The sequence below is a fragment of the Hyperoodon ampullatus genome, assembly GCF_949752795.1.
Source record: "Hyperoodon ampullatus genome assembly, chromosome: 4".
Classification (NCBI taxonomy): domain Eukaryota; kingdom Metazoa; phylum Chordata; class Mammalia; order Artiodactyla; family Ziphiidae; genus Hyperoodon; species Hyperoodon ampullatus.
The window spans coordinates 92,292,840-92,437,018 of NC_136917.1; the positions used below are offsets into that span (position 1 = coordinate 92,292,840).

The 144,179-nt window shown below is 35.2% G+C and overlaps 2 protein-coding genes across 15 annotated transcripts; one reads left to right on the plus strand and one right to left on the minus strand.

Moving 5' to 3' along the window:
* Positions 1-19,365: 19,365 nt before the first annotated feature.
* Positions 19,366-89,874, minus strand: PPIP5K2 (diphosphoinositol pentakisphosphate kinase 2; the record flags this gene model as incomplete). Of its 14 annotated transcripts, XM_079703536.1 has the most annotated exons (32): positions 19,366-19,485; positions 23,984-24,109; positions 27,242-27,382; positions 28,998-29,057; positions 30,986-31,048; positions 31,949-32,068; positions 33,696-33,768; positions 35,067-35,236; positions 35,895-36,015; positions 37,825-37,992; positions 41,064-41,180; positions 41,270-41,377; positions 45,087-45,201; positions 45,782-45,909; positions 56,223-56,446; positions 57,050-57,191; positions 62,198-62,380; positions 62,652-62,773; positions 63,013-63,138; positions 65,478-65,563; positions 66,295-66,404; positions 66,488-66,563; positions 67,171-67,257; positions 75,532-75,633; positions 76,893-77,014; positions 78,676-78,837; positions 79,956-80,057; positions 81,281-81,435; positions 82,463-82,548; positions 84,235-84,325; positions 86,815-87,010; positions 89,761-89,874. In XM_079703536.1, the coding sequence occupies 32 exons, from the start codon at positions 89,872-89,874 to the stop codon at positions 19,373-19,375; spliced, it is 3,909 nt and encodes a 1,302-aa protein (XP_079559662.1). In that variant the 3' UTR covers positions 19,366-19,372. The 14 variants fall into 14 exon arrangements, with proteins under 14 accessions (XP_079559662.1, XP_079559670.1, XP_079559668.1 ...); XM_079703544.1 differs by lacking the exon at positions 35,895-36,015 and having other exon boundaries at positions 35,067-35,240; XM_079703542.1 differs by lacking the exon at positions 28,998-29,057.
* An 18,951-nt stretch (positions 89,875-108,825) lies between these two features.
* Positions 108,826-127,793, plus strand: GIN1 (gypsy retrotransposon integrase 1; the record flags this gene model as incomplete). The annotated part of the gene is made up of 7 exons (XM_079704073.1): positions 108,826-108,967; positions 110,601-110,794; positions 112,398-112,703; positions 119,162-119,353; positions 119,449-119,625; positions 120,099-120,384; positions 127,220-127,793. 7 exons carry the CDS (start codon positions 108,826-108,828, stop codon positions 127,492-127,494), a joined length of 1,572 nt encoding a protein of 523 aa, XP_079560199.1. The 3' UTR covers positions 127,495-127,793.
* Positions 127,794-144,179: the final 16,386 nt, after the last annotated feature.

Here is a 144,179-nt window from a genome sequence, read left to right on the forward strand (position 1 = left end):
TCCAAATTCCTTATTTCAGAACTCTACAGTAAAGGAATTTAAAAAGTCAGGCAGAGTGGGTAGAAATTGATAGGGTTATATATATCCTCTTCAGTACATCAAAAGTGCTGGGACCTTTGAACAATCACAAATACAATCCACCGCACAGATACATATTAATTGGCAGATTCTGCTCACCTCTCCCTCTACCAGAGTGGAACCGAAAGCTTAAATCTAAAACTTCTCAGTCAGTTCTCTCAGATGAGTATTCCATGCTGGGCACTAGACTCTATTCTTAGCTCCATTAATCTTCCATGAATGATAACTCTGCTTGTGATAGAAGGTCAAAAACAATTTTGAACAATTCAGTTTTTCTCTAAACATTTAGTTCTTGCCTGCATGAGTGCCTAAATGTACACACACACACACACACACACACACACACACAGAGAGACACAGAATTTATTAAATTATTTCTTTCAAAAAATGGTGTTCTCATTGGTAAGAGAATTTGAAAACCCAGCAGCCAGAGAGAAAAATCTGAAAACAACTGGTAGACTACCAAATTATAGTGAACTTGGACTTAATCCTTGAGCTTGCTCCCTATTACTCTCATATATAAAGACTAGGAATTTCACCTTGCTCTGATGTTAAATTGCTGTCATAGTGGAGATTTTTACTACAGGTCAACTTGTATCATTCAAGCAAATGAATCCTAACAACAGTTCAGGCTGAAATTTCTTAAATGGGCTTTCACTTTCTTCCTTATATTAGCCTAAGGGGTATCTCTTCACCTGTTCTGTGGTACTGAGGAAATAATACTATCTTACCTAGGTGGTGTGCTTTACAATTTACCAAGCAAGTATCATCTTATTGTTGCTCATCACAAAAAGCCTAGTAAAGCAGGAAAAGTAGATGTTATTCTCAGTTTTACCTATGACGCCACCAAGGCTAGAGGAGGGTAACCAATTTGCCCAGAGTCACGTACCAGCAGAGGACAGGGTTAAGACAGACGTGCTGCCCAGATCGTCATCCAGTTCTCTTCACATAACCACACTACAAAGAGTTGAAATGGAGGCTAAATAAAAGACAAAACTGAGTTATGTTTCTTGAATGAGGACTTCTAGAACCAAGTCTAGCTACCAGAATTTCTGTGCACTAAAATACTTCTTTTAATTTAGAAAATTCATTTTTAATAGTTGCATCATGAACTACAAAAACCAAATGATATTCTCCAAGAACTATGGCCACTGAGCAAGGTTAGAAAGTTAAAGTAATAAGCACTGAGAGAGATAATTACTGAGAGCTGATTCTGTGAGACAAAAATGCACAGGAGTTGTGGCACTGCAATTCATTTTCTGACTCACTGTTTCCTCTGGCAAACTCTCTGGACATCAGCTTCCTTATCTGTCAAGTAAGAATACATGCTCTGCTAACCTCCTAGGGCTCTTTGAAGAACTCGGCAAACTAATATATGATGAAGTTGAAAAGAGAGTCTCTCTACAAATGAAAGTCCTGTGGTTGAATTGTCCGACTAGAACTTCAGCTCTTTAAGCCATGGGAATAATACATAGGCTTAGCATTTTTAATTGCGTATTTTATTTATGGTAAAATGCACGAACAGTCAGAAAAATGTAATTAATTTTATGTTTCTTTCTGATGTTCTAATGACTACTCCCATTTACTCTGTTTTTGCTTGTACTTTTCTTTTTTAAAAAAGTGCCATTGAAGGTGAGATGTATACTCAAGGAAATATTTAATGGTTCATCTGTGGTTTGAGGAGAGTGAAGCAAGAATAAAAAATTGGGCAGGTTTCGATTCAAACAGATTTTGTAGTAAACTAGTCTCTTTAAAATGAAAGCAGAAACAGAAAAGCTGGGAATCTGTTCTGTGCAGTTTTGGCAATCAACTTTTTGGTAATATAAGTAGGACGATGAGGCAAGAAAACCATTTTCCCATTCATACTAGTTTAATGTCATTACCTAAAAGCTGGCAAGACTCTGGAAAGGTACAATAACTTTGCATGTGTATTACAAAAGACAGTGAGAGAACTTGTTTTTATTTATTTATTTATTTATTTATTTATTTTTTTTTTTTTTTTTTTTGTGAGAATAGATTTTATTTTATCTAGAGATAAAGGATTGGATGTGGAATAGAGATTAAGTTTTCATTTGGTATATTAAATCTATAAGGTCATAAAACAGGTAATACAAAATGCTTCCATGATTGTACTTATGTATACATTAGCCGAACTTCCAGGTGTTACTGTAAATCCTCAATGCATGTTTCAGGAGTACTAATTTAATGCTGATATACTCTAGAGAAAGTTTTATATTGTTAAGCTAGTGTTACTGTAAATACTCAATGCATTGCTTCAGCAGTACTAATTTAATGCCGATATATTCTAGATAAAGTTTTATATTGTTCTTGATGAGTCTGGCTAATGGTTTATCAATTTTGTTTATCTTCTCAAAGAACCAGCTTTTAGTTTTATTGATCTTTGCTATTGTTTCCTTCATTTCTTTTTCATTTATTTCTGATCTGATTTTTATGATTTCTTTCCTTCTGCTAACTTTGGGATGTTTTTGTTCTTCTTTCTCTAATTGCTTTAGGTGCAAGGTTAGGTTGTTTAGTCGAGATATTTCCTGTTTCTTAAGGTGGGATTGTATTGCTATAAACTTCCCTCTTAGAACTGCTTTTGCTGCATCCCATAGGTTTTGGGTCGTCGTGTCTCCATTGTCATTTGTTTCTAGGTATTTTTTTATTTCCTCTTTGATTTCTTCAGTGATCACTTCGTTATTAAGTAATGTATTGTTTAGCCTCCATGTGTTTGTATTTTTTATAGCTCTTTTCCTGTAATTGATATCTAGTCTCATAGCATTGTGGTCGGAAAAGATACTTGATACAATTTCAGTTTTCTTAAATTTACCAAGGCTTGATTTGTGACCCAAGATATGATCTATCCTGGAGAATGTTCCATGAGCACTTGAGAAAAATGTGTATTCTGTTGTTTTTGGATGGAATGTCCTATAAATATCAATTAAGTCCATCTTGTTTAATGTATCATTTAAAGCTTGTGTTTCCTTATTTATTTTCATTTTGGATGATCTGTCCATTGGTGAAAGTGGGGTGTTAAAGTCCCCTACTATGATTGTGTTACTCTCGATTTCTCCTTTTATGGCTGTTAGTGTTTGCCTTATGTATTGAGGTGCTCCTATGTTGGGTGCATAAATATTTACAATTGTTATATCTTCTTCTTGGATCGATCCCTTGATCATTATGTAGTGTCCTTCTTTGTCTCTTCTAGTAGTCTTTATTTTAAAGTCTATTTTGTCTGATATGAGAATTGCTACTCCAGCTTTCTTTTGGTTTCCATTTGCATGGAATATCTTTTTCCATCCCCTTACTTTCAGTCTGTATGTGTCTCTAGGTCTGAAGTGGGTCTCTTGTAGACAGCATATATATGGGTCTTGTTTTTGTATCCATTCAGCCAATCTGTGTCTTTTGGTGGGAGCGTTTAGTCCATTTACATTTAAGGTAATTATCGATATGTGTGTTCCTATTCCCATTTTCTTAATTGTTTTGGGTTCGTTATTGTAGGTCTTTTCCTTCTGTTGTGTTTCTTGCCTAGAGAAGTTCCTTTAGCATTTGTTGTAAAGCTGGTTTGGTGGTGCTGAACTCTCTCAGCTTTTGCTTGTCTGTAAACGTTTTAATTTCTCCATCAAATCTGAATGAGATCCTTGCTGGGTAGAGTAATCTTGGTTGCAGGTTTCTCTCCTTCATCACTTTAATTATGTCCTGCCACTCCCTTCTGGCTTGTAGAGTTTCTGCTGAGAGATCAGCTGTTATCCTGATGGGGATTCCCTTGTGTGTTATTTGTTGTTTTTGCCTTGCTGCTTTTAATATGATTTCTTTGTGTTTAATTTTTGACAGTTTGATTAATATGTGTCTTGGCGTATTTCTCCTTGGATTTATTCTGTATGGGACTCTCTGTGCTTCTTGGACTTGATTAACTATTTCCTTTCCCATATTAGGGAAGTTTTCAACTATAATCTCTTCAAATATTTTCTCAGTCCCTTTCTTTTTCTCTTCTTCTTCTGGAACCCCTATAATTCGAATGTTGGTGCGTTTAATGTTGTCCCAGAGGTCTCTGATATTGTCCTCTGTTCTTTTCATTCTTTTCTCTTTATTTTGCTCTGCATTAGTTATTTCCACTATTTTATCTTCCACCTCACTTATCCGTTCTTCTGCCTCAGTTATTCTGCTATTGATCCCATCTAGAGTATTTTTCATTTCATTTATTGTGTTTTTAATCGATGCTTGATTCATCTTTAGTTCTACTAGGTCCTTGTTAACTGTTTCTTGCATTTTGTCTATTCTATTTCCAAGATTTTGGATCATCTTTACTATCATTATTCTGAATTCTTTTTCAGATAGACTGCCTATTACCTCTTCATTTGTTAGGTCTGGTGGGTTTTTATCTTGCTCCTTCTCCTGCTGTGTGTTTTTCTGTCTTCTCATTTTGCTTATGTTACTGTGTTTGGGGTCTCCTTTTTGCCGGCTGCAGGTTCGTAGTTCCTGTTGTTTTTGGTGTCTGTCCCCAGTGGCTAAGGTTGGTTTAGTGGGTTGTGTAGGTTTCCTGGTCGAGGGGACTAGTGCCTGTGTTCTGGTGGATGAGGCTGGATCTTGTCTTTCTGGTGGGCAGGTCCACGTCTGGTGGTGTGTTTTGGGGTGTCTGCAGACTTTTTATGATTTTAGGCCACCTCTCTGCTAATGGGTGGCGTTGTGTTCCTGTCTTGCTAGTTGTTTGGCATAGGGTGTCCAGCACTGTAGCTTGCTGGTCGTTGAGTGAAGCTGGGTGCTGGTGTTGAGATGGAGATCTCTGGAAGATTTTCGCCGTTTGATATTATGTGGAGCTGGGAGGTCTCTTGTGGACCAGTGTCCTGAAGTTGGCTCTCCCACCTCAGAGGCACAGTACTGACTCCTGGCTCCTCAATTTGGGATGATTTGTTGTCTATTCATGTATTCCACAGATGCAGGGTACATCAAGTTGATTGTGGAGCTTTAATCCGCTGCTTCTGAGGCTGCTGGGAGAGGTTTCCCTTTCTCTCACTTGTTTTTATTATAATACCACTTGCTAAGCTTTAATTAGGTACAAAAAGCACTGTTCAACCTTCAGATGCCTACCCTAGAAAGCCTTGAGGGCGTGGACACTTTAATAAAACTTAGAATTGATTCGATACATTGAAAGTTTCAAAATGAGAGACATTTTAAGGATGGAAAATGGTAAATAATGGAATTAAATTTATTAAGGAGGTTATGGAACAGGATATTAACACCAAGGGGTCTACTTTTTATTTTTTTTAAGCCATATTTATACTTAAAATTTTACTTATTTACTTTTATTTTACTTTATTTACTTTGCAGAGTATTTTCATTTTTGGAATAAATATTATTCCTTAATCTGAATTTGGGTACTGGGACTCAGGTAGATTAAAAAATAAATTGCTTATCACACTGATGGCAATAAACAGAATTAACAGTTGAACTGTACCAAAGCCCACACCCTTTCTACTACCCCACATTGTATCCTTTTATAACTTTTGTCCCCATAATTCCACCTCTTGTAATCTACTGCAAGGAAATAATTCACCAGAAAACAAGCTGAGAGGAAAGAAAAAGAAGAAATTTAAGTGCTCTACAATAGGGACTTTAAACAAATTATGGTAGTTCAGCCAGTAGACTGTTAATACATACTGTAAAAATGATGGGAGTTCCCAATAATGAAAGTTGAACTCATGCAGTTTAACTACAACTCCTTTCCAAACCACTCTAAAATGACAAGAAAGGAAGAATAAAAAAACCATAAATCATAAAGAGAGTATGAATGAAAAGAACATCAGATGAGAGGTGTCAACAGATTTTTGGAAAGTAGAAAGCACACAATTCACGTTACTGGATATAGAGAGCAGAGGCAACTGCAACCGAAGGCACCGCAGATGGAAACACCAAAGAAAAGCAAACCAGCTGCTCCAAGAAACCAATAAACCCTGAGGGCTTGGGGCATACGGTATATGGGAGGCAAGGATGGGATGGGGCTTGGGGGAAAGGCAGCAGACACCAATGGTTTTCTACTCAACATCTATTTCTCATCCAGCCCCTGACATGCTTACCCTTCCTCCTTCCTGGAAGAATGCTGAGTCCTTCTCTTAGTGTGACGGTGTGGCCATGGGACTCAGAGGAAGACATGGGCACAGAATCTGAAAAACATGGAGCTAACACAGGAAAGTAGTGGAAGCAGGCTTAGAGAGTAATCAGTCCAGACTGGAACAGAAGGACAGCAGACTTTGTTAATGTGAGAGGTCTATAATGCCCTCAAGGGCAGCCTGGGGGCACAAAAAATTTTTCAGAGAGCACTTTGATTTTTAAAATGTTCCATTTAGTAAAGTTACAAATTCAAAATTCCTAAGCACTTAAGTTGACTTTAACATATTATTCTATTTGTAAATCTAGCCAATTTTAATTACTTCTGTAAGGATCCTTTTATTAATATTCAGTCCCATTTAGTAGCTTGGTCCATAACACCTGTTTAAGTATTTTAAATATTTAAATGTCTGACAAATGTTCCAAGGTGCTCACAGAATTCTTATAAATCTATTAAGTTTGATTTCAGCTTAAAATCAAATTAAATCAATTACACATCTTAAAATTGGAATTGCAAGCTGATCTAACTCCAATTGACCAAGTTTTCTTAAATATTATACTTACATAAAATACAAAAATGCAGAGATTCTCTAACAAAAAAAAAATTGTTACTTTAAGTTTGAGTCCCTTAAATATTCCTCTACTTAATTTTAAATCTTCCCAAAGTTAAAAGATAAATGACTCTTTGTCACTACGAAAAAAACTGTTACCCACCACCAAAATCTTAAAGTTACCATCCCATGTCATTTTTGTGGCCACCCTTTCAGCTTGTTCATAGTTTATGTTAAAACAAAACAAAACAACCCCAAAGTTTCTTTAGGTTCAGAGAAGACTTTGGCCTGGGCCAGATGCTTCCCTTCAACACTGATGGGATTTACTGAGTATCATTTTATAGTTGCTGTGTTAAGCACTCTGTGCCTAAAGAAGCAGGTTTTTAAGTAGTCTGCCATCTCTTAGACTGGAAATGTACATACCTTTCTGTCTACTCATAGACGTCTTTAAGTCTGTCACCTCCATCTAACTGACCATATGACTTGACTGGATTTTGTATTTCTCTGGCTCTTCTTAAAGTATAAATATCTCCCTGCCTAGCTTTAAAACCTGAACTTTATTAATCATTCATTCATTTCAAGTTTTTCCTGACTGGTAGGACCACACAACTCTTAGGAGTAGTATGATAACATTGGATTGATTTCTGCATATCTGCCATTGCTTTTTCTAACTTGGTGGGCCCAACTTCTAAAGTTATTCTACTGACAAGATACAGGAAAGATATATTCAGGGGAAGAAAATGGAACTAACTGGTTTTCTATTATGTTGAAAATAACATTAAAATCTGCTCTACATATCCACTGGAGAAACTGAAGAACTAGCAATATAGTAGCTGAATGAAAACCAATGAAACAATTAATTCCAAGAAGAAACCAAAATTGTACAAGACAGGAAACAATCATAGTATACTACTTGGCTCAGCAATAAGCAATATTTACATAGCCACGAACACTGTAAACACTGATTAATGATTTAAAAATATTATAATTTTCGAGGGTAGGAAGGAAAAGTAGAGTTTAGAAAGTTAAATTCTTACCGTAACAAGAAGTCAATAGATAATATCTAAAATTGGTAAATCAAAACACAGATGTATATGATTATTACATAGAAATACGGAGGCAAATATATGAAGAAAAAGCTAGAAAACTTGTAGGGAGAAAGTGAGACTTTAAGAAATGAGAGCAGGGATTAGGGTGGATAAAGGTCAAGGAAAAGAAGAGGCAGGGAACTGAAGCTCTTTTGTTACATTTTAGTAACATTTGACCTAACATGCTATATTATTTAATAAATATATTTTTTAAAATTTTAAATAAAATACATAAAATAAAATACAGAGTTTATTTCCTAGGAATAAAGAACCTGGGAAAAACAAAATTGTATGTTTATGGCACAATGATTAAAACTATGTAAAGATGCAACAACTGGAAGAGACAATGGAAAAATGAAAAGTTTTATTAGGGTAATGGGATAATAAATGACTTTAAAGTATTTTAACTTCATGTTATATTAGCTTAACATCACTTTACTTTGAAAGGCTTTTACAACTTGCAGAATAACATTTTAGAGTATACACTTTATTTGGGATCCTATTAGGATGACAACCATCCCTGTGTCTCCAGTAGTTTATACTCCAGTGTTTTGAAATTCTTGAAGCCTCCTAAATTAAAGCCTCCCGACCAAGACCAGCCCAGGAATATTTATGAAGTCATCATTGTCTGCCTCTCCTAGCTTCCCCTCTAAATGCCTCTTCCTACTCCAACCTTATTTTGTTCCTTATATGCCACAATCACACACCACCAGCTAGTTCCTCAGATAAGAAGTCTCCTCTCCTAGGTTGCCAACTGTCTCTTGCAGTTTGCTCAGGGGATTTTTGAGTTGTTGTTTAACTGCGGGATTCCCTTGAGTGTGATTTTCTATTGTGGGAGTGCCCTGTGTGTGCTCTGGATTGTGAAAGTGTCCCCACTGTATGTTTTGGTATTTGCTTCTTTTTATGGTCCCACAGGACTTATCAAGATAATGAGCAGGCATGAGATTCTAACAGTTCTGATTACCAACAGTGAAGAGTGTTTCCTGCTCTCTCCTTTATGAATGGAGCTCAGCTCCAATAACTTGCCATGCATATAGTTTGCAACCACAATCCCTATTATATCTTCTCAAGAGTACCCTTAGCTATAGCTCATGTTGACTAAATAAATTATTCCTGAAAAATCAGAGATCGAGGTACCCTTTGAATCCGTTGGATAAAAAGACTTCAAGCTTGATTTAGCTGTTGATTGTTTTTATATTTTGGATACCCTCTGATTTTAATTTGTTTTTGAACTGTTGCATTTATTTTCAAAATATTTTATCCAGAAGTTTTAAGTGTTTGGAATGGAAGAGCTAATTACTCAGTCATTTTGCCATGGATTCTGATTACTTTAGAGCACTTGGTCCTCAGAGGACAGTAAATTCCTTAAAGAATGAAAACAGAACTTTTCACCTTTGTTATCACCAGGGCTTAGCACAGTAACTGGTTTATAATAGGCATTCAACACACACTTGGTGAAGAAATGACTATTCTCAGATGACTGAGAAAACCATTTGATTAATTATGGGGTTAATGGCTAGCTTAATGAGGTAAACCTTCCAAGGGTATTTGCATTTTAAAAGGGGCTATCTATGTGTTCACAGGGGAGTTCACTGAGCTTTCTTAATGATTTTTTCCCTCAAACGATCTCCAGTGTTTACACTTCAGACACTAAATTTAGCAAGTAGGTGAGATATTTTGAGCAGATAAATTCCTTCCAAATTCTCACACCTTATATTTTGAGCAGATAAATTCCTTCCAAATTCTCACACCTTACTCGGCAACCAAATTTTCTGCTTATGTAGTAGCCTCTTGGCCCAACCCAGTAATACGAGGTCACCTGATTCCTACGGAGTCACTCTAGTTTTTTAGGGATAATGTGTGTGTGTGTGTGAAAATGAGTTATAGCCATTTATAACCAAGTGTTATGATGAAATGATACCATGTACTTATTTGTGATTGCAGGATTGGTCAGAATATAGAAGACAGAAGATAACAAGGGAAAGAACTTCCTTAGAATCACTGCATCATAGACTGTGAGAGGTCGGAACCCACATGATCATTTTACAGATTAATTTTACAGATGTTGGTTTAAACAACCAGTTGGACAAGGGTAATAATGCATGTGTAGTAGGAATATGGAACATATTCTATACACTCAAAGACTTCCCCTTACAGTCATTTGCTTTTACACAGCCCATAGGACTACATCACCCATAAGGATACTGTGTATAAATATTTTTTTCTTGCTACAAGAACATTTCCATAACTGTATTTCATTTTATTAAGGCTAATATGAAGAAGAATTTGCATTTACAATACCAACCAATATCCAGAACTAAATGCATTCTGGGTAATAAAGGGAAGCTATTAAGTAAATATTCTCATGTTGATAATTCTCAAAGTTATTATTATAAATATTGTAGCATTAACTCTAGTAACAGTAAATTCCTCAAAAGAACATCTGAGGAACAAGAGGGAGTAGTAATGTGAATTAGTACCACTAACTGTTTTTTGAGTTATGCTATCTACCTAAATAAGTGTTCAAAAAAACACTTGTTGACTATGATAGAAGAAGAGGGAGCTAGTGATATTAGAGAGAATGGTTAAGGTTCTAGAATTCTGTGGAAGGGAAGATAAAGCAAGTTCATATAAGGTTTTAGAAAAAGGGCCTCAGGCAAACCCTCTGGATGCAGAGATAAGGGATCTGGGAACCAAAGAAGTATGGAGCATCAGAGTCTCCCAGACAGCCAGTAGCAGACCCGGGAGGCAAAACCAGGTCTCCTTTCTCCCAGTCCCGTATTCTACCTTTCATAGCAATGACTTTGCTCTTTCTTCCTGAAGAGGCTTTGAAAAAGTGTGGAAAAAAGCATTATAGCCAGGCAGTTCAACATGCTTTTTTTTTTTTCTTTCTTTTTGCGGTACGCGGGCCTCTCACTGTTGTGGCCTCTCCCGTTGCGGAGCACAGGCTCCGAACGTGCAGGCTCAGAGGCCATGGCTCATGGGCCCAGCCGCTCCGTGGCACGTGGGATCTTCCCGGACCGGGGCACAAACCCGTGTCCCCTGCATCAGCAGGCGGACTCTCTACCACTGCGCCTCCAGGGAAGCCCAACATGCATGTTTTTACATACACAAATTTCATTGCTAAAAATAGAATTAAAGCATCTATCTATTCAGTGCTCTATCCTCTTGCCCAGCCTGTGGAATGATCACATGAGGGCATTTCAGTCACATAATTCCCATCTGGACATTTAATATTTCATACAGGATTTCTGAAATGACTCCGTGCTTTCTTTGAGCTATTGATTCTTTCAATTTTCACATTTTTAAAGTGATTGCATTTCTCACAGTTGGAGCAGACACAGTTCTTTTTCAATATGGGTACTATTGTGTGGCTTATTCTCTCTTTGTGGCTTTTCCATCTATTTCACTGGGATGTAGGTATGGTATATGGGACTTTCAAAAAGGTTTCTACCTGACCAATGAAGAATCAGTAATAAAAAATTGTGATGAGTTATAACATTTGAGACTCGCGGGTCTCATTTTATTGTCATGAATCTTGTGCCAGACATTATAGGACAAATTAGCATTTCTATGTGTAATGAAAGAGAGTCTTTAATTATTTGGTTTCTAATTTCTTCACATCAGCAATGATGCTTTTTGATAACAGTAGAGCCTGGGTTCTTTTATTCTCTGCCTCACCTCTCCCTCACTTTCTCTCTTTTCTCCTCATTTTTCCATCCATCCATCTACCTTTATCACTGAGCTTTCTATTCAGCAATGACTAGTTTGAGAAAAATCTGTGGGTTTTAAAAGCAGCGAAACCCTTTCAGAAGGCACATTGGGTTTCTTTTTTCTTTTAAAAATCATCCTTCCATGTGTCAAGCACTCCTGAAGCACCTTACATAGAATGATAAAGAAGTAGCTCACTTTCCTCATCAAGATACATGCTTGTAAGTGCTTGAAAATAGGTATCTAAACTGTACAACCATTATCCCACCAGGGTCATACAACTGTTGTCATTCACACCACACACAATATGAGATGGATGGGTGGGAGGGCAGGCCTGATTAAATACTGTGTTGCTTTTTTTTTTAACCCACTTTAAGAAGGACTGTATTGCCTTATTTTAAATATTTTATTTTTAAAAAGGGAAGGGTGTTAGAATAACCTTGATTTGGGGGTGGGGGTAGGTTTTGTTAGATTGTTACTAGGCAGGCTGTTCCCATGGTAACAAGAGCAACCATAAAGGAGTATTAGGAGCTGTCCAGAACATCCTTGACTGAAAAATGCTGAAACACCATTGAAAACAGGCCTGGTCGACATTTGGACTATATACAACTCTATTACAACAAAAGAATGCAAACAATGCTTCGATTTTGTTCTTCCCTTTATGGTTTACCAAATTAACATTTCATTTGATCCTGCCAACATTGTACTGCAGGCAGGACTGGCATTATTAACTTCATTAATAAAATATAACTGTGATGAGAAGACATAGGCTTCTCCTTTTCTCCTTCCTACTCCTCCTCCTCTTCCTTCTTCTTAAAGGACAGTAACAAAAAAAGAAGTGATTCCCAGTTTGAAAATAAAGGAGGAATTATTTCTCAATAAAAAAATTATCCCCAAATATAAAACAGAAATATAAACTGTCTTCAACACAACTAGAAGACACCTGTAACCTCAACCACAATATATGAGAAAGGGATGACATATGTAGTCAAGGTCAAACAGGATGATGCCTGGAAAGGATGCTCACACTGCAGATCTCAAAGTCACTAGACCAAAAGACTCCAAAATAGATGGCATAATCGGTGGGGCAAAGCCAATTCCTTGTCTGAAAACATGGAAATGGGCTGAGTGCCAGCAGGAGGGAATTTTCTGAATACTACCTGGTACCACAGAGTAGCAGGAGAGGCAAAGCCAAAGAAGGAAATATAGACATGCCACATACAAGAAGCAATCTGTGGATGAGTCAGAAGGGAGGAAAGAGATTCCAAAGGTGAGTAGCTCTGCAGTTGCCAACCCTTGTTAGCAGGAGAGAACAAAAGGCTCAAAAAGCTCTCTCAGACCCACAATCCTGTCATAAGTAGCTTCACTGTAACCCAGGAAGAACTATTAATCCAAAATGGTGCCCTAGGGACTTCCCTGGTGGCGCAGTGGTTGGGAATCACCTACGAATGTAGGAGACACGGGTTTGAGCCCTGCCCTGGGAAGATCTCACATGCTGCAGAGCAACGAAGCCCGTGTGCCACAGCTACTGAAGCCCGCACGCCTAGAGCCCGTGCTCCGCAGCAGGAGAGGCCACCGCAATGAGAGGCCCGCGCACCGCAACGAAGAGTAGCCCCCACTCACCACAACTAGAGAGGGCCTGCATGCAGCAGCGAAGACCCAACGCAGCCAAATAAATAAATAAATAAAACAAAATGGTGCCCTATCCACCATATGATTTTATACCAAATAGGTGAGCCAGAAAGAAACTTACCTCACTTAAAGAAGAGTAATAAATGAGAATGACCTCACACAGTGCTAACATAAACATGCTCCAAGAAAAGGAGGAAAGGAACAGGACAAACAGCAGATAAAACCATTCAACAGAGAAAATGAATTCGCTGAGCATACAAAATATGTGACCAAACATACCATCAAAACTCAAAAAATTTAAGGAAGTGAAAAGTTCATCCAGATATACACATGATCAGAAACCACCTGGCAAAACAACCAAAGGCAATGCAATATGAGCTAACAAAGTTCAGGAAAGAAAGAGAAAAAATAAAGACATCCCAGAAATAAGGTCACACCAGAAAGAATACAGAGGAAATAGGTGAAACTAAGAGAAGGCAAAGAAGAGATAAGGTGAAATGATTTCTTCATCTTGATTAACCAGGCGTTCAAAATACAACATTTAAATTGATAAGCATGTAATAAGGCATAAAAATATTTATAAAAGTTAAACACAGGAAGAACCAAGGAAATCAACCAAAATTGTGAAGTAGAGAAAAGGTAGAAGGAAGTATACTAATCGGACATTGCTCATAGCAGGGAGTCAGTAGCACCTAAAAAATTAAATGTATAATACAAAATTATAGTTAAAAAGAAAACTATTAGTGGAACCAAAGAAACTATAGCAAACGTGGATACTATAATTGATAGTGTACAGTTTATATTGATTACTTATTCGTTATCCATCCCCCTACCTCTCCCTCCTATCAGAACTCTAATTTGTGTCATATATCCATCCTTTCTTCATACTGTCATGGGCTCTAGGGCACTGTTTCTTAACTGAAGGTGATTCTGCCCCTCCAGGGGACATCTGATCGTGTCTGGAGATGTTGACTCTAACAATTTCGGGGAGGATGCTACTGACATTTAGGGTGGAGGCCAGGATGACGTGACTGGCTCCAGGCCAAAATCCTGTACGTGACATTTCAGACCTTATCATAGGCAATTACAGAGGCTTTGCCTGACAGGATTCATGGGGAAAAGCTGCCCTTCCCACATATAGTCTTCCAAGGGAGTTATAATCAATAACCTCTGGGCCTGCATGCTCATGTGCATATCTGCATTCCTAGCCCAGGCACCTCCATTCACAGGCCTCCTTATCAGGAGACCTTGGCTGAGACACATTTTAGATCTCTCCACTGAGACCTCCTTATGGGGCGGGCCTTGACCAAGACACTTTCCTCCACTATGACTCAGTTTTTTCACTCATAGCCTTTCCTCTAGTCCCCTTGGTTCATAAAATGGCAGGAACCTTTTATTCCAGGCTCCTCAGCAGTAAGACAATTTCCTCCACCTGTACTACCTGTCATTTGATTGACCCTTGCTCAGTGCCATTCTATGGGGAGTGGGGGTTTGGAACAGTGAGGAGTGGGCACTGTTTTCCTACTTTCCTTTTTGGCCTCTCGCTTATCACAGTAAGTAAATAAAGACTTGATTGTTACTTTCATTTTGGCTCACTGTCTTAAAACCCTTCCAGCTCGGTGCAGGGATACTGCTAAACATCCTACAACGCACATAACAGCCTCCCACAATGAATTAACTGGTCCAAAATACAAACACTGCTGAGGCTTTTGGGGAAATCTGACCCCATCACCAGCTCTAGGGCCAGTAAGTTCATAGAATTCTCCGGGTGAATGTTATTCATCCAGAAAGTGGACAAATAACCAAATAAGTTAGCCCAATCACACTGAAGAAGATGACTTACTATTCCATGGTTGAAGGAGAATTTCCCTCAATTTCTGTTGTGTTGGACATGAACAAGGCAACATGAAGCCACTGGCAACCATCTTGTGAACATGACGGAAAACAACTTTGGGATAAAGTTTATTCTATGCTAGAGAAAACAGGAAGAGAACCTGGGCCCTTGATGACATGACTGATAGAACTGTGGCTGAAGCTCACCATCTTTGGACCTTCAGAAATGTTTAACAGTGAATTTCCTTATGATTTTAAGTTAATTTCAACTGGAGTTTTTCCTACTTGCAATGAAAAGTATTCTTTTACAAAAAGATAAACTAAGTATGCAATAAAAACAAAACATAACTAAAAGCAAAGATATATTACATATAAATAAATACGATTAGACTATACTAATAAATGAAATAAGATACTAAAATAAAATCACAAAGCAAAACCCACTATATAGTAAATTAAAATAAAATACCTAAATAAATTGACACTATAAAAAATAAAAGGATGAATAAGGGTATATCAGGCAAATGCAAGCCAAAATAAAACAGGTCATAATCTTAATATCTGACATTTCAAAAGCATCCAATGAGGAAAAAAATATTGTTATAACGGTAAAGGTAAAACCCACAATGGAAATTTAACAGTTGTGAATTCATTTGCAACAGAAAACAGCCACGTACTGTACAGAAAAAAGTAAAGTAAAAACCACAGATAATAAGAGGAGAACTTAACAGTAATCTGTAAGTGGAGAGTTTAACTTACCTCTCTCTCAAGTCATGACTAAGCATGTGGACCAAAGGAAAAGGCTATAGAAAATCTAAATAATATCTTTAATCAGGATATAGTATATATATAGTATAAAACAATAAAGAGGTTTTGTATAGTCCTCCCTTCTCTGAAAATAGAGACTAGATCTTCCACAAAAATTGACCCATGTAAAGAAAACTTTACATGCCAATAGTTTGGTACCCAGGATTCCATACAAAGGGACAGCTGTTTCTACTTGGACTCCTTATCACAAGGGACTCCTTCAGAAGGAATGTAAAAATTGTTCCCACGGGCAAGAATGCTGCTATTTGTGGTAGCACCAGGTACAGAGAAAGAGAATTAGAGAGAGGCTAGAGAGGGAACTGCTGGGCCATCACAGAAGTGATCCCAACCTGATCAAGAATAGTATGGCTGCCTACACTGTCCAGATAATAAGGCAAGGGTAGGGCTTCCCTGGTGGCGCAGTGGTTGAGAGTCCGCCTGCCGATGCAGGGGAAACGGGTTCGTGCCCCAGTCTGGGAGGATCCCACATGCCGCGGAGCGGCTGGGCCCGTGAGCCATGGCCGCTGGGCCTGTGCGTCCGGAGCTTGTGCTCCGCAATGGGAGGGGCCACAACAGTGAGAGGCCCACATACCGCAAAAAAAAAAAAATAATAAGGCAAGGGTAAACTGACAGAAAACTAATGAATGCTCTATGTAAGGCAAACTTTGATAAGCACACAAGTAAAGATTGAGAACTTTTTACCAAAGTATGAACACAAGACAAAAAGTAAAATCTTAGTTCAAACTGGCATGGAAATAAATAATAGTGGAAGTGCAGGGTAGATCAGAGTCAACAGAACCTGGAGAAAAATCTAGGTGACCTTGATCAAAAAACCCTTCCTTTGGGGCTTCCCTGGTGGCGCAGTGGTTGGGAGTCCGCCTGTCGATGCAGGGGACGCGGGTTCGTGCCCTGGTCCGGGAGGATCCCACATGCTGCGGAGCGGTTGGGCCCGTGAGCCATGGCCGCTGAGCCCGTGTGTCCAGAGCCTGTGCTCTGCAGCGGGAGAGGCCACAACAGTGAGAGGTCCGTGTACTGAAAAAAAAAAAAAAAAAAAAAAAAAACCCTTCCTTTGTCTAAAGAGTTTTAACAAGAGAGTTCTTAAAGAAGAACTATCATTTAACTTTTCTCTCATAATTGCCATCTATCACCCTCTTGCTCTAGGTATGTATATATTAAGCATACTGCCACATGTTCTCTGTTCATTTACTGTCTACTTTCTGCATCCATTTCCTACTCAAAGGAAACATGATATAAAGTGTTCAGCATACTTTTCTCTATAACCCAAGACTGTACAACACCCCCAAAACATTTTCTAGTAGTTAAGAATGGACTACAAAAACTCATTAGAACCAGAGCAGCAGAGCCTGCTGGCACTGGACTTCAAGGGCAAAAATTAGGTTTGAGTTCATATGCAGGGTTTTTAAGGGGAAAAGATTGAATAATGCACTATGAAGACTAACATGCCAGGATAACTGAACAGTACCTCAAGCTGGGCTTTCTCATCTCTTTGCTGGATGGAGGATTAGCTATGAGAAGAAATATCTTCTAGTATTTAAAACAAACAAAAAACACACTTTACGGGGATAGAATCAAGTGAGAAACAGATGCTTCAGTCAAACTTCCGTTGAATGGTGATAACTATAATTTCTTTTTGTTTGTTTTGGAAAATGAATCTAAGGTTCTTGCAAATAAAACTGTCCTGTCTACACAGCAGTTATTACCAAGTTTGGCAACTACAGTGAAATCATAGTTCTTGTATATCAATGTAAAAATGTGACTTGTACTGAACTTTCTAGTTAGTTTCTATTGTGATAGCTATGGCCAATACTAAGAAATTTTATCTAATATCTAAGATGAGCATTGTTTAATATTAAAATGCATTTCCTCATTCTACTTTGAAAGTTAAAAGTAAAGGGTCAAAGAAAAGAATAAAAAATAACTTGCCATTTAAGCCATCCTCTGATTCTAGAAATAAAATATTTTAATTCAGTTCCACTTAAAAAATAAAAGTAGTTTCTTTACTCTGACAATGAGCACATTAACCACATTTTCACATACAGAAAGCTTAGTACATTCAACTGTTTACAAGACATGTCTCCATGTAATACATTTACATTCATGTGAAATATATGAACTTATAGAATTGTATATATTTGTGACTTTTGCATCTGGTACCTTTTAAAATGAACACGTACTATGCTTATTTTCTAAAGTCAATTCATATATGATAATAAGGTTAGGAGAGTCTCTACTGAAGGATTTTAATAGCTGCATTCATACGACAATTCAATAATTTTTCTAAACATAAGCCTCAAACTAAAGCTTTAGCAATTCAAGTTACCTAACTGGCAATGAATGCAATTCTTATCAGGATGTACTGTTTGGTTTACAGTTTAAGTCATTTCAAGTGGTTTATACAATAATTATTTGTGCATCAGGGGAAAGTAAGCACCAAGGATAATAAATATTTTTTCACATCATAGATGAAATCACAATGCAATAATCTCAATTTCCCTTCAAAATCTAATCATTTGAAATGACCATGTATTTCAAATGCTCAATCTTTAAGTTATCTTAGTGAGATCAACTGATATTCTAGAGATAAGAATGGAAATGGTAAAAATAGGTGCTATACATAATATCTACTAACAATGGAATTCAGATACTCTTCTTACATTGATTACCTCCATTCTGGAACTCAGTTTTTTAGATCTAAAAAGAACTCTGAAAATAACTAACATTTATAAATTTGTCAACTATATCTTAAAAAGAAACTCTAAAGATGTCTTTCTTGCCAATATACAAAGAAAAATTGTCCTGACGAACAAAAGCACCTTATGGTAAGGAAATATATAAAGAAAATATTTTCTACAAATTAATATACAAATTTATGTGCATAAAGGTATAGTTATCCCAGCTGCATATGTAATATTTTAAATAATACGCAATAAAAATTCAAAGCATAGATTGAAAAAATAACCCATATGCCAATACTCCAGTTATTAAATATTGCAGCATATATGTAATCATAACAATTGGGGGAAAAAAGGTTTCTAATCTATATGGTCAATGAAATCTCTTTGGAAATATGCTTTTTAAAAGTCCCCAGTATGGCCATCAAATTTCAAGCTATAGGTTTTTGCAGCCCAGATGTGACCCTGTGAAAGTGAAAACGTGTACAGAGGCCACCTCATAGGTTCTTCAGCGAACAGCATTACTGTGTGACATTGGCACAGGCCGTCTGGGCTTTCCCATTCCTCTTCTTTACCATAGGCACATGGTAAACATCACATTCAGAACAAAAGACCTTTATCACCATAAGTTTTGCTACACATAAAATGCTATAAACATTGTTTTAAACATTTCCAGATCATGACAAAGGCCTTACCTGAATATATACAAAGAATTCTCTAGATGTCATATATGTTTAAATTAATATAGAGATGTATAAGGAGACACAAATTACTTGCTTTGATACTTTTCAGTCAAGGTTTATTATGTGTCTCTTTCTACTGAACACGTGATTTTTTATAAGTATACTGAGTTCCAGCTTCTGCTAAGAAGATTTCATTTTTTTTTCGCAGTGTTTTTTTTGTGTTCATGCATTTCTGTTTTGCTACTCACACCCTTTTTCCGAGATGAGGTATTGGGAACAACCATACTAGAAGGTCCGCTGGGAGCTATACATAAAAAGAAAAACTACTGTTTAGATTTTCACAAGCAATCCAAGTTCAGGTAATACAAAACAATCAACAGAAGTTCAAATAACATAAAACAAACTTCTATTTTTCCCTGCATTCTTCCTGGAAAACTAATTTATTCCATCATTTTAAATTAACATTTAATGTCCTAACGACCTTCAAATTTATACTTCTGGCCCAGGCCTTTTCCCTTACCTCAAGATCTGTATATCCTGTACATCCTACTACAAACCTCTATATAGATAGTTGACAGGAAATATAAACTTACCATGTTTAAAACTGAACTCATCATTTTCCCTATAAACATCTATTTTCTTCAGTATCTCCTATATTACCACTATCTAAAAAGCTGAAATATTAGAGAACTAGAAACATTCTTGACTTGGGAATCATCCTTTTATATCCAAACCAACATCAAGCCCCAATGAGTTATCAAAAAGTTATTCTAAGCCAGGTTACACTTTTGTATGGATGGGTAAGTTCCTGCCAGACCAATCCTCCTCCTGCAGGTAACAAGTATAAGCGCAGGATAAAATATGAAAAAAACAACTACCTAAAGACATTGAAGAGTGAACAAAAGCAGGCATATACTAGAAAAGAATCAATATTTGGAAGAAGGGAACAACATGGAGTTAGTCCCCCGTGCCCTTTTTAAAAAAGCTTTAGGCTTAAGGACAGGATCCAGTCTGCCCCATGTGGAATGGCTAAAACTACAACATAAAACTCAGTCCTACTAGCATGAAGAACCAGAAGAAAAGTATTGGGGCAAAAATCGCTGCTTGGAAGTCCAGTGGGGAATCCCAAATCTTTGTGTAAACCCTGATCAAGTGTGGGACTTGAGCAGAGTAAGCTCCTAAGAAGTCCGGCTCAGGCTAAAAGAAGTGAAGTGAAATTTGACCTGTCAGTCACATCAGAATACATAGGTTTGCAATCTGAGTTCAGCCAAGGTTAACTCTTTGCTTTAAAAACAACCCAATACTCTTTGGAGGAACATAAGAGAAACAACAGAGTCCAGCATTTGTCTAGGATACAATCCAAAATTACTTAGTATATGAAAAACAGGAAATAAACCTTCCTTCTTGGGAATGAGAAAATTTATGAGACCAATCCTGAGATCAGCCAGATTAATAGATAAGAATTTTAAAGCAACTATTTTAACTATGCTCAAGAACAAAGGAAAATATGCTTATAATGAATAAAAATATAGGAAATCTCTGAAGGAAAAAAAACTACAAAGAATCATCAAAACAAGTGTCTAAAACTAAAGAAGAAATATATGAAATAAAATTTCACTGGATGGGTTTAACAGCAGAATAGAGATGACAGGTTAAAGTGACTATCAACCAGGATTTTATTACCAAAAAAAAAAAGTCCTAAGCATGCCGTAGTCAGACTTCTGAGAACCAAAGATAAAGGGAAAACACTGAAAGCAGGCAGAGAAAAATAATCCATTAACCCATTGCATACATGGGAACAACCAATTCAAATTAACAAAGACTTCTCATCAGAAACAAGGGGAATGACAAGATAGTGGAACAACATCCTTAAAATGCTGAAAGAAAAAACTTTCTTCCCAAATTCTCTGTCTAGCAAAACTACCTTTCAAGAATGAAGGTAAAATATTTTTTTTCAGATATAGTAACAGATCTGAAGTATAAGAAATGGTAAATAGATTCAGGTTGAAGGGAAATGAAACCAGATGGAAACAAACACTTAAAAGAAGAAATAAAGAACATTAAAAGTAGCAAATATGGGCTTCCCCAGTGGCACAGTGGTTGAGAGTCCGCCTGCCGATGCAGGGGACGCAGGTTCGTGCACCGGGCCGGGAGGATCCCACATGCTGCGGAGCAGCTGGGCCTGTGAGCCATGGCCGCTGAGCCTGCGCGTCCGGAGCCTGTGCTCCGCGGCGGGAGAGGCCACAGCGGTGAGAGGCCCGCGTACTGCAAAAAAAAAAAAAGTAGCAAATATGTGGATAATTAAAGACTTCTTTCTCTTTTAAATTTCTTTAAAATACATATGACTCTTTAAATCAAATATCATAACAGTGTACTGTAGCCTTTATAATACATGTGGAAGTAACACATATGGGAAACTATGTGTAAAAGATGGGAAGAAGGGAGGGTAAACACACCTATACAGTTGGAAGGTTTCTACATTTTACGTTAAGTGGCACAAAATTGACTCGAAGTAGACCATGAAAAGCCAGAAATGTGTATTTACTGCTACCAATAAGAGAATAATGCAAAAAGGTATAGCTAAAAAAGCCAACAGATAAGTTAAAATGAAATTCTAAAAAATATTGAATTAATAAAAAAACAGGAAGGAAAGAATAAGGGAATAATAATCAGAAGGAATAAATAGAAAATGTAATAAAAGAGTAGACCTAACTCAACCATATCAATAATTACATTAAATGTTAATGGACTATAAACACTAACTATAAGGCGCATACTGTTAGAATGGCCTTTTTAAAAAGCCAAATATATGCTGTCTAAAAAAGATCCCCTCAAATATGAAGACAGTTTGGTTAAAAAAAATATACACATTCATGAAGACCTAAATAGTCATTTCTTCAAAGAAGACATATAGATGACCAATAGGCAAATGAAAAGATGCTCATCATTGCTCATTATTAGAGAAATGCAAATCAAAACTACAATGAAGTACCACCTCACACCGGTCAGAATGGCCATCATTAAAAAGTCTACAAATAACAAGTGCTAGCGAGGGTGTGGAGAACAGGGAACCCTCCTACACTGTTGGTGGGAATGTAAACTGGCGCAGCCACTATGGAAAACAGTTTGGAGGTTCCTCAAAAAACTAAAAATAGAGTTATCATATGATCCAGCAATCCTGTTCCTGGGCATATATCCGGAAAAAACTATAATTCAAAAAGATACATGCACCCCTATGTTCATAGCAGCACTATTTACAATAGCCAAGACATGGAAACAACCTAAATGTCCATCGACAGATGAATGGATAAAGAAGATATGGTATATATATACAATGGAATACTACTCAGCCACAAAAAGAATGAAATAATGCCATTTGCAGCAACATGGATGGACCTAGAGATTATCACACTAAGTGAAGTAAGTCAGAAAGACAAATACCATATGATATCACTTATATGTGGAATCTAAAATATGACATAAATGAACTTATCTATGAAACAGAAACAGACTCACAGATATAGAGAACAGACCTGTGATTGCCAAGGGGGAGGGTGGGTGGGGGAGGGATGGATTGGGAGTTTGGGATTAGCAGATGTAAACTATTATATATAGAATGGATAAACAACAAGGTCCTACTTTAAGTTAAAGCACAGGGAACTATATTCAATATCCTGTAATAAACCATAATGGAAAAGAATATGAAAAAATATATATATATATAAAACTGAATCACTTTGCTGTACAGCAGATATTAACACAACATTGTAAATCAACTATACTTCAATAAAATAAATTAAATATATATATATATATACTATGCATACAGTAGTCATAAGAAAGCTGAAGTAGCTAAATTCACAATAGATAAAATAAACTTTAAGACAAAGCATTACTAGAAATAAAAGAGGGAAATTTCATGATGATATTGGGGCAATACATCAGGAAGTCATAACAATCAAATGTATATGCACCTAATAACATGGTTTCAAAATTCACAAAGTAAAAACTGACCAAATTAAAGAGGGAAGCAGACAATTCCACAATTGTGAGTAGAAACTGCTCTCTAAGCAACTGCTAGAACAATCAGAACCTCCTCTCCCTTGTACGTGTTGCCATCCCCCAAAATGGTAAATACGCAGAAGATCTGAGTAACATTATCAACAATCTTGACCTAATGGATACTTATAGAACACTGCCTCAATAAACTATGGAATAATTCCTTTTTAGTGTACTTGGTACATTTATTATGCATCTAAAACATGGAGAACAATGTACCATGATTCAAAGAGTATTCAAGTCTTAGGTCTACTGACTACTAGCTACATGAACAGGGACAAGTCACAACCTCTCTGCAACTTTCTTCATCTGTAATGGGCAACAACACAATCAAATATGCCAAGTAAAAACAGAAAAAAGCTGATAAAAGATAGTTGAATTTGGTAGTTACAGCACCAGACTGAGAATGGAGAGATTAAAATACTCTAGGGAAAGAGAAAAAAAAATGTTTCAAACAAAATGACTAAAGTGATGCCTTGGCTCAAGAGAAAAGCAGAAGACAAGACAGTCCATAAATCCATTTAGAAAAGTATGAGTATGAAATATATTTTATTAACATATGTGAGGGAAAGGGGGGATAATTAACAGAGAAAAAAACCCCCAAATATGTCAATAGGCTACAATAACAGAGTTCCTAGAGTCTAATGATCCTAGTTAAAAACAGATCTTTACATCTACAAAGCAAGCTATTATTACTCCTCTAATTGCTATATTGAATCCACAAATTCACACACACTCCTAACCTGGTTTGCTGCTTGCTTTAGTACTCTTTATGGTAGCTGCTGGCATTGGGAGGATCTTTGTAGGTGTATATGTATTTAAAGATACTTTTCTTCTTATTATTGGACTGGAACGTGAAGCTGAAGAGGCTGGAAAAAACAAACAAATCCAACATGGTAATTCAATAATTTTCTGACAATTCTATCAAATCTAAACTAACTAGATTACAAATAATTAAATCAGATTGTCTTCCTATATCACCCAGATGAGATTTATCTTCAAGCAAAAGAAATTTAAAGATTTTTTTTTCTTTCTAATTAAGGTGGGGAGATTGAGAGGTGTGAAAAGGACAAGTAGGTACAATTCTTAAGTATGAAGTCCTCCGGGAAAGGATAGGCTGGAGTGGGGGAGCTATTGTTATGACCTTTTGTGTTCCTAAACAAAGGGAGTTAAGGAGATAACAAAAGACCAATTTGCCTATTATTGCAATTTTGGAAGAGGACCTGATAGTAATAAACACTGTGTCTCTGAAAAATCAATATGTGGGCCAATTATGGGAAATGTGCCTTTGGTGGTTGATACCTACAGTGAATGAACATAAATTTCACTGGCAGAAGATCAAAGTAGCCACTAATAAAATAATACACAAGTGATTAAAAAGTGCCTAAAACATCCTATAAAGCACCACATCATTACTTAGCTCTTTTCTGCTTGCATTTTTTATCTTATTATAACTTCCACCTCTAACTTATCCAATTAGTATTCTCACACCTTTTCCACCAACCTGATACTGTCAGTGCCTCATTGTAAGCTATCTACTAGTTACCACAAAATTAATTTTGTCCTACGTGAGAAAAAAATCTGTGAATGACAGATATTAACAGTGTCTTCTCCCTTGTTATGAATGCCACAAATTCAGTATAGTTCTATATTATGATGTTACTTCCTTGACAATCCAGGGAATTAAGTATAAATTACATAAATATATTGTGATTACTAAATATTTATTCTGCAGTTACACTATAAAATACAGGATTCAGATACTTCCATCATAATTGGAACCCTATTTTCTTTAATCAAAAAGAATGGAAAAAACATACACTTTAGGAGACCTGGGTTTTAGTCTTGCTTGAGCACTAACTGGTTAATTTCCTCAGTGGTGTCTCTAAGTTTTTCTCTTAAAACAGTAAGCTTTTCTCAAATGAAATCTTAAATAAAACGGATCAAAGCAGAGACTCTGATTGAAGCAACCACAGAAGACACAGGCCTAATCACTAAGCATCCTTCTCTTCCTCACGGAACTTCCTAAAGCTCTTGGGAATATAGTTTGAAGACCAATGAATTAGATTAACTCTAAGGTTTATCCAACTCTATGAACGGCATTAACTATATTTACTTTCTCATCTAGTTCCCTTAGTAAGTAATGGAATGAAATTTTAAGAGAACTAGAGGGGTTGTGGTACAACTTGTGTCCATAATATAGAGAAGAGTTAATGAGAACTAGAAAAGGAATATAATATCCTTCATTTTATTAATATGCCTCAATAATATACTCTGAGGAACTGAATTCACTAACCACAGAAATGAAGCCATCATAAGATAGCAATGCCACAGCATAAACATTCAAAGATTATCTTTTTGTACACATTCCACCAAAATTCTCTTTCCAAAACAGACGTCATTACTGCTACTTTTCCTTTAAGTCATTTACTGAAGATCTTCTAAATTCAAAGCAGCATTAATGCCTACCCTAAATTCTTATTTACTAATTACAGTCTTTCTTTAATCTCTATTTTAAGATTATAAATCCCTGACCCAGGGAAGCACTGAAATGTCAAGTATAAAGAAGGGTAAAAGAGAAAATGAGAATTTATTTATTCAGGTTCTCTACTGCATTCTGAGGAGCAGCATTGTCCATTCTATCAGCTAATAGAGAATATAAAAGGAAGAACATCCTTCAGTTTCCTGACTTTGACTTTATAGCTTGCAGGTTATTTCATCTGGAGTATTATCAATTCTCAGAATCAGACACATTCATATGTACATTTAAAACTGAAACCTACTTCCCCAAACCATTCCTAAAGTGAAATATTTTAGAACATTCACACCAAGATACCTCTCCATTACCCTTAATGGTTAAAAGCTGACCTCTACCACAAGATGTGAGAGAGAAAGGCAAAAATGCAGGGGGCGCTGTTTGGACAGAATACACTGAATAGAACTCTGTAGAATAATACATTGTGGTTCCCCAGGAAAGGGAAGAGAGTAACAGCAACACACGAAAGTGGCTTTCATCCCAAGACCTCCAATTTCATTCTTGGGAAAAACATATTTACAGCATTCTCCTTACAAAAAGGAGCTGGTATACATAGAAAGTTTGTACCTTTGCTAAGATATGACTAGGACTAGCAAGACTCTTAACTCTAAGCAGAGCATTCTCTTCCAGAATGAATGCTTCCTAAACTGGAAATTCCAATGTGTCAAAGGATCCTACAGAGCTGAAAATGACAACAGCCAGCTGACTTCTCACATCTAAAAAGGTAGCCCTGAACATTTCCCAAACTGAAATCCCTCAGAATAGTTCTACATGATGTTTAAATACATTACCAAAAAAAGTGTTTTCTCAGCAAGTAAGTTCTGGAAAATGTGGGTATATAGTTTTCTTTATAGAAAGAAGAACCTTAGCTGTTTATATGCTGATGAAACTACACCTCTTTAAAGGGAGGTGGGATATAATAAAGTTTCCAAAACTTAGCCACAAACCCCTCCCCCCCCTTTTTTTTTTACACAGAGGAATTAACCTCTTCAGAATATTTTCTGCAGAACACAATTTAAAAAATTGTTGTCCTAATTTGCTCTCTTTACTTAAGGGCTCTGAGTCTATATGACTGCTTATCAAAAGTGGTGAAGGGATGGGCATGTGGCATGTGTAGGTTAATATAGACTGATGTTTTGTCATTTTTAAAAAGCTTATTATAAAATGACATACAATAGGAATGTGAAAATAAGACCATGACTCTATATTACATGTTGCTGATTTTATTGCTGGGTCTTAGATTTTTCCCCCCTTTCTGGAAAAAAAAAAAAAAAGTCTTTGAGGAAGAGTCAAGACAACAGCCTGGTACACTACATATTATACCAAAGAATTCTAGATAATGTTCTTCTCTTTCTCTCCTAAAATTCTATTTACTATCACTATTGAATTTATGTTTTTATAATTATTTTTATATTCAGATAATCTTTATTGCCTAAAAATCAAATAATAATAATAATTTTCCTACAAATTTCAGGGGTCTTCTGTGGAACTTCACTTGATGGAGAAGCAATGGAAGCAAGAAATTCATCCACCTGCTTTAAAGACAGGGCATTGTGAAGAGTTTCTAGAGGACAAATAGATGGCACCATCGAATACAATTCAAAGCCTGAGGGAAAAAAAACAAAAACAAAAACAAGAGTTGGATATCTTAAAAATCATTAATTAAAAAGGAAGAAGACCATTGCTTAGAACTAGACAGTTTAGGTCTTTTCAATCTATCACATGCAAACACATGAGATCTCTGAAGTCATGACACCAGATGCTATGCAGTATGGGGTTGGATCAAGATGTGACAAAGATTTCATTTTAAATGTAACCACATAGTACAGCATGCACACAATTTCATTCTGTATTTTGGTAAAATCTAAGAATAATACTTAAAGAAAAAAACCTGGGGGAATAATAAATAGAAAAAAATATAGATTTTTCAGTTTTTACTTTTTAGAATCAGGTCTATTTGATAGGTGAATAAGCTGATGCCATAATGTCTCCCTGATGCCAGAATGCTAAAGGTAACTTCTTGTTGAAAAACAATTAAGCGATTACTTGTGAAGAGTGATTTTAAATACTTTTCTAGTCATAACAAGGCCAATAATACTTTCTAGTGTGACCCCAAAATAACATCCATTCATTTACGCTGAAATTAAAATTCCAAAACATATTTCACCTACCTTTATTGAATTAACACAATAATTCTATTGTTGGAAATTGCTAGCTGAGTGAAGTCAGGCCAAGTAAAAAGCAATACAAAATACAAATATGTTTGCATTCAACAATGGCACAGGAATACAAAAATTTCATGAAACAAACCATGCAGATATGTATTAATACCATCACTGAAACAAAAGCACTTAAATATACAGTTTTTTTAAACAAATAGGACATAGGTTATTCACTTTTTATAAATATTGCCTATTTATTTAAACTTTATTCAACTGAATGGCTTTTAAAATTGCTTTTATATACAACTAAAATAACAAGACTTTCTGCATGTACTTTTTCAAAAATTTAAACTAGTTTTCCTCCAAAAGAAATACTTTTAATGTTTAGTTTCTACATAAAGTCTAATATTCTTAACTTAAAAGTAAAAACTAAACTCAAATAGACTGGAAAACTCTCTGCTTCAATAGGCATGTGCTCATTTTAACACTGACTGATATTTATTTAATTTTGGGAGAAAATACTGACCCAAGAACTGTCTAATTCTTAGTTGCAATAGGGAAACTCTGGTTAAAAGAGAATCTATCTTTCAATGAAAACAACAAATCCTTTGATTAACAAAACTGGTATGTTTGATTTTCAGGTGCAAACCAAAGCATGACAGAACATTACATATACTTAAAACAAAACAAAACTATAATACCATAATAGCAGCTAAGTTAAGCACTAAAGAAATTAGGCTTCCACAAGTACTACATTTCTTTAAAAGTACAAGATTCATGCAAATAAGCGCAAACCCTTTCCATGCATTACGCTAAACTTAATACTGTGGCTTTTTTATCCTTTCATCAGAATGTTTATAAGTCTTTTGTAACAACTATTTTCTTGCACTTGCCTGTTAGATTTCATAACAGGCAAATGACAATATAATCAAGTCCCTTTGGACTATATCTTTTTCCATCTATCCTTAGTAAACTTTTTCTTTAATGCACAGTGAAAGGGTTAGCGCAGCAGTTTAAAAAGCCACCCTGCTGTCATGTTTAGAAGCTATAAAAACATACCACTGGAGCCTAGAAATTCCACAGAGGAAACGGACCAGCACCTATAGAGGTGTAGGTGTTCTGCACAGAGGCCCAGAAAATAAGGTAAAGCACTGTCAGAGGATACTTGTTTCACCATGTTCTTTGAACTAAAGATGAAGGGGAGGGGTAAGTCCATAATATGTGTTAAGATGGAAAAAACATGGAAGTTAAGGAAAATAAAAATAAAAAGAAAGAGTCAAATGACAACTCATAGGACAGATAAGACAACACAGCATAAAAAAGTAAGTTTGAAACCCAAAAGAAATATTTATAGAATTAAAAGGGATGCATTTTATATGCATCAAGTCACACAATGTGTGGAAAATCCACATTTTTTAAAAAGTCTAAACCAAAAGAATATAAAATTACTCTATTTTCTGTTAAACTTAACAAAAGCTTTTTTTTTTTAAGCTACAGTAAACAAAGATTTCTCCTATATAAAACTTGCAATACTGGCTATAAACACATAAGCATTTTGTACAAAAACTATAGTCAGTCTTAAATCTTCAATGTCTCTTCTTTAGAATTTTGGGACTTCGGTTTTCCTTGTGACTTCGGTTTTTCTTGTGACTTTGGTTTTTCTTCTAAGAAGTTCTTATGCATGTGGGTTCTTTAGAAGCTGCAGCTGTATCAAATAAGGATCTTTTTCTTCAAAAGTAGCATTTAAACAGCTACAATGGAGGGAAAGCTCATTTAGCTTTAAGGCTAAATTTTCACTTGTTGAGGATTAGATCTTCTTACTCCACCTTCAAGAAGTATTAGTGTACTGTTAACTTAGGTGTGCTGTTAAAGGATCCAGAAGAAGAATGACTATAAACTTGTGTTCAATCCCTGAGCTTCATAATAGTTTCTGAAAGACCTGACTTGAGTTTTTGAAAAACTTACTTACAATTAAAAAGAAAAAGAAAAAAAAATTGCATGGATAAAAACAACTTCATTCCAAATAAAAGCAAAAACGTGTATGTTTTCTTTTAAATTCTTTGATTCTGAGTTATTTAAAAATGATTAGTGAATATTCCCTCTTGTCCCACATGAAAAAAGCTCTATGTAAGAAAGCTGTAATAGTGCAAAATTCAGCTTATAAATAATGGCCACAAAACCTTCCTGTTCAGCCTCAAAAACTGAATTTAATTGAACTGGTTGTCTAGATTTTTAGCCTAGTCTTCTTCCTATCAGGAGCCCTCCAAATTCTAACAAAAAGCAATAGTACCCCCCCAAAATTGGTTGCTCGACAGCAGCAAACCATATTGCCACATGAGGACAAAGTGAATGCTGAATGAAGTTTTCAGAGTGCTCCAGACCAAGTTGGGTTTTGCTTTAGACAGCCAGGGATAAATAATGTTACACAGTGAAACCTGCATCCCCTGGTTCCCAAGAAGTTTTCAAAGACACATCTCATTTGGCTATTTGACAAGTGTGGTTCTGTATTTTTGTTAAATAGCTCAATGAAACAACCATGTGATCATGGTTGGGAGAATTGGAAGATTGGGATTGACCTATATATACTAATATGTATAAAATAGATAACTAATAAGAACCTGCTATATAAAAAATAAAATAAAATTCAAAAATTCAAAAAAAAGAAAATAAACTAGAAAGAAAAACACATTAAAATTATTAAGAATTAAAAAGAAAATAAATAATACTAATTGTATTTTTTAAATTACGTAGATTGATCACTTGAGAAATCAGAAGGAATTTTTAGGTGCTAATTAAGTATTAAAACTCATCATCATTGTGGTCATTTAAGTTTGATGAGTAGTGCTAAATTATTGTGTAAATTACAGATGAAACAGGGAGTTAGACAGTATCAATATTTTGGGTGAATAATAAGTTAGAATTGTATGCCAATTGAAATTAAGGACTGAGAAATGAATGATACTGTATACCCCACATATTTTGAAACAGAAGAAAAATAAAAAAGGATGAAGCAGGGGATTATCTTTTAAAATAAAAGCAAAACGTACCATTGGTTGGGTGTCGAGCAAATGAGATAGAAAACCTTTTAACAGCAGAACCGCGTGTGGCGTCTGAGAAAGAGAAAAACAGGTACCTGAAATTCGTAACAGCTACCAAAAGAAGGACACTTAAAAAAAGAGGAGGAAAAACAAATATATAAGGAGGTTAGAATTAGGTGACATGCAGAAGGGACAATGAGAGAGGGAAATAAGCCAAAAACTGGTTAAAAGAAGTAAATGGCTTGATGATAGAGGCAAAGTGTTTAACAGAATATACAAAAGAAAGAAAAGCAGGATGAGCTGGCAATTCTGGGAAAGCCATGTTTTACTGAGTAAAATAAATTTGTGGATACATGAGAAAAAGTTTCAAATAAAGCTAATTCAGAAAGGGCTAATAAACACTCCTATTAACAAAAGGGGCAAGCTTCTGTGAGCCTCAAGAGGTGTTCTGAATACTATAATTTAAGGTGTATTAACAGTAATGAGAGGATTTCCTTCTACTAGGGGTCCTAACATATTCTCATCTTATGTTTATTCTTATAAAAATATTGCCAATATGATATTTTCTTCTACTTATAAACATTCCATTCACTTTATTTATTTAGATCAATACTAGTAAATAAAATAACGTTTAATAATGAACAAACGTTTAAAAGATCAAAGAAAGATTTACTCTTTATAATATGGCTTATCAACTATTTAAAAGAAGAATACACATGATGTAGTCCTAAATTTCATATTTCAGTGAAACACTCACTGAACAAGTACTGTAAGTCTAACTACAATTAACTGTTTGATGAAACATGGACCCAAGTAGCGAATAACAGAGCACTGATAGTCACTTAGGCAAAGGGTGCTAGGTTTCCACTTGCATCAGTCAGTGGCCTTAGGCTTGCCTTTGAGAAATATCGTATGCTCATGGGTGTGTGCATGGGTGTAGGTATGAATCTGTGTGTGCATGTGTGCACATACCATCTATGCAGCCAGAAGAGGTCAGCTTTTTACGATGAGTACGAGCATAATCCTGTAGGTTAGGTGCGCTTGAAGAACCCCCGAGCACCGAGGTGCTAAACAGGCCCGCACAGTGAGACCCTGATGGGAGTTAGAGAAAATACATACAACAACGGGTGTTCTTCTATTCACATTGGGAATTCATGCAGCATGCAATAACATGGCTCTTACCACACATATCTGGCAGTGCCCTGAACAGGCTTACAATTCACTTTTAATGTCAACTTAATACAATCACAACCACCATTTATCATATGTACAAATGGAGGCATTTTACACTGGAGAAAATGTTCTTTGAGGAAAATAATATGCCCACACAATAATTAGACATATACATATTAAAAAAAAACACTATCATAAAAATTAATTTAGGATGATAAGGAATTCTGTCAATCAATTTGCATGAGCAGGCCATATAAAAAAACTTCTCCTAGCATAAATTAAATCATACTAAATCAATATTTTTGAAGGTATATCTGTAAATGAGGAAGCTTTCCTGATGCCCTTGAATTTGAGTTATCAATATCTATTATGAAATTTGTGAGAAGACCAGGTGAAACAATTCCTTTTAAGTGGTCATTCAGGCCTAAATCACTCTAAATTCCTAATACTTAAATGATTTAAGATCTTAATTAATAAGACCCCAATCCGATGCTTAACTTGTAGTAAAAGTCTTTATACCCAAGTAAAACTTTTACCACTGGGTAAGGATTAAGTAAATTTTTATCAGATACATTATGATACATAAAGAAATGAGTAATGTATATATATATGTATATGTATGTGTATATATATATATATATATATATATATAATGTATATACACACACATATATATATATATATACACACACACACACGTGTGTGTGTGTGTGCATCTGGCAAGACACTGTGGGAATATCAAAAGGTATCAAATTAACATGTATGTAATTAAAGAGAGATTTTTCAAGTATGTAGGCATCAATGGACAGTTCATAAACTTAGTATAGAGATCATAGTACATACATAGTTGAAACATAATGAAATTTATTTATGCTGTTATTAAACTGATTTAGACAATTATTTACAGAAAATAATATGTCATTATCTCATGTAGGTTATCTATCATGAGCTTAAAACTAAAATAAGTTTAGAAAGGTCTTTTTCAATGTTGCTTTGCTTGAGTGTTAGCAAAGAAACAATTATGTTCTATAGGTCAATAAAGAATTAACATTGTCACTGTAAATTAGTTTTGCTTTGGCTTTCCCTAAGAGATGAACAAAACCAAAAGGATAATTAATATACCCAGATAGGGTTTGAAACACTCTCCACTTAAAAAATTTTTTAATCAGAATAGTAGATTCTTTTTATATGCGATAGCATATTTTCATCTTTATCAGCTGGGAAAAATGAAGTTTCCTTCCTAAATTAAAACATGTTGGGATTTTAACTTATAGAATACAAGATTAAAAATGAGCACTGGCAATTAGACTAAGTAGTTTACATTATGGGCATTCAAAAGGGTTATGAAACAAAATTAATGTTATTTCATATTTATTTCATCAAAACTTTATATTTTGAGCTTTATGACTCAACATTTCTGAATTAGTGTATGTTAAATAAAAACTAAAGCATAGCATTTGGTCATGCTTTCACCTCTGAAGAGTTTTACATGTGTGCAAAATAGTGAGTTTAAGGTTTGGAATACAACTTCCTTTAGACCACATACCTACAGTAGGGTTCTGCTTCTGTTCTACAAGAGTTCTTGCTGTTCGCAAGTAATTAGCATTTTCAGATACAACCTGCACAAGGAAAGCAAAATAAATGAACTAAAACAGTAAAATAAATTAAAAAGTCCATACTTCATTTGCAGCCTGTTCCAGACAGACAAAGGTTAATAAGCTTATGATAAATATTAGTAGAAATACACAAATTATGAAAGATCATGCAAGATCCCCTTCTGAAGGGAGTCCATTTCATATGAGGTCCTTGCAATGAAGTGGTGCGAAGCAGGCATTCAGAATTAAATATCATGTATGAAACAAGACAGATGAAAAGAAACAATTAATAGACAATTAATAATTTCACTCTCTCTTAAAAGAAGCCAAATGCCCACTCTTAAACAGCTCCTGTATTTGAAGGGGGAAAAACAATCACAAACAAAAGAAAGGACAGACAGACTGTTGAGATCACCATACAATTACTGATCCATGCACAGGCTTTATCAGAGTAACCTTTAAATATTCACAGCCTTAATGGATACCATAATCCCTTTTCCTATAATCAATGCATTATATTTCCAAAAGGAAATTGCTGAAATTCTTGGAAAAGTCATGTGTATGAGCAGACCTTCCATTGTGAAAAAACAAAAAAACAAAAAAACCCATAGTATTTTAAGTTTCCAAATGTCATCACAAAAAGTCCTTCTGAAGTAATTTTATTTTGACCCCTTTTGTTGGGGCATATTGTTGATGGGCACATATACATTGTCCCCTTTTATCTTAAAGAGAGCATTAAGATATTATACAACTAAAAAAACCCCATACTGTATGAAATTATTAGATACTTCCAGATAATAGAAAGCGAGGGAGAGAACCATCAGTATTCGATGTATCCTGCTAATTAACACAGGGCCACATAAATTTTGATATTTAAAAAAATGTTCACATTCTCAGCAAATTCCAAATGGAATCTATTTTTCAATTATGGGGGAAAAGGTTATTAAATTTTCTTATCATCAAATTATGTAATTTCATTTCTGAATGTTTTAAAGAACATATAAGTCAAAAAAAGATTTCTTTACATTTAAAAAATTTTAATTAACAAGCTAAAGTTCCAGGAGTATAAAATTTATTGACTAATTTTAAAATCCTGGATATTTAAACCCCCCCCAGTAAAAATGCTAAACACATGCAATGTAAGTGGTTTCTTTCCCTCAAATATTGTGAGACATTACAAGCATTTTTAAGTGAATTCAAAATTTAAAAACAGAAGGATTTACTCTGATGTAAAATATAAGGGATTAGATGTCCTCAAAGACAGCTGTTTGTTGCTCTGAATGCGGGGAGGAAAAATGTTTAATGAAGTAAAGTTTAAAAACCTGTTGCCATGAGCCAAAAATACTGGATGTGAAAGCCAATGATTTGGGGGAGACAGGGGAAGAAGTGATTTGTTCCCCTGATCTGCGTCTTCGACGCCCAGTACCCACACCACTGGTGTAATGCAGCCAGGTACCAGTACCCTCTGGGCTAGACACACTCAGGGGGCTCTCTTCCTGGAAGTGAGAAAGGGGCAAAAAAAAAAAAAAAAAAAAAAAAGCAGAGCATGCAAAGTTAGATACAACAGAGCCAAATGATCAGAAAGAAAAAAAAATACAGTTTGTTTGCATTTGTTTATCAATTTTTAAAAAACTATTAAACAGTAATTTGGGAGCCGAATATTTTAATATTTGAGAAATTGATAGGAATGAGTTATAAATCTAATTGTAAGTAATAATGATTATGAGAATTACATTACTATCTTAAATATACAAAATATTTATACTGCTTAATAGTTGTCACTTCCCTCTTAGAACTGGAAAGATTTTAACAATTTTTTTATCTTAGCAATGTTAAAAATATGATATTCAAGAGGTTTTATGCTATACTGGGCAAACTTTTCAACCCAAAGCACTAAAGAATCCTGCAAAGGGTTAAAGAGACTTCATTGTATATATGTATGAAAGGAAATCTGTCTGCCAGACAAAAAAAATTAGAGATCATAAGATGGAGGATTCAAACTGCACTTGTTTACACTTTCAAGCTATCTATCTATTTACCCCCTCCAAAGATCATTTATAGAGTTCAGTAGGCAAAACATGCAGCAAACATTTTCATTTTACACGTTTGCATGTTCAGGTTTCAGACAGTGAGGACAGAGTAAAATCTACTTGCACAAAATGAAGAGAATAGTCTTTTTCTCTGTATGTCTTTTGGAAGTACAAACTTCTGATATCCATGGAGATGATGGACGCTGGAAAAAGTCTTCAAGGTTTTACTTGAATAATTTACCTTATGGAAGTAAAAGTTTAGCATGGCATAGAAATAATCTCTTGAAAGCAACTATTTAAGTATTTATGAGAAAAAGGTTTATAAATGTGTTCTGAGTTTTAAGAGTTAACAAAGAGCAGTGATTTTGTTGAAGATTTCACAAATACAGATGAGGTGTAAAATGAAGACTCAGAATACGTTTGACTGTATCAGTGTTACAGACTTCTTCTGGAGTTCAGAAAAAAGGTTTAATGGTGAAATTCTGAACAGTCTGATGAATTGCAGATTGCTTTGTTCAACAACACCAAAATCACTGCCCTCACACAAATGGTATTTTAGGTTACATTAATAAATGTCATTTCCCAATTTTCTGAAATTAAAGATAACTGAACAAAACCCCAGGTTTCTCATTCTTAAATTAAGCTATAATAGAACAAATAATCCCAAATTCTACAATTGTTAATCATCCTCTTTTATATTGGGTTGGCCAAAAGAACGCAGGAAAACCCCGAACGAACTTTTTGGCCAACCCATAATTAACTTAAAATATCCCATTCACGGGAACCCTAACTAGTATACATTTTCCACTGTAAAATTACAACAATCTATTTTATTGAGATGTTTCTCCTATACATAATTGTCAAAATGGGACACATACATTTGAAATTTGAGAATCAAAAGCACATATGCTTGTATAATTTGGGGCAATAGAAATGAGCATAATTCTCATTTGTTGGTGTTTATGTTCTTACTCACCAACTGCTAGATGTTATACCTAACTCTTAAGATTTGGCATATTTAATCATCAACAAAAAATTTTTTTCTAACTTAAAAGTTGATGGTTCTTCCTATCTTATACTTTTACTTGAGCATTTAGAAAAATTTATAAGCACTGATCTCAAATCAGTGCTGGGGGAATCATCCTATAGAGAATATAAATAACCCAAAAAGAAGGTATTCAGAGTATAAAAATGTATACAGATGTTAAAGATTTACTTAAACTTTATTCCAACTGCTCAACTTTCCTTTTTTTTTTTTTTTTTTTGCGGTATACGGGTCTCTCCCTGCTGCGGCCTCTCCCGCTGCGGAGCACAGGCTCTGGACGCGCAGGCCCAGCGGCCATGGCTCACGGGCCCAGCCGCTCCGCGGCACGTGGGATCCTCCCGGACCGGGGCACGAACCCGTGTCCCCTGCATCGGCAGGCGGACTCGTAACCACTGCGCCACCAGGGAAGCCCTCAACTTTCCTTTTAAATGTTATTTTAGTAGTTATTTAAATGTTATTTTGTTAGTGAGCATAAGAATTAGCCTAAGTTATTTAATTATAGACCTTAATACAAAGGTAAATTTTTCAACCATAGCATCAAATTTTCAAATTCCTATACTGACTTTTGCAATCAGGTTAACAATTCAGAATTTCACATCTTAATCTACAGTGTCATTGGAATCAGTCGTTGCTGAAGCATCTCTGGCAATTCCTCACTACTTTTAACCAAAAATTATTCCTGAGCCATTAAATCGGACTTTTAAAAAAGTTCTTTATTAGAATAACCTAAAGTGACAAGAAAATAATGGATCAAGTCTTTGAAAGGCCTTATTTTACTACTTCTATTCAACTTTGCTATGAAAACTATAAAGCTCCAAATTCTAAAATTAATCTTTGTATTTTCTAACTGCCTCTATATTTTAAAAAATTTATTTGAAAAATAAAGTTGACAATTAAAAATCTGTTAGGTTCCCAAGCTTGATAATTAAAGCTGTATTTTCTTTTCTGTTTTATTAAAATATAGTTAGTTTACTTCATAAAAAACATGCTCTGATATATACTTACTTCATTTGCAGCCATCTTCCTAGATCTTGGAAGTGGAGACTTCCTGTGTATATGAATTGGCTCTGATACCATAGGTTTAAACAATATCACAGCTCGATCAACCTCATCTTTTTTAGAAGTATGTGGCTCATCATCACTATCAATGTTAAAAGATCTCCTGCCTTCATTCTGTGCAGAAAGAATATAACATAATAAAATTCAGATAAAACAAATCAATCTCTTCAGATGAACAAATTCAACCACCAACTGGTGTAGCCACTTGCAGTACATATACAAGTTTGTTTATTCAAGTGAATTAATAATTGAATTCTTATGAAAGCCTAGTATTATTCTGGATATTGTAAGACAAATGACAGAGTTCCTGACTTCAAGAAATACATACTCTTTGGATAAATTAAACCATAACACAACAATAAAGAGCCATATAAAACAAAGTACTTAATTAAATTTCATCCAATGCCCAAATAAATAAGCAATAATAAATGACAGTAAGAAAAAAGAGATCAGTTTTGTTACCAGTAATGCCATCAACTCAACCACAAACTGAAACAGTAGCTGAAGTTATAAATTTTAGAAAATTCAAACTCTATGCCAAATATTTCCAACAAATGTGATGACTGCATAGTTAAATAACAACCATTTGATGACTCACTGAATATTTTGTGAGTATGTACCATGTGCCAAGACATAGATGAATAAGATACTGTCCCAAATTATAAGAATCTCACAGTATAGTACAGAAAACAGATACGTTTTAAAAAGTTACACTAAATATCCATCTAAGTAGAATGGTAGGGCTTCCCTGGTGGCGCAGTGGTTAAGAATCTGCCTGCCGGGCTTCCCTGGTGGCTCAGTGGTTGAGAGTCTGCCTGCCGATGCAGGGGACATGGGTTCGTGCCCCGGTCCGGGAAGATTCCCACATGCCGCGGAGCGGCTACGCCCATGAGCCATGGCCACTGAGGCTGCGCGTCCGGAGCCTGTGCTCCGCAACGGGAGAGGCCACAACAGTGAGAGGCCCGCGTACCGCAAAAAAAAAAAAAAAAGAATCTGCCTGCCAACGCGGGGGACACAGGTTTGAGCCCTGGTCCGGGAAGATACCACATGCCGCGGAGCAACTAAGCCCGTGTGCCACAACTACTGAAGCCCACACGTCTAGAGCCCGTGCTCCACAACAAGAGAAGCCACCGCAATGAGAAGCCCACACACCGCAACGAAGAGTCACCCCCGCTCGCCACAACTAGGGAAAGCCCGCGCACAGCAACGAAGACCCAATGCAGCCAAAAATAAATAAATAAAATAAATAAATTTTAATATAAATAAACAGGATGGATAAATTGGGTAAATTACACTAAAACATATTTTAAAGCACTAAGAATGGGCAAACTAAAACTAATTACATCAATGAATCTTACGAACGTACGTTAGCTAAAAGAAGCCAAGCAGAAGTACATAAAAATCTTCATCAAACTAAGGGGTATAGAAAATAAAGATAAACTTCTTCAACCAGGTAAGGGATATCTAAAAACTTGAAACAATCATCACAATTAATAAATCACTGAAAGACAAGAGTGCTCACCATCACTAAATCTATTCAACATTTTGCTGGACATTTGTCATCATTCACAGATATGATCATATACATAGAAAATTCAAATGACTCTATGGATAAATTATTAGAATGAATAAACAGCATGCAGTAAGGTTGTTAATTATAAAATCTCTATATAAAAATGAGTTAAAATTCAATATGAAAATAGCAAACAGAAAATGAAATTTAAATAAGCCATTTATGATAACATAAAGAATTTAGGAATCACTCTGACAAAGAAAATACAAGACATTAAAAAAAAGTCTTAATTTTATCAAGAACATATAAAGAATAGCTCATTAAATTCAGAGCTGTATACCAAGTCCTTGGACTAGAAGATTCAATTCTGTAAAAGTGTTATTTCTCTCAACACTGATCTGCAGAGTTTATGTAATTTCAATCAAAATTCCAAAAAGTTCTCTTTGAAACATGACCTTTTGCTTTAGTTTGGGAATGAACAAGGATGATACTAAGGATGCTTAGTATCAACACTTCTACTCAACACCATAATAGTCCTAGCCAGTAGCACTTCACAAAAAGCATATTCAAATAACCAATGAATATAAGAAAAGGTACTAATCCTTATTGGTCGTGAGGGTAATGTAAATTTAAGCCACAACAAGATATTACTACATAGTCCCCAAAATAGCTATATTAAAAACACTAATCATACCAAGTGCTGATAAAGATATGGTAGTATCTTTGGAAAGTTATTTGGCTGTATTTTAAAAAGTTGAACATATGCATACCCTATAACCCAGCAATTTTACACCTACATATATATCCAAAAGAAATGTGTACATATGTTCAGAAAAAGACCTGAACAAGAATCTTCATAAAAGCATCCATCTTCAAACCTTGAACTGGAAACAAATCAAATGATCATCATAGTGAAATGGATTAATAAACTGCACCATATTTATTTAATGTAATCCTACATGGCAACAAAAATGAAGAACAGATGAATCTCAAACACATAATGAAAAAAGCCAAACCCACTCTCCACCCCAAAAAAGCACGTATTTTGTGATTTCATTTGGATCATAAAGTCCAAAAATAGACAAAATTAATCTACGGTGCCAGAAGTCATTATAGTAGATAACTTTGGGGAGAAGGCAGGAAGGTTGTGAGACAGAGGGGGCACAACTGGTTCTTCTAGAATGATATTCTATCTATAACCTGGCTAGTTGTTTTACAATTGTGTTCATTTTGTGATATATCATTAAACTACACACTTATGATTTAGGTATGTTTATGAATATGTATTATAGTTTAGTAAAAAAAAGTTTATAGCTGAGTACATATTTAATTTTTGTAAGGTTAAGAATTAAAATGCAGTAATTCATAACAAGTGCTTAGCACAGTAAAGAATGGATTAGTCCTCAAGTAGGACTTGAGGACAAAAACAAAAATTATAGTTATCCATTCTAAGTACTGATCTTAAAAATCCAAAAAATCTAGAGAAAAGATAAAATATAAAATTCTAATATGCATAAAAATGTTGTCTACCCAAATCATACTTCAAGAAATTTAAACCATCTTGCTACTTAGTTGAGATAAGAATTATAATACATAATAGAAAATTCTTAAAGAAACCTCATTTATATTTAGAACTGTAGTAACTAAGCAATGAAAATTTCATCTTCATTACCTCCCTTGAAGCTGGTCTATATCCATAGCCAGATGGTAGATTTTTGTCTTCTTCGCATCCTTTGGCTCCTGGACTAAAATGTAATTCAACATGAAAGCGTTCCTCAGAGGAAAGATCCTAAAAAATATTACAGAACACTTTCAAAATGAGAAACTTCGAATTATTTATTTACCTCTGGTAACACATGCAAATCAAGACTCTGTTACCTTGTTAGGATCCTCGTAAAGCATGATAACAATCTGAGTCATGTAGTTGAGTTCATTGACAACATTTAAATAATCCATAGCTCGTTTCCACTGTTCATCCTTTGATTCCTGGACAAAAGGTAAATGGTAAGCATTTTCTCATATTATGTTACTTTAAAACCACTTTATTTTCATTATGGTAATTTGTTTAATCCTGATTGATACCACACAAATGAGGTGAATACTTAATACTCAACAAGCTTATATATACTCAACAAGCTTTGTTCTACTGCCACCACCCTAAGTCTAAACTACATCACCTTTCTTTAAATCACTGTGATAGCTCCCTAAATGGTTTCCTCATATCTACTTCTACCTATCTATTGTCTACACAGCAACCAAAGCCATTCACTTCCCTGCTTAAAACCTTTTAATGGCTTCCCAATCCTCTTAGAATCCTCAAGGCATGGCTCTCCAAACTTATCTGTTACAATTTTATCCATCACTCACTATTATGCTCCAATTATAGGCTTTCTCTCAATTCTTACATCTTCTATGTTCTTTCTACCTTATAAAATAAGTGCAAGAAAGTTAAAAGGTGACCACATAAGAGATGTATCTCTCTTCCCCTAAAACAATTCCATCATTACTAATGGATATATAAGCTCTTGCCTTGCTAATTAAGGGTCATTTTTTTCTCTATTTCTTTTATTAAAGCTCCACTAATCCTCATATGTATGCAAGGGATGCCACTTTGCTATTCTGTTAAGGAATAAAAAAGAAATAAAAACAAGAACATATGAATTGGAAAATTTGATGGGAAAAGAACACTTACATAGTCTTAGGGTAACTCTGATAATAACTATTCATCAAGGCCCAATGATAAGAGAAATTAAGAATCAGGAGACATATACCAAATCTTCATACATTTCACTGACTGCCCTTTATTTTAAAAAGTACAAAAGAAAACAAAGTTGAATTCATTTTCATTTTCTTTTAAAGATTATTTTCTTATAGATGTGCATAAATGTATATGCCAATATATACGTAGAAAAAGTTTTTTAATTCTTATTTTTTGCTAGTTTGGAGATGGCTGAAAAGATATTTTTGATATATAATAGAAGCGACATTGTATTCTAGATAATCTGTGGTTTGAGTGTACTGAGAAAGAAAGGGGATATTAAAATTTCTAAGTCTGTGTGGTTATCACTTCCTCTGCCAATCTCTAAAACAAAATATCACTTCCACTGCCAATCTCTAAAACAAATGCAAACAAATGTTTGCATTTGTTTTAGAATGCAAAAACAGATGTTTTATTTTTTCACATATAAACTTCCTGGGAATCTTATTAATAGCCACTGCTTCAGCCATCATTAATATGTTGGCTTCCCAACTCTGTACCTTTAACCCAAACCTCTAGCCTTACATATAAACATATTACTGGTTATCTTCACTTGACTAGCCTACTAGTGCCTCAAATTCAAGCTATCTAACCTCATGACTTTCCTTCTAATGCCTGATACTCCCCCAAGTGTTACTTATCAGTGAATGATGGGTAATTTTGTAGATGATCCTGTTAGAAATATGGGAACCTTTCTTGACTCTCTTTTCTTTCTTACCTTCCACACCTGTAAGCAAAGAAAGGGCCTCAAGGAGAGTTTTGGTGAAAGTTAAAATGCCTCAAAAAGAGAGTGTTAGTGAAAGCCTGAAAGGGCACTGAGGAGGTTGTTGGTGAGGGACTATAGGAAGGTTAAAAAAAAATGTTACTGGAAACTACAGGAAAAAGAACCCTTGCTAGGTAGTGGCATAAAGTGTAGAAACACTGTAGCCTGCAGACAGTGGAACTCAATGAGCTAGCTACCAAAAATTCCAGGAAAAATTCTCAAAAGGCCACCAAGATTCTTCTCACTGCCTGTGATGAACTATGAGAGGAGGGAGATAAACCACAGGGAAATGGTTAATTAAAGGAGCCAAGACTTGCAGAGTTCAGAAATAAAACTGTTTCTCATTCCTAGCCTCTCTAGAGAGCAAAAAATGCTATAGTTAAAAAGTGGCTTCCAGGAAGAACAGAAACACAGGAATCTGTCATGAAAAAATGGGTGTGATTGTAAAAACACTTGCTAAGACTTCAGAAAGATTTAAGGCTCACAGACCTTTCAAAGACCCAAAGACTTTCTCAGGATTATACTAGCATGTCTCTCAGATACTCACTATTAAGCAATAAGGACTGCTGAGTACTATCCCTCAGTAGACATAGAGGGAGCCCAATGTAGAAATGGGCTTATTCTTAAGATTTGTGGGTGTGAACTGTTTAATACAGTAGATTATAAATTACTCCTCTTTGTTTTGTTTTTTAAATTATACCATCTTGAACTAAAAATAAACAGACCTTTGGATCCCCAAACTTCCTTGGACAGGAAGCAGGTTAAAGAAAACAACTTAGCTGCAAATGTAAGCTACTTTTTATGGAAAAGAAAGGATGACCTAGATGAAGCAATCAAGAACCCAAAGTATGAAGCCATGAACCATTATAAACAACTCCCTGGCAGTATGACAGAGCCCTAATTAAGGAATGAGCAGTAAGTACCTAGGCAGATTTCAAAATTGCTATGGACCAGTGACCATGGTGTACCTTCTGTTTTCCCCTCTTTTGAAAAAGTTATCTACAGCAGTTATTCTATGCTTATCCCACCACTGTATGTCAAATGTATGAAGGACAGACAATTGGTATCTTCAGTTCATAGGTCTTTGAAATGAGATTGAGTTCTCTTGAGCACTCAAGGAGCTCTGCCCAAGGAGTCCCATCCACACTTGGACCTGATTTAGATAATGAGATCCTGGATGTCAAGTTTATGCTATAATAGATAAGCCTGAGGGAATACTGGAGGAGAGATTAAGTGAATTTTGCATGAGGGAGAAATATGGATTGTGTGGGTAACGGACATACTGTGATAAGACTCTGTTTTCCAAATATGGCCACCAAAATACATCCAATCCCAAGTATTCATCTTACAATGAGTAAGTGACAGTGATACTCCACTCATCTAGTAATATGGGTCTATTCCCCACCCCTTGAACCTGGATGGGCCTCTGTGACTGCCTCCACCAAAAAAGCTCAGCAGAAGTGATACTACATAACTTCATAAGTTAGGTCATAAAAATGCTTTGTGCTTGCTCCTTGCTCTTTTAGGAAGTTCACTTTTGGAACTCAGCTGCTATGTTCTGAGGAAGCAGGTCACAGGAAGAGGCCATTGTAGGTATTCTTGTCAACAACCCCAGCCAAGGTCCCACGTGACAGCCAGCGCATCAAGCACCAGACATGAGAAGAAAGTTGTGAGATGACTTGAGCCCGAGCCACTGTCTGACTGCAACCTCACAACAGGCCCAATGCAAAACTGCCTGATCACAGTCAGCCTTTAAACCATGAGAGAAAAAAATAAAATGACTGTGGTTGTTTTAAGGCAGTAACCTTTGGTATGATTTATTACATAACAGTAAATAAGACTCACAATGTCCAACCAAACACCAAGTACTATTGATTCTAACCCCTAAATAGTGCAAATTCATCAGCTTCTCTTTATCTCACTGCCACTGGCCTGTAACATCACCTACAATATTTTGTATTATTGTTTGCTTAAATGGATCTTCTCCAAAGGGAAGAGAACATGTCATTATCTCCAACATCTAGCAGAGTGCTTGGTATACAGTAGACCCTTGACAAATGATGGTAAATAATGAATTATTAAAAACTGCACAGTAAAAAATGGTGTTAGTGATTCAATTACAAATTCAATAACACATATTTGTTAAATAGATTTATATAACTTATTCTACTTACATCACATAAGGCACCATAGCGAAGAATAGACAGTAAAGAATGCACATGACTTTCACTGGTGAAATATAATCTGGTACGGACATGACGTTCAGGTGACAGAACACCTCTGGAATACCTAAAGTAAGGAGCAGATGGTGTTAAAATGTAACCATGCAGTTAAAACTTAATGAAATTATTTTGTAAAATGGAATTTAATCTTACTAGAAACAAAAGAACATAGTAAGCAAATCTATCACTCTTCCAATCACAACTGAGGCGTTATCTTAGCAGGTATTCCTCTAACATGAAGATAACTGGAAATAACTGGGACCACAGAGATTAGTCAAAGAAGCATTAATATTAGTCAAGTTCACTGTAAATAGGTCATTTAAGCACCTTTATTAACAATGAAAGAGGTCATAGCACTAAAGAAGCTCACAGATGTTAATGCTGCTGAATGAGAATGATCACTGATGATCACATGTGAATGATAACACACATCTTCTTTCCCTGTTTGCCTCAGTTTTTTCTCCAATTTGGAGCCAAAAAGAACCTTGGTTGGAAGTTAACTATTAGAAATACCTAGGTAATATTTATGTCCACAGTGTGCCAAGTGATACACTCCTGATTTAGCCATAGGAACATTAAAAAGTAATTAGATTTGAAGAATGCAAAAACAGATGCCTATAGACTTAAATACCAGTACAGTCTCTTACACAGGATGGAGTTTATTTACAGTGTCATCATCTTGTGTCCTTTGAAGATCTGAGCGAATTTTTCTAACTAGAGGAGTACAGTAGCCTTTGGCAATCTCCAGTTTTTCAGCTTTAGTTATACCATATTCCTGAGCAGAAAATACACAACATTAGAAAAAGGGTATAATAATAAAGAACTCCAATAAAGGTACTACTAAATTTAAGAATTTTAGTGAGCAACAAGTATTTTTATTAAGCCTCTTTTGAACATTATACAATGTTCCTAGTTTACATTTCTGCAACTTCAAGTACACTATTCCCCAAAGTATTGAGTGTAATTAGAAGAATTTTTTTTTTGGTGGAAATGAAAAAGAAAGTAATTTCTAAAGAGAATAGGATGAATGGATGAATGTAATCTTTATGAACAGTATTCAACTCAATCAGGTTTTAAATGTAGAAACAACCCTAAAAGAAAGATGGATTAAGGGCACAAACACTAAAGCACAGAACAAATAGTCAATAAATGTACAGAAATATAAATTGAAACCATGAAATTTTTGTCTATTTGAATGTCAAAGATTAAAAAGGTTAACAAATTATTTAAAAACCTTTGGCCAATACCGTAAAAGTTTTAACTAGTGGTTAGCCAAAAATGCAGTGAAATTATCAAAGTTAATGAGCTCTATAACCATTATAAGTTAATTAAATGAGGAATTACAATCCAAAGTGTTAAGAAAACATAGTAATTGTAAGAAATATAATAAAAATTACAGTTCAAAGGGGTACATGAGAAAATGACCTGATATAAGAAAAAAATCTGTGATGTGTGTGTAGATGGGAAGAGAGAGTATAAGAGGAAGAGGGCAGAAAGTGGGGTGGGGACGGAGGGAGGCAGGGACAGAGAGGGAAAGAAGGAAGAGTAGAGAAGAGGGAAGAAATAGGCATACTCTCTCCCTCCAAGTTCCTTCTGGGATACCTGTATTTAAAGGCTACTTCCTGTTACCAGGTACTTCCCAGATGGCAAAACTTTAGTATGCATAATAAATCTCAAAACTGCCTAATGAAGAAAAGGCTGATTGATTAGATGGAAAACGTATGAAAATGGAACCTCTTGGGTCATTTACCTTAAACACAAAAGCTTGGTTGGTTAAATAATCTCACCAACATAGATGACTGTGAAATTGGTATGAAAAAAAGAAATATGTATGCAATTGTGTATGTATGTGTAAACAAAAGGAAAATGTTGAAATTAAAATCATCAAAGGAAATTTTTCTGTTGTTATTAGCAAGGTGTAATGAAACAGGCACTCTCATACACTGCTGGTCTGTAACAAAACTGGTAAAAGAGTTCTGGAAATCTTCTTGATTGTATGTAGAAGACATATGCATAAGGAGAGTGAAAGAAAGTAAAAGAATCCACATTTCCAAATGTCAGAAATTGGTTAAATAGTTATTATTACATCACATCATTCAGCCATTAGGAAAAATGAAGTATATTTAGCTTTACTGATTTGGAAAAAATTTCTTGATGCCAAGAAAAAAAATCAGGTTATAAAATAGTATGCATTTCCTGGTTTCATTTTTGCAAAGAATACATTTGTTATATATACGAATTTATGAAAAAAATTTTATCCATGAATTTATGGGAAAAGGCCTTTTAGAATTTTCCAAAACAGTGAAATGTTTTTCTCTAGTTGGTAATGGCATACTGATTTATTTTTTGGCTATATCTATATTTTCTAATTTTACAACAAAGATATATTACTTTCATAATAAAAAAACCTTTCCCTTCAAAACAGTGACATATTTTGTAGAGCTGAAAAAGCAAGCTGCCACAACCAACTAGGACCAAATAATTAATTGTTAGATACCCAAGTTCTCTTATAATATTTCTGCCATAAAAAGAACTGATTAAAATAACAGATGAAGATATGTGAAAGCTTATTATGTGGTGATATTTAATGAGTATCATTGGACTTTATATTGCAAATGCTATTATAAAGAACCCTCTGCATTTCATAACACAATCACCAAAGAAATGATCTTCAAACTTCAATAAATGTGTGCCATCTCAATTAAGACTCTTAATAACAAATATAATCTTTAGATGTTCTTATCTTCCATCATACCATTGAGGCTCTTTTACTATTTACTTAATTTACTGAGGTAACATTGGTTTATAACATGTCTCATGCAAACATTGTATTTTGACTTCTGTATAAACTACAGTATGCTCAACACCAGAAGTTGATTCAACCCATCACCATACAGTTTATCCCCTTTACTCAATTCACCCCCCTTCCCTTCTGGTAATTGTTCATTTATTTAAAAAAATTTTTAATATTTCACACTTGAGTGAAATCATATAGTATTAGTTTTTCTTTGAATGACTTATTTATCATAACACCCTCGAGGTCCATCCATGTTGCCACAAATGGCAAGATTGTATCTTTTTTATGTATTCCATTGTATTATATATACTACTTCTTCATCCATCCATTCATCAATGGGCACCTCCCATATCTTGGCTATTGTAAATAACGCCACAATGAACACAGGGTGCATGTATCTATTCGAATTAGAGTCTTAATATTCTTCAGATACATACCCAGAAGTGGAATACCTGGATCATAGGGTAGTTCTAGTCTTAATTTTTTGGGGAATCTCCATACTGTTTTCCATAGTGGCTGCACCAATTTACATTCCCACCGACAGTGTACCACACTTTTTTCCACATCCTGTCCGGTACTAGTTATTTCTTGCCTTTTTGATAACAGCCATTCTAACAGGCCTGAGGTGATCTCTCACTGTGGTTTTGATTTGCATTTCTCTAATAATTAGTGATGCTGAATATCTTTTCATGAGCTTCCTGGCAATCTGTATGTCTTCTTTGGAAAAATATTTAGCTCCTCTACCCATTGTTTAATCAGGCTGTTTTTTTGTTGTTGTTGAGTTGTATGAGTTCTTCATATATTTTGGATATTACCCCCAAATTGAATATGATTTGTAAATATCTTCTCCCATTTGGTAGGCTGTCTTTTCGTTTAGTTGATGATTTACTTTACTGTACAGAGCTTTTTAGTTTGATGTAGTCCTATTTGTTTATTTTTGCTTCTGTTTCCCTGCCCAAGGAAACATATCCAAAAAGATATTGCTAAGACCAACTTCAAGGAGCATACTATGTTTTCTTTTAGTTTTATGGTTTCAGGTCTTACACTCTAGTCTTTAATCCATTTTGAGTTTTGTGTATGGTGTGATATAGTGGTCTAGTTTCATTCTTTGGCATATGGCTGTCCAGTTTTCCCAATACTATATTGAAGAGACTATGCTTTTTCCATTGTATGTTCCTGGCTCCTTTATCATAAACTAATTGTCCATATATGTGTGGGTTTGTTTCTGGGCTCTCAATTCTGTTGCATTCATCTACATGTCTGCTTTTCTGTCAATATCATACTGTTTTGATTACTACAGCTTTGTAGTATAATTTGAAATCAGGGAGTGTGATAACTCCAGCTTTGTTCTTTTTTTCTTAGGACTGCTTTGGCTATTTGGGGTCTTTTGTTCCATACAAATTTTAGAATTTTTTGTTCTATTTCTGTGAAAAATGTCACCAGGAGTTTGATAGGAATTGCATTAAATCTATAGACTGCTTTAGGTAATATGGTCACATTAACAATGTTAATTCTTCCAATCCACGAGCATGGGATATCTTTCCATTTCTTTGTGTCTTCAAATTCTTTCAACAATGTCTTACAGTTTTTAGGGCACAGGTCTCTTATTACCTTGCTTAAATTTATTCCTAGGTACTTTATTCTTTTTGTTGAGATTGCAAATGGGGTTTTCTTAATTTCGTTTTCTGTTAGTTTGTTGTTAGTGTATAGACACACGGCAAATTTTTGTATGTTGATTTTATGCCCTGCAACTTTTCTGTATTCGTTTATTACTTCTAACAGTTTTTTTGAGGAGTCTTCAGGGTTTTCTAAACAAAATCATATCATTGCCAATAGTCACAGTTTAACTTCTTCCTTTTCAATTTGGATCCCTTTTATTTCTTTTTCTTGCCTAATTATTCTGGCTAGGACTTCCAATACTATATTGAATAAGAATGGTGAGAATGGGCATCTTTGTGTTGCTCCTGATCTTAGAGGGATAGGTTACAGTTTTTTCACCATTTAGGGATTTAGGAATTCTTTCAGCTTCATGAACTTGTATAGCCAGTTCCATACCCAGATTTGGCAAGTTCTCAGTTATTTCTTTAAATAAACTTTCTGTTCCCTTCTCCCTCTCTTCTCCTTCTGGAACAGCCAGCATCCTGATGTTGCCCTTCCAAATACAATCAGACAGTTCTCAAAGAATTCCCTCATTTTTTTAGACCTTAATTCTCTCTCCTCTCCTACCTGTAGCACTTCTATAATTCTATCTTCAAGCTCACTAATTCTCTCTTCCATATAGTCTGCTCTATTTCCAATACTTTCTAATGCATTCTCCGTCTCATTTCTTGAATTCTTCAGATCCAAAAAAAATTTTTTTAAGTATCTTTTTTGGAGTATAATTGCTTTACAATGGTATGTTAGGTTCTGCTTTATAACAAAGTGAATCAGCTATACATCTTTTTAAGAGTTTTTTTGGTCTCTTTGGTAAAGTATTTCTTCTATTCACTCATTTTATTCCTGAGCTCACTGGACTACCTTTCTGAGTTTTCTTGAAGCTTGTTGAGTTTCTTCATGATAGCTTTTTAATTTTTTTTTTAATGATAGCCATTTTGAATTCTGTACCAGTTAGTTTGCAATATTCCATGACTTTAAGTTTGGTTTCTGGGGAACTGTCATTTTCTCTTTGTGGTACTGTGTTACCGTGGTTCTTTATGGTGTTTTATGTTCCTCTGCTGGCACATTTGAAGTGTGAAGAGTTTTCTTCTTTAAGTAAAGCGTTTTTTTAAACTTGGTTCTCACAATTCAACAGATTAGTATTTAGAGGCCTTTTTTTCTCTTTTCCAGTAGGTTGCACTATAGCACAAGCTTTTGGTTTTTCTTACATGAGTTGCCTTTGGTCATATTTGAGAAATAGACACTTCTGACACTCCACCACACCTGCTAAGAGTTGTTACCCGGTGTGCTCATTGTCGCTATTGTGCCTCCAGGGTCATTGGTGCCTTGTTGTTGCTGGTGGTGCTGGTGTCGTTGCCTAGGGCACCAGAAGAGGAGGCGCCTCCACGGTGCTCAGGGTCTCAAAGGTTTTAGGCTCCGCCATTACAAGGGGACCAATAAGGTGGGGGAGGGAGCCAGGGTCACAGGTACCCCTGCCGTGTCCAGGATTGTAGTGTTCAAGGGCACTGCCACTACGGGCAGTTGCAGGGGGTAGTGAGAGCTACGGGGACCTCCCTGGCTGGGGTTGCAGGCCCCACTGTCACTAGTGCCCGGTTCCCTGTGGCCATGGGTGCCACTGAAGCTGAGAGGCTGGAATCGTGTGCGCCACTGCTCCTGGGTTCTCTGAGGCTGCAGGATCAGCCAACTGTGGCTAGGAGTCTGGGATCACAGGTACCACCTGTACTGTTCCCCTGGTTCCACCTCCTCTATATGTTCCAGTCCAGCCACTTTCAGGTATACAGATGTATGGAATTTTGTGGCATCCTGGTGTGTTGAGCAGAGGCACCTTTGTTGAGTTATGCATGTTTTACTGTTGTAGATTGAAGGGGAGAGACATAGGGAGCATGTCACACTACCATGATGCTGATGTCACATTCCACTGTGATTATTTTTAAGTATCTTTTTTTTTTTTGGCCACGCCGTGCGGCTTGCAAGATCTTAGTTCCCCGACCAGTGATTGAACCCAGGCCCTTGGCAGTGAAAGCACAGAGTCCAAACCACTGGACCGCCAGGGAATTCCCAATTTTTAAGTATCATTTGTAAATCAGGGCTATTTTCTGAGCACTGAGGCTAAAAAGTTGATTTCATCACAGCAAAAATACCTACCATAATTAAAACTATTAATTCTCAAAGTAACTAAAAAATCATGTTGATCATACTTAAGCTTACATATGATTAGAATTACATAATTCACACAGCATAGCTATAAGAATTAATGCAATGTAAGAATGAAAATTGATTTTTTGGAGACATAGCAGAACACATATACATTTTTCCTGCAAAGATAGCAATACTCTCTTAATCTAGTCAAAATATTACATTATTTGACTAAGTCATCAAGTCTCTAAGCTTGAAATATTCTTTGTCAAGTAAACGTGCAAATTTCTCATTTTTTCCATTACAAATTACAGCTTTATTACAATTACTATAAATATGTTTACAATTTTAGTTATCTGTTCAGTGACTGAAAATACCTAAATCTTGTCCATGGAGACTAAAGTAACAAAGCAGAATATTTACTTAACTGAATTCAACAGTTCTTTAAAAAGGAAGAAATCCCAAGTTTCTGCCACAATAAGGAAAAGTCAAACCAAAAAGTTAGGGAGGTAAATCCCAAGTTGTCCTCTCCTCAGTTTATAATCTTGGAACTCGAGGAAAGCATAATAAAAAGACCTTTGTTTTTAAAGTTATAAAATTACCAAAATTTAATTATGAATTGAACAAAACTAAGACTGATTCCTGGAAGCTTGGGCATAATATTGTCCAAAGAGCCCTAAGACTTCAAAGATAATTTATCCAAGATAAATAATTGGAGATGTCTTCAAATAAGTTCTCAGACTGTTGAGAAAATCTAACCTAATTGCATCATAAGACAATTACTATAAGTGAGACTGAGAATAGCTGAGCATGACAGATAAGTTGAGTGATACAAATGATGTCTCAAATCTTTCCTAACCATCTCTAATCTTTAGTGTTTCTTCTAATTATAATGCTTTAAGAAAATTCATTATAAAAATTTAAGTTACAAGGAGATGGTGGAAAATTTCTTCATCTATGTAAGTAATGTACCTAAAATACAGACACTATGTAAGTAAGAAAAATTATCATCTAAAACTCATTAACACTTAAGTTTTCTTTTGAGCCCAACTCTTAGAAACAAACTTTTCATTCCCAATTCTAGAATGTTTAGTATATGTAACTGAGAAAGAAGAGGCTTGATATTAAATAAGCCATGTAACAACACAGACATGATTATGCTAATAATCATTAGTGTATTTATTTAGCCACTGAGTAGGTGAAACATTCAGATATACTGAAAGCATACCTTGAAAAGTGCATATAGCTACAATAAATATTTTAGAGGGTCACATATTTACAGCCTGTTAAAAGTATACTTTGAAATAATCTTCATTGTAAGAATAAGTACAACTAAGATGCACTGAGCCTGGAATAATGTCAAAGCAATCCAAAATGATGAAAAAAAATCAGTCTTATGTATGCTTCCAATGCAGACTAATTACATGCTTACCAGAATTAAGAGTAACCATTCTTTCTCGGATTTATTAGTAAGTAAAATTTGAATGAATTCTCTATCTTGAATTTCATAACAAAGATGGATGTTGATTTAGTAACTTTACCAAATGAGTTATAATGAAATCAGTGTTAGTTCTATAATACCTATACCATGTAGCTAAAATCGAGTTCTGCAGAATTTAGTGTGCTCATTTTGATGTTAGTCTTAAAATATCTTATCTGTTATAAAAATACAACTTTTTATTGTGTAAAATAAAACCTCTTTTGCAAATAAAACTACTATTTAGCAAATGAAAGATGTTGTCAGAGACTAAGTCCTTGTTTTTTAAGTCTATGTTTCTTATAGTGAGGCCCAAAGACATATTCTTGCAGTATGAAATATTTTTATCCTCTTTTAAGGAGAATTTATTTGCAAATCACTGATTTATACAATATACTTAAACCTGTCTACATCACGTACACTGACCAAACAAATAAATAGTTGTTCTTTCATGCTGAAAGAATAAACTAAACTTTAACATGTTCACAAATACTTATAGGTAAGTTGTGCAGCCTGAATTCCCAGTTTTTCAAAGTCTCCAGTTTTTCCTGGATATTCTGTGAATATTAGGAAAAGGACACTGAAGTATATATATATATTTTTTGCTGCGTTGGGTCTTCATTGCAGTGCATGCATTTCTCATTATGGTGGCTTCCCTTGTTGCAGAGCACAGGCTCTAGGCGTGTGGGCTTCAGTAGTTGCAGAACGCAGGCTCAGTAGTTGTGGCTTGCGGGCCCCAGAGCACGCGGGCTTCAGTAGTTGCAGCACATGGGCTCTAGAGCACGTGGGCTTCAGTAGTTGTAGTGCGCAGGCTCACTAGTTGCAGCTCGTGGGCTCTAGAGCACAGGCTCAGTATTTGTGGCACATGAGCTTAGTTGTTCCTCAGCATGTAGGATCTTCCCGGACCAGGGATCAAACTCATGCCCCCTGCATTGGCAGGTGGATTCTTAACCACTGTGCCACCAGGGAAGTCCTGAAGTATAGTTTTAATTGTAGTAGATTTACAGTATTGTGCTGGTTTCAATTGTATAGCAAAGTGATTCAGTTATATATTGGGTTGGCCAAAAGGTTCGTTTGGGTTTTTCTATAACATAAAAACCCGAACGAACATTTTGGCCAATCCACTATTTTTTCAGATAATTTTCCATTATAGGTTATTACAAGATATTGAATATAGTTCCCTGTGCTATACAGTAAATCCTTGTTGCTTATCTATTTTATGTATAGCGGTGTGTATCCCATACTCTTTATTTATCATTCCCCCTCTCCCTTTCCCCTTTGGTAACCGTAAGTTTGTTTTCTATGTCTACGAGTCTGTTTCCACTTTTTAATATAGATTCATTTGTATTATTTTTTAGATTCCACATACAAGTGGTATCATATGATATTTGTCTTCCTTTGACTTAATTCACTTAGTATGGTGCTCTCTAGGTCCATCCATGTTGCTGCAAATGGCATATTTTGTTTTTATGGCTGAGTAATATTCCATGGTGTGTGTGTATGTATATGTGGTGTGTGTATGTATATATATGTATATGTGTGTAGAGATATATATACATACACATACCACATCTTCTTAAACCAATCATCCATTGATGGGCACTTCAGTTGTTTCCATGTCTTGGCTATTGTAAACGGTGTTGCTATGAACACTGGGATGCATGTATTTTTCTGAATTAAGAGTTTTTATCTTTTCTGGATATATGGGAGTGGGATTGCTGGATCATAAAATAGCTTTATTTTCAGTTATTAAGGAACCTCCCCACTGTTTTCTATATATGAGTATCTTTAAGTGAGGCTACTTTTATATACAATCTTCACACTTTTCATGTACAGTGACTCTTGAACAACTAGAGGTTAGGAGCACCAACCCTGCACACCATTGAAAACTCGAGAATAACTTATTTGTGGTTCTGCATCCCCGGCAGATTCAACCGTGGATATGTGGATCATGCAGTACTGTAGTATTTACTATTGTAAAAAATCTGCGTATAAGTGGACCCACTACAGTTCAAACCCACATTGGTCAAAAATCAACTGTATTTCATTTTTCCTGCTTTTTAACTTTGGTTCACAGTTGGAATGTGTGATTTACTCCAATCTCCCTTTTACAATGTCCAAATGATCTTTTAGTAATTGAGTTGAAAGAAGTTCTCCAAAGGGCATCTGCAACTGTTTTCTTCTAACACATCTCTTATTTCAACTTGTCACCTGTCTCTTTTTTTTTTTTTTTTTTTTTTTTTTGCGGTACGCGGCCCTCTCACTGCTGTGGTCTCTCCCGTTGCGGAGCACAGGCTCCAGACGCGCAGGCCCAGCAGCCATAGCTCACGGGACCAGCCGCTCCGCGGCATGTGGGATTTTCCCGGACCGGGGCACGAACCCGTGTCCCCTGCATCGGCAGGCGGACTCTCAACCACTGCGCCATTAGGGAAGCCCTCACCTGTCTCTTTATTATCATCTGATTCTCTGTTTAATTACATTTCAGTTATCTGAATTTTGGTTACACCTCTATTTTTACTCTCCTATAATGAAAAGGCCCTCCCTTCCACCTCTACCACACCCCACAAATAACTACTTACATCCCGGCCTCTAAATACTACTTTCAAAATACTTCCACATAAAGTAAAAAAACTTCCAATATTTATATAGGGACACAACTACCTTTTTCTCCCACTTTGCACACATTCCCATAGCACAGAGCTGGTAGGTGCCCAATAAATGCCCAATAAATACTTAAGTGATTTATCCCATCCTATTTTCAGTTGTCCTGTTTGTTGTTAGCATATTATTATTAAGAGTATCAATTCTTAAATTTTAAAAAGTCACTACAAACTATTAAAAAAATCAAACAATGATTTAATATAACAAAAAATTTAAAATATAAATTCATAATTAGTTACTTTCCTTTTTAAAATTATAGGTTTACTGGGACACAAAAACCAACTATCTTTTATCCACTGATAGACATTTTAAAAGTATCTATATAACAGTACAAGAAAATTGTTATGTAGGAATTACTTACCTGAGGAATAACAATATCAGCTAATGCCTTTGAAAGCCTATATAATTCCATTGTGTTTTCTAACTTCAAGGAGCCATTATGCTGGACATCATATTTTATACAGTCATATATGTCAGGGATTTTACTAATATCATATCTTCCATTCTTTGTTTTAAAGTCTTTCTCCAACTTGGACCATCTACGTAGCATGAGCTCTAAGGTCTCACTATGATAAAGCTGAATATCTAAAACAACATAACAGTTTTAGTATATTAAACTTAAAAATCAGATAAAGAATATATATTAAAAATTGGTAGTTAGAAACTTCTTAAATATCAAAGGTAAAATTGTTAACAAGCTAGGAAATGTTCTCATAGGCATATACTATTAGCAACCATATATTTTGTAGACTTGAATAAAGGTATAAATACATGGGTTAGGAACTGGTTTTATAGAAGACCTTCCATATGTTACATACGTTAGTTGCCCAGGTTATTAACTAAGCTAGTCTCAGAGCCAGAGCACTGATCACATTCCTGTTGCTTGCTCCTTCTTATTATGCTGCCTATTTGCTGCTGAACTGCACAGTAATGCTACATAATTAACCAAATAAAAATGTTTTGTTATCCCTTTCCTGCTACCACAGATAAAAGCAATTATAACTTCACTATTATTCTTTTGTTGGATATATACTAACTCAAATTATACCTAGACATACCTATCTAATGCTAGATATAGCATTAAAGGCTTGAATATTTTATGATTGGTGCATCTTATTTAAAAATGTTTATAGCAACTGGATAGTGCTTTTTATTTGTTTTCTAATCTAAGGAAAACAAAATATTTACCTGATGATTTGGGATCTTCCATTCGATGTCTGATTTGGGAAGTCAAACTTTGTATCAAGAAATACACTTTGTCACAGGTCTTCACAGGATTTTTAATTAAATGCATTGATTTGATAAGAGAAATGCTTCCAGATGGAGTAAGCTACAAATGAATAGAGTATATATTTTTACATCTGGTTATGCTCAATTGGCCAAGAGAACAATATACACAATTTTCCAGTAGCTGGAGAATAACTTCAAACTACAAATTAAGATGACCCCCAAAATACAGAAATAAGATAAAGGAGGAAATAAAAACCTCAAAATTTCATGTTAAAAAAATCCTAAACCTTAGCTAATATTAGATTATCCATAGGGAAAATCTACTAGAAGTACTCTAACTTACAAGGAGATTTTATTCTAACATTTTGCAGACATTTTGCTGATTCACTTGGTATTTGCAAATATGGTTTAACCATTTGACATATATTGACATGTAATAACCTCGAGACTATTATTTTCATCACTTTTTCCAGATGAGGTACTTAACAGAGGTTAAAGCACCTTCCCTAAAATCAAACCACTAGTATGCAAAGAGTTCGATTAAAAAAGCAGGTAATCTGGCTAAAGAGCTGTGCTCTTAACCACCATGTAAATGCCTTTGTGATGAGATTTTTTGCAAGTCAACAAAAGCCATTAATGACAAATAGTTTCAATTTTCACTGCTGAAACTTTGCTTGGCAAGTAATTTAACCCCATCAAATAAGTTTGTATAAATATAAAAAATGTAAAGTGGAATTCCACTTCTTGTTATGGCAAACTAGGTAGTTTAGGCCAATCTAACCACTGAAGATTAGTAAAAATCCTGGGCAAAGAACTTCTATACTTCTGCTTTAAGGTATCTGAGAGATAAGATATTAAGAATTATGGAAAACAAACTCATAGGTCAGAGATCCAGAGAGTGATACTGGCTTTTAAGGCTATTTTTGCATTGGAGACATCTGTTGATTCTGAATAGACAACAGAGAAGAAGAATAGAGCTTTAATATCCTTTTAGGTTAAGGGGACAAAACTGAAGTCCAGGATTTTCAAAGGTGAAACTCTGGTAAGCTCTGCATTTAGGGTTCAAAAAAGGGATAAACTGGAGTCTGCATTTTTAACAAGACCCCAGATGATTCTTAGTCAAGTAAGTTTGAAAAACACTTTAGTTCTACAGTCCTTGCTTTGTCCAGGAAGAGGATAAAAGCATGATGTAAACATTCAATTTGCAGATGTCATAGAAGCCTATTGTTACCTCTTGGGTAGTGACAAAACAAATAGTAAAATCAAATATAATTTTCAAACTACCAGGGAAATAAATAAATAAAAAGTACCAATTCTAAGAAGCAAGAAAGGAGAGAAAAATAAAAATAGGCAGTATAAATATAAAGCACTTAAAAGGATAATAGATTCATATACAAATTTCAGTAATTTATAATATAAATGAAATAATTGTCCTAAACAAAGATTTTCATGACAAATTAAAAAAAATCTATATGCAGATTTTAAGAGATACATCTAAAAGTATAGTTTCAGAAAGACTGAAAGTTAAAAGATAAAAAAGATACTGTACAAACACCAAGTAAAAGAAAAAACAACTGTTGTAGCTATATTAATCTCAGACAAAGTAAATTTTGAGGCAAAAATACTGATTGAAATATACCAATTCTTAATTTGTATGCATTTAATAGCATGACATCAAAACATGTAAAGCAAGGCTTAAGAGATTACAAAGACAAGAAAAATCCACAATTATAGTGCGAAATTTTAACACACAACAGTAAAGAAAGAAAAAACAGACCAAAAAAAAATCAGCAAGAATTTTTGTTTTCACCAAAATGATATAAAGTTAGAAATAACAAAAATAGGGCTTCCCTGGTGGCACAGTGGTTGAGAGTCCCCCTGCCAATGCAGGGGACACGGGTTCGTGCCCCGGTCTGGGAAGATCCCACATGCCGCGGAGTGGCTGGGCCTGTGAGCCATGGCCGCTGGGCCTGCGCATCTGGAGCCTGTGCTCCACAACGGGAGAGGCCACAACAGTGAGAGGCCCGCGTATCACCAAATAAATAAATAAATAAATAAATAAATAAATAAATAAATAAATAAATAAATAAAACTTAAAAATGCATAGGTTTGGAAATTTTAAAAGTACACTTCTAAATAACATATGATCAAAGAAATCACTAAGGAAATTAGAAAATGTCCCAGATAGCATAAACCTCAATTTATGAATACAGTCAAAACAGTGCATAAAGGGAAATTTATGTTCTAGAGTGTGTATTTTACAAAAGATTGAACATTCATGAGTTAACAAGCATCCATCTAGTGACATTAGTTTTTAAGAATTAGAAAAAGAGCAAAATAAAACTACAGAAGTAGAAGGAATAAAATATTAAACAATAAAAATTAATAAAATAGAAAACAAGTGCATAATTTAGTGAACCAACAAATCTGAAAGACAGTTCTTTTAAAGGACTAATAAAGCTGATCAACTATGGCAAAACTGATCAAGGAAAAAAAGGGGGAGAAGTCTGTACAATGTTACTAAACAAAAAGGAATATCTCTACTGATCTTGCAGACATTACAAACAACTTAAAAGGACTGCATACACAAATTTCTAGAAGAATGTAACTTAATACAGACACAAGACATAATAAATGGAAACTACTAAATTACTCCGGAAACCACAATTACAAGCTTTCCCATAAAGAAAATGCCCATGGGATTTACCATTTACTGAAACATATATACATGAATTATTCCCCCCAAACAGGACTCTCTAACTAATTTTATGAGAACAGCATAATCTTGATATTGAAAGCAGACAAAGACAACAAGAATAAAAAAGTAAATGTCAGTATGACTCATGAACACAGATGTAAAACTCCTAACCAAAAATATTAGTAAACCCAAACCAGTGATATATATATTTTTTAAATGAGCTTATTCTAGGAACCAAGGTAGCCTCTCCCTCAAATCATATCATGTTTAACAGATAAGAAAATATAAAATTTTAAAACTTGTCATGATAAAACCTCTTAAGAAAACAGGAGTAGAATGGATTTTCCTTATTTTGAAAAAGAGTAGCTTTAAAAAAATCTACAGAGACCATACTTAATGGACAATGTTAAAAAGATTTCCCTTTGAGAATATGAACAAAAACAGAAAAGCCACTTCTATTTACTATCACTTTGATGGTACTAGCTATTAAAGTAAAGCAAGAAAAAGAATTAAAAACATAAAAACTGGAAAGGAAGACAAAAACCTGGGGATATGCTTTGAAAAAAATTTTTTTAATCTATAGATAAATTACTAAGTTAATAAATAAGTTCAATAAAGTTGACACATATAAAGTCAATATTAAAAAAACTATTTGTACATAGCAGCAACAGACAGTAACCTTTTTAGAGGGAGCGTTTACAAGTACACAAAATTTTTTTTTAAAGATGTAAGTTTTCACAAACTATAGATCTAATGCAATCTAAATCAATATTCCAACAGGATTTTGGGCCAGGTTATTTTAAAATTTATATGGAAATACAAGAAAAGCCAAGAAGAACTTGAAGAAGGACCCATGTAGGATTTGGGAGATCTTATTCAATGGCCCAAGAGTCAACAAAAGAATACGTTCTAGAAACAGAGAACACACATATGATAAAGCTGGCACTACAGAGTAGTGGGGAAAGGATGGTCTTTTCAGTATGTGGTGTTGAGACACCTGGATGTACATATGGTTGGGGGGAAAACATCAATTTTGACATCCTTATCTAATAGCACACACAAAAGTCAATTTTAGCTAGATTGTAGATAAATGTGCAGGAAAAACAGTAAAGTTCATAGAAGATTGTATATGGAAATACCTTATGACCCCACATTAGAAAAAGGTATTATAAATAATCCATTAAAATGCACTGAACATAAAGGAAAAAATTGACCTTGAAATACATGGAAAAAAAAAGAAGTACATGGAAAATAAGAATTTCTGCTTATCAAAGGAAATCATTTAGGCTCAGAGTAGATGGTAGTATTTAGAACACATAACAAAGAGCTCATATCCAAAATATACAAAGAAATTCTACTATTCAATAAGAAAAACACAGGCAACTAGTAGAAAAAAAGGAAAAGACTTGAAGAGCAGGCCTTATGAAAGAAGATACCTAAATGGTCAACGAATATTAAAACCACAGTGAGGTACTACTATACATCCACCTTCAGAAGAGGCAAAATCGAATGGTCTGAAAATACCAAGAATAGAGACTATGTAGAGCAATAACAATTTCCATGGACTTCTGGTGGGAGTATAAATTGCTTCAATGACTTTGGAAAACAGTTTGACATCTACTAATATCAAAATATTAGCACACTGTGGGGCACAACACTTCCACTCCTAGAATACGCCAAAGAGAAACATATGCTCATATACACTAGGAGGCATATATTGATATTCACGGCAGTATTAGCATAACAACCCCAAACTATAACAATATTAGAAAGCATATATAAATTGCCATATACTCATAAAATAGAATATGGATCAACAAACTAGGCCAAACATGACCTGTGATAGCCTGTGAGCTAATAAATGGTTTTTACATTTTTAAAAGGTGGTTTAAAAAAGAAAAGAATATGCAACAAGCAACTATATGGGATCTACAAAGCCTGAAATATTTACTATCTGGTCTTTTACAGAAAAAGTTTGCCAACCTCTGAAAACAATACTACACAGAAATGAAAATTAATTCTGAAAATTCTCAAAACTATGGATGAATTTCACAAACATAATATTGAGAAAAAGAGCCAGACATAAAAGAAAACATTCTATTACATGAAGCTTAAAAAATACCCCAAACTGAGACTAAGGTAGCTACAGATACATACTTAGCCAAATAAGCATTCTGGGTATAAGACTATAAAAAGTTAGGATAGTGATTATTTCTAGCAGATAGGGAAGGGGCTGCAACTGGGAAGGGACACACAAAGGCTAGAGTTGTTCCAACATTCTGTATCTCTATAGTGATTATACAACTCTTTGCTTTATAATATGATAAGCTCTAAGTTTACATTTTATGCACTTTTCTATGTGTATGTGCATGTAATATTTGACAATGTAAGAGTTTGGTAAGACCCACCTTTTCATAATCTTCAGCAGTAAAATCTCTGTCTTTCTGAAGTATTTCATGAAGTCTTGCTTTCACACGTTGCTGACAACTGCTCAAAGAGTCACTATCACTATCCAAAAGGCCATTCATGTTTGCACTTTTCACCATCTGAACAAGAATGGGTGTAAGTTCTCCTTCTAGAGCTAATAGCCCCTAAATACATAAAATAAAGCCAAAACAGATTAAGAATTAGTATGCAAAATAGAAGGTATCTTAATAATTATCTTGTTATATGCTGAATTTCACAAGGTGTAAGCTTACTATTTACAATAAACTTTATTAATAATGCAACTTGTCATTGCCATTTCAGGGCTTTAGTTAGAAGTTTCAAATTTAGAATATTAAAATAATACCTTAGTAAAAATCTTTTAAAATGCTATATTAGATGAAAATTCTAATAATTCTAAAAAACATTTATTTATACCTTTGCAAAAGCAGCTGCAGTCATCTGGACTCGTCCTTCATCAGAGGCATATATTTTAAGGTCATGTCGGTAGGTACTATGTAATCTAAGTAAACCACAACCAGGAAATCCTGCATAATCTCCTGAAAATAAATCCTCAAATCACTTAAGCTATATTTTTATTTCACTGTATCTCTATAAATATTTAATAACATCTCAAAATTAGAATTTGAAAATATGATGTATGAATTTAACTGAATTAAAGAAACTCCAAGATTTACCTTGACCTCCAGAATACATACACCTCAAAGCTCTTCCAAGTTCTTCAGCCTGGACCCAGCCTGTATGAATTTAACTGAATTAAAGAAACTCTAAGATTTACCTTGACCTCCAGGATACATACACCTGAAAGCTCTTCCAAGTTCTTCAGCCTGGACCCTGCCTGCAGGGGTTAGTTCTCCTCCCCATTTTAGAACCAGAAGTAAGGATGGCTCTTCTCTTCGGCTGTCTAAGATACATGTGAATGAATAAAGCAAATGTCAAGGTTTTTTCTTCTAAATAGACATATTTCAAGATTAATTTTTTCTGTGTGTCTCTTCTACAGTGGAATATGGCCCTTATGTAAATTATTTTGTTCCCTAAACATACCTTTCTTGTAGGCTGTTGCTTCTGCTAGGAATATCCCTTGCTCCACCTGTTAAAATCTTACTAAAATTTCAAAATCTCTCCCACATTCTAGAAAGAAGGCTCTTTCCCATTTCTCTACCTTCTCTGCTCTCAGTGGTATGAGAGCAATGGTATTTGCCCAATGTATTTAGTTGTACTACATATACTAGATTAAGAGCTCCTTGATGACAGGATTCAGATCTTGGCTTTATATTAAAAGCCTCCTGCAGTGCTGTCACATAAAAGTTAATGCTACCTGAAGTGAAGAAGATATACACATTTTTATGATTAGTAATCAGTGATTTGCATAACTTTCAAGAAGATGTGAGATGACAGAGCTTAATATTTATTATAATTTAAACTTATGGGTGAGATATACAATAAAATATAGCCAAGAACAGCTCTTTAAATTTGGAGTTGTAGAATCTGTATGTTCCAGACCAAAGTATTTTCTCAGATATAGGGGAGGTCTGAGTTTCTATATTTAATCTTGGCTTGCTCTTTATCACGTCCTAAGATCTGTGTTGGATTACAGAAACAAGGGTCATTTAAAAATTAGCACTATAAGCACTAAAGAATTTGATAATTCATTAAAAGTGATAGAAAATCACCCTTTCCCCTGGGGCTAGTTAGTAGCTGTATGTGCTTTACCATGCAAGCCAACATTCATTTATAGAAAGGTAATTAATTGACTTGTTAATTATAGTTGTTTATGGATTTTTTTGATATAAACATCAAAATATAGAAAATTAATCTGTGTTGCTATTAATCACAAGGTGTGACAACAGCAATATTTCAAATTTTAGAATATATAAAGATCAACATAATCAAATTTGTTTGCATTTAAAATAATCATTACTTCAATTTTTGCTACTATAAATAATGTCACTGTGAATATACCTATAGAACAATCTTTCCCTCAATATCTGATTACCCCCTTGGGATAGATTCTTATAAGTAGAATTAAGGTCAAAGCATATGAAAAATTTCTGAAGTGTTTTTTTTTTCCCCAGCCACACTGCGTAACATGCTGGATCTTAGTTCCCCGACCAGGGCTCGAAACCGTGTCCCCTGCAGTGGAAGAGTGGAGGCTTAACCATTGGACTGCCAGGGAAGTCCCCTGAAATGTTGATATATATTGCCAAATTACTTTTCAAAGAATGATGTCAAAGCTTCCCTGGTGGCACAGTGGTTAAGAATCTGCCTGCCAATGCAGAGGACAGGGGTTGGAGCCCTGGTCCGGGAAGATCCCACATGCCACAGAGCAACCAAGCCCGTGCGCCACAACTACAGAGCCTGAGCTCTAGAGCCCACGAGCCACAACTACTGAAGCCCGCACACCTAGAGCCCGTGCTCCGCAACAAAAGAAGCCACCGCAATAAGAAGCTGGCGCACCACAACGAAGAGTAGCCCGCACTCGCCACATCTAGAGAAAGCCTGCGCACAGCAACGAAGACCCAATGCAGCCAAAAATAAAATAAATAAAAGTAAAAAAAAAAAAAAAAAAGTTATGTCAATTTACAATCCTACCAGTAAACTGAAATCCTGTCACATTGTACTCTCATCAGCATTCTTTATTATCATTTGAAAAAGAACAAAATAAGAAAACACTTTGCCAGTGTGATAGGCAAGACTGATTATTACTATTATCATTATTGTATTGGGCATCTCCACTTCCCTGGAAAATGGCTTCCCAACCCCTGCCCATTTTTCTTTTGAAAAGTAAATGAACTTTTGTGCTCACTGCTCTTAGGAGACTAATTTTAAATGCTTATTCTGATTTATTGGGTGGAGAAAAATATCTATTTTAGAAACATGGTGATTACATATTTTTTTAAACAATCTTTTCATACTTCTTAAGTTTTCTTCCTGTATACCCTGTATGGGATAGGGACCCATTAAGTAACATTTAGTTATAAATAAATAAGCTTTCAGAAGAGTAAAAGAGAAGTCCTAGGCAGTTTTCAAAATAATAAAAGGTATCCTTTACCTAAAGGATAAAAAGTAAAACACCTTTTATTTAAAGGATAGAAGGCATAGTTAACACAACTCCATGTTATTTTTCCTCTGTTCAGCATGCCAACCCCTAAACTATTAGACAGAAGATTACAAAGGTAATCAACAACGAGTAGTAAGTCCCTACATATAAATAAAACACAATAGGCATTAATAGTGACATACCTTCTTCTTCACTAGATGTCTTAGGACAACCATGAGGGAGATAGGTTAACTGGACCTTACGATTTATTCCAGAAAAATGGCCATACCTGAAAAATAAAATGGCAAACAGAACAGACAATATTCATTAAGCATGCAATGCAACCTCCTAAAGAAAAACTAAAATCCACCTAGACAAAAACTAAATCTTACATATTAATGCTTCCTATTTGTAATTACCTTGCTGAATTCTTCAAAATATCCTAGCACAAAATCTGTATCCTAGGTAATTATTCTAACCATGTTAAAAATAAAAATACAATAAAGTTTCTCTAGAAAAGTTGGAGAATTTTGAATAGATGCCAAAGTATATAAACATACAAAAACATAAATGTATGTGTCTTTAAAACAATAAAAGAAAAAACGATTTTAAGTGGTCAAAGAAATAAAGTTTATAAGAGGAATATTGGTGGTACCAATTTCACTTGATTAAAACATAGTTCAAAATTATTTTTCACTTAAACAGCACTGAATCTGTGGTTAACTTAACAATGTGGCCTTCATCCTAAGTAGTACTTCATACAAGATCGAAATGTGATGCCCTCTTTTGATCTTCTCATCAAAATTAAAACTAAAACAGAACCTTCAATACAACAATCTCTTTTCTCACTGGTGAAAATAAAATTCTTGTTAGATTTCCACTAATTTCTCCTCAGCTACAGTGATAAAGAGAAAAAAGATAAAACTGTGAAGGAAATTAACATGAAAAGTCACACATATTAAAAAAAAAAAAAGCACTATAAGTAGTTACCAAAATTATGGGTTTCAAAAAGATACTTACATCTCTAACACGGTCTTAAGTTGTTCAAGTTTTGACTTGTTTTCTTCAATTTCAGAATCATTATTTTGTCCCAACTCTATAAGAAGTTGTCGTGCAATATCCAGCACTTCCTGTAAAATAAATAAAGAATTGAATTTTTATGTAACTTCGCGATTAGCAATTTAAAACCCAACAAGAAATCAGATGCACTTGCCTGTAATTGTTTTGGTTTTTTGAGCTTTAATTTCCCAGATTTATATCCATCACACTTTTCAAAAAGATCAAAGAATCTTGTAAGAAAGACAGAGCACTGTTAGGCATTTGCAACAATATTACCTCTATAAACTAAAACAAATAATTACAATAAATGATAGATATGGGACTAAAACAATAATTAATAATAGATATGGGACTTGGGGTCTCTGGACTTCAAACACTGTGTGCCCTCTTTCACTATACGATGTTGCTCCTCTACTTTGATTGATAAAACTTAGTATTTTCCTAAACCATATCAAACTAATAATCACTAGATTCACTGAACATAAGTAACAAACTTTCATTCTACTAATTTTCATCTAGAAGGTTGAGAAGTTAATAATTCTCAGAAAGCAATGTAAGAGAATAATAACACAAGACTGAATATTTACAACAATAAATAAAAGCTAGGTCAGGATGATGACCATATATGGATATTGCCACAGTAATTTTCAGATGATAAAATACACAATTTAAAATGGATTTTGTTGGATTTTATTTTTTTCCAGTGGTTTAAATATTAATGGCCAAGAAGTAGTGGTAAACAGTTTTTCTATATGAAGTATTAATCAAAATAACTAAGCACCTATCAGAAATCTTAAATTATCTCCTAAGGGCTAAATTATTCCCCTTTAAACATACTTTTGATGCCTCACTTCCATTTTCATTTTTTGTTTTGGTGTTCGGTCCCCATGACGTATGACAGCTATGACACATCTAAGTTCCATCCTAAAATTAAAAACATAACGTTCAATTTTCTGACAAAGATTTGTGTTATATAATTCAGATTAATATATCTAATTATATTATAGAACCATCTTTTACCACTTTAAGATATTTTCCATGAAGCATAGTGCTTGTAACAACTAGTCTTAATTTTATCAAATCAAATCCTAAAAAGAATTTAAGACGCTGGAGGGGGAGTAATATTAAGCTACACAATACCTGCTTCTTCTCTTGAGATGACTATGCTAACTCTGGGATAAAAGTAAATGGAGGGGAGACCTTCAAGATGGTGGAAGAGTAAGACATGGAGATCACCTTCCTCCCCACAAATACATCAGAAATACATCTATATGTGGAACAACTCCTACAGAACACCTACTGAACGCTGGCAGAAGACGTCAGACCTCCCGAAAGGCAAGAAACTCCCCACGTACCTGGGTAGGGCAAAAGAAAAAAGAAAAAACAGAGACAAAAGAATAGGGACGGGACCTGCACCAGTGGGAGGGAGCTGTGAAGGAGAAAATGTTTCCACACACTAGGAAGCCCCTTCACAGGCGGAGACTGCGGGTGGCGGAGGGGTGAAGCTTTGGAGCCTCAGAGGAGAGCGCAGCAACAGGGGTGCAGAGGGCAAAGCAGAGAGATTCCCGCACAGAGGATCGGTGCCGACCAGCACTCACCAGCCTGAGAGGCTTGTCTGCTCACCCGCCGGGGCCGGCGGGGGCTGGGAGCTGAGGCTCGGGCTTCGGGAGGTCAGATCCCAGGGCAAGGGCTGGGGTTGGCTGCATGAACACAGCCTGAAGGGGGCTAGTGCGCCACAGCTAGCTGGGAGGGAGTCAGGGAAAAAGCCTGGACCTGCCTAAGAGGCAACAGACTTTTTCTTGCCTCTTTGTTTCACAGTGTGCGAGGAAAAGGGATTCAGAGCACCGCCTAAACGAGCTCTAGAGATGAGCGCGAGCCACAGCTATGAGCGCGGACACCAGAGACGGGCATGAAATGCTAAGGCTGCTGCTGCAGCCACCAAAAAGTCTGTGTGCAAGCACAGGTCACTATCCACACCTCCCCTCCCGGAGCCTGTGCAGCCCATCACTGCCAGGGCCCTGTGATCCAGGGACAACTTCCCCGGGAGAACACAAGGCATTTCTCAGGCCGCTGCAACATTACGCTGGCCTCTGCCACCACAGGCTCACCCTGCATTCCGTACGCTTCACTCCCCCCAGCCTGAGTGAGCCAGAGCCCCCTAATCAGCTGCTCCTTTAACTCATCCTGTCTGAGCAAAGGACAGACGCCCTGAGGCGATGCAGAGGAGGGGCCAAATGCAAAGCTGAACCCCAGGAGCTGTGCGAACAAAGAAGAGAAAGGGAAATCTCTCCCAGCAGCCTCAGGAGCAGCATATTAAATCTCCACAATCAACTTGATATAGGCTGCATCTCTGGAATACCTGAATAGACAACAAATCACCCCAAATTGAGGCAGTGGACTTTGGGAGCAACGATATATATATATACTTCCTTTTTCTCTTTTGTGAGTGTGTATGTGTATGCTTCTGTGTGTAATTTTGTCTGTATAGCTTTGTTTTTACCATTTGTCCTAGGATTCTGTCTGCCCATTTTTTTTTTTAGTATAGTTTTTAGCACTTCTTATCATTGGTGGATTTGTTTTTAGGTTTCCTTGCTCTCTTCTTTCTTTCTTTTATTTATTACCTAATTTTTTTTAATAATTATTTTTTATTTTAATAACTTTATTTTATTTTATTTATTTATTTCTTTTTTTCTCCCTTTTATTCTGAGCTGTGTGGATGACAGAATCTTGGTGCTCCAGCCGCGTGTCAGGCCTGTGCCTCTGAGGTGGGAGAGCGGAGTTCAGGACATTGGTCCACCAGAAACCTCCCAGCTCCACGTAATGTCAAACGGCAAGAATCTCCCAGAGATCTCCATCTCAATGCCAAGACCCAGCTCCACTCAATGACCGCAAACTACAGTGCTGGACACCCTATGCCAAACAACTAGCAAAACAGGAACACAACCCCACCCACTAGCAGAAAGGCTGCCTAAACTCATAATAGCTCACAGACACCCAAAAACACACCACCAGACGCGGACCTGCCCACCAGAAAGACAAGATCCAGCCTCATCCACCACAACACAGGCACTAGTCCCCTCCACCAGGAAGCCTACACAACCCACTGAACAAACCTTAGCCACTGGGGGCAGACACCAAAAAAAACGGGAACTACAAACCTGCAGCCTGAGAAAAGGAGACCCCAAGTGCAGTAACTGAAGCAAAATGAGAAGACAGAGAAACACACACAGCAGATGAAGCAGCAAGGTAAAAACCCACCAGACGAAACAAATGAAGAGGAAACAGAAAGTCTACCTAAAAAAGAATTCAGAGTAAGCATAGTAAAGATGGTCCAAAATCTTGGATACACAATGGAGAAAACACAAGAAATGTTTAACAAGGACCTAGAAGACCTAAAAAGCAAACAAACAATGATGAAAAACACAATAAATGAAATTAAAAATTCCCTAGAAGGAATCAATAGAAGAATAACTGTGGCAGAAAAACGGGTAAGTGACCTGGAAGATAAAATAGTGGAAACAACTACTGCAGAGCAGAATAAGGAAAAAAGAATGAAAAGAATTGAGGACAGTCTCAGAGACCTCTGGGACAACATTAAGTGCACCAACATTCGAATTAGAGGGGTCCCAGAAGAAGAAGGGAGAAAGAAAGGGACTGAGAAAATATGTGAAGAGATTATAGTTGAAAACTTCCCCAATATGGGAAAGGAAATAGTTAATCAAGTCCAGGAAGTGCAGAGTCCCATACAGGATAAATCCAAGGAGAAACATGCCAAGACACATATTAATCAAACTATCAAAAATTAAATACGAAGAAAAAATATTAAAAGCAGCAAGGGAAAAACAACAAATAATATACAAGGGAATCCCCATAAGGTTACAGCTGATCTTTCAGCAGAAACTCTGCAAGCCAGAAGGAGGTGGCAGGACATATTTAAAGTGATGAAAGGAGAAAACCTACAACCAATATTACTCTACCCAGCAAGGATCTCATTCAGATTTGATGGAGAAATTAAAACCTTTACAGACAAACGAAAGCTAAAAGAATTCAGCATCACGAAACCAGCTCTACAACAAATGCTAAAGGAACTTCTTTATGCAGGAAACACAAGAGAAGGAAAAGACCTACAATAACAAACCCCAAACAATTAAGAAAATGTTAATAGGAACATGCATATCGATAATTACCTTAAATGTAAATGGATTAAATACTCCAACCAAAAGACACAGACTGGCTGAATGGATACAAAAATAAGACCTGTACATATGCTGTCTACAAGAGACCCACTTCAGACCTAGGGACACAGAGACTGAAAGTGAGGGGATGGAAAAAGGTATTCCATGAAAATGGAAATCAAAAGAAAGCTGGAGTACCAATGCTCATATGAGACAAAATAGACTTTAAAATAAAGACTATTACAAGAGACAAAGAAGGACACCAAATAATGATCAAGCGATCAATCCAAAAAGAAGATATAACAATTGTAAACATTTATGCACCCAACATAGGAGCGCCACAGTACATAAGGCAATTACTAACAGCCATAAAAGGGGAAATCGACAGTAACACATTCCTAGTAGGGGACTTTAACACCCCACTTTCACCAATGGACAGATCATCCAAAATGAAAATAAATAAGGAAACACAAGCTTTAAATGATACATTAAACAAGATGGACTTAATTGATATTTATAGGACATTCCATTCAAAAACAACAGAATACACTTTCTGCTCAAGTGCTCATGGAACATTCTCCAGGATAGATCATATCGTGGGTCACAAATCAAGCCTTGGTAAATTTAAGAAAATTGAAATTGTATCAAGTATCTTTTCCAACCACAACGCTATGAGACTAGATATCAATTAGAGGAAAAAAAATCTGTAAAAATACAAACACATGGAGGCTAAACAATACACTACTTAATAACCAAGAGATTACTGAAGAAATCAAAGAGGAAATGAAAAAATACCTAGAAACAAATGACAATGAAAACAAGACGACCCAATACCTATGGAATGCAGCAAAAGCAGTTCTAACAGGGAAGTTTATAGTAATACAATCCTACCTTAAGAAACGAGAAACATCTCAAATAAACAACCTAACCTTACACCTAAAGCAATTAGAGAAAGAACAAAAAAAACCCAAATTTAGCAGAAGGAAAGAAATCATAAAGATCAGATCAGAAATAAATGAAAAAGAAATGAAGGAAACAATAGCAAAGATCAATAAAACTAAAAGCTGGTTCTCTGAGAAGATAAACAAAATTGATAAACCATTAGCCAGACTTATCAAGAAAAAAGGGAGAAGACTCAAATCAACAGAATTAGAAATGAAAAAGGAGAAGTAACAACTGACACTGCAGAAATACAAAGGATCATGAGAGATTACTACAAGCACCTATATGCCAATAAAATGGACAACTAAAAAGAAACGGACAAATTCTTAGAAAAGCACAGCCTTCCGAGACTGAACAGAAAGAAACAGAAAATATAAACAGACCAGTCAGAAGCACTGAAATTGAGACTGTGATTAAAAGTCTTCCAAAAAACAAAAGCCCAGGACCAGATGGCTTCACAGGCGAATTTTATCAAACATTTAGAGGAGAGCTAACACCTACCCTTCTCAAACTCTTCCAAAATATAGCAGAGGGAGGAACACACCCAAACTCATTCTACAAGGCCACGATCACCCTGATACCAAAACCAAACGTGTCAGATAGAAAGAAATCTACAGGCCAATATCACTGATGAATACACATGCAGAAATCCTCAACAAAATACTAGCAAACAGAATCCAACAGCACATTAAAAGGATCGTACACTATGATCAAGTGGGGTTTATCTCAGGAATGCAAGGACTCTTCAATATATGCAAATCAATCAAAGTGATATACCATATTAACAAATGGAAGAATAAAAACCATATGATCATCTCAATAGATGCAGAAAAAGCTTTCGACAGAATTCAACACCCATTTATGATAAAAAAAAACCTCCAGAAAGTAGGCATGGAGGGAACTTTCCTCACCATAATGAAGGCCATATATGACAAACCCACAGCCAACATCATCCTCAATGGTGAAAAACTGAAACCATTTCCACTAAGATCAGGAACAACCCAGGGTTGCCCACTCTCACCACTATTATTCAACACTGTTCTGGAAGTTTTAGCCACAGCAATCAGAGAAGAAAAAGAAATAAAAGGAATCCCAATCGGAAAAGAAGTAAAGCTGTCACTGTTTGCAGATGACATACTATACACAGAGAATCCTAAAGATGCTACCAGAAAACTTCTAGAGCTAATCAATGAATTTGGTAGAGTAGCAGGACACAAAATTAATGCACAGAAATCTCTTGCATTCCTATACACTAATGATAAAATATCTGAAAGAGAAATTAAGGAAACACTCCCATTTACCATTGTAACAAAAAGAATAAAATACCTAGGAATAAACCTACTTAAGGAGACAAAAGACCTGTATGCAGAAAATTATAAGACACTGATGAAAGAATTAAAGATGATACAAACAGATGGAGAGATATACCATGTTCTTGGATTGGAAGAATCAACAGTGTGAAAATGACTATACTACCCGAAGCAAGCTACAGATTCAATGCAATCCCTATCAAATTATCAATGGCATTTTTCACAGAACTAGAACCAAAAATTTTACAATTTGTATGGAAACTCAAAAGACCCCAAATAGCCAAAGCAATCTTGAGAAAGAAAAATGGAGCTGGCGGAATCAGGCTCCCTGACTTCAGACAATACTACAAAGCTACAGTAATCAACACAGTATGGTACTGGCACAAAAAAAGAAATATAGATCAATGGAACAGGACAGAAAGCCCAGAGATAAACCCATGCACATATGGTCACCTTATATTTGATAAAGGAGGCAACAATATACAACGGAGAAAAGATAACCTCTTCAATAAGTGGTGATGGGAAAACTGTACAGCTACATGTAGAAGAATGAAATTAGAACACTCCCTAACACCATACACAAAAATAAACTCAAAATGGATTAACGACCTAAATGTAAGGCCAGACACTATAAAACTCTTAGAGGAAAACATAGGCAGGACACTCTATGAGATAAATCACAGCAAGATCCTGTTTGACCCACCTTCTACAGAAATGGAAATAAAAACAAAAATAAACAAATGGAACCTAATGAAACTGAAAAGCTTTTGCACAGCAAAGGAAACCGTAAACAAGATGAAAAGGCAACCCTCAGAATGGGAGAAAATATTTGCAAAGGAAGCAACTGACAAAGGATTAATCTCCAAAATTTGTAGGCAGCTCATGCAGCTCAATATCAAAAAAACAAACAACACAATCCAAAAATGGGCAGAAGACCTAAACAGACATTTCTCCAAAGAAGATATACAGATTGCCAACAAACATATGAATGGATGCTCAACATCAGTAATCATTAGAGAAATGCAAATCAAAACTACAATGAGGTATCACCTCACATGGGTCAGAATGGCCATCATCAAAAAATCTACAAACAATAAATGCTGCAGACAGTGTGGAGAAAAGTGAACCCTCTTGCACTGTTGGTTGGAATGTAAACTGATACACCCACTATAGAGAACAGTATGGAGGTTCCTTAAAAAACAAAAAATATAACTACCATACAACCCAGGAATCCCACTACTGGGCATATACCCTGAGAAAACCATAATTCAAAAAGGGTCATGTACCACAATGTTCATTGCAGCTCTGTTTACAATAGCCAGGACATGGAAGCAACCTATGTGTCCATCGACAGATGAATGGATAAAGAAGATGTGGCTCAAGTATACAATGGAATATTACTCCCGCATAAAAGGCAACGAAATTGAGTTATTTGTAGTGAGGTGGATGGACCTAGAGTCTGTCATACAGAGTCAAGCAAGTCAGATACAGAAAAACAAATACCATCTGCTAACATATATACATGGAATCTAAGAAAAAAAAGTGGTTATGAAGAACCTAGGGGCAGGATGGGAATAAAAACACAGACCTAGTAGAGAATGGACTTGAAGACACGGGGAGGGGGAAGGGTAAGCTGGGACAAAGTGAGAAAGTGGCATGGACATATATACACTACCCAATGTAAAATCGATAGCTAGTGGGAAGCAGCCGCATAGCACAGGGAGATCAGCTCGGTGCTTTGTGACCACATAGAGGGGTGGGATAGGGAGGGTGGGAGGGAGGGAGACACAAGAGGGAAGAGATATGGGGATATATGTATATGTATAGCTGATTCACTTTGTTATAAAGCAGAAACTAACACACCATTGTAAAGCAATTATACTCCAATAAAGATGTTAAAATAAATAAATAAATATTTTTTTAAAAAGTAAATGGACTGTAATCTCCTAACTTCCTTAATCATCTGCCCTGTAGCATAGATCACTATAGACTGAGATTTCATTAAATCAAACAAAATAAAGCTGCTATATTTATGTTGCCCATGTAAGAAGAAAAATATTTCAAACTCAAGTTACTGGAAGATAAAACTGTTTTAGCAAGAATGGTAGGGTACAATTTAACATTTGCCAAACTGTGAGACATAGAACACAACTCTATAGAATAAGTTAGCCAAAAACATGTTTTGTGTTAAATAAGTTTGGAAATATTGGTTTAAATCAAAATTAAGTATTTTTGCCCTCCTCTCTGCCCCAATCAGGACTCCTAAGAATATTTAATATGCTAACATAAAGATCTAAGCTGTGAATATGAAGCATTTGGTCAACCCACCTGAGTGATAGGTGAATTTCAAGCAGTAACTTTCACTAGAATTTATGAAACACTTTGGCAATGTTGGTCTAATTAATTTACTTCAAGATATAACTGTATATTTTTCCTTTACATGCTGAGAGCACCAAAGTTGTATGACCACTGAACACGAACCTTTAAGGAACACATCTGTTGGCACCTCCTTTATTCTTATGGCTTAATTCAATAGTTCTATAATTATCTAAGCATGTTTCAGGATTTTATTTGTAACAACAGAAAAGATCTTTAGTCTAAATAGCACCATGTAAAAGCATATAATCTATTTCTCCATCTGCAAAGTCAATCATATGAAAACATACACAGTAGAGTGTCTAATAATTATTCAGAAATGTAATCTTCACTGTAATAGCACTAACCAATGGGGAAAACGCAAGGAGTTTCTAAATGAAAATATTTAAACTTACATAGTTCCAGATGTAGTTGGTACAATCGGGATATCTTCAGCTTCTAAGGGTATCGACCAGGGGATATGAAACTGTGGAGCAAGCTCTCGCATTACAATATTCCTTCAAGACAAAAAGAAAAGAAAAATTAAACTAGTTCATTTTAAGACAAACCTGGGTATTTAATGACAAATAACTGAGTATTATAGGAGTTAAAGTCAAACTATCTAGTGATTATGTGAATACAGCACATAAAATGTAACCTAAAAAATCAACCCTGATCAAGAAAAATTAGATCAGTAGTGCTAAACTGTTGTATAGAACACACTAACAGGATGTCATGAATTTGGCTGTACTTATTTACTCTCATTTTAAAAATATAAATTACACAGGATTCAAGTAAATCACTGTAACTGCGTATCTACTTACAAAGATTCTGAAATCCAAGATTATCTCTTCTGTGTGGCCACTGATCATTTCTTTCAGTTTTTATTTATCACCTGCAAAGCTATTTTAAACACTATTGCTCATGTTTAACAAATTTCTTATTACTCTTTGCTAATAAGGTTAATAATGAAAACATGTTTAAGTAATTATAAGACATTTTTTGTTTTGTTTAAACTTAGCATTTACTCATGCTAAAATTTAGTAAGCTCCCCCAAATTTCACTTTAAGGGTAAGTTCACAAACCTTTGAAATATACTATAACAGCTGACCCCAATTATTAAAATACATTTTAATGTGTAAGTTTTTATGGCTTTGTCAAATATACTTTGAAATGGTTTAAAAATAGTTCTTGTCTTTCAAGTCGTCTAAATCAGGATATAAGAAAATAAGTCAAAGAATATAAAAATGGCATTTCTATATGCAATAATTTCTTTTATATTCACTTCATAATCTCATGAGATTATTTTAAAGTAACATGTGTGTAGAAAGCAGAATCATTCAAAAGAATTCTAAATTCCAAATATTTCTATTTTATTCTGGTTACTTACCCTGGTTAATTTTGTACCATTAAGTACTATAATTACATATCAAAAACTTGAGAAACAAAATAATCAAATAAATTAGCCATTTTGATGAATAACCACTGTAATAATCACTAAAAATCACTGTTACAGCATTTCTAAATCTATGAAGTTAAATACCTTTAAGCCTTTATCTATACTGGTCATATACTGATTTGTCTTTCATAACCCAAAGTGTAATTCAGGATTTGGCATGGTCTTTGGGCGTGTCATTTTATGAACACTGATTTTTACTCTGCAGTGTTTACAAAACCCTGATCACTTGATGTTTACCGTTATTTGGTTTCTGAATAACTAGTATGCATTAGCTGTAACAAAAGTAAAGAGGAAGAAATATAAAGAAGAAAATCTTACCCAAGTATTTTTGCACAATCATCATAATACTTCATGGAATTTTTCACAAAACTGAAGCCATTGACATCACAGACATAGGACTGTCCATTGGCCCGTAACAAATCAAAGCCACAAACTGTTTGCTATTTAAAATAAATTATAAACTTTAAAGTTCCATTTGAATTATGACTTACAGTTTTCCAGTCTTATTAGAACACATCAAATTTTATAACTGCCTAAAAGTATATTACTGCTTATCAGTTTACTTCATAGCAAGTAAAAACAAAGAAACTACTTATCTGTAACTTTAATACTCTGAAAATATACATGTCATATGATTATTTAAGTTCTTCCTATGAAGTAGATATAGAACAATAATGCTTACGGGACTAGAGAGGCCAAGAAATCAAGAAGTTCTTCAATTAACATTTTATTAAAAAACAGAAGTAAAAATTTTTAAAGCCTTCGATAAATTCTGTGCTAGTAGAAATTATATCATTTTATTCCAAAAAAAAAAAAAAAACCTAAACAGGAGAAAGTTTTGAAGATATATCCCAGAGGAAATGTCCCATTATCCCTATGAATCTTTTAAACCCTGATAACCACATACTTGTGAGCACCTGAAATAAATTTACTTTATTTGGGAGAAAACAGTTGAAGGGTATGAATTTCCTGCTCAGGCTCCAGGAATTTTCTGATCTTCTACATTTTATATTCATATATCACATATTAGTATAATGTGATTTTAAGTCAAGGCTTTTGGAATCCTGGTATTACAAAATTAAAACAATTCATATAAAGCTATTAAAACATATTTCAGGCTAAGATTCCTTCCATGAGAGACTTCAAATTATTAAAACACAAAGAACTTATTTATTATTTGATAACCAGTAATATACACTAGTCTTTAAGTTACATATCCAAGGCAAGGCTTCAACAAGATAAAGTTTATCCTTTATTAGATGCAAGTTGAACTATATTTAAACCTTTACTGTACAGTACAGGCAAAGCCTAATAATACAGATTGAGAGAACTAGTCAAATGTCATAAGTAAAAAGTTTTCTTTAAGAAGTGTATTAGTATAGCCTTCATGAACATATTTTACTATATATAATAGGCTAAAGGGGGCTTCCCTGGTGGCGCAGTGGTTGAGAGTCCGCCTGCCGATGCAGGGGACACGGGTTCGTACCCTGGTCCGGGAGGATCCCACATGCCACGGAGCGGCTGGGCCCGTGAGCCATGGCCGCTGAGCCTGCGCATCCGGAGCCTGTGCTCCACAACGGGTGAGGCCACAGCAGTGAGAGGCCCGCGTACAGCAAAAAAAAAAAAACAACACAAAAAAACCCTCTAAAATAAAAAAAAATTAAAAAATAATAATAGGCTAAAGGATCAATTGCAAAGGCTAGAAGACTGATGACATTTTTTATTTAAAAAATCATTTATCAACTCTGAATAGATACTTGTAATCAGTTTTGGTTATAGGGGTATGTTAAATAATACTCCTGTAATTCTACTGTTTCAGTTAAGTTTTCCTCTGTAATTGTAATTTCTGAATAAATTGACAAGGTTTCCTTCTATATAATACAGAAAGAATAAAGAGAAACAAAGGTCTTCATTTATTATATATATTTTAATATTAATGGCACTACAAGAATCCCTTGAAAAGTACATAAACCATTCAGATATACCACTTTATTTTCTCTGCTTATTTCTCCTGTTATAAGCCCAAATAACATCTCATTTACTCAAAAAACAAAAAATTAGAATTTTTACAAGAGTCTATATGGCCTGCATAACATCTTACCTTAAATGCAAGGCAGACTTTCCAAGCAATTAATTTCTCTCGTGCATTGAGAATAACAGGGTATCTTACTTCTTTTCCTTCACTATCTCGTTCCACCTTGCCATCAAGTGCAGGAGATTTTCGAGCTTCAGCATGGGCATAATCTGGACCTACTGTATAAACCTTTCAGAAATATTAAAATACATATTTTACTCAAAAAAATATATAAATAAAAACAGCAGACAACAAATTCAAATAAAAAATAATAAATAAAAAATACCTCAGTGTCCAGACTATTTTTTCACACATCTTTCTATTTTACATGTGAAAATTTTCAATACACTGGAAGAGGTTATAAATAATTAATTATACAGCAAAAATTGGTAAAGTGAGGTTCTGTTCTCTATTAAAAATAATTATACTGAACATTATGAGGGAATACTAGAATGCATATGATGTGATCCTTCTCAAATTTTTTAGTTTAACAAAGTAGAGGTACAAATAAATAAAAAAATTACAGAAGGAAGTAACTTTCAAAATAAAGATTTAAAAGGGGGTGGGGGATGAGGGACAGCATGAATTCAAAAGCAGACAAGAGAGGGAAACGCACTCTAAGCAGAGGTAATAAACACAGACAAAGGGCAGAGAAACAAAACAGCATGATGTATTCAGGTAACAGTATGTTATTTGGTATGGTTTATAATGTAAGAAATAAGGTTTGTAGGACAGAGGGCAGACTGTGAAGTATCTATGCCAACCTTATAAATCTGATTATTACCCTGTGGTCAATGAGGATCCACAAGAGAATTTTTAAAAAGAAGTTCATGATCAGGTTTACACCTAAGAAAGAACTCTCTAGACACACACTGGCTGAAGGTAAAGCAGTTAAGACCTTATATGTCACCAACAGAAATCACACCTATTTTTTTTTTAATCACATTATAGTTGTCAAAGTTCTCAAAATATCATTTACACTGATCAATGCCTGGAAACATCGTGGTGGCTATTAGACCCTTACCCACTATATTTTGGGTTGGTTTTTAAATATTCAATAAAATTTGTCTCCTTGGTAATCCTGTGTGGTTTATTTTAAGCATTTAAGAATATTATCCTCTATAAAGGGTCCATAGGCTTCAGACTGCCAATGGCATTCATAATACAAAACAGATTAAGAATCCCTAGTTAAAAAGAAAGAGATTTAGAATAGAGGTTAGATATAGCTAACTAAAGGGTAATCTCTTTTTCTGAGATCACTGGTAAACTCAAAATACAAAATAAAAATATACTTTAATCAATCCTACCTTAACATCAGTACCATCTGTGGGCATAAACTCTTCATATATATATGAGCCTGTTTTTCGTACATTGCTTTCTGGGGAATAAACACTACTTCTACTGCCAATCTGAAAATAAAAGAAGTCTATCAATGTAAAAACTAAATTATTCTCATTTTTATAAAATAACCCTTTTTACCATCTATTTCCATCACTGATATTTCCAAAATTTTTTTTAATCTACAAATATTTAACAACACATTACATAGTTGACACTATATTATTTTCTGCCGTAATTGTAACTTGAATAGCGTAAAAATACAATGAACACTAAGAACAGTGTTTCTAAGATTCAACCATATTGCTGCATGTAACTACTTTCTTAATACTATAGAATTTTCCTCTGTATAAATAGCCCATAATTCATTCATTTGCCTATCAATATATATTTAGGTTGTTTTCTAAGCTTTAGCTAGTAGAGCAACCTTGCTTCAAACTTTCTTTTAAATATCCCCGTGGCACATGCGTGCAGGAGTGTTTCTAAGACATATACTAGAAGTGGAATCACTAGGTGATAGAATATGCTGACATTCAACTTACAAAATAATGCCAAAATCTTTTAAAAACTGTTTTAATAATTTCCAGTCCCTCCAGCAATGTATAAGAGTTTCTACTGATCTACAATTATCTATATTTGGTATTGTCAGACTTCCTAATATTTGCCACTCTAATGAATATAAAACAAGTACCTCATTGTGTTCTTACTTTGCATTTCCATGATTGTTTATGAGTGAACGTGCACTTTTAATCCTGATATATTGCTAAGTTATATTGCTAAGTAGAAATGTTGCTAACAACGTTTGGGCTTGTACTTGTTTTCCAACTACCTCAATCTTTTTGATCTTGTTAATTCAAAAAGTAATTCAATGTCATTATATTTTAGACTTGATTTACATTTATTTTATTATGGGTGTAAAATTTTGAGCATACTTTCATGTATTTAAGAGTTCATTGGCATTACTTTTTCTATGAACTATCCATTTGGGAGGCCATTTTTCTTAAAAAAAATGCTGATCTTTACCGAATTTCCCACATGACAGATACATAAATGGAAGGTAGAAAGAAGATCAAATAACTTTCTTGGTATTCAGTAGGTAAGCTTTTGCATAAACAACATTAATAACTAAAATGATGCCTTGCTTTTCTAACAAAATATTGATATATCAGTTTTATTAATTTATCTCTAAATGATACATTGTTAATCTTAGTTTTACTAAATGCTTGATTACTTTTAGTAAAATTTATACAACAATGTATTTAGAATAGTATTCACTAGGGTAACAAAGGTTTACCTTTCGAAAAAGTCTTTGACTTCCACCACCAGCAGATGTTGGATAATAAATGTAAACATTGTGGTCTTCTGCACTGACTGGCTTTTCTACAAATGGCTTTTGGAAAACTTCCCCATTTACTTCTACATGATCTTCCCCTTCAATCAGATTACATTCTATAAATCAATAGCAAGAAAAATTATATATTGTATATTACCTAGATATAATATTATTATTGAGGACTTTTTTTTTTTACTATAATAGAGATTACAAAGAAAAGTAACCTTGGATAATGTACTGATTTGATTTTAATTAAAAATATTTATGCAAACATATGACCTGTGACATTAGGAACTATATTCTTCAAAAATCTAATGGACCTGCCATTTTACCCTGTCACCCCATAGAATTCAAAGTTAGATATGAAATGATACACAAGAAAGATTGAGAAATAACTCCATAATGCTATCATCTTCTGAAAAATGTATGGAATCATTATACCACAGATACCATAAAACATGAAATTATTTAAGTTAGAAAATTAACCAATATACAGAGTAAGCAAGCAATCCAATCAGCAAGTTGTACCTCTAGACAAATGAGAAAAGTTCCCTGTTACAGATGGTATTATATCTGGTTTTTAATAAAGTTCCTCTAATGTACAATAGTCATCAAAATTCCCCAAAATAGTTATCAGAATATTAAAACACATAAACATTTATCTTGCCTTTTTAGACTAAGTGTAACTTACATGCTATGTTTTAGATAACCAGGAAAATGAAGCAAAGGGTACTTTAAAATATTAATAAATAGTAGTATTTCAAAATTCCTACTCATCAGAAGTTTAGTTGTGGCATACTAACATGAAGTTTCTAATACTTAATTCAATAGTCATAGATGAATCACTCATTTACCCCAATCAATACAAATTTATTAAGCATGTAATTTAAAAATTCTTCTTTATGATTCTGATATGTCAAATGTAGACCAAAGAAATGTAGGATATACAACTCCTGATTATTAGTTAGCCTTGTAGTTCACAGTGTCACATTTTAATTGAAATTTAATTGCCTATTTGGATCATTTTTTAAAAATTGAATAGAATACCATAATTTAAATTCTTTCCATTTAATTATAGAAGAGAGTGGCTCAAAAGTATGTTAAGTGATAAAAGATAGCTTGTTTAAAATCTCTTACTCTTACCTTTGGGATTATTTGGGTCACGATTCAAAATTGCATAACGAGGAAGTAAAATACCCTCAGCTTGAAGAATACTATATACTTCTCTCCTGAAGAAAAAAGAAAATATCCTTATTGTTTTATTGCTCTGTTTCACAATGAGTATATTACTCTACTGTTCATAAAGTACATTATTACTGTTCTATCACTAAAAAAGTCATGCAGGGCTTCCCTGGTGGCGCAGTGGTTGAGAGTCCGCCTGCCGATGCAGGGGACACGGGTTCGTGCCCTGGTCCAGGAAGATCCCACATGCCGCGAAGCGGCTGGGCCCGTGAGCCATGGCCGCTAAGCCTGCGCGTCCAGAGCCTGTGCTCCGCAACGGGAGAGGCCACAACAGTGAGAGGCCCGCGTAGCGCAAAAAAAAAAAAAAAAAAAAAGTCATGCATATAAAGTCTTTTTTTAAGTAAACAAATATGTCATTTAAAACATTGAAAAACTGTATTCTAAGTAAATATTCAGCAATATTAGAACAAAAGTGTATGCACAATACTTTTTGTGGCATATTAAAATACTAATTTTTAAAATTGGGAATGTAAATGTATAAAAAGAAATGGTTAAAGTTACTACATCACAATGACAGAATATTACCTAAGTATTAAAAACCTTATACAGTACTCAAAGAATATTTAACAATGTGGGAAAATGTTTATAGTCTTTTAATAGAAATGTGATCCTAATTTTGTAAAATGTAAGTGCATATATGTATTGCTTTCTATAGTAAAAAAATATGGTAAACGTAGTGGCAGGGTTAAATGCCTTTTTTTTTTTTGGCGGTACGCGGGCCTCTCACTGTTGTGGCCTCTCCCATTGTGGAGCACAGGCTCCGGACACGCAGGCTCAGCGGCCATGGCTCACGGGCCCAGCCACTCCGCAGCATGTGGGATCTTCCCAGACCGGGGCACGAACCCATGTCCCCTGCATCGGCAGGCGGACTCTCAACCACTGCGCCACCAGGGAAGACCCAATGCCTTTCTTCATGATTTTATTTTCTAAATTTCTTAAAATGAATATGCATTTATATATATATATACATATATATATTTATAATATATAAACATGTAAACCTAGGTAAAATGTTATAAAAATTGAGATATTAATAACATTACTATCTGGAAAAGGAAAAACAAAAATAGAAAAACAAAAAACTATAGGGCCTTACACTTCTTACAGCATTTTCATATGTATAACCTCATATTGTAATGCTAATACAGAATAGAATGCCGGTGAAATTATAAGGGTAGCCAGTAGAATGAAACACCAATTAAATGAAATATATAAATGCATTTGTATTTTACAATTTCTTTTAAATATCTATGCTTTTGACCTGTTAAATGAATTGCTAAGATATACAGTAAAATATTTCTCAAAATGGTTCCACTTTACCATTAAAAACCTAGTTATAATGGGTAAAGCCGTAGCTTCATCATCAGTCACATGACAGAAAAACTGTTCATAATTTTCAATGGTTTAGTAGGGTCTGGAAATTAAACAGACCTGGTTTAAGTCCTTGTCCCACTACCTGAGAAACTACTTGTGACTCTTGGCAAACTAAATGATCTTCCTGATTCTCAAGTTTTGTCACCTGTAAAATTGGGTATAAATACCTATTTCTAAGTATTATTTCAAGGATACCACAAATCTATATATGTATAAAAACACCTGTACCATGTCAGCTTAAGTAGATACTAAATAAATGTTAATTTTCCTTCCTTAATTTAGCCAATTTAACCACTCACCTATCTTGTATGAGATACTGCATATTCAAGTCATTGATTACAAATGGATTCCTGAGTTTTGCATAGGCAACTGCTTTGTCCAGTGGAAATCCTAAGAACACATATTATTAACATATTCTGTAGAATCTCAAGATAAGTTGACATCTATAACTTAATCAACTTGAATTTATGCCACTTCCTATAAAAGACTAATTTCATTATGCATGTAACTGCTTTCTTTATAACACAGAATAATAAATACACAAAACTTGATTTATCTTGTACTAGTAAATAAATCTTATTTTTTCTTAGTGAATTTGATAGATAAGGCACAGCAAGCCAGTGGTTACATAACCCAATTTAGAGCACTGACATGTTAGTTGATGCCTGATTATTCAAAGTCACCTGACAGAAGGTAAGACTACCTCATACACAGATAGAAATCTATATATAAATAAGTGTATCACAATCACCTGGAGATTTTTTAAAAATTTATATAACTCCTCCTCTTCTCACTAATGATATTTTGATGCGTATACATATAAATTAGCTGATAATTCAAAGAACTTAAGCATCTTCAAAAACAGCAAAAGAAAGATTAATTTACATTCAACAGATATGCTCAAAATATAAAATATATGAGCAGAATCATGCTTGCTGTTAACTAGGTCAATGTTAACACAGAAATTAAGTCCTTAAAATTTCTAGACTTTGGTAAAATTACTAATTACAATGAAAACAAATCAAATGGCAGATATAGTAAGAGATCTAAAAAAATCTAAATAATTTTAATGATTATACTTCACTCTCTGTATTAACACTAAAAGACTCCAATTTTATCCATCAATCTGTAGTATATGATTAAGAATGGCAGTATACCATAGATGTTAAAAGCATAAACCAAGGTTCAAATCCTAACTCCATCTTTCATTAGCTATGTGACTGTGGGCAAATTTATTTAATATCTCCAAGTCTCTGATTCCCAGTTGTAAAGGGGTATATTAACTAAAAGGGTTTTTGGGAAATTAAATATAATAGTGTATATAAAACACTTATTACAATACCTGGCATAATAAGTGCTCAATAAATGTTAACTATTATTATTCCCTAAATAACAATATTTTAATAAATAAGCAAAAGGGTAACAATCATCAGGCATAGCTTTAGCATTTAACTATAGTATGCTACAGTGTATCTGTGAAGACACTGTATTTTGTTTCATTATCAGAATAGTTAGTAGAGGAAGGAAGTGTTAAAGCCTACTGAAGTTAAAAAAACAAAAACAAAACAAAGAGCTATGGTCAGTTAAAAAAAAGATTTATTCCTAAATTCCTCTTAGCTTTTAACATTTAATTATAAGTACTCTATACCAAGAATCAATGGGCCACAAATCACAAACCCATCTAGTTTTATAGACTCTAAGAATTCATCACTTACTGTAAAGATGTCTCAATGTCTATGGTTTGGAGCCTTCTAACACAATTCAGGAAATAAGAAACGCCTATATAGTCATTACCCTGCTTTTGTTGCTGTTAAAGAGGCAGCATGTGGGATATGACCTTAGGTAGTATCTAGTTTTTACAAGCAAATAACTAGCTTTAACTTAATAAATAGGAAGAACCATGTGATAGTAAGGGAAGAACATCTTACCATCAAGGATAAGCAAATTTTAAGATTCTCTAAAATGAATGACTTCAGTCTGTAAAGAAGACCAGGGACTTGACTTCTCTATGAAATAACGAAAATCAATATAGTGTATGGAGCACAAAAAGTCTTAACCTGCTCCATCCCCTTCCTGCTGAACACCTAACTAAAGTGAGACTTTAACACACCTGGAGGCTACATTAGTTTGGTAACAAAACGATTTAATATGAATACATTTATAACTGAGTGCATATCTTTTAAATTAGAGCTCTTAATGAAAATTAACTTAATTCACAGATTCTTAGGTTATAAATTTTCAGACATACACTTAGTAACTTTTGATTAGTGGACTTTACTTTGAAGAAATACTTAAGCTTAATTGATATTTCAGTTTGATTTATAAAAGATAGCAAGACAAATATAAAATTCAAATATTAAGTTCTTAAGAAATAAAGCATGAATATGTATTGAGGAATGATAGACCATCTTCTGTATGGCAAAACATATGGGCTTATAATATTTAAAAAATCAAGAATTTGTCCTAAGCAACTTACAGTTGTAAACAAAGACATACATTCAAAAAGTTCATCACAACCTTAGTTTTAATAGTAAAAATTGGAAACCATCTAACTTTTAGGATATTGGTTAAGTATGATATAGTACATCCACAGGATGATATACTATGACACCATTAAAAATCAGGTTTTTGACAAATGATATAGAAGGGGAAAACCTCTTGATGTAATTAGGTTAAAAATTAAATATAAAATTACATATACACTATAACACTAAATGTGTTTTTAAAAAATACACACAGAAAAAAAGATTGAAAGAAATATATCAAAATGTTAATATCACTTATCTGTGAGACTAGGTGAGTTTAATTTTATTTTTCTATTTTATCTATTAGTTTTATAGTTAGAAAGGATAAAGAGGTTTCCCTCTCTGTTTTACTACCTTTAGAATGAAAAGAAATAAGACAATCACACAAAGGCCAGTTTTCTACTGGTTCATTCAAAATAACATCTTCTTCAAATACTACTACTGTGATATATTTAAATAAGGAGACCCGTTCAAGAATTTCCTTCATTGGTTTGGATTTGGATTTCTTTGCCATGGAACATATTCCAACCATAATCTGCCTTTCCGGTGGCTAAAACAGAAAGAAAACAAAAAATCAGGTTGACTTGATAACAACTCCAAAGTACAGCTATCTTAAATCTCTGTCAAAAGTACATAAAGCATGTGATGAATCAATAAAAGTGACACATTACCCAAACAGGCATTTTTCAAGATTATATTGTTATAATACTTAATAATAATAGTTTTCTACAAAGGTCTGGAAAAATTTTTTTAACGCTTCAGAACACTGTTACTACTTTCATTCAGATTTCAAACTTAAATACTTCCTTAACTGTCTCTAGCGTTTATTTGCTAAATAACAATTTAGCAAAGTGTTAAATTGCTAAAGGAGCAAATAAGGCCTAAAGGGCCAATAGGAGTGAGATAAAGAATTCTCTTGCCTAAAATAAGATATTTTCACTACAAAGCTATGCAGTGTTAAAATATTTTTGTAGATTGAATTTAAATATGAGTTGGTCACCAATGACAACTTAGAAGGAAATTTTGGAGAAAGCCACACTGCTAAACAGAGGTGTCTATGCTCTTTGACACCCCAATCTTCGTACTCAACATTCCTAGTTTACGGTGTTGCTCATCTCTGGCACCCTTGCTACAGCTCAAAGGCCATGATTCAGCCTGAAATTTAAAACGCAGAATATAGAAACAACTTATGAGTAGCTCATGGGTTTATAAAATTACTCAAGATTCATTCTGAGGTCTTTGCTTTCAGGTACTTTGAGAGTTTTATCAAATATAAAGCTGTGTCCAGTTTTCCATTTCAGTTCTTCTCTCTTCTATATTTATTTATTTCATACGACATTATAATCTGGGCCCAAAAGTGTTTTACTAGACTTTCTCTTATTATAAATCTAAAAATAAAACAGGGCAACATCTGAATTCTTCTTCTTCTTTATGCTTAGCATTATTCCTCTCACTCATATGAAATTTAGAGTTCAAATTGGTATTGGATTTGATGTTACCATCAAAGATTGTAAATCCTAACCTCCCTGGGATCTGCTGTCTTTCACCCTCTGATCATCTACTTTTATGTTCCCTTATTCAATTCTTTCCTGATCAAAAGCCTCGGCATAGCTCATTATGATGTTCCTTAAGTAGATTTCCCTAGACAACAAGAGTACTCAACCTAACGTCTTTGATACCTTAACAGAACGACCTGGAACAAATCATTTTATCAATCTACAGGTCCAATGAACCAAATCAAGCTCCTCAAAATGTGAACTCAACTTAATTAGTGCCAATATTCCAAGAACTATGCTAAGCACTGAAGAGTTACATATACAGAAACTACCTGTCATCAAGCATTCTGAATCTAACAGGAAACACAGTAATCATACAGTACATAGTGATACACAGAATAGAAGTATATAGTCAAGGTACAGAAATGGTATTGAGGAAAAAATGTTCAAGTTTCTCATGGGGAAAAGAGTAAGGAGAGGGGGAAGACTGAACAACATGAAATCTGAGGTTTTGAAGAATGAAAAATGATTCACAAATTATCCAAAAAGGAGGGGCATTTCACAGAAATTACAGCAAAGAGGCATGGTACAAGATAGAATATGTGGGAAATAAAAATCTGACATTGCTAAAACATAAAAGGTAAAAGAGAAGAGAGACAAGTACAGTTCTAGACATAGGAGAGAGATAAAAATCCTTATATGGAAGAAGACTGGACTTGATTTATCAGTGGTGTTCTCATGTGCTCAGAAGAACTCTAAAGAAAAGGGGTAAGCGTAGCAGAGGCAGAATCAAAAGTACTTTCTAGTCTAAGTCAGTTAGAGAATGTTTTAGTTACTGGACTTCTACATAAGACTTTAGATGAAGAAAAGTTTGGGCTGGTATGAGAAGTTTGAAAACCATCATTTTTTTCTAGGGGTGAGGTGGGGGGGTGGGATAGATTTTAAATGGGTGACAGTCTGATTTTGCATTTCAGATGTATAACTGCACTGTGAAAGGTGTTGTTAAATAACAGTGAAAAAGAATTTGAAGAGTCATCTAATAGCTATTTTTGGTTCATTTTTACTACTTACATCAAGTATAACAGGTTTTTGTTTTAAAACAAAATTCTCTTTTCAATTGGAAATATAAGAAACACATATTTTGTTTGTATTTTAAATAGGTTCTCAAAGTAAAGCAATCTCTAATTGTAAAGGGACAAAAATGATGAGTAATAAAAATGTTGAGCTAACATAACCATAGCAAAATAAACATAATAAATGTGTTACTCCTAAAGATCCAGTATGGTTTACACACATACATACACACACACACCCATAGATACTTGAGGTAGTTTCTCCTAGCCACACAGTTTAGACTTCTGAATAGTTAATAAAAGGGATATCTTCAGGTCAACCACTACTTGTGTTGACAACATGACAAACTTAATGAAGCTGGTTAAGCAGTTCTGCTTTAATACCTTTAAAATTATTTATCTTGATGTATTTGTTGTAGCACTTCTACATACAAGGAACCCTTTTGATTTATGGCCCTGATTACTCTTTCTCCTTGTCACTTTTTCTACCTAACCCTGTGTTATACTAGGCATATCAATGAAAGACACTAAATTAGTCATTATTAAACAACTTAGAAATCTGACCTCCAATTGTCTTTCTTGAAGCACTATAGATTCAGTAATGTTACTAATGACACACAGTATGCTTTTTCAGTTTAAAAATTTCCGACAAATTTCTATGTGAAAAAAATGTCTTAATAATTTAAGACAATGGTATCAATTCCCCTTCACTAAACAAACAAACAACTTACAGATTCATCCTCCTCCTCATCATCTTCATCTGCATGGTGGAAGAAGTGTCGATAATTTCCAGGGTTTATTTCTGTATCCTCAGGTCCAACAAAGAATCTGGGGGCTTCACTCATTTTTATTTCATTTGATATAAATATAACTTAAATGTGATATACTAAAACTGTTTCTAAATAAACAGCATCTGAAAAAAGCATTCTCTCTGTAAGAGCTGACACATGGGTCTGTTGCAGCTTGTTTCTGCTTATACAATCACTTGAAATTGTGACGACAGTTAGTTGGCAAATGTTCATTTGTTCTCAGATATTATTGCTTCATTGTTGATGCAGTTTAAAAAACAAGACAGTGATGCTATTGCTTCAGTGAGTTGATATGGCAATCTTTTTACCTAAAATGCAATTAAAAAATTAATTTTGGAGACTGTACTTCAAAATCACTCATGTAAAAATAACTTTAAATGACACTTGTAAAATCATTACCAATAACTTGATGTATACCTTCAAATGAAAAGAGATTTTTTCCATAAATTTAAGAAATTTAGACTCTCATCTTCAATAATATATATCTTGGCAATTTGACAAACTGATACAAATAACAAAAAAGAGTACACTAAATTCCTCAAGTCTAAAAATATCTAACGAATTAGGAGAAAATCATTCAAATTATAACAATATTACACTAAAAGCTAAATCCCTCGGGCTTCCCTGGTGGCACAGTGGTTGAGTGTCCACCTGCCGATGCAGGGGACACGGGTTCGTGCCCCGGTCCGGGAAGATCCCACATGCCGCGGAGCGGCTGGGCCCATGAGCCATGGCCGCTGAGCCTGCGCGTCCGGAGCCTGTGCTCCGCAACGGGAGAGGCCACAACAGTGAGAGGCCCGCGTACCGCCAAAAAAAAAAAAGCTAAATCCCTCTGCACATAGTTCAGTAATATCTGAATAGAATGGAAAAGGATAAAATATAATGTGGATTTAAAAATCATTAACAACTATACACCAATCTGAAATTACATTAAATCAATTTTTAAAAGGCTTCAATTTGTAAAAGTTCAATTTGCAAACTGGTTTTTTGGGGTACATAACCATTCTGCATTTTGGTCTCACATATAAATCAACAAAACAAGATTAGAATGAAAACAAGATTTCATTATAACAGCAGCTCAAAGTTTTAGAGTCACAAACTCTTTTGCAATATTTTATAATAACCATAAATGGAGTATAACCTTTAAAAATTGTGAATCACTGTATTGTACACCTGTAACTTACATATTATATGTCAACTATACCTCAATTAAAAAAAATAAAGATAAAGCCTAAAAAAAACCCAAAAAACCTGTGGCAAATCTACTAAAATCTATGGATCTTCTCAGAAAAAATGCACATGTACACTAAATTCTGCAAGCAATTTTATGTGACTGACCGACATCCAAACTTTTCCACAAAAACAGATGCCCATGAACATCAGTTTAAGAACTATCATACAACAGTGATATAACCTCAGAATATTCCTTAGCAAAGCTGTTTACATGTACTTGGTTCCTTGGTCATATTAAAACTAATCACCTACCAAGATGAAACTACATATCAAATACTTTATTTGATTCCTGGTAATACAAGAAATTACTTGATTAAATATTCTTAAGAGCTGGATGATAAGCTAGCTAGAACTGCAAAGCATAATGCCAAAAGTCCTATCCCTAAAGATCTAATTCCAGTTTAATTGGTGGCTCCCTATGAAACATTAAAACTAGTTTACCTTGGGCTTCCCTGGTGGCGCAGTGGTTAAGAATCTGCCTGCCAATCCAAGGGACATGGGTTCGAGCCCTGGCCTGGGAAGATCCCACATGCCGCGGAGCAACTAAGCCCGTGCACTACAACTACTGAGCCTGAGCTCTAGAGCCCACAAGCCACAACTACTGAGCCCACGTGCCACAACTACTGAAGCCTGCGCGCCTAGAGCCCGTGCTCCACAACGAGAAGCCACGACAATGAGAAGCCTGCACACCACAACAAAGAGTAGCCCCCACTCACCACAACTAAAGAAAGCTTGTACACAGCAACGAAGCCCCAACACAGCCAAAAGTAAATAAATAAATAAATAAATTTATATTAAAAAAAAAAACTAGTTTACCTAGCCAGGCAACTACATTTTTATGAAATTTAAAACTTTATCATTAAAGAATAAAAGCAGAAATAATTCATTTTATGTATCAGTGCTTTTTATTCCAATTTCCCTTGCACTGTTTCATATATAAAAGATGTTTGCTGAAAAAAAAAAGAGAAAGTTTCCAATTATTTTAAAACTTGATGGTAGTGAATAAGCTGATCTCAGTTCTTCTGTTTTGTATCAAAAGGCAAACCTCTTTGGTTTCTTTTTAGTTTTCAACCCCTCCCATCCACCTAAAACCAGCCCTAACACTGAATATTTAGTAGCAGAAAGGGCATGTGTTTTACAGTCAGATATACCTATTTAAATCTGTCATTACATAACAAGCAGCTTATGCTAGTTTCTCTAAATATCTTCATCTATAAAAAAGGGGGTATCATAGTACCCTGTAACTTTGTGAAGAGTAAGTAAATGTTTGGCATATACTAAACACTCAATAAACCTTAGTTTCTATAGGCACTCTATAAACCAAGCTCCCTACTAACATAACATAAAATCTAACAAAATGAATATTGCTCATGAGTTGTTGACCTAAATCACAAATAACTTTTAACCTATTACAGAAGGCCCAGTATTAGGTGCTGGCAATATAAAGTCAAAGTAAACATGAACCTTTTTCTTAAGCAGCTTAAGGTCTAGAAAGAAGACAGCCAAGTAAATTAACATTTTCTGGGCTTCCCTGGTGGTGCAGTGGTTGAGAGTCCGCCTGCCGATGCAGGGGACACGAGTTCGTGCCCCGGTTCGGGAAGATCCCACATGCCGCGGAGCAACTAGGCCCGTGAGCCACAACGACTGAGCCTGTGCGTCTGGAGCCTGTGCTCCACAACAAGAGAGGCCGTGACAGTGAGAGGCCCGCGCACCACGATGAAGAGTGGACCCCGCTTGCCACAACTAGAGAAAGCCCTCGCACGGAAACGAAGACCCAACACAGCCATAAACAAATAAATAAATAAATAAATAAATAAATAATCACATTACGGAAGAGTATTTAAAAAAAAGACAACCTACTTTAAAAAAAAAAATTAACATTTTCTGTTTTCGTGTGATAAGCACACCAACAAAACTGACAATAGAAATATGCAATAATGTCTCACTTTTCAGAACGGCAACAGTGGGAGATGTATTTCAGTGCATATAAAGATATATGTTTACTTATATATATATGCATGTAAGTATGTATATGTGTACACTTTATGGCATGATTTTAAAATTGTACTTTCTTCTAATTTAGGTGCTTTAATGAAAGTGATAATAATCCTGTTCTACAGAGCTGAAAATTAATTTTCAAAAACTGTAATTTTAGAGTGTTCATCGTGAAAAGTCTAGAATGCATAAAAATGAAATTTTAAAAGTCAATTAATAATACCATGACCCAGTGGCAGAACTACTGGTTGTAGTTCTTAGTTGTGGAATGATTGGGTTGTATTTCCTACTAGTCCCTTTACTATGTATTTTCCCAAATTTTTGAGCTACTTTATATGTGTATTATGTGTGAGTAGAAATCAGCTTTTGGAAAAAAATGTGTATCCTGCACATTTTTTTCCAAGAGTATAAATGAATGACTGATCTGTCCCCTTCTCTTCACTTAGTCAAATTCTGTTTCAGTCTTCAATGCTGCTTCAAATACATATGTCTTCAAATACATATATGTATGTCCCCCATCTGATTATGGGTTTAGGTCTGAAACCATGTCTCATTCACTCATTTGGAAAGAGACAATAGACAAATCAACAAATAAATATATGTTAGGAAGACCTCCCTAATATGGTGACATTTGAGTAGAAATCTGAATTAATGAGGAAACCAGCCATGGGGTTATATGACAAGAGCATTCCAGACAAGAAACAAACTCTAAAGGCCCTAAAACATAAATATTTGGCATACTTCACATGATCAAGGAAAAGTAAGGAGAACATATGCAGCTGGAGCAGAGCAAGCAAGTAAAGGAAAAATGATAGAAAATAAAGTCAGAGAAGTAGCTAAGATACATACAGAGGACTGAGAAGCCACGGTAAGAATTTTCAATTTTATTAAATGTGATTGGATTGCCTTTAAGAGAACGGGAGAAGAAGAAGTAGAGACAAGCTATACTGACAATTCTTTTGAAGGGCTTTGTTATAAAGGTAGGCAAAGGCTTTCTTTTTTGTTTTCTCTTCTGATATATGAACGATACTTACAAATACTAGAAATAGACTGAACAGGCTAGTGGTTAATAGTATGGATTCTGGAGCCCAAAACACTTGGTGTTAAATCTTAACTCCAGTAGCTGTGTGACCTTCAGCAAGTTAATTAACCTCTAAGAGCCTCAGTAAATTGTACCTATCTTTCAAGTTGTTTTACAGATTAAATTATATTTAGAAAGTTCTTATATCCCACCGCTCAGGCAATACTCCATACCAATTTTATCAAAATATTTGGGAGAAAGGCCCAGGTATTTTTAAGGCTTCTCAGATTCTAATGTGCACCCAAGTTTGAGAACCGCTGTACAACTCAAAAAAAGGAGGGGGAGTGTAGAACAATGGAAGTACATGGCAAGCAAAACCTGTATTTGCCATTGTTAGGAGGGCATGCTATTATTACAGATCTGATCTGATAAAAAAGGAGACAAAGCTGACGAAGCAGAGTCTTTGTCTTCTTGATGCTTGGCACATCTCAAGTACCCCAAAAATATTCCCTCACAAACCTTTCCTTAACAATTTCCAAGATTTCTTCTATGAATCATTCATTTTGCCCTTTGGTCACCTCTAACCTTGGCATTATTTAGCTGTTTTGGTTGTGTACATCCCTTCAAAACACGATAAGCTTCAAGAGAATGAACATTTATTCATCATTGCTACCTGGTATGTACTTAATTTGTTAACCCAGAGCTTCCCAATACATTGCCTCACCACGAATGAATACTTTAAGTATGTCAAGTATGGCAGCTGGAACCCCCTGGCCAGTTGCCTCCAACCACTCTCTTCAGTTTCTCCTGGAAACACTGTACAAATACTATCACTTTCTATGAATACTCTAATATGAAAAAAGTTGGGAAGCGGTTATGACTTTGTGATTTAACAATTATTCTCAGCAATCCTGGGATTAGAGATATTTTCCTCGTTTTACAAATGCTTGCAGTACATAGATAAATGTCCATCATTTGATTATAAGTGAGGACTTGAAGCTCAGAAAGTTCAAGAAATTTGACTGTAACCACACACCCAATAAGACTTGTAAAAAGAAATCAAATCCAGGTCTGCTTAAACCAAAGGCCATCATGATCACTTAAGGGCAAAATCAGGACTCCACAGTCCTTACCACAGCATTATACGTATTAAATAAATACTTATAAAACTACAAGTATGAAATAAATGTATTTTTGTTTCCCCTACCCAAGTGATATGTATACTGTAGTACAAGATGAAATTTTATGGGCATGATAGGAAATCCAGGATATTCTAAATGAATTGCTATTTCACCTGAACCCCTGACAAACCAAATATACCTTATGCATTTCCACATTATTTAGCATTTCGACCAACCTACATCCTCCATCATGAATTCCAAAACATATAACTGGCCTTAAAGATATTACATTATTCAAGTATCAAAGTTGAGCCTTTCTTATCTTTAAGATTCTTTCTATAGCAGTAGTCCCATAATAGACTGGCTACATCAGAATTATCTGGGACATCTGTAAAAACTCAAGTTAATAGACCTCCCACAAATTTTCTACAACAGCATTTCTTAACCAGATAATCTATATTTTAACAAATCAAAGTGTAGCCAGGTTTGGTAATCTGTTTAAATTTGTGCAAAAGACAAATACCTATTAAGGCTGATTTCTAAATTTGAAATTAGTATCATGCTACTAAAGTACCCACACTCAAAGCACTGGTTCTCAAACTCTAGAATGCACTCAAATCACCTGGAGGGCTTGTTAAACTACTAAACTAAAAAGCCTGGAAGTCACGCCTTTGCTACCCCCAAATACACATCAGCACCCTCTCCCATCCTCTACGTTCCACAGCATTTTGGATCTATCTTTACAAATATGTTGCCACTACAGTTATGGTTTTCCTCCACAACTTTTTATTGTGAAAAATTTCAAATATTCACAGAAATTGAAAGAACAGTTCACTGTAAACACCCATATACCCACCACTGGACTCAACAATTGCTCTATCATTTGAAAGTAAGTTGTAGACATCAATATGTGTCATCTCTAAATACTTTACTATGCATCTCCTAAAAATAAGGATATGCTCTTACATAACCACAGTATCATTTCCACATAAGAACATTAATAGTTCCACAATACTATCCATATGTGTTGCATGGGAGCTTTTAGAGGATGTCATCTATATATTCCCAGTACTTAACTGGTGCATAGCACTTATTTGAGTGATGAATAAGCGTTCAACCAATTGTTAAGTTTAATACCCTCACAACAACTACCCTGCAAGTCGTGGGTTTAAAACTTAAACAGCAAGCTTTGATTGTACAACCTGCATCTTCTGCCCACCAGTTTAATCACCTGCTTTAAACAAACCCATGCAAGTTTAAGTATTTTGGTTTCTGAATTATTTAATTCTGCATCAATACTGAAGCTCCATGAAGACAGACGTCACATCTGTCTGCCTTCAGACACCTAAATAGGCATACCAAATATTTTTCTAATGAATACTTTGAGCTACTGAAAATGTTAATGAAGAAGTTGGAAGCAATGAAGCACAACGGTAGGACAATGGTAATGTAATAGTTAAGAATACAGATTTTGAAGTATGAAAAACCTGCTTTCTAGTACAGGTTTGTTCAAACGTTTACTAGTAGCAAAACTTTACTAGAGCAAGTTAAGTGAGGCTTAGAGATAAGACTCAGTTCCTACCTCTGTAAAATGAGAATAATAATATAATACACCTCATGGAATTGTTGAGAGAAGTATATGAGAAACTATGTAAAGCACTTGGCACACAAGAACTCAGCGAATGGCAGCTATCATTATTTTTTTATTTGCTTGAAACAAAACCTTTATTTTTCATGAAGAATTTTCAGTAGCAAAGCAAAACCCTATCCCACCGTAGAGCAAGGATGCTAGGTGCCTAAGTCAGCAAGGAGGCTTCCTACTTCCACAACTAAGCTTTTCAATACGCTAAAGCCAAGGTAAGTATCATCCACGGGACTCCAAAGGTCGCAAACTCCCAGGAAGTCCCAGTAAATGAGATCCAGTGGTCACCTCCCTCGCCCCTTCTCCCTCGAAGCGCGCGAGGATGCAACACTCCAACCGATTAGGGGCGGCACTGACCTGCAGCCTCCTTCCCTACTCTGGAAAGCTGCAACGGAAGGGGCTTTTGGTCTCTTGTAGTGGAGTGGAGAAGGCGAGGAGCAGAAGGATAAAGACTGAGGAATGAAAATGGAAATAGCCATCTCTACCCACAGCAGTCCCCAAACTCGAGATTGCCTACTTCGGTGGAACGAGACCGCAGCCTTCCCTTCGAGCTAAGATGAAACCTCCGGTTATCTCAAACCCAAGAAATGGAAAAGGGAAGTAATGGAGGAGGAGGAGAAATTAAGACACGGAAGGACCCTCAAGGCTGTACTGTCACTCCTCCACACCCACGCTGCCTCTCTGGCACATGCCCCTAGGAGGAGCGCGTGTCTAGGCTCCCCCAGAGCGCAGCAGGAGACAAAACAACTGCCCAGCAGCGGCCGCAAACCTCGGGGGACCAGGTTCCGCATCTTGATTCCTTCGGTCACGGGGCCCGCACCTGCCACGGCTGCGGTAGTCACGCGAACTGCAGGAAATGACCGCGCCCATTCAGGCCTCGGTTTCCCCTTTAATCCCCGGGACAGAACTGGGGTGTTCATCAAAGAGACTCCAGCTGTTAGCTTGAACCTGGGTCTTCTCTCTTCAATAGCAGCTGGAAGGCCACAGAGAGATTCTGTAGGCAACACTACACCTCGCCGAACCCTGGTCACGCCTCTTCCCCTCCCGCCTCGGGTCTCACACAGAAACCTCACCGGGCGGAACGATTTCCGGCAAGAACCAAACGATCCGCCCTAACCTTTTCTGACCGAAGCTCCGAGGCCCCCGTAAACACTCCTCTCTTAACCACACGGGTAGTTCCGCTTCCGGCAGCACCACATAAATCGCGAGAGGAAGCTTAAATCTTGACGCTTGCGTTTAGGACCACTTCGGTGAGTGGTCGTTTTGGTGTGTTCACACCTGATGATTTTTTAAAATTAGGCGTGAGCTGACAGTAATTTCAAAACCATTCGTGTCAACTAGTTTAAAGAAGGGTTTAATTGACTTTGTGGAGATTGCGCAGGCGCCCTTGGAGCGGGAGGGCCTTGCTTGGGCGTTGCGATGCCCGCGACAGTTGAGCAGAAAAGGGACGAGTTCCGTTGTTTGGCCTAGGGAGGTGCCTTCTGCGTGTGACCGAGTTTTACTTATTGGTCATTTTCTTGCCTACGCTAAATTTAACTGGACCTTGCCCTTAAGAATTAGTTAACGAGTAACCCAGACTCTGGAAATGCTCCCTCAGAGTAGCAAATTCAGAAGTTGAGTGCTGCCTTTGGCTGACAGTAAAGAATTCTCCTCCTTACTTTATCATAGTTGTCCTTTAATCTTTTGCCCCAGATTAAAATCTCCTGTGGAGGGCAGAAATGCGAGTTTAAGGGAGAATCTTGCCCTGTTGTTTTAAAGGAAAATTACTATCTCTGTGGATGTTCTTTAAATGAGCATTTCTGAACCAAAGTAGAGAAATAATTTTTAAAATTTAAATTCATTTATCACACGTGGCTTCATGTGTATGCATATGGAGATGAAGGCGTTTTTGTTAAATGAATTTGCACGTTGAAGTGAAGCAGATTATAGGGAAGTGTATTGTGTAATTAGATTTCCCAGTCGTTTTCGTTACATAAAATTGTGCACTTCCAATTTTTCAGAGATTATAATAGAATAATTCGGAAGTAAAATTAATGATCCCAAGTAAATATGTTTATCGAAATATTACAGATTTTAAGTTTTAAAGTTGGCACATATGCGTATTATAACCTTTAGAAGCTTAAATTGGGTTTTGCCCTTGGTGAAACACAGTTAAATCCTAATTTTATTTAAAGTGGTACCTAACTGCCTTTATTGCACACACAAGATAAAATTATTAAAGGAATCAAGTAATAAGTATTTACACCTACAATAAGTATTCATTGATTTCATTTAATGTTGTACCAGGGGCATAGTGTAAAAAGCTCAACCAAATTTGATCCTGACAGTTCCTCAATTAGGATTTGTAATAAGACACCTTTACTGCCTTTTCTCATCCCTACATATTTTAATACACGAGTAATTATTTTTTTAAGAATTTTTGAAAACATGAGCATATCCAAAAAAGGTGTAATGTAATCTTCGTGTTTATAACTCAAACCACTTAATTCTCCCTTGTAAATGATACCTTTGTTTAATAATATTTGGGAACAGGAAGATATTTATCTTTGTTCTGAGTATTATAGCCTAAAGCCATTTGCTCATATTAACTATTCCATTGGATAGTTTCTAGGGACCAAATAGTTCTTTTTTTTTTTTTTTTTTTTTTTTTATTTTTTATTTTTTTTATTTTTTTTTTATTTATTTTTTTTTTTTAATTTTTTTTATTTTTTGCTTTATCACAAATTTAATCAGTTATATGTATACATATGTTCCCATATCCCCTCCCTTTTGCGTCTCCCTCCCACCCTCCCTATCCCACCCCTCCAGGCGGTCACAAAGCACCGAGCTGATCTCCCTGTGCTATGCGGCTGCTTCCCACTAGCTATCTACCTTACGTTTGGTAGTGTATATATGTCCATGCCGCTCTTTCACTTTGTCACAGCTTACCCTTCCCCCTCCCCATATCCTCAAGTCCATTCTCTAGTAGGTCTGTGTCTTTATTCCTGTCTTACCCCTATGTTCTTCATGACCTTTTTTTTTCTTAAATTCCATATATATGTGTCAGCATACAGTATTTGTCTTTCTCTTTCTGACTTACTTCACTCTGTATGACAGACTCTAGGTCCATCCACCTCATTACAAATAGTTCAATTTCATTTCTTTTTATGGCTGAGTAATATTCCATTGTATGTATGTGCCACATCTTCTTTACCCATTCATCCAATGATGGACACTTAGGTTGTTTCCATCTCCGGGCTATTGTAAATAGGGCTGCTATGAACATTTTGGTACATGTCTCTTTTTGAATTATGGTTTTCTCAGGGTATATGCCCAGTAGTGGGATTGCAGGGTCATATGGTAGTTCTATTTGTAGTTTTTTAAGGAACCTCCATACCGTTCTCCATAGTGGCTGTACCAATTCACATTCCCACCAGCAGTGCAAGAGTGTTCCCTTTTTTCCACACCCTCTCCAGCATTTATTGTTTCTAGATTTTTTGATGATGGCCATTCTGACTGGTGTGAGATGATATCTCATTGTAGTTTTGATTTGCATTTCTCTAATTAGTAAAGATGTTGAGCATCCTTTCATGTGTTTGTTGGCAGTCTGTATATCTTCTGTGGGGAAATGTCTATTTAGGTCTTCTGCCCATTTTTGGATTGGGTTGTTTGTTCAAATAGTTCTTTTGAAAAGGAAAAAACTATTAGTTCTTTAAGTTATACCTATATATAAATAGCAAACATTAGCAGGAAACTTTTAACCTTCCACTTAGAGGACTATACTTTTTGTGAACTGATTTTTCTTTCTTATTCGTTTTCTATTTCTCCTTGTCATCTGTCTTTACTGCCAGAACCATAAGCTTGTGAACCCAATTAGACTATAAACTCATTATAAAGTATACAACTCTTGATTCTTCTGGGTTTCGTGTTTAGCAGTAAAACGTAAATAAACATTGCTATGAAACATTAATCTCGTTCCATTAATGAAAGGAACGAGATTTTAAAATCTATTTTTCCTTGAAGATAAAGGTTTTGAGACAAGAAAGTTCTCTGCTACTTTGAACAGTTTTATATGGATGATAATAATACTTAAAACATTTTAGCAATAATTATATATTGCTTTACCATTTGCAAAGGACTTTTGAAATTCATAATTATCTCATTGATCTTCATAATTGTGAAGAAGGAAAGGTAAGTATTATTTCCTTTTTGTCAAACATGGATACTGAGACAGGTAACTGTCACATGCTAGAAATTCTGACTCCTAAAAGCCGTACCTTCTTAGACAGGCCCTACTTGTAGTACCATATATCAATACATGCAAGTGAAGTAATGTTTTCTGAAGTGAAATAATAGTCACCTTTGGAACGTGTGCTCTTTTTCAATTCAGTGCTACCTCTCCTGTCAGGAAATGCAAGTAATACTTACTCATTTACCGATAGTTGAATGTCCACTGTGTCCTGAATACTATGTGAAACAATGTAATCATTAAAAACTAACAAGACCTTCTCATTCCTCATTTATAACCTAAATTATTTATTACAAAAATCACTTTATAACTTTTCTAGCAGAGGCCTGAACCAAATATTATGAAAGCTGAGGATGACAAATAATTAAATTAGTGTGTGTCGGGGGACGGACCACGAAATTTGAAGCAACAGAGACCAACGTTTAAATTTAAGTCAATGGCTGCATTCACTAACTCTGTTGCCTTGAGTAAAGTGGATAATCTCTCTGAACCTCCATTTTCTTATCTCTAAAACAGATGTAAAACTAGTACCTGCTCCATAGCATGTTGTGAGGATCATCACAGTAAAGTGCTGTATACGTTTGCTATTATTTTTAAAATCTGCTTTTGTAGTTATTTTTCAAAAATTAGTTCAGGGCTTGCGTGGTGGCGCAGTGGTTGAGAGTCCGCCTGCCGATGCAGGGGACACGGGTTCGTGCCCCGGTCCAGGAGGATCCCGCGTGCCGCGGAGCAGCTGGGCCCGTGAGCCATGGCCGCTGAGCCTGCGCGTCCGGAGCCTGTGCTCCGCAATGGGAGAGGCCACAACAGTGAGAGGCCCGCGTACCGCAAAAAAAAAAAAAAAAAAAAAAAAAAATTAGTTCAAAAAATTGTTTCCTCTCTTTATAGTTTTGGCTTTTCCAGATGTCATAAAAAGACTGGCATATAGTATGTATGTAGCCTTTTGTGTCTGCTTTCACTTAACACAATGATTTTGAGATTCCTCCCTATTGTTAAATGTATTTGTAGTTCCTTTTTGCTGAGTGGTATTTCACTGTGTGGATCTACCACAGTTTGTTTATCCATTCACCTGTTGATGAACTTGTGGATTGTATTCAGGTTTTGGCTGTTATGAATAAAGCTTCTAGAAACATTCACATACAGATTTTTGTGTGAACATATACTTTCATTTCTCTTGGGTTAAAACTGTTTTCCAACATGTTTACACCATTTTTTATTCTTACCAGCAATGCTTTTCATGCTTGGTAGTACTTAGTATTGCCAGGTTTTGTTTTGTTTTTGTTATTTTTTGCCATTTTGGTGGATTTGTAGTGGTATTTGTTGTGGTTTTTTTGCATTTTTCATTGTCTAATGGTGTTGGACGTCTTTCCATGTTTTTATTTGCTAACCATATCTTCTTCTTTTTTTTTTTTTTTTTTTCGATACACGGGCCTCTCACTGTTGTGGCCTCTCCCATTGTGGAGCACAGGCTTCGGACGCGCAGGCTCAGAGGCCATGGTTCACGGGCCCAGCCTCTCCGCGGCATGTGGGATCCTCCCGGACGGGGGCACGAACCCGTATCCCCTGCATCGGCAGGCGGATTCTCAACCACTGCGCCACCAGGGAAGCCCTAACCATATCTTCTTTGATGAAGTGTCTGTTCACACCTTTTGCCCATTTTAAAAATTGGATTGTTTGTTTTCTTATTATTGAGCTTTGAGAATTCTTTATAAATTCTGGACCCAGGTTTTTCATTATATACGTGTACTGCAAATACCTTCTCCGGACTGTGATTTCTCTATTTTCTTAAATTAAAACGGAAGTTTTAATTTTTTTCTTTTATGGGTGGTTCTTTCTGTTTGTTATCTGGGAGTCATTGCCTAACCTAAGCTCACAAAAATTTTCTTTTTTGTTGTCTTCTAGAAGTTCTGTAACTTTAGGTGTTACATTTACGTCTGTGACCATCGTGAATAATTTTAATTTATTCATATGGTGCAAGGTATGAGTTGAGATTCATGTTTTTTCACATGGATGTTTAGTTAGTTGCTCCAGCATCATTTGTTATAAATATTATCCTTTCTCTATTGAATTACCTTGGCACCTATGTCAAAAATCAGTAAACACCATTTCTGTGTGGCTATATGTCTGGACACTCTATTCTGTTCTGTAGACCAATGGCTGTCATTTTGCCAGTACCACACAGTTTTGATTACTATAACATTAAAGTAAGTCTTGAAACCAGGTAATGTAAAATTTTTCAACTATATTCTTGTTTTTCAAACTTGTTTTATCTATTCTGAGTCCTTTGGTTTTCCATATCAATTTTAGAATCAGCTTGTCAGTTCCTACAAAAGAGCTTGTTGGGTATCTGATTGCATTGCATTGATTCTATAGATCAGTTTGTGGAGAATTGACATCTTAGTGAGCTTATCCAGTTCTTTTCTCATTGTTAGGGTAGGAGTGACTTTTTTCCAGCTTTATGCATTCTAGGCAGAAGCCTATATGGGAATTTTTAAATGCTGTTTCAGAAAGGAATAATTTACTTCCATTGTTGAGTATTATAATTTACCAGTCAATTTCAATCTGAATTAACCACTTGAAGTCTTTTTTCTTATCTGGAAAATGGGATATTGAATCACAGTCACTGGGCTTCCTTTCGGTGCTATATTAATGTGTTCTTTAGTCAAGATCTAATTTTTCAGTGTGTGATGTGGTATATTTAATTTTTCAAAAATCTGTTCATCTTTCCCTACTTCTTGAAGATTAAATGTATTTTAATATCCTTTGCTATATTATAATTGTGTGAAAGATGCAAAAGAATAGAAATAATGAAATAAAGTAACTCTCCTGTTAATAATGATTGGTCTTTCAAATTAGAAAGCCTTATTTCCTGAACTTTTTGCAAGTTAGAAGTACACATCATCAAGAATGATGTGTATGTTTTAAGAAGTGTAAAAATTAATTTTACAAAGAGAAAATGAAATAAGAAACCTTTTTCTTCTGTGAAATTACCTCTTGCCTTTTGTCTTTATTTAGGAAGTGCTTAGAAAAGAGATATATGGAATTGACCTGATAGGTGCTTTTTGCTATACACTTAGAGAACTTAGTATTAGCATTGCCATCTGCCAGGTTTTTTTGATTCCAGTTAAAGGAATGTCGAAAACTTTTAGTCTGTACCTCTGAGCGACCTATAATTTATAACTATCAGTGTTGTCAGTCTACAACCTTTTAACATCCAAAAATTTAACTTAATAAATCCAATTTGTATTCACTTGAAATGCCTTAACTCAGAATTGTCAAGCTGTGTGCCAAGGCTTCCTAGGGCATCATAGTGAATTCACAGGGTGCCATGAAACATTTTAAACTTTCAAAGGAAACACAGGTGTATCCAACATCTGTCATATCCCTTGTGGACCACTAGTTCACAGTTTCAACATTAGGTCACACTACATTCCTTTTTTTTTATATCTTTGTAAAACTGGTTTTTGGATGTTTGCTGTGGTAATAATGCAGATACTGTACGAAAATCAGTATGGAAGAAGAAATGAGGGTGGCAGTGTCTAATCTAATTACAAGGTTTGAGGAGTTGTACACTGACCAGAGGTGCAGGCATGCCATTAGTAAGTAACTATAGTTACCTCAATGCTATAGACAATGTTTGTGTCCCCCCAAAATTCATGTGTTGAAATTCTAACCCCTAATGTGATGGTATTAGTAGGTGGCATCTTTGGTAGATGATTAGATCCTGAGGGTAGAACTCTCAAGAATGGGTTAAGTGTCTTTATAAGAGAGAGCTCAGAGAGTTCCTGAACCCCTTCTACCATGTGAGGACATAGCAAAGATGCCATTTATGAACCAAGAAGCAAGCTGTAACCAGACACCGAATCCACCAGATTGTTCTTGAACTTCCCAGCCTCTAGAATTATCAGAAACAAATGTTTGTTATTATTAAGCCACCTAGTCTATAATAAATTACTATAGCAGCCCAAATGGACTAAGATACCCAGGAGAAGGGAAATGGGAGGGGTATGGTGGGAACTTAGAACAGAGAGGTTTTTAAATATAAGGGCGAGATATAGACATCACTGTGCGTTATGCAGACATTCATGTTTTCCAATGGCCAATTTTTTTCTACCAGTTACAATTACTCACATCCCTCTGTGTTTTAGTATGGTGTATCACATTGATTGATTTGCATATATCGAAGAATCCTTGTATCCCCTGGGATAAACCTCTGTGTTTTAGGACCTGTACTTCCTTTGAGGTGTGAGAGTTTGGTCTTTTGCTCCTGCGGGCTTTTCAGAGGCCTGAAAAGCCTTCTCCCCTTTTCTTTTTAATGTCCTTCAGGGAATTTTGCAACGTTTACTGGTCTCTGAAATGGAGGTAACAAAGGATTTTACCTTTTTTAAATAAATTTCATCCTCCTACAGGTACCGTGCTCCCAGTGGCTAGGCTGGGATGTTTTAACGTTTTCTTTTAGGTGATTTAGAACATTGGTGGTCCCAAAAGCCATTAAGGGAAAACAAGAATTTGGGGTCATTTATAGTATATTATAAATTTTACAGCATGTAAATCATAATGATTTAATGTAAACTAAGAAAGGACGGGTCTTGCTGTCTCTTGGACTTGGAAGAGCTTGTGTCAGTGTATCCTAGAGATGAAAATAAGACAGAGAAAAATGATTTTTGCCTATTTTCTGGTTGATTTTTTAAGAGTTAAGGAGAATTATTAATAATACAGAGCTAGAATGACAGGCAGGCAAATGGATAGGTAGACTGACAGTCTATATTCCATACTTAAAACCACACAAGTCTTCCTAAATTGAAAATGGATGAAGGGTGGAAGTTTGCCACAGAATCTTTTGGCAGAGGAAAGGCTGTAGATAGGATGACATGAAAATAAAGGCATCAAGGGGTCTATTGTCACAGATTTCACAGTTAGTTTGAAAAACACTGAGATTTAGAGCAACATGGAACTGGAAGACAACAAAAGTGTCTATAGGGCAAGGACTGAGTATACACAGGGTAAAACCTCTTGATGCCTTTATATTTCCGGTTAGGGGTATTATGACTATAAAACGTCTATGAAAATTTTTATACACGTCTTCTGATACTCATATACTCATTTCACTAGGATATAAACTTAAAAATAGAATTGCCAAGTCCCTACGGTAAACATGTTTAGCTTTAGAAGAAACTGTCCATTTTCCAAGGTGGCTGTACCATTTTACACTTCCACAAACAGTGTATTAGAGTTTCAGTTACCTGTCCTCACAACCCCTGGTGTTGTCTCTGTTTTTAAATTTAGCCCTTTTAACAGTGTGTAGTTGTAAATCATTTTAGCTTTAATTTGCATTGCCCTAGGGGTAATGATGTTGAGCACATTTTCACTTGCTTATTAACCATTTGGATATTCACTTCTTTGAAATGTCATGTAAGATTTTTCCCCCATTTTTTTGTATTGAGTTTTATCCTTTTCTTCTTGATTTTGTAGTAGTTAATTATATATGCAGGGTATGAGTCTTTCGTGAGATATATATATATTAAAGATATCTTCTCCCAATCTGTGGATTACCCTTTGCCTTCTTAATGGTCTTTTGATGAATAGGTTTTGATTTTAATGAAATCCAACGTGTTATAATTTTTTTCTTTTACGAATAGTGCTTTTTGTGTCCTGTTTAAGAAATCTTTGCTTATCCCAAGGTTTTGAAGATCTTCTGTGTTTTCTTCCAGAAGTTTTATAGTTTACTTTTCACTTTTAGGTTTATGATTTATCTGGAATTACTTTTGTTGATGTAGGTAGGTGGTCAATATTAATTTTTTTTCTGATACAGATATCCAATTGCTTCAGCATCATTTATCGAAAAGACCGTCTCTTCCCCCATTGTATTGATGCCTTTGTTGTAAATTAATTGATTGTATACATGTGGATTTAATTCTGGACTCCCTATTCTATTTCAGTGACCTGTTTGTCTATCCATAAGTATTGGCTTATGCCAATACTTCACTGTCTTATTTACTGTAGTTTTATAGATGGTCTTAAAATCTGATCCATTCATTTTTGAGATGTTTTAGAAACTGTGATAAGGTACATTTGTTTGATTTAGGGGTACAATCATTTATTATAAAATAAAAAAACGTTATGTATTTAATTGAAAGTGAATTAAACTTAGAATAAGCTAATTGTTTTATAGAGATAATTGACCTGTTTTTTAGGTTATGATAGGAGAGAATTAGCTTTGCAGAACCTTTGCTTTTAAAATGGCTTACACTTTATGCTAACCTAAGGTTAAGGGATATTAGAAATGTACTGATATCCCAAAGTTATGAAAAGATCAGAAAGATGGTTATTAAATGTGCAAAGTGCTGTATCATTGGGAAAGAGACTTAATAAGCTTTTTAAGCCATAGTTTATAAGCATGGTCTATTCTGCTTTGTTCTAACATTCTCTCTGCAGTAATATTTTCCTGTAGCCTTATCCCTGCATCTTCTAGTGGTCAGTAAACATCTATATTGTTTTTGGAAATTCAGAATTTTAAGCATTTGTATCAATTATAGTTCTAGCAGGAAACAGAAGATATACTCTGCTAGAATTTTAAAGAAAATTTAATGAAGTTCCTGTTTATAAACATATGATGGAAAGGGTCAAAGAAACCAACATGGCACCTGGAGACTAGCAACAGCAGAAAATAGCAACCACCTCTAGGGCTGAAGCAGCAAGAAGAAATGTTGTTACAGACTTCCAGTGAGAACTAGAGACACAGAAGATGGGCTTCCTGACAGGAGCTATGATTGTAGAGGGTTGCAGCTTAAACCAAGGAAGGAGCCAGGAAATAAATATCCTGACCTCTTTCTTCTGCCATCTGATATGCCTGCTCATACCTCCCATTGGACAAGTCCAACCAGAAAACTATAAATGCAGTCTGTAAGGGTCAGTCTTTTAGGGTACAGCAGCATGGAGAGAAAGGCCAAACATGTATCTGGATCAGCAGGGATGGTGGCAAACAGAATAACCAGCACAGAATAGTTCGTTTTGACTGAAAATATGAAAGAAAAGGTTTTTTCTTTTGAATGTAGTAATGGTTTCCATATGGCTTAGGGTCTAAAATAGAGAAGTTTTGTTTTGGCCAGTCCAGCCAGATTTTTCTTTTTAACATAGGGAAAGTACACACAGAACAAAAATCATTTCTGTTCAAGAAAAATTAGCTTACAATGTACTTCAGAAGAGTGTATGAGATCTAGCGTAGCTAAATATCTTCTTTGCCATTTATCATTTGAACATTTCTAAAATGTATCTTTCTCATAAATGATTTGAGAATTTTTTGCATTTTGCAATGACCATGAATATATTTAGAAGTAATATAAAATTATATTTTCCCTCTTATAAGCTGTCATTTGTTTACATGTCACATAACAGAACCATCCTATGTAAGTAACATTTCAGTTGATAGTAATAGAGACTTTAAGCAAAACTTTTTGAAGTGTGCTTGTTCATTTCCTTTTTTCCCAGTATGTGGAAATTTTTCAGTATTTCTTTTCACATGGAAAGAGACAAGATAATGTGTCATGTTGTGTCTCAAAAATAGCATTTGAATATTTTAGTTCATCTACATCACACACTTTTCTGTACTACAGTTATCTCTGACACAGATAATATTCCGGGAATGTTCAGTTCACATGTAAGCAGAAATATGACAGAAGGCTAAACTGAAATAGCAACTGAATTAGTTTATCATTTAAATTATATCTTTAAATACCTTTTACCTAGGTTCATGATGGTTCGTAGTGGAAAAAATGGTGACCTTCATCTTAAACAGATTGCATATTATAAACGAATTGGTGAATATCATCCAACTACACTGCCTAGTGAGAGAAGTGGCATAAGAAGAGCAGCAAAAAAATTTGCCTTCAAAGGTAAAATTAATGCCCCCAATTTTTAGTATAGAGTTTATATAGATGTTTCTCCATATGTAATTCCTTGTGGAATCCTGAGAATTTCTGTAGTAATTCGTCGTTGCTTAACAATTACCATTTAAATTGATAATGCCATTCAGTCAAAAGCAAAATAAAAATCACATTGAAGCTAACTGAAGGCCAGTAAGCGTGAAAAGGGTATTTTAAATCATAGACAGAAAATGATACCATGAACAAAACAAAACACTTACCTAAATTAATGTCACCTGCTTTTGTCCTCAGTTGATTCCTACTCTAGTGGTACACTTGCAAGCACTCTTGTCACTCTCAATGAAGAACTTATTTGATGCCTAATATGAAAATGTTGACAAAGTTAACTTATTTACTCTACTTATTTCTGTGGTTCCTCCCTCTCAGTGCCATTAAATAGTCTCAGGATCATATTTATTTTTGAATTCCTAATCCCCCTAAATGAATTAAATATTTGAAAGACAGTAGAATATTTATCTTCAAAGATTATGATAATTTCCCCCTCTTTCTCCTCCTCCTCCAAAGGGGAAGAGAAGTTTGGGATGAGATAAGCAAAGAAGTACAATCACCAGATGACTAAATGAATGTTGGTACTATTAATGGGAATTTTGCCTGTAGGTACAGAATCAGGCTTTTCTCAAAGCAGGTCAAGAAAATTCTAAGATAATAAATAAATACCTGCTTGTTTCTCCCTGTGTACACCCCTTCCAGTAACTCCCTTAAGCTTAAGAACAGGCATACCTATTACATCTTAGACTAAAGAGGACTCATTCATTCATTTATTTAATCATTTATGCAGCAAATGTTTACTGAGTTCCTACTGTGTGCCAATCACATTTTAGGCCTTGGGAACATGTTGATGAATAAGATAGATAAGTCCTGCCCTTAAGTTGCTTACTTTCTAATTCAAGTAAGGAATGTTCCACTCAGCATGTGCTTAATTAAGCACACTAATAGCTTACTGATGTATTTTGGAGTTTGAATAGCTAGTCATCCACACTGGAGAACTGGCGATTCTCTTCCTGCCCTGATTACTTCCCAGCCATAGGCTCCTTCCAGGTGTCTCCAAAGGAAAACAACTGTCCTGAGGATTAAGGTTTGCCCACTTTCTTGGCTTTATGAACCCTATTTCCTATCCAAATCCAGAAAAACTTAAGAGAGGTGGTTGCTTACAAAAATACAGCTATGATGAAATGCTATTTTGGAAAATTCTATTCCAGAAGTTGCTTATCTGTACATAATTTATTTGCTAATTCCTGCCTTTTTTAGGAGGTGCCTGCTGCAAGTATTTTTCTAGTTTGATTACTCCCATAGAAAGATAATTTTATACTCCCATATTTATCATGTGCTTTGGTGAACAAGCTAGCCCTACTTGTGTTGATAGCTACAAAACTATAGCACAAACTATAATATCTATTAGTAAGTGTAACAGCTGAGGACCTTTCAGATTGTATGGTAGCATCATCACAAATATTCTATATTAGAGGGAAAAAGATTTAACAAAAAAAAACCTCACGGTTTGAAGATAAGGCTTTGATTATCTTAAAACTATATAGATATCTAAAAATTTCAATTATATCTTTTTGGTATTTTTTTATTTCAGAAAAAAAGCTGTTTTATGTCGGAAAAGACAGAAAACAAAATCGTTTGGTAATTGTTTCAGAAGAAGAAAAAAAGAAAGTCCTAAGAGAATGCCATGAAAATGACACTGGAGCCCATCATGGCATATCCAGAACCCTTACTCTAGTGGAATCCAGCTACTATTGGACTTCTGTGACCAATGATGTCAAACAGTGGGTATGGCTTATGTATTTAAAATATTTTGAATAATGTCTTTGTAGTATATATCCAAATTTCATTTTTGCTCCAGATTAACTCTAGATATCACTTCTCATTAAGTACTTTTTGGGTAGTTTTTCTGCAAAACATTTAAAGGGAGTTTTATTTCCCTTCAAAAATCTTCTTTAAATCACTGAAATATAATTTGAACTAGAACAAAGCATTATTTAAATATTTGAAAATAGTCTGTTTAGATAGATTATCTAGAACCAGATTTTCATCATTGAACTACCTTTTGTAGGCAGAATTTAAATGGGGCTGAAATTTCTTTGACCAAAAATTAATCATTACCTCTTTGATGGCAGTCATACAATCTTTTCTTGAGAGGAGAATATGTTCATTATAAGTCAGGCCCCATGTGTGTCTCCTCTTTTGTCCCTATATTGTCTTGACATAGAAAATGTCAAATATGGCAGAAACCCCAAACCAACTAATTGCAAAATCAAGTTGTGAAGATAATGAAATTAATCTGAGTTTTGAAACTTTATAACCCATTAGGACCTCAACTTCTTCTAATAGAAAATTCATATAGGAGTTCTGGGATTCTTGCTGCTAGGTCAATTGATCCCTACTCTTTCTAGTGTGCTCCATATGGCAAATGATAGAAATTCCTTAGTATGTATGTGAGAACCCTTTAATAATCATAATAGTGCATTAAAAAGACTGTCATTTCAGGCATAAAGAATTAACCTAACGTTTAATTTAACTAAGTATCATTTGTGAGTCTGTGCAGGTATTCCAAAGACCTCAGTTTTTGTATTTGCCTTTAGAACCTGCCACACATTCCTTTACAGACATTCAATGAAATCTTTGTCACATCTTTATCATTTGAAAAATGATTTTTGGAAATAAGGTTATTTGTGATGAGAATTAGTTTAAGTTAGAAAAGCTAGAAAATAAAAATTTTGATCAAAAGTAACTATAATGCAATAAGATTGGTTTAAAAATTTTGTTCAGGACTTGGTTTGAAAGTAGTTTCCAAAGTGTAATTCCAGAAATATGTTGAACAATGGCACCATCCATATGTTGATCAGTTGATCTCATCTCACACAAATGAAAGCTCCATGACAGCACGGGCGTTGTTTTTGTTCATTCTCTTTTTCCAGGACCTAGAGGAATTTCTGGCATCTATAAATATTGTTTCAATAAAGTTATATTTTAATGAATATTATTGCATACATGAATGAACTTAGTAGAGTGATAACTTTAAAAGAAAAAAAATTTTTGCTTATAGAAATTATATACTCACATATTGATTTAAAATTATAGCAAAACATGTTTTAAGATCTATTCATTTAATAAATATTTATTGATTGTAAACCAGAATTATGTTCCATGTGAATAAGACCCCTTAAGGCGGTCACTGAATAGTAGTAGCAAGTAATATTTGCTTATATTCTGAATAGGTTTTATTTTATTATGAGTATAGTCCAAAAGTTTCTCCTTCAAAACACAAAATACCTATCAACCATTTCAAAGTTCAAATTTATAAGACTGTTTTTATTATATTGAATATATTAACATTTGTATACCTTTTCTTTATTGTATGCCTGTTTTATAGGTATATGCTTGTCAGCATTGCCAAGTGGCAAAAAATACGGTTATTCTAGCACCTAAACAGCACCTTCTCAAAGTGGAGAATCCATGGAGTATAGTTACTGTTGATCTGATGGGCCCATTTCATACAAGCAGCAGAAGTCATGTATATGCTATAATCATGACAGATTTGTTCACAAAATGGGTTGTGATTTTGCCTCTTTGTGATGTTTCAGCATCAGAAATTTCTAAAGCTATTATCAATATATTTTTCTTATATGGACCTCCTCAGAAAATAATAATGGACCAAAGAGATGAGTTCATTCATCAGGTAAGACAAACTACTTAGATCTAGGAGGATATTTTACTCACCTTTCAGTGAGCAGCGAAACTTATATGGTACTTAATAAGTTTAGATAAATTCCTACAGATATAGAGGTTTAATATTGTATAGTACAAAGGTAGTTGGACTGGAAATTAAGGATTTTAGTGCTTACTGTGCCACCAAGTAATTGTAAACCTATCTTTAGTTTTCTTCAAACTAAAAAGAGGAGGTTGGACCAAAGAGTCTTTTTTTGCTTCTAACTTAAAAATTCTATGATTGACATGTAGAGGGAGAATTGACTAAATGGAGAAATACAGTCATGTTCGTGAATGAGACTATTCAATATTGAAAGATACGAATTTTTCCCAAATCAAAATTAATTTATATGTTAATGTATTTCTAATCAGCATTAAAAAGGAGGGAGCATTTTCCCTTGCCCTGGCCTTTATCCAGATTAAAGTTAACCTGAAAGAATAAGCAGACAGGAATACATACAAAAATTCTAAAAAAGGAATATAACTACTGTACTTAAGGCATATTATTAAATTTTTATAATTGACAGGGTACTGGTGTAAGAAAATAACCAGACTGTCTAGGTTCACAGCACCTTTGATATCTCAGTCCAAAAGAAATACCTAAACTGATACTTATCAAATAGTTAGGGCTTGTGCCAGGGGTCCCTAAGGTTATCTCCAGGTTTTATAATTCACTAGGAGGACTCAGCAGATGGTCATACTATGGCTAAGATTTATTATAACTAAAGGATACAAAGCAAAATCAGCAGACAAAAGGCTCATGGGGCTAAGTCCCAGGGAAACTAGGAACAAGCTTCTAAGACATACTCTCTCAGTGTAATCACACAGGACATGCTCAATTCTCCCAGCAGAGTTATAGCAACCCATGTAAATTGTTGTCTACCAGGGAAGCTCACTAGAGACTCGGTGCCTAGGATTTTTACTGGGAGCTGATCACATAAGCACCAAAAATTCTAGATTCTCAAAAGAAAGAAGGTGTTCAGCATAAGCCACCTTGATTGTATAAACAGTTTAGTTACTGTGAGCCACCCTTAATCAGTTAGGGAGTGGTGGAAACCCGCACGAAATCCAAGGTCCTAGACACCAGCCAAGGGCCAACTTTGTAAGCAGAACTTTCACAGGATAGCAGCCTTAGTTCTGCTATGTTAACTCTTTTTCTGCACAGGTCCAAACAACTTAGTATTTATATCCTAACCACTTAGCCATTTAAAAAAATAGTAGTCATAAATGGAAAGAAATAATATTTTCATTTCATTCTTTTCATTTCATTTCATTTTCATTTCATTTTTATTTCATTCTTAAATAACCACAGTTAGTTACTAATGGGATGTGTATACCTGTTTACCACTGCTAAGCTTTTCAAACTTTGGAATCAGTTTGGACACTGCCATCCTCATTTCCTGTTTCGCATTGATTTTTTATACAGTCGTTGCTTTCTATCATAGCACCTGTCAAAAAACAGTTCTGTAAAGATACAGCATCATCAAAAGGAATGTAGTCTGATCTAATGTTGAAACCATAAACTACCTTAAGCTAGTAGTTTTCAAGGTGTCCAACAGATGTTAAGGAGGCCCTTTGGCACAGAGTTTAGTAACCATGTTTAAAATGATAGAGCTGGTATCACAAATGAGTGGAGTTAGAGAAGGATTATTTAATAAATTTAATTAACAGCATAGATAACAATTTTCTAATTATTTCTAGTTATTTCTATAATATGATTTTAGAATTACTGCATACCAAAATTGTTTTCAGGTAAATTAAAAATTTTGGTTTTTTTAATTGAAACAAAAAAAAAATACTGTTGACTTTTTTTTTTTCAATCTCTAGAGACTGAGTTAACTTTCCAAGCTTAGGGAATAGTGGCATACATTTAAATGGAAAAATCACCAACTTTGGCTGTTTAAAAATTAGAAATTTATATGTGGTAAAATCACCAAAACATACAGGCCAAGAAATAGGCCAACAAAAATAAAGCACATTCATGCAGGAAAGGGCTAATGCCTTTATTATAAAAGATGCAAACAAATTAAAAAATTTAGTCAATGGCAGAAACGTAATTCACAAGAGGGAATAAAAATAATAAATATGGAAAAATGTTCAAACCCAATAGTAATGAGTAATGTAAATTAAGACCATTTTTTGTTTATCTAAATCAAGAAAAATAGTAGTAATACCAAAAATACCAAGTAGACTACAGATAAAATAATATAGCCTTACATTACAGGTAGTATAGCAACTTGAAACTAACTCTTGTAAAGCAGTCTGCCAAAGGTCCAGTAAGAGCCATATATATATATATACATACATACATACATCTTCTGGTGAACGATCCTATTTCTAAGAATTCTAAGGCGATTATCCAAAGTATAGAAAAATAGCTCTTTTATGATATTACTTACCACAATGCTATGTATATTAACGAGAAACAGGAAATGACCTAAATATCCAAATAAAGAAAGTGTTTCAGAAAAACGTCAAGTCACATGGTGAAATATTTTGTAGTCGTTAAAAATGTTTACAAAGAAAAGGAAATAACATGGACACTGATTAAAACATGTTCAGTTAAAACTCTCGATAAAAGATTTTATTACATATATTATGTATACATATTTTACACAGATAACTGTAAAAATAGATGTAAAGAAACTAAAATAAAAATTTATATGGTTAACCATGGAGTTTTTAAGAGTAATGAGATTATAGGTTTTTTCCCTTAACTTTTCAGTTTATATGTTAGCATTATGTTGCTTTTATAACTATTAGTGATTAAAATATACATAATCATCTGTTGTTTTGTGATATAAATTACTAGTGCTTAGCAATAACTAGTTCTCCTAGCCTTACAAACATAGACGACTGTCCTAGCCTCTTGCAGGTGGGCAAGCCCAAGTAACACATCTGGGCAAAGAAGTTGAATGGATGAATGTGTGCCCCTTTCAGCCTGAGGTACTGAAAACTTCATCCTCGATTCTTCCTTCTCCCAGTCTTATTCTGTCTCTGGAGAATTAACTGCATATTTCAGATATTACCCTAAAGGGTAGTGGATTTTCTCCCATCCAGGATTTCTGAGGCACCTAGGTGCTTTGGAGAGACAGCTGACCTTGTCTGAGCAAGTAGTAAAATTTTTGAGTTAAACCACTGAGCCTTGAATGTGTTTTGTAACTGCAGTATAATATTGCCTACCTTGACTGATACAGCAGTGGTCTGCAAAATGGGGTGTGCAAGACAATCTAGTTTGTAGGATGACAATATTAGAACTTTTGTTTATAATTTTTATCTAATAAATAAGAAATGAAGCTTTTGCTAATAATATATAGAGATTGATAATAGCATCCTGAATCAACAAAGCAGATGATTGTATGTCGCACATGGTACGGGAAGGTATCTTGGGAGAAAAGTGAGAATCTGCAACATGTGGGAGTCCATAGTGGTTCCCTCACTCATTCTTTTGCTTTAGCAGCAGTAATTAAATTTATGGATATTGGCCAGTTTTTGCCAAACTACCCTTCATAGAATAGCTAGGTGGCTTAATTTTCTTGCAGTGAAACAAGATCATACGAATAATAATGCAATCACCTTTCAACCACAGGAAAATGATAGAGCTGACACAAGTAACTTCTAGTACTAGCTCTTTCACAGATGCATTAACGATATAAAAATAAATGTGGACTAATCAGATCTGATAGGAAATTGGCCACCAAAATTCAAAATTATCAAGAAATCTATTTGAAATATTGTCTTACTTTCACCTTTATTAATGAAAAGCCTCATCCTAAATGCATATAGTACTTCAAAATACTAGGTAATGACAATATGAAACCATTATGAATCACCAGCAGTCTTTCCAGTCATGTTTAAAGTCATATGATATATACATTATTGGTACTATGTATAAAATAGACAACTGATGGGAACATACTGTGTAGCACAGGGAACTCTACCTAATGCACTGTGATAACCTAAACGGGAGGGAAGTCCAATAGAGAGGGGATATCTGTATGTGTATGGCTGATTCATTTTGTTGTGCAGTGGAGGCTAACACAACATTGTAAAGCAACCATACTCCAATAAAGATTAATTTTAAAAATAAAAGAATAGTCATATGATAATCCAAGACTATGAAAATTTTACCAAAAGTAACAATAAATGTTTATAAGCCTCTTTTATGAGGTTTAACAAAAAAACTAAAAATCACACGTGATTAAGAAAATTTGTTCTTTTTGCTGTGATTTAAATGGCTTAAATATTACACAGCAGGCATAATCGTGACAAAATAAAATGGTTTTTTTGTCAGCATATACTGACATAGGAAACACTGCTAAACTATTGAAATAAGATTTAGAACATTATACACAATGTGGGAGGTTTATTATAAAGTTGATGAAAGTACAGATGTTTCTCACATCTCAGCTTAGAGCATTTGAGTATTTGCTAAATTGTTTCAATAAAATACACAAAGACCTTTTTATACCTCTGAAGAAAAGAGAATTAATGTTTGTAAAGGAAAAATTATTTCTTTAATTTTAAAAATGTGTCTTATGGAAAACTAAAATTGTGACCACTAATGGAATGTCTGGTTTGATGGGGAGAAAAAAAGGCTCTTGGGGTAAGGATATCTAGGTAGCATCTCACAAATGGATTCACTGGATCAGTTCTAGGCAACCTCTTCCAACAAGTTGAAGCCTTTTCCAAAAGTCAGTCATTTTAAAAACCATTAATTATGACCTCAGATTGAGGCTGACCCAAATGATACCTATTTTCTGGGATTTCTTTTAGATTACTTTTGATTTAAAAGGTGGCCTAACATATATACAATGGAATATTACTCAGCCATAAAAAGAAACAAAATTGAGTTATTTGTAGTGAGGTGGATGGACCTAGAGTCTGTCATACAGAGTGAAGTCAAAAAGAGAAAAGCATACCGTATGCTAACACATATATATGGAATCTAAACAAAAAATGGTTATGAAGAACCTAGGGACAGGACAGGAGTAATGACACAGATGTAGAGAATGGACTTGAGGACACGGGGAGGGGAAAGGGTAAGCTGGGACTAAGTGAGAGAGTGGCACGGACTAATATATACTACCAAATGTGAAATAGATAGCTAGTGGGAAGCAGCCACATAGCCCAGGGAGATCAGCTTGGTGCTTTGTGACCACCTAGAGGGGTGGGATAGGGAGCGTGGGAGGAAGACGCAAGAGGGAGGAGATATGGGGATATATGTATATGTATAGCTGATTTACTTTGTTATAAAGCAGAAACTAACACACCATTGTAAAGCAATTATACTCCAATAAAGATGTTAAAAAAAAAGCAGCCTTAATTAGTACATATATTAGGTAGGAATTGTATTCCACTGCGAGTAACAGAGAACCCTTCTCTTCCCTCCAATATATAAACTCCAATAGGAGTTTATTTTATACTTAGGGAAAAGAAAGCCAGGCTCTCCAGGGTTGGAAGGGTAACTCTGAATGTCACTGGGAACCCATGCTTCTAGCATTCTGTTCCACCATCTTTGAGATGGGACTCTCAACCTTATGCTTACAATATGGCATGCCACAAATTCTATATTTCTGGCAGAAAGAAGGGGGAGGTTAATGGGCAAAAAAAAAGCTAGAACTAACTGAGTCTGCCCAACAACTTTCACTTAAATCTGTTTGGCCAGAACTATATCACTACCCCACTACTATATCACTACTATCTGACTACCCCAACTAAAAATAATAAGAAAAAATAGTTTGAGGTGTAAATAAGGTAGGAAAAATAAGTTAACAGGCTTATTCTTAGAAGTTTTCGAAACTCATTTTGACTTATTAGGCCCTGCCCATAATAAATATAACAACAAAAATAATAGTAACATTAAGAGTTATAAAGTGCTTACTACTTGCCAAGCACTGTTTTAAGTACCTTATAAACATTTATTCATTTAATCCTCAAGAGAGTCGTGGTTAGGATTTTCCTCATTTTACAGATGAAGAAACTGAGTACACAGAGGTTTGGTGATGTGGCCAAGGTCATATAGCTGTCAAGTGGATTATGTTAACTGTGTTTGAGAAACTGTCTACTGAATTAAAATGTTATCTGAACTCAGAGTTAGTGTTAAATTCTGTTCTTCCATTTCCTTGCTGTATGTGTGTGTCTGGCAAGGCACTTAACCTCCCAGAGCTTCAGCTTCTTATCTTTAAAATAGGGTTAATAATATCTCATAAGATTTTTGTCAGGTATAATGACTGTAATGTAAAGCATCAGCACATAGTAAGGACTCAATAAATGGTAGTTACTCTTTTAAACAAAATGTGTATGTTTTCATAAAGACTGGCTATGGTCAAGTAAAAGGTAAGATTCAAATTCTTTTGTAACCTTTCAATCCAGGGAAAAATAACATACAGATTTTAAAATCAGCTTTGTTTTTTATATGTTTTTCAGATCAATGTAGAACTGTGTGAATTGTTTGGTACAAAGCAAATTGTAATTTCTCATGCCTCCCAAACTATTAATCCAACTGTAAGTACATCTAGCACAATCAAAACATTTCTTTCCAAACACTGTGCTGACTACCCAAACAACTGGGATGATCACCTAGCAGCTGTTTCATTTGCCTTCAATGTTACTCACTTGGTATGTACCTTTTTATAATCTGTACTTGTGAATTATGACTATTTCTTGGCTACATAAATGTTTTATTACAAATTGTTGTTTATTTTTCTTAATAGGAACCTACTAAAAATACACCATATTTTCAAATGTTTAATCGAAATCTTTACATGCCTGAGACTTCAGATATTCTTCGTGAAGTGGATGGTAGTAATACAAGTATGTTTGCCAGAATTCTAGGTGCAATTAAAGAAGCTGATAAAATAATGGAGAATAAGACAACTTCAGCGGGCCAGGTGATTCTATCTAATAGAAAAAAACTCTATAATCTAAAAATCTATAGTGATTTTTTTTTAATTTCAGCATACACTCACATACATATGATATACCCTAAAACCAAATTTTTTCTATTGAATTCTGTTTTGATTAAACAGTATGTTTATTAGCTGTGAAATTCTGAGAGACATTAATAGGAAAACTATGTGTTTTGGAATCAAGGTAGAGCTGAATTCAAATCCCTGGTCTTGCTTTCTAGTTGTTTAACTTGGGCATATTACTTTATCTCATATATTACTTTATTTTCTTTATAAAGTTGAGGTAATAATACTGACTTTGAAACATTGTTTTAAAAAATTAAGTGGGATTCTTGCCTAGCTTTCAGTAGCATCTCAATAAGTAATCTTTTTATTATATTATCTGTATATACCTTCAAGAAACTCTAGCTCTTTCATCCCTTTGTTCTTTTTTTTTTTTGTTTTTACACTTGCAGATGGAGAACAACAGTTTTGATGAACTAAATAAAAGCAAAATCATTGTTAAAAAGAAACCAACGCAATTAAATCCATTTCATCTAAAAGTGGGTCATGAAGTTTTAAGACAAAGGAAAAACTGGTGGAAGGATGGTCGTTTCCAATCTGAATGGGTTGGTCCTTGTGTCATAGACTATATTACAGAAAATGGATGTGCTGTTCTGAGAGACAACACTGGGACAAGACTTAAAAGACCCATCAAAATGTCCCACCTCAAGCCCTATGTAAGAGAATCCAGTGAACAAGGTAAATATCTGTCACTTCTCTACATTTTTACTTTCTTTGAATGAAGAGAGAAGTTAAAAATATAAGAAATCTCCCCTGCCCCACACCCCTCCTTTGGTTAGTTTTTCTTTTCCCTTCTTATTTTTATAAAATTTTGTACAGTATTGGAGCCCAGGTAGTCTTTTTTATTAGCATGTGTCTTCTGGAACTGTCAGGTTTGTAAGAGATTTTATTTTGATTTCTAGTGTACTTTTCACACACTTTCCCACAGTTCATGTGGGAGACACTGAACGTGTTTCACAGAAGAATTATATCTTCATTATTTTCATTTTCAGAATATTTTGTCACTTTTAATATGAAGTGATAGTAACTAAGATAAATAATGCCAAAAACAAACATGTATCTGGAATTCTGTTGTGAGATAAATATATTAGTGGGCATTTAAAAATGTGATTAATTTTTAATGTTGCATCTTAGTCACAGTCATGGTGGATGCAGGGGAGGGTGAGAGTGGGAGATGCTCAGAATGCTATAAAGTGCCATTATAAGAAGAGGTAAATAGCACACTGGACAAGGTAATACTTGCCTCAAAATGTGATTACGAATAGTCACGATATCCTGATCTTCTCTAACCCTTTCTTTCATAGACTGGAGCTAAATGACATGGCTTTCAGATTAAATCCCACTTTATTCAGGCTTTTACTTTGTCCTATTGTATGTGCTCCCTAGAGTTTCTTTGGGGTGGATAACTTAGAGGGAATGAATTGGTACCTTAGCTAGTTAATTTTGTTTTTTCTATAAAGAAAGATAAAGCATCAATATTTGAATCTGAGTAGCAATTAAGGAAGATACAATTTAGTACATTTTTAAACAATATAAACAACTGAGTTATTTAACAGGCTTAAGTAAATAATAATTACAAAAATGATAATAATAGATAACCCTCTTTCTTAGGATATGAAGCCCTTGGGGCTGCTTTGTAATAGCTCAACTCTGTTTCTGATCTGGGTCACAACTCTAATGTTAAAAGCTCTGAGTACCTTCCTTTCTGCTTATGGCAGAACCAGTTGCTCTAGTAGTAAACTTAGCTTGGACTGTTCCAATTCAGAAAGCTCACAGTACCTTCATTCTCGTTGTTAGAAGATAAGCACTTTTATTCCTTGTGCCTCCTCTTAGTTCTAAGCTGCCCTTTATGATTTCTCCCTTCTGCAAGTTAAGTAGGAACAAAAGATTATACAGGTGCATATTGTCCTTTTTTCTTCTTTTGATTTTCCCCTTAATCTTTGGCGTTCAGGACTTGCTCCCTTCTAATGTGTTAACCTTCCTTAATTAATACAAAATTTCTGCTTAAAATGTTGCTGTATCAGGATCTGTTTCAACATTTTGCAATTTGCTCTTGCCGAAGAATTTCTTAAGGAGACCTAACATTTTGCTACTGCTGAATATTTCAGAATCCAATTGAATAGAACAATTTCTAAACAGAGGCAGTACAATTTTTGCCTCATGCTTGAATTCTCTGCAGATTATTCTTCCAGTAATACAAAGGAAATTGCAGTATTAGTACTAGTGTATACATATAAGGAACCTGAGATTGATGGGTAAAATAGTTTTTTCTTATTAATCAAAGGAAGTACTAATCTAGCTATCCTAGAGTCTGGTTCTTGTTTACTCTTTGGTCCATTTTTGTCTGTTTCTCTTATTTGTAGAAAATTCAAAATAAATGTGATTTCTATCACATATTTTCCTGAAAATCTCCTCAAAAGCTGATTTTAAAGAGTCTTTGAACTGAATTTAAACCAAACAAAATGTCTTTGAATAGTCATCCCATTCTTTTGACATAAATTTGAACAAGGTATAGCCAAAAGAACTATGAATTTGTCTGCATGGTTGCTCTTACCAGCATTGAGATTTCATAGCTGTATTAAAGCTCACTGTACAAAGCAGATATGCTTCCGTTGCGAACTTCTTATCCATTCTTATCTAGAACATAATGTTGAGGGAGCACATTCAGTACTAGGTTGACATTGCTATTTTAAGCAGGCCTATTTGCCTTTTTGTCTAGTTCAGTGCCAGGCACCTTTTCAAGACTAAGTGTTTTAACAAGAAATTTTTTGACATACCATAGTGTCTCTTCATAATCGTAATGTTTCCCTTTGAAAGGAAAAATGTTATTGACCCATTATTCTATCTGACATAGATTTTGAGTAGTTTTGTTTGTTTTGAGTGGGAATTATTGTGATCAGTTTGTGTCTGCCTCCCCTAAAGGCTTTGGTCTGATTGCCCTTCACAGTTTGTGAAATGGTTTTTATTCTTTTATAAGTTTCCTATTGCTGCCATAACAATTTACCACAAATTTAGTGGCTTAGAACAACACAGGTTTATTATCTTACAGTTCTATACTTAGAAATCCAATGTAGGTCTCATTGGGCTAAAATTGATGCATTTGCAGGGCTGTGTTCCTTTCTGGAGGCTCGAGAAGATGGTGTTTCTGTGCATTTTCCACTTTCTAGAGGCTGTTCACATTACTTGGCTGTGGTCCTCTTCCTCTATCTTAAAAGCCAGCAGTGGGGGTAGAGTTCTTCTCACATTACATCACTCCATCCTCCTAGTCTTCCTTCCCCTTCCACATTTAAGGACTCTTATCCTTGGGCCCATCCTGATAATTCAGGATAATCTCCCTGTTTCAAGGTTGGTTGGTTAGCAACCATAATTCTATCACTACCCTAATTCTCCTTTGCCATGTAAGGTAACGTAATCACAAGCTTCGTGAATTAGTACATGGCTATCTTTAGGGGTCCATTATTCTGCCTACCACAATTATGGTCTACATTCGCAAAACAAAATAAAGCTTAGTCCCTGTATTAGTATCAAGCCCATGAGCTTGACTTTATTATTAATACACAGTCATCAGTTCCAGGAGCCCTGTGGATACCAAAATCCGCTCGTGCTCAGGCCCCTTACATAAAATGGCATAGTACAGTACCCCCAACCTTTATCCCCTACCCCACCTGCACATCCATGGATCCGAACCCTGGGATATGGAGAGCCAACTGTAGTTTTAGCAGAGCACCTCCCTTTGGCCTCTAATTTTGTAATCTCAAAATTAAAAGTCATTCAGTTCTCTGTGTTAGTATTGGTTATCTGTTATGACAATTATGTGGTATGTATCAAATTGTAGTTATTTGTTATTTTATCATGAGAAAAGATGTACTAGTATGGCAACACATTTGTAATAGTTTTAGGATATCAGGCCATGTATAGGATTAGTCAAGACACCACACTTCACAATAAGAAAATTAATTATTCTGAGACCTTGTACTTTTCTTTCTATTTGAAAAAATAAATTAATCCAAATCACTCAGACTTTTCTGAGGCTTTGGTTTTAACTTATTTTTCTCCCTAGGGAAATTTTAATACTCTTAATCTCATTTTTTTTCTCCTTAAAACTAAATAAGAAGAAGTATGTCAAAACTGCTGATAACACTTTCCTGAAATGTCTTGAAAATACCTCTGCTTCTAAGAAACTAAAGACTTAAGTATTCAGTCCAGTCAAAACTGAAATAATGCTTTTATCAAACATGTCATAATAGTAACTAAATCAATAGAATGAGAAAATTAAAATAATTAAATTCTATCGTGTAATGTGACTGAGTAGAAAAGTCCTTTAATATGGTTTTGTTTGTTTATTTCTCTTTTTATCTTGGGTGTAAAAACTTATCTTGTTCTTTTCTATATCCCTAACTCAGGATTGTTCTAGATCAGTACTGTCCAATGGATATATAATGCAAAAACTATGTAATATATAATTTAAAATTTTCTAGTAGCCATGTTTAAAAAGTAGGTGAAAAAAATTTTAATAATATATTTTATAGTTACCCAATATATCTAAGATAGCATTATTTCAACATGTATGTAAGGCCTCAAAAATCTCTTTCTGGTAAGTCTTTGGTAATCTTTTTCGAAGTTAAAGAGCATTTCTGTTGGGTCCACTAGATTTAGAACATAGTAGGAATTGAAACATATTTGACCTTTATGAATGAATGAGAATTTTGTTTTTTCCTACACAAAGAAGGCTTGAAATCTCCAGAGTAGTTTCCCATTGCATATAGAGTGATTTGTGTAGAATTTGCTGAGTATAATCTTTATTCTCTACAGTTTTATCACACTAAGTTACTTTAAAGTTTATTTAAAAGAAACTGTGTGTGTATATATATTCAGATATATATTGGTTACTTTCATATGGAAGCTGTCCTCTTACAAACAGGTGAGGTTGGTAAAGTCCATTTGTTTCTAAGTCTACTGTAATTAGGAGGTTTTTACGCTCAAGGTCTTTGAATGCATTTGCAGGAAATCAAAGTGATAACTTCTAAGAGCTTTACATCTATCCATAGTTTCTCTGTTGATACATGTTTACTGGACATATTTTACTACAACCTGCTTTCTGTATGGAAAAAAATTTTTGAGACAGAAAACTTCCTTTATCAAAGATCTCTGCAAAGATCCAATTTGGAAATACTTTAAATGCTATGTTGTAGCTGCTGTCACTAATACATTGCAGCAGTGTACCCTGAACCTATGAAATTCTTCATGGCTTATTAGAAAAATTTCATCAGCAACATTTTTACCATACCTAACCTTTTTTAAGTTCTCTTTTAAATTACAACCTATCTTGCTCTAGTATTAACAAGCTAATAGCAGACTTTGATGTTGAAGCTCTAGCAACACATTCTAAAAGTGTTTCAATTTCACTGATCATTTTTTCTTCTTTCCCGCTACTCTTGGGCATAGCACTTCTCATGGGTTGCATGATTTTTTTATCTTTCAGAATTGTTCTCTTGTTCAGCAGTTCATCCCCTACTAGCATACAAAAATCATTTTCTTATCACCTTCAGTGACCCATCCTTTTATTTCCATCATAAATATGTGTATCTTCTTAACAGCATTTTCAATCTAATTACTACTTTTGCATTAATAAGAATTGGTGGGGTTAAACTTAGAAAGCCTCTCAAAACTAAAATACCAACTACACGTTGCCTAATGAAGCAGTAAATGGGCAAAACTAAATGTCCATACAAGCCCAAGTCTACTTATGCCATCTGCTGGGAGAGAGCGTAGCTTTGTTTGATCTTTTTTTTTTATATTCTTTTTTTTTTAAGTTTATTTATTTATTTTGGCTACGTTGGGTCTTCTTTGCTGTGTGGGGGCTTTCTTTTAGTTGTGGCGAGCAGGGGCTACTCTTTGTTGCAGTGCGCAGGCTTCTCATTGAGGTGGCTTCTCTTGTTGTGGAGCACGAGCTCTAGGCACGCGTAGTTGTGGCTCATAGGCTCTAGAGTGCAGGCTCAGTAGTTATGGCACACGGGCTTAGTTGCTCCGCAGCATGTGGGATGTTCCCGGACCAGGGCTCGAACCCATGTCCCCTGAATTGGCAGGCGGATTCTTAACCACTGTGCCACCAGGGAAGTCCTGTTTGATCTTTTGATGTTTGTAAATTTAAAGTTCATAAATGTGTAACTTATAGGGTTGGAATAGATTCAGTTAGCTTTTCACATATTAGTATGAGGATGGGTAGGGTGGTATCATGTTCTGGGATATATTAGTAAATTTATCTGCTCTGAGAAACTTTCATTGCTCTCTAATCTAAATGGATAATTAATGTTCCTTTTGCTGTTTCTTGAACTTAAAATTTGAGGATTCTTTAAGGTATTAAAATCTTTAAGAGAATCTGTTAATGTTTTGGGAGAAAATCCAGAAAGAGAAGGCAGGGGTCCAGGAAGTTAATCAGCTGCGGTGGAATAGTTCCTTGTTGTAATGAATTAAAATACTATGTAGGGAGAAATTCTTCTATATAATTAACCTTTATTTATGAAGATGCTGCTGCTTTGCCATGTGTTTTTCATTTTAAGCATTTTTTTCCTGATAGTGATGATAAATTTGCTCAAAATAGAATGAAATGCTGACAGGCAAGATTCCTTGTCACATTTTAGTATGGATTTTGCTACACCTTAAAAGGTCATGAGCATTTTAATATTAAATTAGACTTAAGTAAGCTAAGCTTTTTAATCTAATTCATTGTAGCCTGCCTACTTTTACATTCCTATTATATAAGCCTGATTCTAGGAACTTAATCTTCATTTTAGTTTGTCATTTCATATTGTGACAATTTAATATTATTGCCCTAATATGGATTCTATAAAGACCAGAGAATTATCTAAAGTTGTAAATTTAAGGATTTAACAATTCCATTTGTTAATAAAACATCTTTCGAGACCCCGTTAATTCACCCAGAAATGCTTTGCAGAAGTATATTAAGAATATCATCAACATCAAAAATATAGTTTTATAACTTTTGTTTTTAATCCATACCATGATTCTCACCCCCTCACCCACACCTACCACCCCCTCCACCCACACCTACCAAACACAGGTCAAGAGAATACTCTGTAATGGCCAAACGGGAAAAGAATCCAAAAAAGAGTGGATATATGTGTATGTATAACAGATTCACTTTGCTGAAACTAACACAACATTGTAAATCAACTATACCCCAATAAAATTTTTTTTAATCCTGTAAAAAAAATCCCTTTATATTATTCCTATTTTTTTAATTGGAAAAAAAAAAGTTTGGCTCTTTTAAAATCCTTGATCTTTCCTGAATTCTGTGTGTATGCACTGTCAAATTCATATATCATTTTATTCATTCTTTGGCGTATTTGTTTAGGAGATACAAGAACCCACCAGAAATTAATCTTCATAGTTAATTTGTATTACTTGGGATTTTGTTCCTCATTTAACATTATTTAATTTTAAAGTGATTTAATTATAATTCTAAAAGGCAAATTTATCTTTCTTCTTTCAGACAGTCTTTATCTCTTACAAGGTTCAGTAGTGGCAGATCATGACTACATTGGAATGCCTGAAATTTCAGTTGGAGCATACCAAGCAAATATTCTGGTAGAAGATGCAACTATTGGAGTAGTCAACAATGAATTACTGACATCAAGCAAGGATCATGAACTGTTAGAATATAGAAATGCCAAAATCTCTCCCTTGATAGAAGATCATAGTACTCTTGAAAAGCAGACTTTTAGTCTCTTGGACTCTTCAAACCAAGTCCTTGAGTACTTAAGTTAGTGAACACCAAAATTCCTTTAAAATGCTTGTTTAGAAAGTATATCTCCTTGAATCTTGTTATCTTTTCCATTCAAAACGGTTACTTAGAAAAAGTATCTTGACAAACTCTTAATGACTAAATCCTGAAGATTTATTTTATAACTATTTATTTATCTAAAGTTGTGCCTCATTTGAATGTCAGTGCATATATATATATATATATAAATAAAAAGGCAAAGGAAGTATATTACATAGATGTCATTTTTTCTTCCAAAAAGAGAACAGGCAAAGCATGCTTGCTTCTTAGGAAGTAAACTAAATTCTAGCTCAAAATTCTCAAAACTTTGTTTGATAATAGTACCATGTTTTCAGTTCTAATTTTTTTTAATATGCCCCCCTTTTAAAAAATAAGTTTGAACTACCTAGAATTGCATTAATAAATATTTATTAAATGTGATAAATGGAACCTCTTTCTGTGTCATTGGAACTTCTAAAAACAATATTGTAGGAAAAAATTTAGAGCTGTTTAATGGGCCCCTACAGTGTATTGGTAAGTTCACCTTGTTAGACAGGCTCAGGATTAGGATCTGAAACTATATATTAGTTTGAAAACATTTGTGCATTTCCATAGTATATTTTAAAGTCAGAAGCATCCATTAATAAGATTTTTTCTGCAGTCTTAAAGAAGTAAATAATAATTATAAAATAACTGATATCAAAGATTTTAAACTATAATTTCTATGATAGTTATAACTTTGCTCAACAAATATTTGTTATAAAGCATTTTGAAGAATACTGTGGGAAAAATAAATGCTATGTATGCCTTGTCCCCAAGAGAGACGTACAGTCCAGTAGGGAATATAGATCATATAAGCCATGTACAACAGTAGTTACAAGTTATGTGCTAAGTTCCATAAGAAAAGTGCAAATAATACATTTAGGGAGGAAGAAAAGAAAGAGTTTATTTCTGGATAGGAAACTTAGGCTATTAATGGAAGGATCTTTTGAGCTTGACCCTGAAGAATGAATAGGATTTGGTGAGAGGGTCCAAAAAATTAGAGGAAAAGAAATGCACAGAGACAGAAAGTATTGAATTGATTTACAGAAAGGCAGGGCTTTTTGTTGTCTACATTGCCTCCGGTGTAAGGCCAAATGGTAAGGCATGGGGAGATAAAGCTGAAGGGGAAGTAGGAAACCTTGTGGAGGGCTTTGAATACTGGTAGGGGTTGAATTGTGTACCCCTCCCTCCAAATTCACATGTTGAAGTTCTAAACCCTAGTACCTTAGAATGTGACCTTATTTGGAAACAAGGTTATTGCAGATATTGATTAGTTAAGATGAGGTCATATTGAAGTAGAGTGGGGCCTAATCCAGTATGACTGATATCCTTACAAGAGGGGGAAATTTGGTCATAGAGTCAGGGAGAATGCCATGTGAAGATGAAGTCAGAGATTGGGGTAATTCATCCACAAGCCAAGGAATGCCAGAGTTTACCAGAAAACCACCAGAAACTAAAGGAGAGGCATGGAATAGACTCTTGCTCAGAGCCCAGAGAAGGAAGCAAGACTGTCAACACTTTCATTTCAGCTTTCTAGCCTCCAGAACTGTGAGATAGTATCTTTTGTTTAAGTCACCAGGTTTGTGGCACTTTGTTACAGCAGCCCTAGCAAAGTAATATAAATACCTAAATTATTATTTTTTATTTTTTATTTTCTGAGAGCCATTGAAGGTCTTTGTATAGGGAAGTGTCATCAGGACTATGCTTTAGGAAGTTTTATCTGGCAACTAGTAAAGAACTGATTAGAGGAGGAGAGAATCAAAGCATGGAGGATTACTTGTTATGACTTTGAAGTGATGATGAATAATAGGAACCTGAACTATTCTAGTAGCATTAGTGATGAATGCAGTATATCTCAAGATCTACAGAATGTCTCATATTTTTTGCATCAACCATACTGAACAGTGATATTGAAAATGGAAACCTGAGGTGAGATATTACGGTTACTCATTTAAGAAAGGTTAAATTATGTTTAATATACGCTAAAGGAAAAGTGATTGGAGGAAAGAAATCAAGGACTCCATCTTATACCACAGACCAACTGAATTCCAAGTAGAATTCCAGAAACCTTAAGAAAACAGAAGCTGAACCAAGATGGTGGAGTAGAAGGACATGCTTTCACTCCCTCTTGTGAGAACACCAGAATCACAGCTAGCTGCTGGACAGTCATCGACAGGAAGACACTGGAACTCACCAAAAAGATACCCCACATCCAAAGACAAAGCAGAAGCCACAATGAGACGGTAGGAGGGGCGCAATCACAGCAAAATCAAATCCCATAACTGCTGGGTGGGTGACTCACAGACTGGAGAACACTTATACCACAGAAGTCCACCCACTGGAGTGAAGGCTCTGAGCCCTACATCAGACTTCCCAACCTGGGGGTCTGGCAACAGGAGGAAGAATTCCTAGAGAATCAGACTTTGAAGCTAGTGGGATTTGATTGCAGGACTTTGACAGGACTGGGGGAAACAGAGACTCCACCTTGGAGGTCACACACAAAGTATTGTGCGCATCGGGACCCAGGGGAAGGAGCAGTGACCCCAGGGGAGACTGAACCAGGCCTACCTCCTAGTGTTGGACGGTCTCCTGCAGAGGCGGGTGGTGGCTGTGGCTCACCATGGGGACAAGGACACTGGCAGCGGAAGTTCTGGGAAGTACTCCTTGGCGTGAGCCCTCCCAGAGTCTGCCATTAGCCCCACCAAAGAGCCCAGGTAGGCTCCAGTGTTGGGTTGCTTCAGGCCAAACAACCAACAGGGAGGGAACCCAGCCCCACCCATCAGAAGTCAAGTGGATTCAAAGTTTTACTGAGCTCTGCCCACCAGAGCAACGCCCAGCTCTACCCACCACCAGTCTCTCCCATCAGGAAACCTGCACAAGCCTCTTAGATAGCCTCATCCACCAGAGGACAGACAGCAGAAGCAAAAAGAACTACAATCCTGAAGCCTCTGGAACAAAAACCACATTCACAGAAAGATAGGCAATATGAAAAGGCAGAGGGCTATGTACCAGATGAAGGAACAAAATAAAACCCCAGAAAAACAACTAAATGAAGTGGAGATAGGCAACCTTCCAGAAAAAGAATTCAGAATAATAATAGTGAAGATGATCCAGGACCTCAGAAAAAGAATGGAGGCAAAGATCGAGAAGATGCAAGAAATGTTTAACAAAGACCTAGAAGAATTAAAGAAAAAACAAACAGAGATGAACAATACAATAACTGAAATGAAAACTACACTAGAAGGAATCAATAACAGAATAACTGAGGCAGAAGAACGGATAAGTGACCTGGAAGACAGAATGGTGGAATTCACTGCTGCAGAACAGAATAAAGAAAAAAGAATAAAAAGAAATGAAGACAGCATAAGAGACCTCTGGGACAACATTAAGTGCAACAACATTCACATTATAGGGGTCCCAGAAGGAGAAGAGAGAGAGAAAGGACCCGAGAAAATATTTGAAGAGATTATAGTCAAAAACTTCCCCAACATTGGAAAGGAAACAGTCACCCAAGTCCAGGAAGCGCAGCGAGTCCCATACAGGATAAACCCAAGAAGAAACCCACTGAGACACATAGTAATCAAATTGGCAAAAATTAAAGACAAAGAAAAATTATTGAAAACAGCAAGGGAAAAATGACAACGTACAAGGGAACTCCCATAAGGTTAACAGCTGATTTCTCAGCACAAACTCTACAAGCCAGAAGAGAGTGGCATGATATACTTAAAGTGATAAAAGGGAAGAAACTACAACCAAGATTATTGTACCCAGCAAGGATCTCATTCAGATTCGATGGAGAAATCAAAAGCTTAACAGACAAGCAAAAGCTAAGAGAATTCAGCACCACCAAACCAGATCTACAACAAATGCTGAAGGAACTTCTCTAAGTGGTAAACACAAGAGAAGAAAAGGACCTACAAAAACAAACCCAAAACAATTAAGAAAATGGTCATAGCAACATACATTTCGATAATTACCTTAAACGTGAATGGATTAAATGCTCCAACCAAAAGACACAGGCTGGCTGAATGGATACAAAAACAAGACCCATCTATATGCTGTCTACAAGAGACCCACTTCAGACCTAGGGACACATACACACTGAAAGTGAGGGGATAGAAAAAGATATTCCATGCAAACGGAAATCAAAAGAAAGCTGGAGTAGCAATACTCATATCAGATAAAATAGACTTGAAAATAAAGAATATTATAACAGACAAGGAAGGACACTACATAATGATCAAGGGATCAATCCAAGAAAAAGATATAACAATTATAAATATACATGCACCCAACATAGGAGCACCTCAATACATATGGCAAACAGCTGTAAAAGAGGAAATGGACAGTAACACAATAATAGTGGGGGACTTTAACACCTCACTTACACCAATGGGCAGATCATCCAAAATGAAAATAAATAAGAAAACAGAAGCTTTAAATGACACAATAGACCAGATAGATTTAATTAATATTTATAGAACATTCCATCCAAAAACAGCAGACTACACTTTCTTCTCAAGTGTGCACAGAACATTCTCTAGGATAGGTCACTTCTTGGGTCACAAATCAAGCCTCAGTAAATTTAAGAAAATTGAAATCATATCAAGCATCTTTTCTGACCACAATGCTATAAGATTAGAAATAAATTACAGGGGAAAAACCATAAAAAATACAAACACATGGAGTCTAAACACTACGTTACTAAATAACCAAGAGATCACTGAAGAAATCAAAGAGCAAATCAGAAAGTACCTAGAGACAAATGATAATGAAAACACAACAATCCAAAACGTATGGGATGCAGCAAAAGCAGTTCTAAGAGGGAAGTTTATAGTTATACAAGCCTACCTCAAGAAACAAGAAAAATCTCAAGTAAACAATCTAACCTTACACCTAAAGGAACTAGAGAAAGAAGAACAAACAAAACCCAAAGTTAGCAGAAGGAAAGAAATCATAAAGATCAGAGCAGAAATAAATGAAATAGAAACAAAGAAAACCACAGCAAAGATCAATAAAACTAAAAGCTGGTTCTTTCAGAAGATAAAAAGTATTGATAAACCATTAACTAGACTCATCAAGAAAAAGAGGGAGAGGACTCAAATCAATAAAATTAGAAACGAAAAAGGAGAAGTTACGATGCCACAGAAATACAGAGCATCCTAAGAGAGTACTACAAGCAACTCTATGCCAATAAAATGGACAACCTGGAAGAAATGGACAAATTCTTAGAAAGGTATAACCTTCCAAGACTGAACCAGGAAGAAATAGAAAATATGAACAGACCAATCACAAGTAATGAAATTGACACTGTGATTAAAAATCTTCCAACAAACAAAAGCCCAGGACCAGATGGCTTCACAGGTGAATTCTATCAAACATTTAGAGAGGCGCTAACACCCATCCTTCTCAAACTCTTCCAAAAAATTGCAGAGGAAGGAACACTCCCAAACTCATTCTATGTGGCCACCATCACCCTGATACCAAAACCAGACAAAGATACTACAAAACAAGAAAATTACAGACCAATATCACTGATGAACATAGATGCAAAAATCCTCAACAAACTACTAGTAAACAGAATCCAACAACACATTAAAAGGATCATACAACACAATCAGGTGGGATTTATCCCAGGGATGGAAGGATTCTTCAATATACGCAAATCAATCAATGTGATACACCATATTAACAATTTCAAGAATAAAAACCATATGATCGTCTCAATACATGCAGAAAAAGCTTTTGACAAAATTCAATACCCATCTATGACAAAAACTCTCCAGAAAGTGGGCATAGAGGGAACCTACCTCAACATAATAAAGTCCATATACGATGAACCCACAGCAAACATCATTCTCAATGGTGAAAAACTAAAAGCATTTCCTCTAAGATCAGGAACAAGACAATGATGTCCACTCTCACTGTTATTATTCAACATGGTTTTGCAAATCCTAGCCTCGGCAATCAGAGAAGAAAAAGAAATAAAAGGAATACAAATTGGAAAAGAAGAAGTAAAGCTTTCACTGTTTGCAGATGACATGATACTATACAGAGAGAATCCTAAAGATGCTACCAGAAAACTACTAGAGCTAATCAATGAATTCAGTAAAGTTGCAGGATAGAAAATTAATGCACAGAAATCTCTTGCATTCCTACACACTAATGATGAAATATCTGAAAGAGAAATTAAGGAAACACTCCCATTTACCACTGCAACAAAAAGAATAAAATACCTAGGAATAAGCCTACCTAGGAAGGCAAAAGACCTGTATGCAGAAAACTATAAGACACTGATGAAAGAAATTAAAGATGATATCAACAGATGGAGAGATATACCATGTTCTTGGATTGGAAGAATCAATATTGTGAAAATGACTATACTACCCAAAGAAATCTACAGATTCAATGCAATCCCTATCAAATTACCAATGGCATTTTTTATAGAACTAGAACAAAAAATCTTAAAATCTGTATGCAGACACAAAAGACCCCCAATAGCCAAAGCAATCTTGAGGGAAAAATACGGAGCTGGAGGAATCAGACTCCCTGACTTCAGACTATACTACAAAGCTACAGTAATCAAGAGAATATGGTACTGGCACAAAAACAGAAACATAGATCAATGGAACAAGATAGAAAGCCCAGAGGTAAACCCATGCACCTATGGTCAACTAATCTATGACAAAGGAGGCAAGGATATACAATGGAGAAAAGACAATCTCTTCAATAAGTGGTGCTGGGAAAACTAGACAGCTACATGTAAAAGAATGAAATTAGAACACTCCCTAACACCATACACAAAAATAAACTCAAAATGGATTCGAGACCTAAATGTAAGACCGGACACTATTAAACTCTTAGAGGAAAACATAGGAAGAACACTCCTTGACATAAATCACAGCAAGATCGTTTTTGATCCACCTCCTAGAGTAATGGAAATAAAAACAAAAATAAACAAATGGGACCTAATGAAACTTCAAAGCTTTTGCACAGCAAGGAAACCATAAACAAGATGAAAAGACAACCCTCAGAATGGGAGAAAATATTTGCAAAGGAATCAACGAACAAAGGATTAATCTCCAAAATATATAAACAGCTCATGCAGCTCAATATTAAAAAAGCAAACAACCCAATCCAAAAATGGTCAGAAGACCTAAATAGACATTTCTCTAAAGAAGACATACAGATGGCCAAGAGGCACATGAAAATTTGCTCAACATCGCTAATTATTAGAGAAATGCAAATCAAAACTACAATGAGGTATCATCTCACACCAGTTAGAAGGGGCATCATCAGAAAATCTACAAACAACAAATGCTGGAGAGGGTGTGGAGAAAAGGGAACCCTCTTACTCTGTTGGTGGGAATGTAAATTGATACAGCCACTATGGAGAACAGTATGGAGGTTCCTTAAAAAACTGATAATATTACTACCATATGATCCAGCAATCTCACTACTAGGCATATACCCAGCGAAAACCACAATTCAAAAAGACACATGCACCCCAATGTTCACTGCAGCACTATTTACAATAGCCAGGTCATGGAAGCAACCTAAATGCCCATTGACAGATGAATGGATAAAGAAGATGTGGTTCATATATACAATGGAATATTACTCAGCCATAAAAAGGAATGAAATTGGGTCATTTGTAGAGACGTGGATGGACCTAGAGACTGCCATACAGAGTGAAGTAAGTCAGAAAGAGCAAAACAAATATCGTATATTAACGCATGTATGTGGAACCTAGAAAAATGGTACAAATGAACTGGTTTTCAGGGCAGAAATTGAGACACAGATATAGAGAACAAACGTATGGACACAAAGGGGGGAAAGCCACTGGGGTTTGGGGTTGGTGGTGTGCTGAATTGGGGTTGGTGGTGTGGTTGGTGGTGTGCAATTGGGATTGACATGTATACACTGATGTGTATAAAACTGAGGACTAATAAGAACCTGCTGTATAAAAAAAAAAAGAAAAAGAAAAAAAAAAAAAAACCTTAAGAAAACATAGTTGTCTCAAACCGTGATACCTATCCTGCTCCTATTAGCAGAACAAAGTTCATGATGGAGTCGTACTGAACTCTCTCTGGTAAGTATAAGTGGTCAAGTGCCCTTTCCTTGGCTCAAATAAAGTGACTTTTCTTCAATGATCATCTGACTCTAAGTCTTTTTCCATTGTAACAGGGTAATTATTAATGAGTCATTTTAGAATTACAATTCCTAAGCTTTTTTTTTTTTTTTTTTTTTTAGAATTCTATCTCCTTTAAATACTTTCTCATCAAACAGACCTTTATCCTGTGTGCACTGGTCATGTTGGGCTACACCTTGTTGTGTCTACAAACCACCCCAAAATCTTAGTGGGTTAAAACAACAGAGTTTTATTTCTTAGCCACCCTCTTGGTTCATTAAGCGTCCATTTTCGTCCTCAATCCAAGATGCAGGCTGAAGGAACCTGACTTCTGGAATACACCAGTCACCATGGCAAGGGGAGAATATGGTGAACTGAGCACTAGCTGTGAAAAGACTTGGTGTGTAATTATGCACATCCTTCCTACTCACATAACAAGGGTCAAACCTAGTCACACACTGCTAATGGGTACAGGTTTCTTTTTGTAGTGATAACAATGTTCTAAAGTTAATGGTGCTGGATGCATAACAAAAAATACTAAGATCCACTGAATTGTATTCTTTAAAAGGGTGAATTTTATGAGAATTATATCTCAATAAAATTGTTATAAAAAGAGTCTAAACCAAAGTTTTAAAAACAGAACTAGCCACATAGCCACACCTAATATAGTCCTACTATATTCCTTGAAGGAGGAAAACTAGAATATAACTGCAATAACTGCCATACTCATCTTTGTTTGCAAATTCTATTAAAGGCCACCTATGATGAAAGTTATTTTTATTTCCTGATAGCGAATATAAGCTATTCAAATAAAATGCTGATTTTATAACTGAAATCTGAGGATTCTAATGTAGAGATTCCAAATACAGATGTTAAGTAAACAAATAACAAATTATATACATATACATAGACTTGTCTCTAATGTTTGCAGGGCCCTGTCAAGAGTGAAAATGGATTTCAATATACCATATACCTAAATATTTATAAGTTATAAATTGAGCTAATAAACTATTCCTACTTTGGCAAATATGCCTTAAGGTTCCTAGAATTCTTGGACTCTTCAAGCTTCACACTAATGAGTGGCAAAGCAGGGAGAGCTGGTCATAGAGAGTTCTTTGTCTCAACTCCATCCTCTCCCAAGAGCAACTCTCCCCCCTCCATTGCTGCCCCTCTCCCCCATTCAAGCTCCTGCAGATGCACCCTTTGACCAGCCCAAGCTTTTGGGATGTGCTCTCCACCTCTCTGTCCACCCCGCTAGGAGGGAGGCCTTTGAAGAGGTTCTCCAGGAGGGGAGGGGCACATCCCTGGACCCTGTGATCTTTTCACCCTACAGGGAGGAACATATGCTCAAGGGGGACAGAGCCTAGCCCTCAAGCAAAGGGTCGAGAGTGAGGTCCCTCTTGCCTGGATTTAAGGGAGGTTTTCTATAAGTATATAGTAAAATTTTGACCAAAAAAATTCCAGTGTCTTTATGAGGTTTTATATGCCACCTTGTGGTATTTTTATGAACACTTAAAACCATGATATAGAAAGAAATGGAAATGCTAAGCTATACTAAAGGAAAAAATTTTTTGAATAATTTCCTCATTTGAAAAGTTATTTTTAAATATCATAATTAACATTCCAAGTGTAAAATTTTTCTTATATCACCATCTTTAAAAAAGAAGTAACTCACTAAGATTTACAAAATAAAACTTACTAGATATTTAGTAATGGGATTCATTCATACACTCAAAAAGGGTATGTATTAAATGTCTACTATGTCCATGTACTGTTTTGGCACTGAGGATATGTCAATGAGAAACAAATATCTCTGCCCTCCTAGAGCTTGCATTCCAATAGAATATTGACCAGTAGTTCTTAACAAATACATTACTTACATCCAATCCTACAATCTCATTGATAGCCTTTTGCACAGACATCTTGTTGGGATCCCTACCTTAAGCCTCTTCCAATTATTTTTTGACTGTGTAGAAAGTTCTAACAGTGTTTTTGTTCAGAGGTCTAAAAAGGACTGGGCCACTTCCAGCTGGAGTTTCTAACCATTATGATTAGTAATTAAAAACAAAATAAGCATTTAAAAAGCAAATTTTTTCCAAACTTTTGTTTTCCACAAATGCTTCTGTTATTGAGAGGGAAATGCCAGCTTTGTGCAATGTTACAATTGATGTTAAACAGGCAAGGATCAATTCAATGTCATCAAATTAAGAAGTATCTAAATTGGTAGCCTGCCCTGAACATGAGGACCAGATCAAATGGTTCTCCTCTAACCCCTCAATTTCCTCCTCTCTCCCCTTTCTTACTTCCTCACCCCCCATTAATACTACTTCCTGGGCTCCCCTGGTGGCGCAGTGGTTGAGAGTCCGCCTGCCCATGCAGGGGACACGGGTTCGTGCCCCAGTCCGGGAAGATCCCACATGCCATGGAGCAGCTAAGCCCGTGAGCCATGGCCACTGAGCCTGCACGTCCGGAGCCTGTGCTCCGCAACGGGAGAGGCCACAACAGTGAAAGGCCCGCATACCGCAAAAAAAATTATATTAAAGTAAATTTAAAAATACTACTTCCTTTGTGTACTCACCCAAAACTTGTTTAGAAGTTAAGGAGCATTGGGTCCAAGGGACTTCCCTTAGCTGACCACCTCACTGTCCACACGTTGAAGGTCCTTGTGAAGAGCTCATAGTGAGGAGAGCCATTTCCTTGGCCTGGTGGGTAGCTGGAGGAGACCAGATAGCCAATGACCACTTCACTCCCTCCTCTCCCCCACATCCCAGTGAAGCCTCTGTTAGTTCTGAGAAGAGGTCCCAGGAAATGAAGTGGAGAACAGAAGAGAAATGAAAGGAAAGGGAATCTGACTTAATTCCTTCCTGTGTATTATTTTGAAATAGAGGTGAAGAGAAAAATACTAAATGGAATGGTTCCCTTCCTCCAATATGTTTTCCTACTGCATTGTAATATATAATCTACAGTCTCTGGATTTCTGGAGAGCGTTTTATTCTGGGTTTTTGCTCTTTCCATTTAGAATTTCATCCTTACAAACATATGCATATATTATTCATTTAAAAATTGTATGTGGTAAATAAACAGTGATAAAATAATCATAGTGGTGGTTTATGTTACTTGGTCATAGCTAGAAACATGTCAGTGGCAAATCTGCCTAGACTTTGAGAATAGGACTTACAGTCAATCCCCTGTTAAGCCACACTGATCACAAACTATGTTTAATAATCACTAATTCTACCTGAGGTAGTTAATATGTTATCAGTTAAAAGGGTAATGATTTCTTTTTATGTAATGTGAAAAGTCATAAAATCAAGAATATATAAAAACTCTTATAACTCAACAGACAAAAAGACAAGAACCCAATTTAAAAATGGGCAAAAAACTTGATTATACATTTCTCTAAAGAAGATATACAAATGAGATACCACTTCACACTTACTAGAATGGCTGTGATAGTTGGGGGGAAAAAAAAGGAAAATAAGAAGTGTTGATGAGAATGTGGAGAAATTGGAACCCTTGTATATTGCTGATAGGAATGTAAAATGGTTCAGCCACTATGGGAGACTGTTTGTTCCTCAAAAAGCTAAACATAGTATTACCATATGACCCAGCAATTCCACTTGTAGGTATATACCCAAAAGAATTGAAAACAGGGACTGGAACAGATAATTGTATGCCAGTGTTTACTGTAGCATTATTCAATAGCCAAAAGGTAGAAACAGCCCAAGTGTCTATCAACAGATGAATGAATAAATAAAATGTGGTATATACATGCAATGGAATATTATTCGGCCATCAAAAGGAATGAATTTCTGAATAATGATACATGATTGACCCTTGAAGACATTATGCTAAGTGAAATATGTCAGACATAAAATGAAAAATATTGTATGATTCCACCTACATGAAATATCTAGAATAGGCAAATTCATAGAGATAGAAAATAGATTAGTGTTTACCAGGGAATAGGGGAGGGGAAATGAGGAGTTGATGATTAATGGCTACAAGGTTTCTGTTTGAAATAGTGAAGACATTTTGGGAATCGTAGTAATGGTTGCACAACATTGTGAATGTAATTAATGTCACTGAACTGTACACTTAAAATAGTTACAATGACAACATTTATGTTATATATATTTTACCACAGTTTAGAAAAATTAATAATGTAATATACCAAAAACTACTGAGTTATTCACTTTAAATTGGTGAATTATATGGTATGTGAATTATATCTTAATAAAGCTGTTTTTAAAAGTTTGTGGGATGTAGCTCAAATTGTGCTTAGATGAAAATTTATGACCTACATGATTATACTGGAAAAAAATAAAGGTTATGAAGTAATGAGCTAAGCATCCAATTTAATGTGGTATAAAAAGAACAAGTGAATAAGCCTAAAGAAAATAGGTTTGAAATCATGAACATAATAGAAATTAATGGAATAGAAAATAAGCTTATGACAGGATGAACTGAGCCAAAATTGCTTTTTTGAAAACACTAATAAATTGAGACAAATCTAGCAAATTCTAATTAAGAAAATAATCTTAGAGAATTTATAAACAATATTGTGATATAAAAAGGGTCAGAACCACATATAATGCAGATATTTAAAAGATAAATGATATTATAACTTTATTCTAATAATTTTGAAACCTTAATAAAACTGATAAATTCTAGAAAAATTTAACCTGCAAAAGTGGTTCAAGAAATAATAAGCCATATGATTTTACCAAACATTTATAACAAAATTTAAGGAGTACATAATTTTAAGCTTACACAAATTATTCATGGTGTAGAAGCAGAAGGACTGCTCCTTAAATCTTTGGCACGAGGGTAGCATAATCTTGATACCAAAATCTGCAAAGGACAGAATGAGAAAGGAAAATAACAGGTCATTCTCCCATGAACACAAAGACCTAAAAATAAATTAGCAAACCACATCCAGTGACTTATAAAAATATGCATTATGACCAAATTGAGTGGATCCCCAAAATGCAAGTTTGGTTTAATTAATGACAGCTTTTCTAAGAGATCTGGCAAAAAAGAGATGAAACACACAAAACGTTTTAACTGAGGAGAATTTAAGGAACTATTTAAAGATTAATGGAACCCACAAGGGATGGTGGGACATTTAGTAACTAGCAATAGCCAGAAGCCTCTAGGCTTGAAGGGGCAAAGAGTGCAAATGTCCATTGAGAGACGAATTCAAGGAAAAGAGTTTAACCATCAACGGTGGTAGTCATAGAGGAAAGCAACCTCTGCCAGAATAATACAAGTTAGAACTGTAACAACCATTGTTGAAACTGTGACCATAGGAGGGTACAACCCGCCCATCTCCTGCTAGAGCCTCTCATTTGTTAGCCCCCATAGGAAGTCAGTGGCAGGGAGCTTGGGGATGCAAGCAGTTAAGATCAGCCTCCTAGGGAACAGAGCAGAAAAGGGCAGAGAATGGATGTTGGCATGTGATTTGAGAAGAACAGGCAAAACCACATGATCAGATGTAAAAAAGAAAAGTCACGTAATCATCTAGTTAGGTGGCAAACATTTTCTGTAAAGGGCTTAGCTAGATAGTAAATATTTTTCAGCTTTGCAAACCAAACTTTCTGTTGGAACTACACAATTCTGCCATTGTAGTGTAAGCAGCCATATATACATACTAAACAAATGGGTGTGTCTGTTTTCCAGTAAAATTGTATTTCCCCCCAAAAAAACTGTGGACTGGATTTGGCCTGTGGGGTAGTAGTTTGTAGACGCTTGATCTAGTAGATGCAGAAAAAGTATTTGCTGAATGTTAACATCCATGTGAAATTTAAAAAAATTCTTGGCAAACTCAGAAGGGCATTTCCTTACCCTGATAAAGTATATTTTATTAAGAAAAAAAAACTATAGTAAGCATTTATACTGAATGAAGAATATATTAAAAGTATTCTCTTTAAGATCATGAACAAGACAAGATTACTACTATTGTATTGGAGGTTCTAGCCAGCATATTAAGGCAAGAAAAGGAAAAATTATAAGAATTAGAAAGAAAACTAATCTTGTTTGCAATAGAAATAATTATCCACCTAAAGAACTAATATAAATAAATATGAAAAAGATACCCTAATATAAAAATGGGCAATAGTCTTGAATTGGTACTTCATAGAAGAGAAAGAGAACGGCTCCTGCAAGTATCTTTTGTTTGCCCCTATATACCAACTTCCCACTGTTCTTCACCTTGTGCTCCACCCAGGATCCTGGCCTCAGCAGAGTTCCAGGTGGATTTGGCCAATGCGGATTCCTAGCAAAAGATCAGAAGGAAGGAGGAAAATGAGGTTGAGGTATTTGTTCTTCTTGTTCCTGTCCTCATTCTGGCTGTTACTTTCAAGAAAAGGCCCCTGCTTCACAGTACTCTACTCTTCTGGGTTTCCAGTAACCTCTCCTTCCTCTGGTCCTTTTGGATCTAGGTGTGGAGATAGGTCTATTGGTAACAGTCCTGGTTTCGCCTACATCCCATGCACATCTTTGTACTTAGTCCCTTTGATTATGCTAACTTGTCATTTGTTCACTGTTGAAATCCAGATACAACCAATAAACGCATTATAAGATGCTAAATCTCATTAATAGCCAGAAAAAAATGCAAATTAAAACCATTATTAAAGATGATTTAAAACCTACCAGATTGGGGATAATTTAAAATATTGACAAGGATGAGAACAGACAATACAATTATACATTACTGGTGAGTGTATAAATTGATACAACCATTTTTGAAAAACAATTTAGTATTATATAGAAAAGTTGAAGATTCACAAGCCTATAATCCAGCAATTTTGCACCAGGAGCCATGTTCAAGGAGGAATTTTTGTAATAGCAAAACATTGGAAACAACAAAGATATTTATCAACAGAATGGATAAATGGATTGTGGCTTATTCATACAATGGAATACTTTTTTTTTTTTTTTTTGCGGTATGCGGGCCTCTCACTGTTGTGGCCTCTCCCGTTGCGGAGCACAGGCTCTGGATGCTCAGGCTCAGTGGCCACGGTTCACCGGCCCAGCCGCTCCACGGCATGTGGGATCTTCCCGGACCGGGGCACGAACCCATGTCCCCTGCATCGGCAGGCGGACTCTCAACCACTGCACCACCAGGGAAGCCCTGGAATACTTAATAGCAATGAAAATGAATAAATTACAGGTACATAAAAAAGCATGAAGGAAGTCAAGAACACAAAAGGGAGCAGAAATATCAACTTAAAGAAGGTGAGACATGGGCAAAGATTTGAAGAAAGTGAGAAAAGGAGACATGAGCATATCTGGGGGGAAAGCATTCCAGAGGAGAAGAAACAGTAAGTGCAAAGGTGCTGAGGTATTTGTGTTTGGTGTTTTGAGGAACAGCAAGGGGCCCAGGAGACTTAGAGTAAGAGGGAATACTGTATAACAAAAGATCAGAGAGGCAAAGGGGTAGAATAAGTTGTTTCAGGCCTTGTAGGCCATTGTATGGAATCTGTTTTTAGTGAGAGTAATATGGTAACTCACTGAAAGCATTTGAGAAAAGTGACACGATCTGACGTGTTTTTAGATAATCGCTTTGGAAGCTGGAATGAAAATGGACTGAGAAAGGGCAATGGAGGACTGAGAAAGGTTAGGAGGATGTTGCAATAATTCAGGTGAGAGATGACATGGCACTGGTAGCAATGGGTGTGGTGAGAAATGCTTTGTCTCTGTTATATTTTAAAGCTAGTTTACATGGAATTTGCTTATATTGAATGTAGGTATCTAGAGGAAGACAGGAGTCTGTCATGACTCTAAACTTTTTAGGTTTGCATAACCAGAAGGATGGAGTTGCCACTAAATGAGTTGAGGAAGAGTTGGAAGAGGTGGGTTTGGGAAAGAAGAAAGAACTTCAGTTTTGAGCATGTTGCGTTTGAGATAAACATGCAGGTGGATATGTTGGGTAGACATTTGGATATAAGAGCGTGAAGTTCAAGGGATAGGAATTCAGCATTCGTTTATGCACATTTCAGAACTCTCCAAAATAAAACTTTAGTATGTGTCCTTTTGGCAGACCAAGACATTCTCTTTGCTGCAGAGAACTGCACTTGCTGTCGAGCCGCCACACTTCTCGTTAATTATTGCTGAGGCAGCGATCCAAAGCATCTGGTGATTGATTACACATACTTGATGGCATTATTTATACTACCTGGCAGAGCAAACAGATGCTTAAGCAAGGTTCCTAGCTTTATGAATGATGGTAGTAGAACATTCAGCTCCCTTTCCCCTTTTGATGGATATAGCTGATGCTAACACCACACTTAAGGGACTACAAATAAAGCAGGTAAGTTCTCAAGAATCTCATTCTCATCCGCCAGTGGAAACTGAATGAGGCAGAACATTAGCCTCTGCAGCAACTTATTATTTTGCCATCACATGGTACTTTGTCTCTCCTAAGGAATTTGCAATCCAATGTAATTTACATAAAATTTCTGAAGTTGTTCTTATATCACTTTCCTATTTCCAACTCAATTTGCATTTGAAAAC